We start from the raw sequence: 121,896 nt of genomic DNA, 5'->3' as shown, positions 1-121,896 counted from the left end.
ACCTGGCCCTGGCAGAATACAGACATTACTCTGGCCTCCCACTCTGGCTGCTACCGACACCACTCTGCTTTGTCCACTGGTCAGGAGATAGAGCAGGAGGGAGAGAAAGAAAGTAATAGAGGGAGGTGAGAGAATGGAAAGGGAAATGGAGTAAGGGAGTTGAGAGAGTGAAAAGGGGGAGAAAATAAGAGAATGTATGGGAGTGGGTGAGTCTGGTGGGGGAGAGAGATTAAATGATGGTGAGATGGGAGGGAAAGCTAGACAAAGGCCAGGGCTCATCTGAGCTAACTTGATTTCTGCTCCCAGTGCTATTCGATAATCTAATAAAACAGTATGAGACAAACCACTGGATTCAGTACTGCTCTCTCTGACCCGCTCTGTGTGCGGTGAGATGCAGTGAGCTCCAAATCACACAGAAAATACCAGAACCCAGTGATGGCAGATATGTAGAAGTGAATCAAATGGACGGTAAAAACAATGAGTGCCAGCTGAACTCATCTCCCATGACTCAGGGCCCTGTACAGCCAGTTCAGGTCGGGGTAGAGACCAAGCCGGCCATGTCTGCCTTTTTAACTTTTACAATTTAGGTTTTAATTTCAATTGAACCCTGGGAAAGCAGACCACCGCCCTAGGGATACAAATTTGACCACACACACACACCTGCAGCTTAAGGACCAGAGTTGGGGTCGATTAATGGTTGGACCACAGAGTGTTTTGGTGTCTGGGGAGTGGCTGAGGACTGAGGTCATTACATGGGTAATGTCTGAGACTGAGACAAAGCCTCCCTGTGTGTCTGTTTGCTGGGTATGACGACAATGACACAAAACCATGGTCAAATGTTAAGATGAGGCTCTCTCCCTGGGATAACTAATCATTCTGAACTTGACATGATTCTGTAAAAGTGTTTTTTATAGCTCAAATTGTAGTCACAGTATGAAGACACACACCCTGCTGATTTGCTGGCACTGGATTAGGCAGAGCTCTTGGCTTCTCCAGCCCCTATGGGCAGAGCCCAGCCCATAACATAGCAGGTGATTACTGTATAGAAATCCCCAGTCAGTCTAGGATCACTGCTAACGAATGTCTGCCATCATCATCATCCGTCCCATCAGTGATGGGCAATGCTTTTCCACCATTTTATCTTGTGTCGATAGAGAATGAGAGAAGGAGCACTGTGTGTGTGTGCGCGTGTGTATAAGTCAATGGTGTGTATACAGTCATGTGAAAAAGTAAGTACGCCCCCTGGAAAGTTGTATTTTTTTGTAAATATTTGGACAGATGGATATGTAGTCTTCACTTCACTTGACCGATAAAGGGAACCTAATTTAACCAATGAAACATTATACTTTGCAATCATTTATTCATCAAAAAAAATCAACAGAAATGCAAATCCATAGTGGGAAAAATAAGTACACCCCTAGCTTCAATAGCTGGTGTTGCCCCCTTTGGCTGAAATAACTTAATGTAGCCGTTTCTTGTAACTGTCTATCAGTCTCTTGTATCGACTGAGAAATGTTTTCCCATTCTACTGCGTCAACCGTGTCATGTTCGAGGGATTTCTTGCATGCAAGGCCCACTTCAAGTTCCCCCACAGCATTTGGACAGGATTGAGATCTTGGCTTTGACTCAGCCATTCCATAAACCTCCATTTCTTCTTTTTGAGCCATTCGGTTGTAGCTTTACTTTTGTATCATTGTCCTATTGCAAGGATCCATGTTCGGTTCAGCTTTTTGACAGATGGCCTCACATTCTCCTCAAGAATTCTCTGGTAAAATATGGAATTCATGGTTGACTAAATGATGGCAAGTTGGCCAGGCCATCAGGCAGCAAAGCAGCCATAAACCATAATGCCACCGCCTCCATGCTTTAGGGTTGGTTTGAGGTTCTTCTGTTCAAAGGCCGTGTTTAGTTTGTCAAAGATGGCGTCTGGCATTGCGGGCAAACAACTCCACCTTTGACTCATCTGTCCAGAGCACAATGTTACAGTAGTTTTGGTCTTTACCCAGGTGTTGTCTGGCAAATGTCAGTCTTGACATTCTTTTTTGAGAGCAGAGGCTTCTTCCTTCCTGACCTCCCATATTGGCCAAGTTTGTGCAGTCTCTTTCTGACAGTTGACTCATGCACTTCGACACTGATTATGGCAAGAGGTCTGTAGATCCCTTATTGTTACCCTGGGGTTCTTAGAGACGTCTATGGGCATCTTTGGTCAGAATGTGGTGGGACGCTCTGTCCTAGGTAGATTGCCAGTGGTCTGGAGTTTTCTCCATTTCTAGATGATCCATCGGACAGTGGAATGATGTACTTTGATTGCTTGGAAATGGATTTGTAAACCTTCCCAGACTCACTGGCATCAATAATGTTTCTTCTGAGGGCCTTGGAGGTGTTTTCATCTTGGCGTGATGTGTTATCACACAGCAATACGGTTAAAACCAAACCAGACCAAGTTTCTAATCTTTATGGAAGGCTGGGTCCAAGGTGCTCTAATGAATTCCTAATAATTTGCACCTGTTTTGGTGCACCTGATTCTAATTCTAGCCATTTTAGGTGATGGTAAAGCTAGGGGTGTTCACATTTTTTCTGCTTAAGAAAATTGTATTTTGTTTATTTTAATTGCATAACATTTTCAAAGTATTTTTTTGTGTGTGTTATTTGTTAAATCGGGTTACCTTTATCAATAAATGTGTTTGGAATTTAGCCCAAATATCCATGTGTCCAAATATGTTTTAAAAAATACCACTTTCTAAAGGGTGTACTTTCTTTTTCACAAGACTGTATATACTGTTAACAGAGTGTACAGTTTTGTGTGTGCTTGTTTTGGAGAATAGACTTGGTTCACTCAACCTTCCTCTATGGGGGTTCTAAGTCCTCTTGCATATCACATATCTGGTGTCCCCTGAGCTTTGAGGCCACTGTGAATGGAAACAAAGACTGAAAGCTCATCTCAAGTCTCACTTAGTCTACATTCCCAACTCCAGCCTGTCTCACATTGAGTCAGTCTGTGTGCTAGTCTGTTTCTGCTATTTCCAACCTCCACCTTATGGAGAAGGACTGGCACCCAAGCTAACTGTACTGCACCACCTCAGTATTCCTGTGGTCAGAAAGACATAGATGCTCCTTCGTGCTGCTGTTGGCCAGCTGTCTGTTGCTGTTGACATAAGCTTTCTCAAACAGAACAAACCGCATGGGTTGACTTTCAGATAAGGAAGCCAGCCGTATGATGCTTATATTGGGTATTATGAAGCTGTTCATACCCTACGCAGTAGGCCTTATGGTAAGTGTCAATAGGTTTCATAATACCTTGTCTAGGCAAGGTTTCATACTGGAGAACAATAGGGGAATGTCAGTTGTCTATTAATGTATTGTAAAGAAATACTGTATAAGTAAGTCATAATTTCACAAGCTGAAATAAATCACTAACTGTAGTAGGGCTGGAGGCCCTAAAATTACAAATATAAATGGTGGCCTCTTCTTACCTCTAGTTTCCTATCCAGGAGAAACATCACCATCTAGTGGATATGGACTGTATGTGACCATTAGGGCACAAAACATTGAATTGAAGTAGTCTGGCCAAATCTGGCTTTAATAGATGAATGAAAATCACACAAAAAGGTTGAGGTAAAACAAAAGTCTGACGCTGTTATATTAAGTGTTTATTAGACAAAAACATGACTATTTTTGTACATGTACAATGTGTATAACAAAACAAACATGCAAAACAAATACAAGTAATAAAAAGTAACTTCAAATACAATAATATAATTGAAATAAAATATGCCCCAACGCATCACTTCAAAGCTCGCAAGAGAGAAAACTCTTGGATATAAAATGTTTATTCTTCAAGGTGAGACATTCATTGGTCATAAATATCTGTTTAGAAAACATCTGACAATGCAGAAGCTGAAAACCACAATGGGGGATCCACAATGCTTTGCTTCTGTGGCTCCCGAAGTCAGTCCTGAAGGACCCCTATGTATGCAGGCTTTCATCTCCATCGCCCATTGGTCATAATTTGTATATAATCCAGTATGGTTTGAGATGAACCTGTACAGAGGGGTCCTTCAGATTCCAGCTCTGATACATGCTGCCCTAGCTATGTCTCCCAGGTGATGTCATCTTTCTTTAGGCTAGTGCAGAGTCTCTGGGTCTCTCTGAGCAGCTGGAGGTTCTCCTCCTGACCCACCCCAGTTCTCTTACCCCCCCGTGAGGTGGTCTTAACTGGAGAGGGGGGCAAGGATCTCACCCCACTCCCCCCCTTAGCCCTGCCATCCTCACTTGTCGCCCGCCGACGAGGTTTCTGGGGGTTCTGTGTAAGTTTGTCCACCTGAGTGGGGAGAGGAAACACAGGGAGAGGTCATACAGTATTATTAGAAGTGTCAAAAAAAAGTCCAGTTATCCTCCTCCCTACCCCTCCTGCAGATGCAGAACATCCCCTCATTCCTCCCAACACCATCTCTGCAGTATTATGTACGTACAGTCTGCTGGTGTTTGCGGAGCTTGGTGATCTGAGATCCCTTCTCCTCCATTCTCTTGACCAGCAGCTCTAGCTCCCTCTCCAGGTCCTCCCTGGTGTCCCGACGCCGCGTCTCATCCATTTGACAAACCAGCTCTTGGTGCTCACTGAATTACACAGACAGAAATATTAAACACGCTCAGTAATGTGTGTTTAATAATTAATGTTAACACACTATCAGCCCCCTCAAAATCAGTCAGAAACCTGCATACACATTGTCCACAAACACACACACACTCTTAGCTAGTGGTAGTACTCACAAGCTCATCTGTCCCAGTTCATCCTGCAGTGCCAGCAGTAGCTCAGACAGAGAGCCCAGAGCAGAATCTGCCGGTCCAGGGGGAGAGGAGAAGGTGGATGGGGCCCTATGGAGGGCTCTCCTGGCCCCAGCGGAGCCAGACCTGCGCAGGGAACGCACCCGCTCACACAGGTGGGGCTGGTGGTGCTTCATCATGTGGAGGACACTCTGCATGTTAGCATGCACCGAGTGGCTGGGGCTTGTCGACTAAGAGAGAGAAAGATAGGGAGAGATGTAGAGCTCAGTCACAGAGGGATTCTCTCAACAAACCCAATAAATTCTTGCAAAGTAAAATGCAGACGTACTGTTCCAGCTACGAAGGGCAGTTTATTTTTGGGGAAACATGGTGGTGCTGGGGCCTCTTGCCGCACCAAACTTGTTTTCTGGAGAGGAAATGTTCAGACATTGTTATGTAGCACAAAATAAAGTTAATTGCAGTGCACGTCATTAAGTTCTGGTTATTGAATGTAGTACCTTGAAGGCATTCTTGGACTTCTTCTTTGGTTTAACCTCATCCGGGACTGCAGGACACAGGCGGAGGTTGGTCTCCAGCTCCCTCTGCAGCTGTTAAAGGATGTTTGGGCTTGATAAAAGTGGAACCTTGTGTGTCCGATCATCGGTCATGATGAAAAAAGTAACGTTCCCTATACTTTCAATGTATTTTTCCGCAAAAGGCGGGTAACCGCTATCGCAAAATAAAATAAAGTTAAAACTGTTTAGCCTCCACTACACCACTGCTTGTGTATGTGTTATTACACTAACCTCATCTGCTTTCTCCTGCACAAGTTTCCGCTCGTGTTCCTCTTCCAGGAGTTTCTGTTCCAGCAGCTCAATTTTCCTCTGAGGACAACAGAGGAAATATGAGAGATTAACTTTTGATTTACCATCACAGACTATGGTTAGTTACGCCTCATTCAACCAAAGCACCATTGGTTACCTCAGCCACAGACTGTGTCTTGGACAGTTTCAGACAGTCCCTCTCCAGTTTCTCCAGCTTCTCCAGCGGAGTGTGGGCATCAGAGCTGTTCTGAAGCCTCTGAAGGGACAACTCCAATGGATAAACAGACACGTGTTAATCTAGTCTGATGCAGCAAAAATAACATGCAACATGTCTGCCTAGACGATGAGGAACTGGTGAACAGAGGCCAGCAGATTCACATTCAGCTATATCTATGGACAGCTGTGCTCTGGGTGTTCGTAAATTCAGAGCGTTGTCAGATTGTCCATTCATAAATTCAGAGCGTTTTGCTCTCGGGGGGTTCAGAGCCACACTGGACGCTCTGGCCGAGGAGTAGGTTTGATCCGAGCAGTCAAGCACCCAAGCTATCTGGTTTAATTTGGCTAGTTTGCTAGCTATTTCTAGACACAAATGAGAGGACAACACAGTCTGACCATTGTACTCACCCTAGCTAACACAGCTGGTTAGGCTGTTTTCATGTTATATAGAGTGTTGGTGTCTGTAACTGTGCTCCTGACAACAATTGAATTACGTTTTTTTTGCTGACATTGACTGACACCGGCCATACTCAGCAAGTGTTGCGCGTTTGTAAAATTCACAAGTTATTCTGCGCTCTGACACACTCATATGAAAGTGCTCTGAAATCAGAGTCGATAGCCAGAGTGAGTTTATGAACACACCCTTAGTGGCATGTACCTGTTTCTCAGTCAGAGTGTTCTTGTCCTTCTCTGCATTCTCCACCATCTTCCTCATGTAGTCCAGCTGCTTCTCAAGGAGCTGACAGCGAGCTTCCGCAGACTGAAGCGGAGTGACCCGCTCTTAACACAGACAAAAAACAGGAGTGAGAGATTAGACATAGTTCCTTATCACCATAAGCATCATTCTGAGTACAGAGCAACAAGAGGCACAGACATGGCAAATAGAAATCCAACCAGATGGACATCAGCAATAGATGGGAGAGGTTGAGGAAGAACGGGTGTAAAAACAAACAAAAGATAACTATTGTAAAATAGACTGTGTCCATAAAATGTATATAGTATGTATAAGCTGTAAGTGTTGTTGTTCACTAGTTTACTCAAATTAGGGGAGGGGTGGTAGGGTTAGAAAGTAATAAAGGAATATATATGGGGGATTGGAAGTGATGCAGACAATTACATTGATGGAAGATACAATCTATCTGCAATATTAAAGCTGATCTACCCCCCTTAAAAAAAACAAGAGGCACAGAGAGTGAGTTGCGGATATACAGTATATAGTCTCAAAGTCAAGTACCTTTCTTCCTGGAGCCATCTGTTTCTGTAGTGTTGCATGGAGTGATGGAGCACGCATATCCATGGGCTGCCTGGGAGAACTGTTTCACGTTCTTCTCAGCCTGCTTCCTTTCCAGCTCCAGACGACGGATCTTCTCCTGGAGGGTCTTGAGAGCAGCAATGACTGCTACCGGGGAGCAAAACACCTACAGTTAGTAACCAAGCTACAACCATATGCATAATAGTTAGACCAAGGACCTAGAACAGCAGACAGTCCCAGAAGTAAAGGCATTTCATTGTCTACATTGTGCCTACCTTTGCTGCCAGCATCAGGCGTAGTCCGATACACCTGCGGAGTGATGTTCTGCAAGTTCATGACCGTCTTGGTAAGGGGTGCAGGGGCTTCCCAGACATATGAAGGAGGTGACAGCCTATCTGGAGGCTGGTAGTAGCTCCCTATGTAACTATTTTTGGAAGGGGAGTCCAGCAACTAGATATAAAAGCAGCATGGTTTAATGACTTAGCAAAGACACCAGCATGAAGACCACCCACAAGAGTGCTAACGTGCCCAGTCTTAGCAAGGTGGCAACGCAGCTGTTTTCAAAAAGACAAACAAACTCTCCTGGAAACACATCGAACGTTCCATTGTTCCTTTTAGCAAGCTAGTCTCAGTAGCTAGCGTGACAACCATGACCCAAACAAAGATAACCGGCTGCAAACAGCAGCACTTGCATCGCTAGCTAGCTAACGTTAGTTACGAGGAAGGATAGCTTTCCAGTTAGCTATGTGTTGACTAACTAACGTTAGCTAACACGAAGCATGTCTAGAGTTATTTTGCTAACTTAGCTATGAAATTGTCTCACCTGATCTTGATAAGCCTCCATATGTAATGGTAGAAAAAATACCCTCGAAATAAAATACAAATATATGACATGTATTATTTATCTGGTTCCGATTTGTTGACTTTGTATGGCTAAACTTCCAAACGATGACAGCAGGCAGTTCTTACAATTAAACATTTCCCTCCTACACTCTTCCTTTTACCGCTCTCTGGTTCAGCCTGCGCAGTGGGTTCCCTGCGCACACTTTATTCTAGGCACTAGCCACTCAAAAGATTGTCTGCTACAACAGATGTAGGGATAAAATAATACTGTAATGCAGACCCATTATAATATATTAATCAAATGCGCTTGGAACCGGAGCATAACTTAAATGTATGAATTTATCAGTCTAACAAGATTTAAAAGCCCCTCTGCCATGTGTTACAAAGTCTGAACCAATGATTCAATTGATTGAAGTGGCCCTTCAACCAAATTATGCAAAATATTTGGCCATGGAGAATATTAGTCGGAAAATTATATTTTCATACCATCAGAAAGCTGTCAAAGCTGGGAGGCAGGCAGCCTGTTTGCAGATGATGATGATGACGATGATGAGATGCAGATGAATGCGCAGATTTCTTCACATGCACACGTATGGGTTTTCAGAGCTTTGTGGTACGTTTATAAAGGAACGGAATAGCATGTGCCTGTCTGGCACTAGCCACCTGGTGACTGTCTTGAATGAGACAGCAGTTTGCCCACGTCCCACTGTGGTAATCTCCCCATCACAGACACCCTGGCCGGATGTTTAGTCCAAATTATGGCAAAAACCTCAAACGATGATGGCATTCTCTCCTTACTCTTGTGAATGGCACTATATTTTCATATATAAAAATACAAATGTCTATATTCAAAGAGTTGTAATGGTGGCACTGTTGCAAATATTATTTAAATGTCTGTGTCACCTGAGGTTTTGAATTGCTTGTCTGTGTAAAAGCAAAGTGGGGGATGTGTTCACTTCTAAAAATGTTGTTAACTTACATTTATGATAAACAAGGGGAAGGGGAGGCTCTGCGCAACAACAATCCCTATGTTTGCTGGGAAGTGTATTTTTTAATACCTGTTCATTCCCGTTTTTTATGTGGGTCCGATTGCTAAAATAATCAAACTCCCATGTTTCCCCTGGCGTGGTTATGGGCACGCCGTACACCATACCTATTGGTGAAGATCTGCATAGATCCTCCTTCTTTGTATTATGCAGTAGACCATTGGACATGAGTCTTTCCAATCAACTGTCAACTCAAGTTGCTGCTCTGTATAATGAAATCTGCCTCCGTATTTCAGTGCAGACTCAAGACGTCCTACGGCTGCAAGATCTGTGCAAAATAATGTGAATCAAGTAAGTATTTGTGAATGACACCCTTCGTTTGTAAAATGTACTGAAAAGGAGGGTATATAACTGCCGTTATGTTATAGATATTTGTACGATATTCCTGTTTTGTAACCAGCTAGCTACTGTTAAAAGGCTTAAGACAGAGAGGGCGAGAAAAGATTGAATGGGCATTTTGGCTAGCTAACCAAACCTGCCTTGTAAACCAGATACCACACATTTATAACTAGATAATGAGACTACAAAAACAAAGTGCAATGGATGTGGATTCTGTCAGATCAGTGCCAAACATTTTGGAAGTACATAGGAAACATGTTTTTATTTTTGCATGTTGAACAACATTACTAGCTGCCAACGGACTGCAAAACGGCTAACTAGCGTTGTAGCTACAGCTAGCTTGTTGTTCTCAGCAGCAGTACTGTACAACTAGGCTTTCTTTGTTGGCAGTAACTTTCTGGTAAACAAACGACTGGCTTTCTCAGTGTTCTCCGTACAGGTTGGAAGGGAAGAAAAGTTGTCTGTATTGTCCATTGATACGCCCGCATGTTTTTTTTGTCCGTTCCCTTTCACTGGTCACACACACACACACACACACACACACACACACACACACACACACACACACACACACACACACACACACACACACACACACACACACACACAGAAGCATCTTGGCAATGCATACAATGTCCTTTTTATCCAGTCAAAGTATTTTGTTTCTCATTTGAATTATCAATGTCAACTCTCTAGTTGCATTGTTGAAGTTGACTGACATTGTTTTAGAATTTTCATAAATATTTGTAGTTGAATGGTCTATTGAATGCATTTTGGGGATGCTAACGTAGGGTGTACATAAAATATTTTACCATCTGGGTATTTGACAGCAAACGGTTGGTATTTCATGCACTTCATATTATAGCCTGCCACGAGAAATCAAGAGAATCAGAATAAGATGGACATCCAGGATCAGGATGCCACAGCCAGATGGGAGGCTCTGGGCAGCCGTGACCCGAGATCCAGAGGCACAGCAATGGAGCACATCAGCCAGGAGGTGATGCGGAGAGTGGAGAGTATAGGGCCGATACCAGCCACCGTCCCCTCGCCTGTAGCTACTGCAGGGCACCTCACCAGCGACCTGAACGACATCCTGGCCCGTCTACTCATGCTGTCCAAGCGGTGCCCTTTCGATGACGTCAGAGAACGATGTGTTTGGCTGCTGCAGAACGTTCAGGTAGGAGAACACGCATCGCGAGGTCGACAGATGTGGTGCTGTCTGATATTATACGGCAGTGGCTGTACCACCACCACAGAGTTTCTAAGCCCAGAGGTGCAACATTGCGAGCAGGGCTGGTCCTTGCTGTTCTGCAGCCCTAGGCAGGACCCCAAAAAATGCAGAACTAGAATAGCCCCAGTAAGCTAAAAGACATATTTTCCAGTAGTTGAATTAGGTTCAATTTAGGTTCTGAATGAAAGTTGAAAATACATCATTTATAGTTATAATTATAATCAAGGCTGGTCCAGACCGGACAAAATCTGAACCAAATTTAGATGTCTATGGTTGGTTCAGATTTGGTCTGGACAAAAAAATCGATGTCTATGGATGTGGAAATCAAGGCCGGTCCGGACTGCGCCATAAAAAGACTTCCAAAAGGTGTCGGCTTCGATCCGTGCTTAATGAGGTGCCTACAGTATTGCCTGAAATATAATTGTATGAATTCCCATCTGTGTGGTAAGCCTACTGTTTGTAAAACACAAAAAATAAGTCCGGACAGGACCAAAAAGACATCCAAAAGACGTCAGCCATGTAGGCCCCCAATGTACTTTTATGAATGCCCGTCCATGTGGTAGGCCCACCATTTGTAAAACATGCGTTGCATTGGCTTTATTAATCCTGATTTCTGTGACTAATATATTTATCTAATTTAAGCTCTGAATATCAACTACCCAACTTTGTCAGCAGGTATCGTGAGCCTATTTGTAATGTGTTTACACAGTGGGAAATGCAGAAGTATTATATTTTTTCCCGCTATGATCAGCTTGTGAAAAATTGCCGGATACAAACTTGAAACCACTAATAATGACAATGGGGTGAAACTCCTCAGTTGTGATTGTCCATTTTACATTGATCTGTCCTGTTTTTAGGATATGTTATTTTTAACATGACAGCACATTCTTTTTATTTGACTGGGTGCCATTTAGGTTTGGCTATTTGATCAGTGAAACCTGCATGACGTAAAAAGTCTCATTACGTTGTCATACATTTGATCTCCACCCTGTGGGCTACAGAAAAGGCCACATACTCTTTCTACCATATCCTATATCTGCTACATGATTTATATTAGATTGTATTTTTGACTGAATGTTGGTGGAGTGCCGCAGCGATGTGTAGAGTTACACGGCGTGGCGTGCTGGGAATGGACAAGCAAAATATTTGGTGCCCCTTTGACAAAGGCGGCACTGCTTATCACAGGGCGGCATCAGTGCTCACCTAAAAAGACCATATGCAAGTGGGTGAGAGAATTTTTGTTGTTGGAGATGCGTCTTAGTCAGTTTAGCTCAGAAAATGCCGCCTAATCCTGGCTAATGAGTGGGCCGGCCATGATCAAAAGACTTCCTGGAATGCTTGCAAGACAGATCAAGCAGGCTGGGGTTTGGAGTATGAGAAGTCAATGAGAGTAGTGAGAAATTCTAACTTTTTTTAGTTTTGAATTTTGTCCAAATCTAAAGGCACAACCTAGATTGGAGCCATTGTCTTAAATAGTTGAATATGTTACTCCAACCTTGTGAAAGTTACAAACTGACACATTTTCATTTTTAGTCAAACAGCTTTATATTGAAGGAGTGCCTTTGTTTTGACGGCCTGCACATGTGCAGTTTGTCGCGAGACAACCATCAAAGATAGACCACAGCCTGCCTCATGCCATCATGTAGCTAGGCCATTACAAGTGATCTCTTTTTGTTATTGTTGTCTGGTTATTAACCCCTGTGCGTGAATACCTCAGAACCCAATGGCTCATCATTGACAGGTATGAGGATGGGCTACAGTGTCAATGGATGGAGATTACTGTACGCTATTATAATGCAGAAGGCTCTCCTGGCTGGAACCGGATTAGAAACTGTGTTATTGACGACTGAACACGGTACAAAACGATGTAACCGCAAGGCACCAAGGGAAAGTAATGATAAGCCAACCTCTGATCTTGACCCTGTCTGTCTCCTGTACATTTTTTGTTTAAAAATGACCCAAAGCTACAGACAAAACTGGGTCAGGGCATAGGGGAACTTTGCCTTGTTAATCATCCTAAGGGTGTCTGACTACATAAATATTGTAATGTGTTGCATGCATGGGGAAATGGGCTGAACACTGCACTTTATAGAATAGGCCGTAAATTATTATTCATTTAACCTGAGCTGGTGTACACAGCCTGTATCCTCTCCAGCTAAAAACAGCTGACATGATATGTCTATAACAAACAAACAATTAGAAAAGCTCATGAGGATATGGCTCAGGATGTTATTCATAGAAAAAACCCTGTTAGGTTCTGGGTATAATTCATGTTTGTGTGTATCTGGATGATAGAGTGAGTAAAAGCACGAGGGACACAGCATAGAGAAAGCGGCTTTGCGGTTTAGCAGTGCCGCCGAGGGTACGCACCACCGTCTGGTATTTCCAAATTATCTTAAGCTGCAATTGTTGAGGTCTTGCCAAAGGTTGCGTTTATGAGTCCTGCACGTCTGCGGCTCCCTTAGCCTCCCTGTGTTCTGGTCGCCCATCCCCACACATATCCCCGTTTAAGATGGGGGGGGGGGGGGCTTTTCTAATTCTGCTGATATAAGAGAGAGTCTTGGAGAGCACAGGGCAGGCCGGCAGGTCAGTCTAATCATACAGGCAGTCCCCTTCCAACAATAGTCTCAAATGTGAGGATGTCCTGCTTGGTGAGAAGAATGCTTCTATAATACCCCTGTACTTAATCCAGGGATTATATCAGTGATGTATAGTTTACATGCTCTCACAGTAAGGTACTGTAAGTAGACTGTTCTGAAGGGTCTTTTTTTATTTTATTATGTAGCATCCTTTCAAGAATGAAGTAGAATAAAGTATTGACACCTGAGAGATTAATGTGTTTGTAAATGTAGGTTGTGTTTTTATATAGAAATAGTCTAATTTACAGTGCATTTGGGAAGTATTAATTAAGACCCCTCGACTTTTTCCACATTTTGTTGTTACAGCTTTCTAAAACGGATTAAATAAATATTTGTCCTAATCAATCTACACACTCCCATAATAACAGCAATGTTTTTTATTTATTCATGCAAATGTATTAAAAATAAACATAAATACTTTATCTACATCGTTTTCAGTCCCTTTGCTTTGAGACTTGAAATTGAGCTCCGGTGCATCCAGTTTCCATTGATCATCCTTGAGATGTTTCTACAACTTGATTGGAGTTCACCTGTGGTAAATTAAATTGATTGGACATGATTTGCAAAGGCACACACCTGTCTATATAAAGTATCACAGTTGATAGTGCATGTCAGATTGAAAAACAAGCCATGAGTTCGAAGGAATTGTCCGTAGAGCTCTGAGACAGGATTGTGTCGATGCACAGATCTGGGGAAGCCTACCAAAACATTTGTACAGCATTGAAGGTCTCTAAAAACACAATGGCCTCCATCATTCTTAAATGGAAGAAGTTTGGAACCACCAAGACTCTTCCTAGAGCTGGACGCCCGGCCAAACTGAGGAATCGGAGGGAAAAGAGCCTTTGTCAGGGACGTGACCCTGAACTCGATGGTCACTCTGACAGAGCTCCAGAGTTCCTCTGTGGAGATGGGAGAGCATTCCAGAAGGACAACCATCTCTGCAGCACTCCATCAATCAGGCCTTTATGGTAGAGTGGCCAGACGGAAGCCACTCTTCAATAAAAGGCACATGACGGCTCATTTGGAGTTTCCCAAAAGGCACCTAAAGACTCTCAGACCATGATAAACACGATTCTCTGGTCTGATGAAACCAAGATTGAACCCTTTGGCCTGAATGCCAAGCGTCACGTCTGGAGGAAATGTGGCACCATCTCTACAGTGAAGCATGGTGTTGGCAGCATCATGCTGTGGGGATGTTTTTCAGTGGCAGGGACTGGGAGACTAGTCAGGATCAAGGGAAAGATGAACGGAGCGCTGAGGACCTCTGGCTGTGGTGAAGGTTCACTTTCCAACAGAACAACAACCATTTAAGCACACAGCCAAGACAACGCAGGAGTGGCTTCAGGACAAGTCTCAATGTCATTGAGTGGCCTGGACTTGAACCCGATCGAGCATCTCTGGAGAGACCTACAAATAGCTGTGCAGCGATGTTCCCCATCCAGCCTGACTGAGCTAGAGAGGATCTGCAGAGAAGAATGGGAGAAACTCCCCAAATACAGGTGTGCCAAGCTTCTAGCGTCATACCCAAGAAGACTTGATGGTGGAATGCTGCCAAAGATGCTTCAACAAATGGTTCTAAATACTTAAGTAAATATATTTGCTAACATTTTCTAAACAGTTTCTGTTTTGTCATAGGGTAGTGTGTGTGTTTTGTGTAGATCCATTTTAGAATAAGGCTGTAACGTTACAAAATGTGGAAAATGTCAACGGGTCTGAATACATTCCAAATGCACTGTGTATGCAGCCTAACATACTATCTGCCAGTTGCAGAATTGCCTTCGACCTAAAACAAGCAGCTGTCATGTGCTATGTTTTCCAAGGAGGCAGCCTTTGCATTTGTAGGACAGTGTGTTGACAGTTGCAGGGAAGGGAGTGGTCTGTGGTTTTTCTGGTGTTGTGTTCCTCCAGTACTGGAGACTGCTGGGGGTGAAGGGTTAGGAGAGCATGTTGCGGGGGAGTAGGGGTGGGCAGGAAGGTCGAGTTCTCACAAGCTGGCTCTGTATAAGGGGTTCAGAGAGGTCAACACTCGGAGGTCAGAACATCTTACCCAGGCAGTTCAGTAGACATGGTCAACGTAAGCAACATTGGTCAGAAGGTCACACTGGTCTTGTTAAAGCGTTGTGCTTTCATTGGTGGTTGAGTCAATGCATGTAGGAGCACAGCTTCTTTACACACACAGAGAGAAAGTACAAAGTCTATGAAAGGCACGGTTAGACTGATCAGCTCAGTGTGGTCACTGTGTTCCTTAGTCTAAGAACTGCATTTCATCCACTATCTACATTTGAGTTATTTAGCAGATGCTCTTATCCAGAGCGACTTACAGTAGTGAGAGCATACATGTTCATACTTTTCTTATTGTTAGACAACAGGCGCTGTGCGGGGTCTCTGAGTTATGCTATGAAGCATTTGTTACCCGCTAACCCCCAACCTGAAATAGCGTTGCACATTTTGGGGAATATTCAGAGGTGGAAACTTTCTGTGGGAATTAAGGTGAATATATGCAAATGAATATGAATACCATTTAAATATAGATTATTTTTTTTCCATTGGATATATTTACCATATCATATGGAGACGACAACCTTTTACCTCATCATAAGTAGACATAATTGCAAATAATTAAATCCTTCCAATAGAAAAAAACAAACAATTTTAGTTACGAATTGAACTTTAATTCAGTGAGTTGAGTCGTCACATGGGATGATTTCACTGAACAACAAAAGAAAGGGAATATTGAACCCCCATCGCATCTGACAAAAGTCCCTCTACTTCTTTTCAAGAGTTTGCTTGTTGTGAGCTCTGAGGGAACTTTATGCACTTGGCCAGATGATTCTGCATCTTTGTTGCATTTTTCACTTATGATTTGGCACAGTATTTGCAAATGTACACAGCTTTTCCTTCTACGTTAGCTGCAGTGAAATGTCTCCACACATTAGATAGTGCCTGTGGCATTTTCCTGTAAAGATTTTTGTCTTATATAAAAAAATAAAAATTAAAAATACAATTCCATGTACAGATAAGTAGTTAAGCAGTTAGATTAAACAACTCCTTTGTATTAAGGGAGGAAGTGTCAGCTGTGATGCTTTACATTTTTTTTACACATTATTTAGCCAATTATGTTTCTTTAGCATGGCTCAGCAGCCGTGGTAATAAACACAAACCTGTGATTAATTAATGATATGGCCTGGCCTAGTCTGCTGTGCTCCGTCTGGCGTCCCTCCACCCAGGAATAGAACCACAGTCAGGCGCTCAGGCAGTCAGGCCCGGCCTCTCTCCTTTCACATGAAAGGCCAAGGAGGCCCTACAGGCAGAAGACGATTACAACTTGTTTCCCCTCTTGTTCTTGTTTTTCCTTTTTAAAGGTTCGAGTGGATTTTTAGGCTGATGCATTGTCTTTTTGTATGCTTTGAAAAGCGGGTAGGGGGAAGCTACTGCTATATACGACTGTTGCCTTTTTGAGGAGTCCTGCTGCTTTGAAAAGGGGGTAGGGGGAAGCTACTGCTATATTAGACTGTTGCCTTTTTGAGGAGTCCTGCTGCTTTGAAAGGGGGGTAGGGGGAAGCTACTGCTATATACGACTGTTGCTTGATGAGTTTTGTTTGGCATGACATGGTGAGATTATTTCAGAGAATTGTTATGTGTTTTTAGTGTACCGTCATGGTGGTAGGACGTTCTCTCGTGTGTGTGTGTGTGTGTGTGTGTGTGTGTGTGTGTCTCATCCTGTATTTGCTTACTGTATCAATAGAGAGAAATGGAGAGAAAAGAGAAGCCGGTGGTCTGGGACTCTGGGCAGATCTCCCGCAGGTTTCTATACTAACTTTTTATACTGGTGCTACTAGCTTTTTATGCTGGTGGAACTGGTGCTACTAGCTTTTTGCTGGTGGGACTGGTGCTACTAGCTTTTTGCTGGTGGGACTGGTGCTACTAGCTTTTTATGCTGGTGGGACTGGTGCTACTAGCTTTTTATGCTGGTGGGACTGGTGCTACTAGCTTTTTATGCTGGTGGGACTGGTGCTACTAGCTTTTTATGCTGGTGGGACTGGTGCTACTAGCTTTTTATGCTGGTAGGACTGGTGCTACTAGCTTTTTATGCTGGTGGGACTGGTGCTACTAGCTTTTTATGCTGGTGGGACTGGTGCTACTAGCTTTTTATGCTGGTAGGACTGGTGCTACTAGCTTTTTATGCTGGTGGGACTGGTGCTACTAGCTTTTTGCTGGTGGGACTGGTGCTACTAGCTTTTTATGCTGGTGGGACTGGTGCTACTAGCTTTTTATGCTGGTGGGACTGGTGCTACTAGCTTTTTCAGTTGACAGCATCATCACATGATTTGGTCGCACCAATTTTTCTCCTCTGTGCGGTGATAATGACCTGACATACACTGAGTGTACAAAACATTAGGAACACTTGCTCTTTCTGTAATAGACTCGCTAGGTGAATCCAGGTGAAAACTATAGGCGCATTTGATGTGTAGATGAAGGGGAGGAGACTGCTTAAAGGAGTTTTTATTTTTTTGCGTTGAGACATGGATTGTGTATGTGTGCCATTCAGAGGGTGAATGGGTAAGACAAAATATTGAAGTGCCTTTTGAATGGGGTATGGTGTGTCAAGAACTGCAACAATGCTGGGTTTTTCACGCTAAACAGTTTCCTGTGTGTATCAAGAATGGTCTGCCACCCAAAAGACATCCTGCCAACTTGAAACAACTGTGGGAAGTATTGGAGTCAATATGGGCCAACATCCCTATGGAATGCTTTCTCCACCTTGTAGAGTCCATGCCCCGATGAATTGAGTCTGTTCTAAAGGCAAAAGGGGGTGCAACGCAATATTAAATTAGTATGCCCTTGTAGGGCTTGACATTCAGATACATTTGTCACAGGCCTGAATGAAAAGAATACTGGCCCGGGATGCTCGCATCATTTTATGTTATATTTACTTTGTGGGCTGAGCAAGTAGCTTATAGCCTATAATGACCTTTCCTTCAAACACACACAATTACATTTGAACTTGACAATATCATATTTACATTAAACTTGAAAAAGCGTGTTATTGTTAGTGATTTTTGAACAGTCATTCTATAGTTGTAGGGCCCTATAAAATCAGTTTGATCTTTTGGTAAATTCAATTTTTACTAGTTTTCCTAGTTTTTTTTTTTTGTCAGGTTTTCACTCTCAATCACAAGTCTGGCAACAATAAATAAAATAAAGGTGCAGGGTGTAGTTACCCTTTTAAATCAATTGTCCACCTAGCAAGAGTTGTTTGGCTAGCTTTGTGTTTGTACTGTAGGTTTTATAGCTAGTCTCATGCTATTTTGTACATTTTGTCAAGAGGCTGGGAGAAAATGTTGCAGTTTAAAGGTAATTTCCTTTAATTAAAAAAAATGAATGACATGTTGATATGCTATCTGGGGGGCCCGACCTCCAGGGGGCTGTGGGGGTGTGCTATGCCAGTGGCTACCATATACAGTGTAGGCGACATGTGAGTTTGATGAACAAATGCCCCGCGATTGATACATCATTCTGATATCATTCTGCCAGGTAGCCCTACTTTGCAGTCAACATTTAATTGGGAAGATTATTGGGGAAAGCCTTTAGAAATTATAATTCAATCGTGCATGATGACTGAAATGCGCATTGCGAAGATTTAACCAAGACTTCGGACTAAACTTTTTGAATACCTGGTTTCGTACCCATCACTGTTTGAGTAAATCTTGTTAATGAAACGTTTAACATTGTGAACCCAAAACTAACTTGACCGGCTATATTAAAAGTTGTGGTCGCACTGCCAAGTCAAAGGGTCACAAATGCAAGTGTTCTGGTCGCAGTTCTGAGCCCTGTCCTGGATTATGGGAGATTGACCTCGTTTAAGAGCAGACAAATTGCATGGTGGGGGGAGAGAAAGCGAGAGGCTGCAGGCAGCAGCGACCTTTGGCACAGTAACCACACAGAGATGCTCTCTCCCTTTCCCCGTTTCTCTATGTAGAATGGGATAGAGATATCTAAAACCCTGTATTTACAGCTGGCTGCCTGCTGGGCCTGCCTGGTAGCGGTACTGAGGGGTTTGGGTTGCCTGGTAGCGGGACTGAGGGGGTTGGGCAGCCTGGTAGCGGGACTGAGGGGTTGGGCAGCCTGGTAGCGGGACTGAGGGGGTTGGGCAGCCTGGTAGCGGGACTGAGGGGTTGGGCAGCCTGGTAGCGGGACTGAGGGGGTTGGGCAGCCTGGTAGCGGGACTGAGGGGGTTGGGCAGCCTGGTAGCGGGACTGAGGGGGTTGGGCAGCCTGGTAGCGGGACTGAGGGGGTTGGGAAGCCTGGTAGCGGGACTGAGGGGGTTGGGCAGCCTGGTAGCGGGACTGAGGGGGTTGGGCTGCCTGGTAGCGGGACTGCTTGGCCTGTGGGAGATGGGGCTGTTTCTCAGGATGCCAGACCAGTAGACTAAGCGGGTTGTCATCAGATCATCTGGCAGATGTACTGACAGATGTAGGCTGCTGTACCTGCATGTAGAAAGCTTTTTTTGTATGCTGAAATGTGTTCACGTTTCATGTTAATTAACCATAATCTAATAAGTGGGTTTTTCACATCCAATGCTCCTGTCTGCATGCCTTGATCTATATTCTGAACGTGCGTAACAATAGCAATGTCGTCAAAAGGGCACCGCCACACACACAAAATCCAACCATCGAAGACACCCCCTTCCTGAGTCCCACAATGCATCCCACCTTTGCTGTGCCATTGCAGACTACGGGGGCGGTGCTGTGCTAAATGTGGAACTAGGTCATTAAGCCAATGGGATTGACTGAAAATATTAAACGCTCTTCTTATCCACTACATACCAGCACAGTTTACTATAATATTAAAGACCTGAGTATATGTATTTCTGATTGCTGGACTGTTTTGTGTTCTCCTTCTCTATTCCTCTCGTAATGGTTAGCCATAGTGCTTTTAATACTGTCGTGGGGGGAGGGAGGCTGAGGTGGGTGAATGGGGTGTTACAGAGAGCGGGCAGTCACCATGGCACCAGTGGTATGAGGGACATGATAGGGTGGCCAGTTGGCACTGTTACCAAGAGGCTGGCCTGGGCTTATTTCTGGCAGAAGAGCGGGGGATAGAAAGAGGAAGAATTAAAAGGAGAGAGCAAAATAAGAGAATGTATAAATAAAGGAGAGTGAGAAGAGGGATAGAGAAGGGTTAACAGCACTGAACTAAATGTCTCTCTGTATTCAGTCAACTACCTCCAGTGGAAAACTACCAGAACCCCACAACTGCAGTGCAGTGCACACCCCTCTCTCACCCACACACAGAGAAAGCGATGGAAGGGGAATGAGAGAGAGATCGAGGGATACAGAAAGGCATGGAGAAAGAGACACACACCCTCCCACCATCCTGCAGAATAAAATTGTAGTCATTGCAGCAAGGGTACACACAGCTACCCACACTGCAATGTTTTTAGTCCCAAGCTGTTTGACAAAGATCAGATTGCAGCCCACCTGTTGTCGATTTAATTTGATTGAATGCATGAATGAACAATTGTAGGATCCTAGGAACAAACATCCCCTGTGTCTTTCTCTCTCTGGGTATGTGTACGGTATCTTTGTCTATCTTGTAAGACATACATGCTTGAGAGGCATCTAAGGATCAGGTGGCAAAGCATGAATAGGTCAATGGCTGGTCTCCAGACCCCATTCTGATGTTGACTATATTGGTTAGCAACTCCAATGCACCATGGATTTAAAATAAAAATAGATTTCCACATTCTTTTTACTGGATTTCAAATTCCACATTGTATTCTTTAGACATAACCAAACCATTATAATATTTAGGCTTACACCACTACAATAATATGTAGCATAGTATATATGTACACTAGAGGGTGCCAGACATCCACTCTTCACCCCCATGCTCTGGCAAGACCTGGAATTTTCCATGCACTGAACTGAATGCAAGCAATGCCTGTTTTATTTTTTTTTATTAAAAAAAAAAAAATTCTCCTTACTGCCAAGGAACAAACATCCCCTGTGTCTTTCTCTCTCATCCTCTCTCTCTGGGTATGTGTACGGTATCTTTTGTCTATCTTGTAAGACATACATGCTTGAGAGGCATCTAAGGATCAGGTGGCAAAGCATGAATAGGTCAATGGCTGGTCTCCAGACCCCATGCTGATGGTGACTGTATTGGTTAGCAACTCCAAGGCCTCTGACTGGGATTTAGCCTAGCTCTTGTTCAGGAGTCAGGAGCTGATGGGCTTGGTGTGTTGATTACATCCCTGCATATATTGGATGGTCTGAAGCTTGATAGTAAATCTGGTGCCTGGTTTATTATTTAGGGCCTAGGCTGGGTGTTATTTGGTGATCTCTTTTCTTTGGCCCTTATGTAGGTCTAGTTCAAGTATGCACACAGTGAGGGTGTCAAGTGTGCTTTAGGGGTCCTGGTTCTGTGGTAACTCTGCCAGGTAACTCTGCCACAAATGTTTTGCTCATATTACTTTCTTTCTACCTTCCAAACGTACCTCATATTTTGTGATAACCAAAGGGTCCTCTCCTTCAGTGTTGAACTAAGCATGTAACTGTGTTGACAGTCATTGATGTACAAGTCATTTTTCATTCCGCACAACCCTAGGGAAATCAGTAGCCTAGTCAAACTGCGCACTGTGCCCAGCTTCTCACGCTGACCAACGCCAGGTAGGCAGCCTGTTCCTGATCTTGCACATCTGCACGGCACCTTCAGCATTCAAATGCTAAAATGGCCTGCGCAATATTAAGCTTTATTTGTTGAGTGACAACCTATGTCCTTTGCTAGGTGGTTGTTCTTATCTGTGTGCTGTTGAAAATGATGTTTTAGCGGAATAAACGTAACCTACTGGAGACAACTCCCATCTGGATATACCTGCTGAACAGGGCTTACAATAGATTGTATTCTGATTGTTCAGGTTTACCATCAGCAGATGGTAGTTTTGCTTTAAACGTCAGTGTATATGGTCATTTTTCGATATACAGGGTGAAGTTGATCATTTAATAATGAGGAATCCCGTTTGTGCGGCACACTGCAAGCCCAAAGCGAGAGGAGAAAAGAAGCCAACTAATCTTCAGAAAGGTCATAGCCATTTGATTGGGAGTGTAATCCAAAATTGTGCTATATTTTCATTGGCTATATCGGAACTAATTTGTAAACTATAACTATTGATGCATTACTAACTCAAACACTTAACCTGCAAAAAGTTAATTAGTGGGTGATGGTGATTTCAGAACCAAAGTGGGGGACTAAAAACAGGCTACATTGTCTGTAATCTGATAGTGGTAGATCTCTAATCTGGTAGTGGGTTGGTAGATGTCTAATCTCCCTTATGGCTCTAATCTGATAGTGGTAGTGGGGTGGTAGATGTCTAATCTCCCTTATGGCTCAGATCAGGTGCCTACATAGTATACGTCATTTACACACACACACACACACACACACACACACACACACATCAGCTCAGAGAGGCCCAGCTCATAGGCTTCATCTTCAGCAGATTTTAATTTAGAATGGAAAATAAATGTGTGTTTGCAACAAATGTTAGTGCATCGAATCGTATAGCACTGAATCACATCGATTCGTTCTCTAATCAAACCGAATCTCACCGGATCGTTTCAAACTTAAACATATATCGGAGCCCATGCCAAGAGTGTGCAAAGCTGTCAGCAAGACTTTGAAGAATCTCAAATATAAAATCTATTTAGATTTAACACTTTTTTTGGTTACTACATGATTCCATATGTGTTATTTCATAGTTTGTCTAAACTATAATTCTACAATGTAGGAAGTAGTAAAAATAAAGGACAAACCTTGAATGAGTAGGTGTTCTAAAACTTTTGACTGGTCGTGTACAGAGGGCTGGTTTCCCAGAATCTTCTTAGTTCAATACTAGGCTTAATCTGTGACTGGGAAACGGCCCTGTGTGTGTGAGTGAGAAGGGGAGAACTACTCATTCAGACAATACGACTTGCTAAATTTCAAGTTCACGGTCTCTTAGATTGATCCTTGTGTTTGTCTACTGTCTAAGGCTTGGTCTATAAGCCCTTGAAGGGATTGTACTCTGCACAGTGACATGCTCTCACCTTTCTGTAGGCCTAAGCCTTGAAACACTAAAGACTTTGCCTTAATATGGATGTTGTTGTTCAGTATTTTTCCTCCAGTCTTTCTCAGTGTTTGTTGTGTGAGTGGAGCGTGGGACATCTGACACTGTACCAAAATGGTCAGTGCTATCCTTGGGACCTCCCTACCCTACACTAGACTGGGTGGTGGCACACGGGAGTGATGTCTCTATGACATGTGCCCAAGTAGACAGAACCCACACGTGTTTCTTTTTGAAAGAGGAAATATGAGTGTTCCTCTTTTCTAAAGTCAGCGGTTATTAAAAATGTGAAGACGAGAGGGGGGGATTACGGAAACCACGTCTCAGCGGTATGAAACACGTGTGTGTACGTATTTGAGGATCTGTTGATTGCCTATTCTTTCACATCCACTCATGCTAGTTGTTTATTTTGTGTGTGTGTGTGTGTGTACCACTAGCGCTGATGTCCTAGCAGTAGGTGATCAGTTTTAAACATAGCAGAAAGTCTGACTCGGGTCTCTATCCCTGATTCTAACTGATGATGATGAACCGGACAGCCATTACTGAGGTAACATAACATCCTGTTCATCATGTTCTTTCTCCCTCTGTGTTTGAGTCCCGGGTCCCTCACAACACGACACGCCCTCGGCTCCACCAGTCAACCACTCAAGTAATGCACAGATTACCTCACACCACTGTCGGCACGACGACTGACCTACTCTTAGCTACAGTACATACTGTTACTGCACAGTCATCAGGATGGCATGTCTTATCATTTTTGTCTGAGAGCGTGAGACCGGTAGTTATCTAGAGAACATTGTGTGAATACACAGGTTTTAAAGTCTTAGGTGGTTAAGCAGGGCTTTATCTTAAACCAAACCCTCTTTGTCCTATCCTAACCATGACCACACTAGAGAAATCCCTTCAGTTTGTCATATTATTTGTCCACAGATGGCCTGGATTTTAGCTGAGCTGGTAGAGGTGGTGAACATGTGTAGAATTTGTGACACCACCACTGATCATGATTGATGTTACATCAAGCGCTTGAAAGTACAGACTAGTGTAGTGAGTTTCCCCATGGATATTCTACAGTTTGTATGGATCGGCCCTATATCCTACAATTGATGACAAGTTCAGGAATGGAATATGACAGGCATCCATCCTCAAAGAAGACGAGAGAGACTGCATCCAACCCATGTCATCATGGATTGATTAGGTGGTGCTGGTTCTAATGCTGAGGTGGTGAACAGTGGAGCTTTGTAAGAGCTTTATAGTGGGTGTGAAGGCTTACTGCGGGCTTATGTAACTGGTGTTCACAACAGAGCATCAGAACTAGGCCGGGTTCAAAATTCCATTTCAGATCTCGGAGGACAAAGTTTACATTAGGCTGAAAATGTTTGGAAACAATGCTGTTTGTCGTGTAGTGATGGCACAGGGAGAGGAGAAGGAGGAGCATGGAGGCTGACGAGAGGGGCAAGTGAGATACAGACAGCAAAAGAGGAAGTGGAATGAAAAGTTTAATAGGATATAACCGAGTAGAGGGAGGGAAATAAAAAATCTAGTCCGGCAGAAAGATCTCGGGAGAGGCACAGAAAAGGAGATGAAAGGAGAGGGAGGAAAATAGTTTCTGAGGATTGCTCGGACAGGGCAGGCTGAGACCTATAGAGAGAAGGAAAAACAACTTTTCCTGCTCTAATCTATCATTTGTTGGCAGCGTGCCACACCTTGTCTGTGTTTCTCAGTTGTTGTTGCAGTCAACACACACGGAACTGAACCCCTTATGAAACCAGAGGGGTATCCTATGACGCAAGTTAGATCTATTCGATTTATAAAGCTAGCCAGCTTCAGTACTGCGTACAGTGTATTCGGACACTGACTTTTTCCACATTTTGTGACGTTACAGCCTCACTCTAAAATGGATCAAATCGTTTTTTTTAATAAACTGAAATCGAATACGAATACAGACCCTTTACTCAGTACTTTCTTGGCAACGATTACAGCCTTGAGTCTTCTTGGGTATGACGCAACAAGCTTGGCACGCCTGTTTCACTCATTCTTCTCTACAGATCCTCTCAAGCTCTGTCAGGTTGGATGAGAAGTGTCGCTGCAGAGCTATTTTCAGGTCCCTCCAGAAATGTTAAGATCTGGTTCAAGTCCAGGCTCTGGCTGGGCCACTCAAGCACATTGAGACTTGTCCCGAAGCCACTCCTGTGCTGTCTTGGCTGTGTGCTTAGGGTTGTTGTCCTGTTGGAAGGTGAACCTTTGCCCCAGTCTGAGGTCCTGAACACTCTGGAGTAGGTTTTCATCAAGGATCTCTCTGTACTTTGCTCTGTTCATCTTTCCCACGATCCTGACTAGTCTCCCAGACCCTGCCGCTGAACCACTTCCCAACAGCATGATGCTGTCGCCACCATGCTTCACCATAGGGGTGGTGCCAGGTTTCCTCCAGACATTACGCTTGGCATTCAGGCCAAAGGGTTCCATCTTGGTTTCATCAGACCAAAGAATCTGGTTTATCTTGGTCTGAGAGTCCTTTCCTTTAGGTGCCTTTTGGCATACTCCAAGTGGGCTGTCATGTGCCATTCACTGAGGCGTGCCTTCCGTCTGGCCACTAACGTAAAGGCCTGATTTGGTGGAGTGCTGCAGAGATGGTTGTCCTTCTGGATGGTTCTCCCATCTCATCAATAGGAACTCTGGAGCTCTGTTAGAGTGACCATTAGGTCCTTGGTCAGTGAGGTTACCAAGGCCCTTCTCCCCTGATTTGCTCAGTTTGGCCGGGCGTCCAGCTCTAGGAGTCTCAGTGGTTCCGAACTTCTTCTATTTCTTCTATTTAAGAATGATAGATTGAGGAACAATTTTTATTTAATCAATTTTAGAATAAGGCCGTAATGGAAGAAGTCAAGTGGTCTGAATACTTTCCGAATGCACTGCATGTGTGTTTCTGTGTACAGGTGGCCATCTGAGAAACATGCTGTCATCACCCATTCTTTCCTCACTAATATTTCTCCTCTCATCAGTTCTCTCAGCAAATGCAAACACACACATAACAGAACAACCAAGTCTTTTTGGTTTCGCCTGTAGCAAGCTAGTTGTCATATTGGATCATTTATGTTGTCATTTAATAACATCTGTGGAATTAAGGTTTGTTATGCTCATGAGAATACTTTTTTGGAACAGATTTGGGGTCAGTTTCAAGGAACACTCAAATATTTTGAGGGCTCTTCCTGTAATGACTTTCTATTACATAAATCAACTGTGGAGAGGGACGAGGGAAGTAACTGCTGAGAGAGGGATGTTTGTTATTTTGTGTGTGTGTGTTAAGATGTTTTCTGTGGGATGTACAGTGTCCTTTTCTGAGGTGGTTGTCGAGCTGGTGATGCCTCATCATGGCAGTGTGCTGAACACATCTGTTATGAGCCCTCCACACCCTGACATCAGCTTACTCAGTAACTCTGGACACTGTGTGTTAAGAGAGGATTTGTGTGTGTGTGTCTGAGTCTCCTCCCTTCTGCAGGCATGCATCCAGTTCCTATTAATACTAAGTTCTGACCTCTCCTTTATTCTCTCCATCCATCATCCTGAAGACTTGCAGAAAACAGTGAGAGAACAGAGAGAGCAGCAAAACAACAAGCTCGCTCCTCCCCCTCAGCCGCTCCCATTGGCTCAGACACACAGCCTGATCTGGCTGTCATTGGCCAGATGCAGACACACCTCCTAGAATCTGTTTGTGTTCTGCAAGAAACATAACTAACAGTCAAGGGAGGGGTGACATATAGGAGGGAGGGGGGGGGGGGGTGTAGATTGGATATGGGATTCTCGAAAACATCCATTGAACCATTTTCAAAAACTTCTAGGAAGTGTGTGTGTGTGTGTGTGTGTGTGTGTGTGTGTGTGTGTGTGTGTGTGAGAGAGAGAGCGAAACCAGGCCAACCTTATTTAGTCAGCAGTATTTATGGGCCCCTGTGCTCAACTGGGGGCGTGTTGTTTCCCCTTTTTTAAAAGGTTGGCCAACAACTTGGACTTAAATAACTCCGTACACACACAGTAGATCTTTGTTTAGATAGAAAAAGCAACATCTTCATAGCTGCAATAATGCTAACGATGTTGACTTGTTTTTGTGGTTGAATAGCCCAACTGTGTAACCAACAGACATGAATCACCGCCTGCTATTCAAGTGTCAATCTGTCAACTTACAGTGCCTTCAGAAAGTATTCAAACATTGTGTTGTTACAACGTGAATTTAAAATGGATTACATTTAGATTTTGTGTCATTGATCTACACACCATACCCCGTAATGTCACAGTGGAATTTTGTTTTTATAAATGTTTACAAATTAATTACAAAAGATAAGTCTTGACCCTTTTTGTTATGGCAAGCATACATGAGTACAAATGTTGCTTAACAAGTCACATAGGTTCCATGTACTTACTCAGTGTGCAATAATAGTGGTTCATTTGATATTTGAATGACTACCTGATCTCTGTACCTCACACACAGTTATCTTTAAGGTCCCTCAGTTGAGCAGTGAATTTCAAACAGGGAGGTAAAAAAAAAAAAAAATCAGACATTGAAAATCACTGAGTATGGTAAAGTTATTAATAACACTTTGGATGGTGTATCAATACACCCAGTTACTATAAAGATTCAGGTCTCCTTCCTAAAAGAAAATTGCCAATGGTGATTTTAAATGGCTGTGATAGAACTAAGGATAGATCAACAACATTCTAGTTACTCTACAATACTAACCAAATTGACAGAGTGTAGTAAAGAAGCCTGTATAGAAGAAAAGTATTCCTAAACGTGTATCCTGTTTGCGATTCCCTTTCCCAATAAGGCACTAAATTAGTACTGCAAAACAAATTGGAAAACAAATATTTTTGTTGGTCCTGAAAACAAAACATTATGTTTGGGGCAAACTCAACACATCACGGAGTACCACTCTTAGTATTTTCAAGCATACTGGTGGCTGCATCTTGTTATGGGAATGCTTGTCATTGGCAAAGACTAGGGAGTTTTTTTTTTTTTTTTAGGCTGGAAGAAACTGAATGGCGCTACGCACAGGCAAAATCCTAGAGGAAAACCTGGTTCACTCCACTTTCCAACAGACACTGGGAAACAAATTCACCTTTCAGCAGGAAAATAACCTAAAACTCAAGCCCAAGTAAGTATACACCAGAGTTGCTTACCAAGACAACATTGAATGTTCCTGAGTGGCCTAGTTACAGTTTTGACTTAAATCAGCTTGAGAATCCACCACTTAAAAATGGCTGTCTAGCAATGATCAACAACCAACTTGACAGAGCTTGGAGAATTATGAAAATAATAATGGGAAAATATTGTACAGTCCAGGTGTGCAAAGCTCTTACCCAATAAGACTAACAGATGTAATCATTGCAAAGGTGATTCTAAAAATAGTATGTCTTGACTCAGGTTGAATACTTATCAAGATACTGTATAATAGTGTTTAATTTTCCATACACTTTTTAAAATAAATCTTAAGAATAGTGGCCTAGAATATTTGGTGGGTCTGGTACAGTAGGTCTGGTACAGTAGGTTTGTGGAGGGGCTCCTGACCAGAACAGAGACTGTGAGTGGACCTGCTTTCTGGTTATCTATTGCTGGTGTTCATAGACTCAGGGGTGATGGTGGGGTCAAGGCCTGTTCAGGTCTTATTTTGAAATCGGAGTGAGATATAGGGAGATTTTGGCCTTGTTCCAATATCTAGGAAATTCATCCGTCTTTCTTTAAGAACAGACTGTTCTGAGAGGGACTGGATTGGTTAGTCCTGGGTCATAGGCAGCTGAGCGGTTCTGGTCTCTATACACCAGAATAGGTTTGCCACTATGTATCATTGTGTATGTGCTTGCTCATATGTGCATATTATTGCATACCTTTGTGTTCTCTGTCGTGTGTGTGTGTGTGTTGTTCACATAAACCAGGTCAGGGGCGGGGATGTGTGCCACTAGTGTTATGAAAGTGGAGAAGCACCGTGTCAACCCATCCTTGTTTACCACTTCCCAAGTGTGTGTGTGTGAGAGAGTGGTATGTGTTATTGATAGCTATTAAAAACCCTTTGGATCGCATGCAGGGGTGTGTAAAGGGGGTGTGTGCGCATGTTTCTGTGCGCATATTTTTCACAGAGCACTTCTTGCCAATGTGACCAAGGCTAAAGGTGGAGCCAGGAGACCATAACTCTCATAGTCTGAGCTGCTATTCACAATGTCCCCACTGTGGGGGTAAAACACACATCCATTTTCCATGTTGCTTATAGGGCTGGGAATTTCCAGTGACATCACAATACGATATTATCACAATACTTTAGTGACGATACGATATGTTTTGCGATTCTCAATTCTATATGTATTGCAATTCGAAACTGATTTTATTGCGATTCGATGTTCCAAACATATTTCTCACCATATGTCTGCTGCAGAGGAACAAGAGAAGCCATGAGAACGTTTTGATCAGTCATGGAAATAAAAGTGCTGAAAACAAATTGGCTTCCTAATTAACATGGTGAACAAGCTATGAAGGTGTGCAGGTACAGCCAACTAGCACCAAAATAACATTGTCGATATGATATCGTCAAAAAGGATATCCTGTACTGTATGGATAATTCCCTCCCCCCCGATCATTTTTTTTTTTTATGGGTGCATTTCACACACTTTTTGCATTCTAATTGGTTTGTAAGGCTGATATGAATGTCCTGCATTATACTTAAGAATCACTTAAACTTTTAAAATGCTCTTTGGCTAGCTTTGCTACCAGCCTATGTCAATGAGCGTTAGCGTTCTTGCTAATAACTGATCTGTCCAAAGTAGGTGTTTTTGCAACCATCACAATTAAATATAATCTAAACGACTGTTCAAGCAATAATCAAAACAAAATTGTAAGCCTAAAAATGTCTGTTGAATGGGCGCAGATGGCGAATGGAAGTTCTCTCCCAAGGTGGTTGTGGTTTAGAGCATTCATTCCCAAACTTCTTCACTTGTGGGCCCCCCTTCCAACATTGGGGAACATCCTGTGCCCTGTCTATTTCTGTGGGCACAAACACTGTTCACGACACAAACCCTCACAACCCTCTTGTTGGTGGAGATAATTAGGCAGGGTTGAAGCTTATTTCCTTCAATTCTACACATTTTGTCATGGGGTGAAAAGAAAATTTCCTTTCAATTCTACACATTTTGTCATGGGGTGCAAAGAACATTTCCTTCAATTCTACACATTTTGTCATGGGGTGCAAAGAACATTTCCTTCAATTCTACACATTTTGCCATGTCATGTGTTCATGTGACATTTGAGTGACAAAAAAATTACAACTATCTATGGGGGAAAAAACAAATGTCGTTAGGTGACATTGGCTAGTTGATCTGGACATTTCTAACAAGTTATAAATAGACTCGCGCCCCCCCCTGCCAACCCCTCATGTGCCCCACAGTTTGGGAACCACTGGTTTAGGGGACTACTTAGTGACTGAGTATTCTTATGTCACTTAACCAGCCTCCATACAGTATGCAACACAACCCCCCCATCCTTGTCACTTAACCAGCCACCTTACAGTATGCAACACAACCCCCCCCCCATCCTTGTCACTTAACCAGCCACCTTACAGTATGCAACACAACCCCCCGTCCTTATGTCACTTAACCAGCCACCATACGGTATGCAACACAACCTCCCCATCCTTATGTCACTTAACCAGCCACCATACAGTATGCAACACAACCTCCCCATCCTTATGTCACTTAACCAGCCACCATACGGTATGCAACACAACCTCTCCATCCTTATGTCACTTAACCAGCCCCCATACAGTATGCAACACAACCTCCCCATCCTTATGTCACTTAACCAGCCTCCATACAGTATGCAACACAACCTCCCCATCCTTATGTCACTTAACCAGCCACCATACAGTATGCAACACAACCTCCCCATCCTTATGTCACTTAACCAGCCTCCATACAGTATGCAACACAACCCCCCCATCCTTATGTCACTTAACCAGCCTCCATACAGTATGCAACACAACCTCCCCATCCTTATGTCACTTAACCAGCCTCCATACAGTATGCAACACAACCTCCCCATCCTTATGTCACTTAACCAGCCTCCATACAGTATGCAACACAACCTCCCCTTCCTTATGTCACTTAACCAGCCTCCATACAGTATGCAACACAACCCCCCCATCCTTATGTCACTTAACCAGCCTCCATACAGTATGCAACACAACCTCCCCATCCTTATGTCACTTAACCAGCCTCCATACAGTATGCAACACAACCTCCCCATCCTTATGTCACTTAACCAGCCACCTTACTGTATGCAACACAACCCCCCCCCATCCTTGTCACTTAACCAGCCACCTTACAGTATGCAACACAACCCCCCCCCCCCGTCCTTATGTCACTTAACCAGCCACCATACGGTATGCAACACAACCTCCCCATCCTTATGTCACTTAACCAGCCTCCATACAGTATGCAACACAACCTCCCCATCCTTATGTCACTTAACCAGCCACCATACAGTATGCAACACAACCTCCCCATCCTTATGTCACTTAACCAGCCACCATACGGTATGCAACACAACCTCTCCATCCTTATGTCACTTAACCAGCCTCCATACAGTATGCAACACAACCTCCCCATCCTTATGTCACTTAACCAGCCACCATACAGTATGCAACACAACCTCCCCATCCTTATGTCACTTAACCAGCCTCCATACAGTATGCAACACAACCTCCCCATCCTTATGTCACTTAACCAGCCACCATACAGTATGCAACACAACCTCCCCATCCTTATGTCACTTAACCAGCCTCCATACAGTATGCAACACAACCTCTCCATCCTTATGTCACTTAACCAGCCTCCATACAGTATGCAACACCCCCCCCCCCCCCAGTCACTATCCCCCATGTTGTCAGCTCCCTCCTGTGTTGTGTTTGTGAGAATAGCTGTTGTTCACTCTTGTCTGTGCATGCTGGCTTGTAGAGCTGTTGATTCCATCCCCACCAGATTGCTGTCAGTTGTTTACGTTGTGTGTGACATGCTTGGGCATGTTTGTCTCAAACCTCTAGCAGTATGGCTGTATAGTAGGCCAACATGTCCTGTTCCCCTCACTGTTAGTCAGTGCATGCCTGTTTCACTAGGCATTCTGTTCTCTCATTCTGGATGTCTACAAGTTCAACTTGAACCTTTACAGAAACTTTTCACATATAGACAGTTTCCTACTGTTCCATGTTCTGTTACATATACAGTACCAGTTGAAAGTTTGGACACCTACTCATTCCAGGGTTTTTCTTTTTATGTTCATTACAATGTTCTACGTTGTAGAATAATAGTAAAGACATCCAAACTATGAAATAACACATATGGAATCATGTAGTAACCAAAAAAGTGTTAAACAAATCCAAATACATACCTCATCTCTGTACCTCACACATACAATTAGCTGTAAGGTCCCTCAGTTGAGCAATGCATTTAAAACAGATTCAACCACAACGATCAGGGAGGTAAAAATAAAAAAGCAGACATTGAATATCTCTTTGAGTATGGTGAAGTTATTAATAACACTTTAATAACACTATCAATACACCCAGTCAAGACAAAGATACACGTCTTCTTCCTAACTCAGTTGCCAGAGGAGAAGGAAACTGGTCCAGGGATTTCACCAAACGTGTGTGTGTGTGTGGTGGGGAGGCTGCTGTAGTTTGTGCTCATTAGACATGAGCCCCCCTAGTCCCTGCTGGTTTAAACTAGTTCCTCTGTCATTGTGGGATATAGCGCGGTGGCTCGACTACACAAAGCAGTTAGTAATAACAGAGACCTTCCCTCTGCACAGGATAGGGACAGGACGGGGGGTGGGGGAGACATGGCAGGACTGAAGTGGGGTGGGTGGTGGCAGGGTAGAACTGGGGTGGGGTGATCGGTGGGGAGGTGTACATTGTTGGACTTTGGGGGCGGGGGGGCAGAGTAGGACTAGGACCGCACAGCATTATTCACATCAGAGGGTTACCTACCTAGCAGCCATGGTACTGCTGCACTACAGCATTGGGTAGTGTTCTATGATAGTTTTAGGCTCCATGCTCTCATGTGTTTCATGTGTTGCTGCCATGCTACGTTGTTGTCTTATGTCTCTCTTTATGTAGTGTTGTGGTGTCTCTTGTTGTGATGTGGGTTTTGTCCTATATTTGTATTTTATTTTTAATCCCAGCAGGAGGCCTTTTGGTAGGTCGTCATTGTAAATAAGAATTTGTTCTTAACTGACGTGCCTAGTTAAATTAAGGTTATATACATAAATAAAAAACTTGTAGTGTGTTCCAAATCAAAGTTTATTTGTCACGTGTACAGAATACAACACCTTGCAGTGAAATGCTTACTTCCAGGCTCTAACCAATCGTGCAAAAAAGGTAATAGGTGAACAATGGGTAAGTTAAAAAAATAAACAGTAGCTAGCTATATACAGGCACCGGTTAGTCGGGCTGATTGAGGTAGTATGTAGATATGGTTAAAGTGACTATGCATATATGATAAACAGAGTAGCAGTAGGGTAAAAGAGGGGTTGGTGTATGGCGGGACACAATGCAGATAGGCTAACCGGGCTATGTGCGGGCGCGCTGATTAGTCGGGCTGATTGAGGTAGTATGTAGATATGGTTAAAGTGACTGCATATATGATAAACAGAGTAGCAGCAGTGTAAAAGAGGGCTTGGGGGGGAGGCACACAATGCAAATAGTCTGGGTAGCCATTTGGTTACCTGTTCAGGAGTCTTATGGCTTGGGGGTAAAAACTGTTGAAGCTTTTTTGTCCTAGACATGATGCTCCGGTACCGCTTGCAGAACTTTTTGAGGATCTCAGGACCCATGCCACATCTTTTTAGTTTCCTGAGGGGGAATAGGCTTTGTCGTGCCCTCTACACGACTGTCTTGGTGTGTTTGGTTTGTTGGTGATGTGGACACCATTCTAGTTTGTTGGTGATGTGGAACTTGAAGCTCTCAACCTGCCTCAACCACTACAGCCCCGTCGATGAGAATGGGGGCGTGCTCGGTCCTCCTTTTCCTGTAGTCCACAATCATCTACTTTGTCTTGGTTACGTTGAGGGATAGGTTGTTATTCTGGCACCACCCGGCCAGGTTTCTGACCTCCCTATAGGCGGTCTCGTCGGTGATCGGGCCTACCACAGTCGTGTCGTCTGCAAACTTAATGACGGTGTTGGAGTCGTGCCTGACCATGCAGTCGTGGGTGAACAGGGAGTACAGGAAGGGACTGGGCACGCACCCCTGAGGGGCTCCTGTGTTGCGGATCAGCGTGGCAGATGTGTTGCTTCCTACCCTCGCCTCCTGGGGGCGGCCCGTCAGGAAGTCCAGGATCCAGTTGCAGAGGGAGGTGTTTAGTCCCAGGATCCTAAGCTTAGTGATGAGCTTTGAGGGTACTATGGTGTTGAAAGCTGAGCTGTTGTCAATGAATAGCATTCTCATGTAGGTTTTCCTTTTGTCCAGGTGGGAAAGTGCAGTGTGGAGTGCAATAGAGTGCATCATCTGTGGATCTGTTGGGGCGGTATGCAAATTGGAGTGGGTCTAGGGTTTCTGGGATAATGGTATTGATGTGAGCCATGACCAGCCTTTCAAAGCACTTCATGGCTACGGACGTGAGTGCTACGGGTTTGTAGTCATTTAGGCAGATTGCCTTCGTGTTCTTGGGCACAGGGACTATGTTGGTCTGCTTGAAACATGTTGGTATTACAGACTCAATCAGGGACATGTTGAAAATGCCATTGAAGACACCTGCCAGTTGGTCAGCACATGACCAGAGTAAACGTCCTGGTAATCCAACTGTCCCCGCAGCCTTGTGAATGTTGACCTGTTTAAAGGTGTTCCAGTGTAGTAGATGATGGAGAAGTGGTGATGAAAGACTGAGAGAGAGTGAATGAGAGAAAACGGGAGTGTGTGGGGAAGAGATGAAGACATGAAAGTATTGATCGAGAGAAATAGAAAGCTGTAATGTGAGAGAAGTAGAGAAAGTGTGTGCTGTTTGGTTCCAGAGGAAGTGGTGTGTGTGTTACCCTGACAGGATGACAAAGTAGATAGTGGGTTAGAGGTGGTCTCCGCCTGGAGGGGAAGTCCCTTCTCTCAGCAGCCAGCTGTGTACTTGTCTGTGTGACATACTGTATACACACACGCACATACGTGCACAGAATGTGTGTTCTGGATGATGTACAGTGGGGCAAAAAAGTACACTGCTCAAAAATTAAAGGGAACACTTAAACAACACAATGCAACTCCAAGTCAATCACACTTCTGTGAAATCAAACTGTCCACTTAGGAAACAACACTGATTGACAATAAATTTCACATGCTGTTGTGCAAATGGAATAGACAACAGGTGGAAATTATAGGCAATTAGCAAGACACCCCCAATAAAGGAGTGGTTCTGCAGGTGGTGACCACAGACCACTTCTCAGTTCCTATGCTTCCTGGCTGATGTTTTGGTCATTTTTTAATGCTGGCGGTGCTTTCACTCTAGTGGTAGCATGAGACGGAGTCTACAACCCACACAAGTGGCTCAGGTAGTGCAGCTCATCCAGGATGGCACATCAATGCGAATTGTGGCAAGAAGGTTTGCTGTGTTGTCAGCGTAGTGTCCAGAGCATGGAGGCGCTACCAGGAGACAGGCCAGTACATCAGGAGACGTGGAGGAGGCCGTAGGAGGGCAACAACCCAGCAGCAGGACCGCTACCTTCGTGCAAGGAGGAGCACTGCCAGAGCCCTGCAAAATGACCTCCAGCAGGCCACAAATGTGCATGTGTCTGTTTCTGACCGTTTGAGCAGACTCCATGAGGGTGGTATGAAGGCCTGACGTCCACAGGTGGGGGTTGTGCTTACAGGCAAACAACGTGCAGGACGTTTGGCATTTGCCAGAGAACACCAAGATTGGCAAATTCGCCACTGGCGCCCTGTGCTCTTCACAGATGAAAGCAGGTTCACACTGAGCACATGTACTTTGTACTTCCGGCGCCGACAGAGATGGCCGCCTCGCTTCGCGTTCATAGGAAACTATGCAGTTGGGAATTTTTATTTATTTCTTACATTAGTACCCCAGGTCATCTTAGGTTTCATTACATACAGTCGAGGAGAACTACTGAATATAAGATCAGCGTCAACTCACCATCAGTACGACCAAGAATATGTTTTTCGCGACGCGGATCCTGTGTTCTGCCTTTCATACAGGACAACGGAATGGATCCCATGCAGCGACCCAAAAAAACGACTCCGAAAAAGAGGGAAACGAGGCGGTCTTCTGGTCAGACTCCGGAGACGGGCACACCGTGCACCACTCCCTAGCATTCTTCTTGCCAATGTCCAGTCTCTTGACAACAAGGTTGATGAAATCCGAGCAAGGGTAGCATTCCAGAGGGATATCAGAGACTGTAACGTTCTTTGCTTCACGGAAACATGGCTCACTGGAGAGAGACTATCCGAGGCGGTGCAGCCAACGGGTTTCTCCACGCATCACGCCGACAGAAACGAACATCTTTCTGGTAAGAAGAGGGGCGGGGGCGTATGCCTTATGGCTAATGAGACATGGTGTGATGAAAGAAACATACAGGAACTCAAATCCTTCTGTTCACCTGATTTAGAATTCCTCACAATCAAATATAGACCGCATTATCTACCAAGAGAATTCTCTTCGATTATAATCACAGCCGTATATATCCCCCCCAAGCAGACACATCGATGGCTCTGAACGAACTTTATTTAACTCTTTGCAAACTGGAAACCATTTATCCGGAGGCTGCATTCATTGTAGCTGGGGATTTTAACAAGGCTAATCTGAAAACAAGACTCCCTAAATTTTATCAGCATATCGATTGCGCAACCAGGGGTGGAAAAACCTTGGATCATTGTTACTCTAACTTCCGCAACGCATATAAGGCCCTGCCCCGCCCCCCTTTCGGAAAAGCTGACCACGACTCCATTTTGTTGATCCCTGCCTACAGACAGAAACTAAAACAAGAGGCTCCCACGCTGAGGTCTGTCCAACGCTGGTCCGACCAAGCTGACTCCACACTCCAAGACTGCTTCCATCACGTGGACTGGGATATGTTTCGTATTGCGTCAGATAACAATATTGACGAATACGCTGATTCGGTGTGCGAGTTCATTAGAACGTGCGTTGAATATGTCGTTCCCATAGCAACGATTAAAACATTCCCTAACCAGAAACCGTGGATTGATGGCAGCATTCGCGTGAAACTGAAAGCGCGAACCACTGCTTTTAATCAGGGCAAGGTGTCGTAACATGACCGAATACAAACAGTGCAGCTATTCCCTCCGCAAGGCTATCAAACAAGCTAAGCGTCAGTACAGAGACAAAGTAGAATCTCAATTCAACGGCTCAGACACGAGGCATGTGGCAGGGTCTACAGTCAATCACGGACTACAAGAAGAAATCCAGCCCAGTCACGGACCAGGATGTCTTGCTCCCAGGCAGACTAAATAACTTTTTTGCCCGCTTTGAGGACAATACAGTGCCACTGACACGGCCTGCAACGAAAACAGGCGGTCTCTCCTTCACTGCAGCCGAGGTGAGTAAGACATTTAAACGTGTTAACCCTCGCAAGGCTGCAGGCCCAGACGGCATCCCCAGCCGCACCCTCAGAGCATGCGCAGACCAGCTGGCCGGTGTGTTTACGGACATATTCAATCAATCCCTATACCAGTCTGCTGTCCCCACATGCTTCAAGAGGGCCACCATTGTTCCTGTTCCCAAGAAAGCTAAGGTAACTGAGCTAAACGACTACACTCACTTCCGTCATCATGAAGTGCTTTGAGAGACTAGTCAAGGACCATATCACCTCCACCCTACCTGACACCCTAGACCCACTCCAATTTGCTTACCGCCCAAATAGGTCCACAGACGATGCAATCTCAACCACACTGCACACTGCCCTAACCCACCTGGACAAGAGGAATACCTATGTGAGAATGCTGTTCATCGACTACAGCTCGGCATTCAACACCATAGTACCCTCCAAGCTCGTCATCAAGCTCGAGACCCTGGATCTCGACCCCGCCCTGTGCAACTGGGTTCTGGACTTCCTGACGGGCCGCCCCCAGGTGGTGAGGGTAGGCAACAACATCTCCTCCCCGCTGATCCTCAACACTGGGGCCCCACAAGGGTGCGTTATGAGCCCTCTCCTGTACTCCCTGTTCACCCACGACTGCGTGGCCACGCATGCCTCCAAGTCCATCATCAAGTTTGCGGACGACACAACAGTGGTAGGCTTGATTACCAACAACGACAAGACTGCCTACAGGGAGGAGGTGAGGGCCCTCGGAGTGTGGTGTCAGGAAAACAACCTCACACTCAACGTCAACAAAACTAAGGAGATGATTGTGGACTTCAGGAAACAGCAGAGGGAACACCCCCCTATCCACATCGATGGAACAGTAGTGGAGAGGGTAGTAAGTTTTAAGTTCCTCGGCATACACATCACAGACAAACTGAATTGGTCCACTCACACAGACAGCATCGTGAAGAAGGCGCAGCAGCGCCTCTTCAACCTCAGGAGGCTGAAGAAATTCGGCTTGTCACCAAAAGCACTCACAAACTTCTACAGATGCACAATCGAGAGCATCCTGGCGGGCTGTATCACCGCCTGGTACGGCAACTGCTCCGCCCTCAACCGTAAGGCTCTCCAGAGGGTAGTGAGGTCTGCACAACGCATCACCGGGGGCAAACTACCTGCCCTCCAGGACACCTACACCACCCGATGTTACAGGAAGGCCATAAAGATCATCAAGGACATCAAACACCCGAGCCACTGCCTGTTCACCCCGCTATCATCCAGAAGGCGAGGTCAGTACAGGTGCATCAAAGCTGGGACCGAGAGACTGAAAAACAGCTTCTATCTCAAGGCCATCAGACTGTTAAACAGCCACCACTAACATTGAGTGGCTGCTGCCAACACACTGACACTGACACTGACTCAACTCCAGCCACTTTAATAATGGAAATTGATGGGAAATGATGTAAATATATCACTAGCCACTTTAAACAATGCTACCTAATATAATGTTACTTACCCTACATTATTCATCTCATATGCATACGTATATACTGTACTCTATCATCTACTGCATCCTTACGTAATACATGTATCACTAGCCACTTTAACTATGCCACTTTGTTTACATACTCATCTCATATGTATATACTGTACTCGATACCACCTACTGTATCTTGCCTATGCTGCTCTGTACCATCACCCATTCATATATCCTTATGTACATATTCTTTATCCCCTTACACTGTGTATAAGACAGTAGTTTTGGAATTGTTAGTTAGATTACTTGTTGGTTATTACTGCATTGTCGGAACTAGAAGCACAAGCATTTCGCTACACTCGCATTAACATCTGCTAACCATGTGTATGTGACAAATCAAATTTGATTTGATTTGACAGACGTGACAGTTTGGAGACGCCGTGGAGAACGTTCTGCTGCCTGCAACATCCTCCAGCATGACCGGTTTGGCAGTGGGTCAGTCATGGTGTGGGGTGGCATTTCTTTGGGGGGCCGCACAGCCCTCCATAGGCTACCTCTGGCAAGCACGACTGCCATTAGGTACCGAGATGAGATCTTCAGACCCCTTGTGAGACCATATGCTGGTGCGGTTGGCCCTGGGTTCCTCCTAATGCAAGACAATGCTAGACCTCATGTGGCTGGATTGTGTCAGCAGTTCCTGCAAGAGGAAGGCATTGATGCTATGGACTGGCCCGCCCGTTCCCCAGACCTGAATCCCATTGAGCACATCTGGGACATCATGTCTTGCTCCCTCCACCAACGCCACGTTGCACCACAGACTGTCTAGGAGTTGGCGGATGCTTTAGTCCAGGTCTGGGAGGAGATCCCTCAGGAGACCATCCGCCACCTCATTAGGAGCATGCCCAGGCGTTGTAGGGATGTCATACAGGCACGTGGAGGCCACACACACTACTGAGCCTCATTTTGACTTGTTTTAAGGACATTACATCAAAGTTGGATCAGCCTGTAGTGTGGTTTTCCACTTTAATTTTGAGTGTGACTCCAAATCCAGACCTCCATGGGTTGATAAATTTGATTTCCATTGATCATTTTTATGTGATTTTGTTGTCAGCACATTCAACTATGTAAAGAAAAAAGTATTTAATAAGAATATTTCATTCATTCAGATCTAGGATGTGTTATTTTAGTGTTCCCTTTATTTTTTTGAGCAGTGTATTTAGTCAGCCACCAATTGTGCAAGTTCTCCCACTTAAAAAGATGAGAGGCCTGTAATTTTCATTTACATTTACATTTAAGTCATTTAGCAGACGCTCTTATCCAGAGCGTCTTACAAATTGGTGCATTCACCTTATGACATCCAGTGGAACAGTAGTGCATCTAAATCTTTTAAGGGGGAGGGGGGGATTACTTTATCCTATCCTAGGTATTCCTTAAAGAGGTGGGGTTTCAGGTGTCTCCGGAAGGTGGTGATTGACTCCGCTGTCCTGGCGTCGTGAGGGAGTTTGTTCCACCATTGGGGGGCCAGAGCAGCGAACAGTTTTGACTGGGCTGAGCGGGAACTGTACTTCCTCAGTGGTAGGGAGGCGAGCAGGCCAGAGGTGGATGAACGCAGTGCCCTTGTTTGGGTGTAGGGCCTGATCAGAGCCTGGAGGTACTGAGGTGCCGTTCCCCTCACAGCTCCGTATGCAAGCACCATGGTCTTGTAGCGGATGCGAGCTTCAACTGGAAGCCAGTGGAGAGAGCGGAGGAGCGGGGTGACGTGAGAGAACTTGGGAAGGTTGAACACCAGACGGGCTGCGGCGTTCTGGATGAGTTGTAGGGTTTAATGGCACAGGCAGGGAGCCCAGCCAACAGCGAGTTGCAGTAATCCAGACGGGAGATGACGAGTGCCTGGATTAGGACCTGCGCCGCTTCCTGTGTGAGGCAGGGTCGTACTCTGCGGATGTTGTAGAGCATGAACCTACAGGAACGGGCCACCGCCTTGATGTTAGTTGAGAACGACAGGGTGTTGTCCAGGATCACGCCAAGGTTCTTAGCGCTCTGGGAGGAGGACACAATGGAGTTGTCAACCGTGATGGCGAGATCATGGAACGGGCAGACCTTCCCCGGGAGGAAGAGCAGCTCCGTCTTGCCGAGGTTCAGCTTGAGGTGGTGATCCGTCATCCACACTGATATGTCTGCCAGACATGCAGAGATGCGATTCGCCACCTGATCATCAGAAGGGGGAAAGGAGAAGATTAATTGTGTGTCGTCTGCATAGCAATGATAGGAGAGACCATGTGAGGTTATGACAGAGCCAAGTGACTTGGTGTATAGCGAGAATAGGAGAGGGCCTAGAACAGAGCCCTGGGGGACACCAGTGGTGAGAGCACGTGGTGTGGTGACGGATTCTCGCCACGCCTCCTGGTAGGAGCGACCTGTCAGGTAGGACGCAATCCAAGCGTGGGCCGCGCCGGAGATGCCCAACTCGGAGAGGGTGGAGAGGAGGATCTGATGGTTCACAGTATCGAAGGCAGCCGATAGGTCTAGAAGGATGAGAGCAGAGGAGAGAGAGTTAGCTTTAGCAGTGCGGAGCGCCTCCGTGATACAGAGAAGAGCAGTCTCAGTTGAATGACTAGTCTTGAAACCTGACTGATTTGGATCAAGAAGGTCATTCTGAGAGAGATAGCGGGAGAGCTGGCCAAGGACGGCACGTTCAAGAGTTTTGGAGAGAAAAGAAAGAAGGGATACTGGTCTGTAGTTGTTGACATCGGAGGGATCGAGTGTAGGTTTTTTCAGAAGGGGTGCAACTCTCGCTCTCTTGAAGACGGAAGGGACGTAGCCAGCGGTCAGGGATGAGTTGATGAGCGAGGTGAGGTAAGGGAGAAGGTCTCCGGAAATGGTCTGGAGAAGAGAGGAGGGGATAGGGTCAGGTTGTTGGGCGGCCGGCCGTCACAAGACGCGAGATTTCATCTGGAGAGAGGGGGGAGAAAGAGGTCAGAGCACAGGGTAGGGCAGTGTGAGCAGAACCAGCGGTGTCGTTTGACTTAGCAAACGAGGATCGGATGTCGTCGACCTTCTTTTCAAAATGGTTGACGAAGTCATCTGCAGAGAGGGAGGAGGGGGGGGAGGGGGAGGATGATTCAGGAGGGAGGAGAAGGTTGCAAAGAGCTTCCTAGGGTTAGAGGCAGATGCTTGGAATTTAGAGTGGTAGAAAGTGGCTTTAGCAGCAGAGAGAGAAGAGGAAAATGTAGAGAGGAGGGAGTGAAAGGATGTCAGGTCCGCAGGGAGGCGAGTTTTCCTCCATTTCCGCTCGGCTGCCCGGAGCCCTGTTCTGTGAGCTCGCAATGAGTCGTTGAGCCACGGAGCGGGAGGGGAGGACCGAGCCGGCCTGGAGGATAGGGGACATAGAGAGTCAAAGGATGCAGAAAGGGAGGAGAGGAGGGTTGAGGAGGCAGAATCAGGAGATAGGTTGGAGAAGGTTTGAGCAGAGGGAAGAGATGATAGGATGGAAGAGGAGAGAGTAGCGGGGAGAGAGAGCGAAGGTTGGGACGGCGCGATACCATCCGAGTAGGGGCAGTGTGGGAAGTGTTGGATGAGAGCGAGAGGGAGAAGGATACAAGGTAGTGGTCGGAGACTTGGAGGGGAGTTGCAATGAGGTTAGTGGAAGAACAGCATCTAGTAAAGATGAGGTCGAGCGTATTTCCTGCCTTGTGAGTAGGGGGGGAAGGTGAGAGGGTGAGGTCAAAAGAGGAGGAGTGGAAAGAAGGAGGCAGAGAGGAATGAGTCAAAGGTAGACGTGGGGAGGTTAAAGTCGCCCAGAACTGTGAGAGGTGAGCCGTCCTCAGGAAAGGAGCTTATCAAGGCATCAAGCTCATTGGGCGATAAATGATAAGGATGTTAAGCTTGAAAGGGCTGGTAACTGTGACAGCATGGAATTCAAAGGAGGCGATAGACAGATGGGTAAGGGGAGAAAGAGAGAATGACCACTTGGGAGAGATGAGGATCCCGGTGCCACCACCCCGCTGACCAGAAGCTCTCGGGGTGTGCGAGAACACGTGGGCGGACGAAGAGAGAGCAGTAGGAGTAGCAGTGTTGTCTGTGGTGATCCATGTTTCCGTCAGTGCCAAGAAGTCGAGGGACTGGAGGGAGGCATAGGCTGAGATGAACTCTGCCTTGTTGGCCGCAGATCGGCAGTTCCAGAGGCTACCGGAGACCTGGAACTCCACGTGGGTCGTGCGCGCTGGGACCACCAGATTAGGGTGGTCGCGGCCACGCGGTGTGGAGCGTTTGTATGGTCTGTGCAGAGAGGAGAGAACAGGGATAGACAGACACATAGTTGACAGGCTACACAAGAGGCTACGCTAATGCAAAGGAGATTGGAATGACAAGTGGACTACACGTCTCGAGTGTTCAGAAAGTTAAGCTTACGTAGCAAGAATCTTATTGACTAAAATGATTAAAATGATACAGTACTGCTGAAGTAGGCTAGCTGGCAGAGGCTGCGTTGTTGACTATGTAGGCTAGCTGGCAGTGTCTGCGTTGTTGACACTACACTAATCAAGTCGTTCCGTTGAGTGTAATGGTTTCTACTGTGCTACTGTGCTGCTATTCGGGGCTAGCTGGCTAGCTAGCAGTGTTGATTTACGTTACGTTGCGTTAAAAGAACGACAATAGCTGGCTAGCTAACCTAGGAAATCGCTCAAGACTACACAATTATCTTTGATACAAAGACGGCTATGTAGCTAGCTATGTAGCTAGCTACGATCAAACAAATCAAGCCGTTGTACTGTAATGAAATGAAAAATGTGATACTACGTGTGGAGCGAAGCGAAATGCGACCGGATTGTTGAGTGCGGAAGTTCTGTTACGTTAAGGACGACAAATAGCTGGCTAGCTAACCTCGGTAAATTAAGATAATCACTCTAAAACTACACACTCTAAACTACACAATTATCTTGGATACGAAGACAGCAAAGACAACTATGTAGCTAGCTAACACTACACTAATCAAGTCGTTCAGTTGAGTGTAAGTTGTGGTGCTAATCGGTAGACGGTGGACTAGCTAACGGTAGACGTTAGCTAGCTAGCTAGCTGCAGGGCGGTGTAGACTGCGTTAGGACGACGAAATACGATAATTACGCAATTATCTATGATACAAAGACGGCTATGTAGCTAGCTAAGAAGAAAAATTGCTAAGATTAGACAAATCAAACCGTTGTACTATAATGAAATGTAATGAAATGTAATACTACCTGCGGACCGAGTGCAGATGCGACCGCTCGCTCCAACCCGGAAGCCAGCATCAGGTACACTTCAACTATGACAGACAAAATGAGAAAAAAAATCCAGAAAATCCCATTGTAGGATTTTTAATGAATTTATTTGCAAATTATGGTGGAAAATAAGTATTTGGTCACCTACAAACAAGCAAGATTTCTGGCTCTCACAGACCTGTAACTTCTTCTTTAAGAGGCTCCTCTGTCCTCCACTTGTTACCTGTATTAATGGCACCTGTTTGAACTTGTTATCAGTATAAAAGACACAACCTGTCCACAACCTCAGTCACACTCCAAACTCCACTATGGCCAATACCAAAAAGCTGTCAAAGGACACCAGAAACAAAAATGTAGACCTGCACCAGGCTGGGAAGACTGAATCTGCAATAGGTAAGCAGCTTGGTTTGAAGAAATCAACTGTGGGAGCAATTATTAGGAAATGGAAGACATACAAGACCACTGATAATCTCCCTCGATCTGGGACTCCACGCAAGATCTCACCCCGCGGGGTCAAAATGATCACAAGAACGGTGAGCAAAAATCCCAGAACCACAAGGGGGGACCTAGTGAATGACCTGCAGAGAGCTGGGAACAAAGTAACAAAGCCTACCATCAGTAACACACTACGCCGCCAGGGACTCAAATCCTGCAGTGCCAGAGGTGTCCCCCTGCTTAAGCCAGTACATGTCCAGGCCCGTCTGAAGTTTGCTAGAGAGCATTTGGATGATCCAGAAGAAGATTGGGAGAATGTCATATGGTCAGATGAAACCAAAATATCACTTTTTGGTAAAAACTCAATATGTCGTGTTTGGAGGACAAAGAATGCTGAGTTGCATCCAAAGAATACCATACCTACTGTGAAGCATGGGGGTGGAAACATCATGCTTTGGGGCTGTTTTTCTGCAAAGGGACCAGGACGAATGGGGCCATGTATCGTGAGATTTTGAGTAAAAACCTCCTTCCATCAGCAAGGGCATTGAAGATGAAACGTGGCTGGGTCTTTCAGCATGACAATGATCCCAAACACACCGCCCGGGCAACGAAGGAGTGGCTTCGTAAGAAGCATTTCAAGGTCCTGGAGTGGCCTAGCCAGTCTCCAGATCTCAACCCCATAGAAAATCTTTGGAGGGAGTTGAAAGTCCGTGTTGCCCAGCAACAGCCCCAAAACATCACTGCTCTAGAGGAGATCTGCATGGATATATATATATATATATATATATAATACACACACACACACACACTGCCTGTCTTTCTCTGTAGCTGTGGCAAAAGTCTGGCTGTTATTGTAGGCAGCTGGTGGTGGGCTTTCCTGTCTAAACAGCCCCAAATGCTGAGGTGGCAGAGCTGTGGAAATAGAGGAAGAGAGAAAGGGGGGAGGGAGAGAGTGGGTGAGACAGGGCTCCAGACTAAACATTTTCCCTAGTTTTTCAGTTGGTGGCACCAGCCAATGATATGTTCTCACCCAATTTTTCTGCAGCATCATGCAATAGAAAACATGTATCATCATATGAAGTTATTCACAGTGCTTTATTAAAATGTGTAATAGGTTACTGAGAAATAAGTTCATCTTTTCATGTTGGGATTCAGAATATGTTCATGTGCAACCAAATAGTGATTGTCATGCATTTCTTTGGTTCAATAGAAATAAATGTATGTGTACTAATATCAAAGATGATGAATTAGCCCCAAATCGGGCTAATTCACCACCGGAGTAATTGGAAACTCAAAACACATTATCTAGATCGCTTACTCTAAATGTAATACCCACTGCTAGTAGTCATGTACTAATCTAACAGTAAATATAATACCCACTGCTAGTAGTCATGTACTAATCTAACAGTAAATGTAATACCCACTGCTAGTAGTCATGTACTAATCTAACAGTAAATGTAACATCCAAAACAGCTTTGCAATTGCAAAGCACATAATGATTTAGCATGCTCCATATCCCAAACCCATTTCATACAAATTATACCTACAGAAAGCTGAGAACCGCATCTCTTCAACGGTGACAACATGATAGCTGTGTTTTGCCAGCAATATGATTTTTTTTCTTTTTTTCGAGCATTTCTTACCCCAGGAAAGGAGAGACGAAGTGGCTAGCTTGACACAGCAGCTGGCACCAGGGAAAGGGATACAGGGGCAGGCAGACACCAATACAGGAATCATGAGGATAATGTACTTTTACTGTTCGAGCAAATCATGGTTTATCTCCTAATGAGGGTACCATAGGATGTACCGATGTGACCAGTTAAAATTGAAACTGGCACAATCAAGTCAAAGGGTTGCAAAATGCGATCAATGTTCGCAGTCTGTGGCCCTGGAGTAGAGCGGCAGGTTCAGTGGGATGACCACTAAGCCTGAGAGAGGGAGGATGGGATCCATACTGGGCCAAAGCAAGGGCAGGGGACACGGGTGAGGGCCAATGAGGTCTTCCTCTTGTCCCTGACAGAGGATACACACACGGACGCTCCCCAGCTCATGTGAAACCATGTAACCCCTCCAGCCACCCACTGAGGTTATGAGAGGCAACTGAGGCGCCCCACGGCCCTGTTCTCTCGCCTCCTTCCTCTTTACGTGGTTTACACTCGCTTGCCTTGTCCCAACACTGGGGTCTCCATTCATTCGGACTCACATTACATTATTTACACAGTAGCCTAGGTCCTATAAACACACTTTCCCCCTCCAAGTAAAATCACAGAATGGGTTTATGGTACTGTACGAATACCCCCCTGCCCTCACACTCATTGAATGGACACTGCTAGGCAGTAGTAGTAGGCTATGTAAACAAGATGTTGCATAAACTAAGGCCTGGCTGACTGAGTCAGGCCTGGGGCCCAAAGGTCACACTCACATAACCTCTAATGAAGCACTGAAGACTACATCTGTAGTGGAAGTCAGAGAGGAACTGGGGACTGGGTGTTTGTGTTCACTCTTATTGCTTGGTCTGTTTTCCACTGGAGATTGTTTTGGTTGATCTTCATATTGTCATCAGTACCACTGTCAGTGTTCCAAGTGGGGGAATCGGCCAGCCCCATCCCTCAGCGAGCCTACTTACAAAAACAAGTTCAGGTTTACCATTTTTGTAGTTTTTCAAAGAAGTGAAATAAGGTGATTGCATTGAAGAGAGTAAGTGAATAAGAGAGATTCTACATAAAGATAAAGCATAGAGAAATAAAGGCAGAAGGAGAAAGGGAAAACCGAGGGAGGCCAGAGAGTTAGCAGGCGTGGTTGTGTTGGCAGGTAGCCTGCACAGCTGCTTCATACAAGGCCCCTACACAGCAGGAAGGGGATGGTGCGTGCACACACACACACCCATATAACTCTCTAGGCTGGAGAACTGAGCCTCCCTTCATTGTGTTTTGGTTGTGATCTAGTCCTTCACCTCCCTGTGTGTGTGTGTGTGTGTGTGTGTGTGTGTGTGTGTGTGTGTGTGTGTGTGTGTGTGTGTGTGTGTGTGTGTGTGTGTCCTTATGGAGGTGTATGTACTGTGTTATCAGAATGCTGTGTAACTTATTCAGAAGCAGGACTCATTGTCCCAGCCTCTCTTCTGATAGTGTTGTTCGCACACAGAACCTCCATGCCACTCTAGACTTTTTTCTGTTAAAGGTAGGACCAAGCGTTCTGCGGAAGAGTTTGGGGAACGGAATTCTGAGAAGCCCTGTCCTACTGGTGATGCCATGATCTGAAGACTGGTGATGAAGACACGGGACACTTGAATGATGATGTGAAACGCTCTCTGTGTGTGTGCAGGGACTGCAGGGAATGAAGGTCTCAGTGGCAAACCAAGGGGGGTTCAAATGGAACTTGATTTGGTAGGGCATTTTTTAATCTGGGTGTGTTTCGCTCACAAACAAACAAGCACCCTCTCTTCATGGAACGCTATTCTGCTGACCCAGCAGGACAGCACAGAGGAACGTTGGGAGCCTTCGTCATGGCGACAGGTCCCCAATTCTGACTCTGGGTCCTTTATTAAAAGCCATCCTTCTCTGTCCTTCCCTTCTCAGAACCATAGGTCTGCCCCTTAACGAAGGGGGATGGGACCCTTTCAGCTGAAGTAAACTTAAAAGAAAGCCTCCATAAGTAGCATAACACCTAGCGTTAACATGAATGCTAACCCCATTAGCCTTGGAAACTATGACACGGCATGCTCTTTAGCATTAGCCTAGCTTAGCCTCATCACAGCCAGACAAACTAATGGAAATAGTGAATGGGGAGAGAAATGGCATTGCTATAAGGTCACATGCTGGCATTCCAGCAGGGGTTCTTTGTAGAACTGCCAATGTTCCATTCACTAGCCATGTAAACCCTGGTGATGGAGTGCTGATGTCATGATGTCGGCTTGCTGGTGTTCTGTTAGCGTCCTGTGAGCGTTTTTGTGAGGCCTCGTTTCCTCACTGCTTCCTGTTCGGAAAGCAGTAGGGGTGTGTTCCTATTCCTTCCTGACCCCTGAACTCTTTATCTCAGTCACTCTTACCTCAACTTTACCAACAGTTGCACTGTACTGTGGGTCTGTGCATGCCACTTTACTGTGGGTTTGTGGGTGCCACTTTACTGTGGGTTTGTGGGTGCCACTTTACTGTGGGTGCCACTGTACTGTGGGTCTGTGCGTGCCACTTTACTGTGGGTTTGTGGGTGCCACTTTACTGTGGGTTTGTGGGTGCCACTGTACTGTGGGTCTGTGTGTGCCACTGTACTGTGGGTTTGTGGGTGCCACTTTACTGTGGGTGTGTGGGTGCCACTTTACTGTGGGTCTGTGGGTGCCACTTTACTGTGGGTCTGTGCGTGCCACTTTACTGTGGGTTTGTGGGTGCCACTTTACTGTGGGTTTGTGGGTGCCACTTTACTGTGGGTCTGTGGGTGCCACTGTAATGTGGGTCTGTGCGTGCCACTTTACTGTGGGTTTGTGGGTGCCACTTTACTGTGGGTGTGTGGGTGCCACTTTACTGTGGGTGTGTTTGCCGTTGTGCATGTTTGCAGCTAATGTCTACAAAATAAGTTGTGACTCACAGAGAATGAAACTTCTGAAAAACAGCCCGTGAAAAAGTTGTCAAAAACCAGGCAATCAAAGTTTGTTACGTCAACAGGATATAGCAGGTGTAAGCAGTACAGTGAAATGCTTACTTGCCAGCTCTTTCCCAACAATGGCAGCATTCAATATCAAAGGTCAAAATAAGATGAAATAAAAACGTGTGCGTTTTATACAGGGTCAGAAGCAGTACAGTATCAATGTGCAGGGATACTTGTGATAATTGAGGTAGATATGTACAAGTCAGCTGGGTAAAAGCAGGGTTCTCTGTCCCTGTAACATCAATCAGCTGCCCCCATGGCTCAGCTTGGTGGGTCAAGGCCTCTGGTCTGTTACCACTGACGCACAGTGCCTCCAGACCAGATTAAGTCACCTCCAGTGAACAGTGGTGTGTGTGACATCAGTGATACCCTAGCATGAGGTCATAAGTCAACACAGAAGGATATATGAACCTGGGCCCAGATAAACATTTGTTTTAGCTTGGTTGGTGCGCCAGTAGGGATTTTACTTTAGGATCAATGGAAAGGTCTTTACATTTTTATTTATTTTAAATTTTACCCCTTTTTCTCCCCAATTTCGTGGTATCCAATTGTTTTTAGTAGCTACTATCTTGTCTCATCGCTACAACTCCCGTGCGGGCTCGGGAGAGACAAAGGTTGAAAGTCATGCGTCCTCCAATACACAACCCAACCAAGCCGCACTGCTTCTTAACACAGCGCGCATCCAACCCGGAAGCCAGCCGCACCAATGTGTCGGAGGAAACACCGTGCACCTGGCAACCTTGGTTAGCGTGCACTGCGCCCGGCCCGCCACAGGAGTCGCTGGTGCGCGATGAGACAAGGATATCCCTACCGGCCAAGCCCTCCCTAACCCGGACGATGCTAGGCCAATTGTGCGTCGTCCCACGGACCTCCCAGTCGCGGCCGGTTGCGACAGAGCCTGGGCGCGAACCCAGGGTCTCTGGTGGCACAGCTGGTGCTGCAGTACAGCGCCCTTAACCACTGCGCCACCCGGGAGGCCCGGAAAGGTCTTTTAATGTGTAAACTCGCTGCCACGGTCGAGCTAAATGACTGCACCTAGAGACAGAGAGGTAAGAGAGAGCGAGGGGGGTGATTTGGGGACAGAGGGGCATGTGGTTGGGGTCATCAGTGGATTGTGGGACTGATGGGCAGTCTCCAATCGAGGCCTTCTGGAACATTCTCTGGCTGTGGCCGTAGACATCTGTCATCGCTGTGGGGACCATATTTTTGTGTACTGCTGTTGGCACCTTGGCAACCAGAGGTGTCTGACAGGACCGGTCTCTCACCCTTAGTTAGAATTCAGTCCTGTAGACCTGTCAGGCAAGCTCTGGATACTTGACACACACGTAGTGAATGTATGTGCACAGATGTTCTTCTGCCAATGTACCCATGGAACCCATGTACCCGTTGTGGAGCCTCATGAAAAACAACTTCTACTGTATTTATCTGAAGTTCTCTTCATGTGTCCACGTGCTGTTATTCATAGTAAGAATCCGCTCCTTCCATGTCAGTCAGTCACCCCTCTGGCCTGCTCAGAGCAGACGGAGGACCTCTCGATCTCTGGCTAGAGAGAAGAGCGCGAAAGGGCAGAAGGGGGAGAGGGAGAAAAGAGATGTGCGAAGAGAATGATGGAGAAAAATGAGTAATGGAGACAACCACAGTCTGAGAGACTAATAGAGAGAAAGAAAGGGAGAATGGGAAAGAGGGCTAAAGATGTGGTCTCACCAACCCTCTCCTAAAAAAGAAACATTTTCTCTGAAAAGCTGAACTTTCTGTTTGTCCCCAAACACCCTTCTGCTCAGCCCACAAACAGGCTCCTTTTCCTAAACACAAACTGCACAACACTACCTCAGAGCAAACAACATTCTCCTGCACAACCCACTAAACAAAAACAGACCCAACACTGAAAATACAATTCCTGGTCGCCAGAGTATAAAATGCTTTTCAAGAAGTGTTTTCGTGTTTGCTGATTGGTGAAATGTTTGGAAAACACATTTTCTTATTTTGTACACTTGTTTCCATATTGACCCAACTGTACAATTACTTAGTTGTAGGAGTGTCAGTGTGTGGGTAGTTCTTGACATCACAATTTGGTTTGTGTCTAGATAAAGATACTTAGAAGCAAAGTTAGAACTAAATAACGACCCAGAATAGCCTCAAACTTGAGCTAAAATGCATTTCTTTTGTCTCTAGTTTGACCAGGGGGAGATGTGACCTGGTCCAGCTGGGGTAGAAGAACTAGTTTCTCAGACGAGGCCTACTCTGGCTGGTTTTGGGGTGGGTGGTGGATAGCAGGGTTGAAGTGGGGTTTTCATGTCTGGTGTCCAGGCAGTATCCAGATAGTGTTGTGTTCCCTGCTGTAGGCAGTATGTGTGACAGCAGTGGAGGCTGATGAATTTGCTGGTATTTGAGCCTGAGCATCTGGTTCTTTTGAGTAGGCCTGCTATTTATCAAACTGAAGCAAAGTCTGCAGGGAGGGGAAAAACACTATGCTATGTAGGTTAACCCCCCTTAACTCTCTCTCTTCCCTTTCTAGCTCTCTCTTGGTCCCTCACTCTGCTCTGTTATTCAAAGTCCTGTTTGTTCAGGGAGTTGTACAGCGCCCTAAAGGGGAGAGAGAGGGAGAAGAGGTGGGATGGTAGAATGTACAGTCTGGTGTGTAAAAAAAAAAGGCTTCTGGTATTTTGTTGCACAATCAGAGAAGCACCTGTTGTTGTTCTCCACTTTAAGAACAAGTCTACTTATTGTAATGTAGATCATTAAGCTTTTCAGGGAATCTGTTTTTCTTAGAAAGACTGGAAGATAAAGGGTCTGTTGACACAAGCTAGCTCACTCAAGTTGAATGGTTGGATATTTCCCAGTGCAATGGTGTCGAGTTGATAAACACTCTTTGTTTTATAAACATTTTTGAAAGGTGGTGGCTGGAAAAAATATCAAATTTGCATAAATATTCACACCCCTGAGTCAATACTTTGTAGAAGCACCTTTGGCAGCTATTACAGCGTCTTTCTGGGTAAGTCTCAGCTTTCTACACCTGGACTGTGCAACATTTGACCATTCATTATTTTCATAATTCTTCAAGCTCTGTTAAGTTGGTTGTTGATCATTGCTAGACAACCATTTTCAGGTCTTGCCATAGCTTTTCAAGTAGATTTAAGTCATCTGTAACTTGGCCACTCAGGAACATTCACTGTCTTGGTAAGCAACTCCAGTGTATATTTGGCCTTGTGTTTTAGGTTATTGTTCTGATGAAAGGTGAATTAATTTCCCAGTGTCTGGTGGAAAGCAGACTGAACCAGGGTTTCCTCTAGGATTTTGCCTGTGCTTAGCTCCATTCTGTTTATTTTTTATCCTGAAAAACTCCCCAATCCTTAACGATTACAAGCATACCTATACACTGATGCAACCACCACTATGCTTGAAAATATGGTGAGTAGTACTCTGTTGTTTTGGATTTGCCCCAAACATAACACTTTGTATTCAGGACAAAAAGTTAATTGCTCTGCCAAATGTTTTGCATTATTACTTCAGTGCCTTATTGAAAACAGGATGCATGTTTTGGAATTGTTTTGTTCTTTACAGGCTTCCTTGTTTCACTCTAAGTTAGTATTGTGGAGTAACTACAATGTTGTTGATCCATCCTCAGTTTTCTCCTATCACAACCATTAAACTCTGACTGTTTTAAAGTCACCATTGGCTTCATGGTGAAATCCCTGTGCAGTTTCCTTCCTCTCCGGAAACTGAGTTAGGAAGGACGCCTGTATCTTTGTCGTGACTGTGTTGATACTTCATCCAAAGTGTCATTAATAACCACCATGCTCAAGGAATATTCAAGTGTCTTTTTTTATTTTGACTTTTATATATCTACCAATTTATAAGTGCTCTTCTTTGCATGGCTTTGAATCTGTGTTTGAAATGATCTGCCAGACTGAGGGACCTTACAATGATCCGTATGTGTGGGGTACAGAGATGAGGTACTCATTCAAAAATCATGTTCAACACTATTATTGAACATAGAGGGAGTACATGCAACTTATGTGACTTGTTAAGCACATTTTTACTCCTGAACATATTTAGGCTTGGCATAACAAAGGGGTTGAATACTTTCAAAAAACAGAATTCCTCTTTGACAATGTGGGATGTTGTGTGTAGACCAGTGACCTCAAAAATCTCAATTTAATCAATGCAGATTTGAGTATTTGTTATTTAAATACTAAAATACGGGCCTCCTGGGTGGCGCAGTGGTTAAGGGCGCTGTACTGCAGCGCCAGCTGTTCCATCAGAGTCCCTGGGTTCGCACCCAGGCTCTGTCGTAACCGGCCGCGGCCGGGAGGTCCGTGGGGCGACGCACAATTGTCCTAGCGTCGCCCGGGTTAGGGAGGGCTTGGTCGGTAGGGGTGTCCTTGTCTCATCGCGCACCAGCGACTCCTGTGGCGGGCTGGGCGCAGTGTGCGCTGTGTTAAGAAGCAGTGCGGCTTGGCTTGGTTGGGTTGTGTATCGGAGGACGTATGACTTTCAACCTTCGTCTCTCCCGAGCCCGTACGGGAGTTGTAGCGATGAGACAAGATACTACAACAATTGGATACCACGAAATTGGGGAGAAAAAGGGGTAAAAATTACAGAAAAATAATAATAAAAAATACTAAAATACACAGAAAATAAGTATTTTCAAATAATGTGTCCAAAATCAAGTGCTTTATATTGGAAGTATTTGAAAGTATTTTCAAACAACCTCCTATTAATAGCCTACTGTTTTAAATGATTTTCAAATACACTCTCATGCATGTAACCCAGGTATCAGATACTTTCCAAATGCATTGCAATATTCAACTACTTGTCATTTCAACAAAAACATATATATATATATATAATACTTCCAAATGTCTTTGAAAGTAATGAAATGCCCTAAAAAGTACTTGAACCCAGGTCTGGTTCGACTGCATTCCACCAGCAGTCTCATTGACAAAAATAACGATCAGCCAGAACGCTCAGTCAAGGGCAAGTAAGAAATGGATGTACCAGAAGAAGAGAAAGACCGACAACCGAGGGTGACAGAAGAGGGATGGGTGACAGAAGAGGGATGGGAGAGAAGAGTGTGAGGAAAGAAATAGATTGACAGAAAAGACTGAAAACAACTTGAAGTTAGTCTTTCCAGGTACTGGTAGAACATATTGTTTTAGATTGAACCTCCCTCCCTGACCCAGTCTGTAATACCTACTGCCCCTCCCAGGCCTGGCCTAGCCCAAACCAACACCCCAACTATTTCCTAAAGAAAGTTTTCATACCCCTTGACTTTTTCCACATTTTGTTCTGTTACAGCCTGAATTTAAAATTGATTACATTGAGATTTTTGTGGTCACTGGCCTACACACAATACCCCATAATGCCAAAGCAGAATTATGTTTTTGGACATTTTTACAAATGTAATAAAAAATTAAAAGCTGTAATGTCTTGAGTCTAATTATTCAAGCCCTTTGTTATGGCATGCCTAAAATAGGTTCAGGAGTAATAATGTGGTGAAGTCACATAAGTTGCTTGGACTCACTCTGTGTGCAATAAGTGTTTAACATGATTTTTCAATGACTACCTCATCTCTGTACCCTACAGATACAATTATCTGTAAGGTCCCTCAGTCAAGCAGTGAATATAAAACACAGATTCAACCACAAAGACCAGGTAGGTTTTCCAATGCCTCACAAAGAAGGGCACCTATTGGTAGGTGAAAAAACCCATTGAATCTCCCTTTTTGAGCATGGTAAAGATATTAATTACACTTTGGATGGTGTATCAGTACACCCAATCACTACAAAGATACAGGCGTCCTTCCTAACTCTGTTGCCAGAGAGGAAGGAAACCGCTCTGGGATTTCACTGAGGTCAATGGTGACTTTAAAACAATTTGAGTTTAATGGCTGTGATAGGAGAAAACTGAGGATGGATTGACAACATTGTAGTTCTCCACAATACTAACCTAATTGACAGAGTGAAAAGAAAACAACATATCACAGAGTACAACTCTTAATATTTTAAAGCATTGTGGTGGCTGCATCATGTTATGGGTATGCTTGTCATCGGCAAGGATGAGGATGTTTATGATAAAAGGAAAAGAGCTAAGCACAGGAAAAATCCTTGAGGAAGACCTGGTTCAGTCTGCCTTCCAACAGACACTGAAAACAAATTCACCTTTCAGCACGACAATAACCTAAAACACAAGGCCAAATACAGTTTACACTGGAGTTGCTTACCAAGACGACATTTAATGTTCCTGAGGGGCCTAGTTATTATTTTGACTTAAATCATCTTGAAAATCGATTGCAATATTTGAAAATGGCTATCTAGCAATGATCAACAACCAACTTGAGAGCTTGAAGAATTTGTTAAAGAATGTGAAAATATTGTACAATCCAGATGTGCAAAGCTCTTAGACTTACCAAGAAAGACTCACAGCTGTAATCACTGTCAATGGTGACTCTAACATGTATTGACTCAGGTGTGTGAACACTTATGTAAATTAGATACTTCATTTTCAACGTTTCTAAAAACATGTTTTCACTTTGTCATTATGGGTTATTGTATGTAGATGGGTGAGAAAACAAATATATTTAATCCATTTTGAATTCATGCTGTTAACACAACAAAATGTGGAATAAGTCAAGGGGTATGAATACTTTCTGAAGGCACGGTCTTTCTCTCCCTTGCTCTCTATTTATTTATTTATCTATCCCTCAGATGATTTGTACCTCTCACTTTATGCTCCTCTGTTCCATACCTCCACTGTGATGTAACACACTGTGCCAAACATGTTTTCCTGAATGCAACACACATAGATGCTGCAGCATTGTTTTTCAATGCACTTCTCTAAGACACAGAATAGTTCACATTTCTCTGCCCCATCTGTCAATATGGCCTTTATTTCAGTAAGATGACTCTTGTTATGAGTTAGCACTCCAAACATGCTTTCTGATATGCTAAAAAATAAACTCACACATACACTCTCTCACGCACACACACACACACACACACAAATAATCCTGCAGCAACAGGGAATGTGAATTATTGTGTGGATTATAATGAATGGACATTTGTGTAGGGTTGATGCATTTTTTTATGGCAAGTCAAATCTGATATTTTAAAGTGTAAATTACAAACTTTAGAAGCCTTTTTAAACCTCTAATACTCTACAAGTTTGCATTTTTTGCTGTGCAGGAAAATTCCTGCAACAACCGGCTGATCTAAGTCTGTATGGTGGTGAGTAGGCTATATTCTCCAATCTTTATTTTCACAGTGCTCAGGCTGTGCTTCTTTATTTTGGAGCTGACCTTTCCCCTACTTCATCTTATGTGCAGTTTTCCCAGTTACTGTCTCCCTCATACACTGTCTCATTATACCCAGAACATTCTCACTATGCTCCCTACTGTCTCGGTTTTTCACTAAGTTCTATTAAGGGTCTCTCCTGTTCAATCTGCTGCATTAGAACCGCACAACAGGGATTTGTAGATCAGAGATGGTCTGTTGTAGATGTTTCTGCTATCCGTTTTAGACATGTCTATGGTAAATCAAAGTAAACCAAATGGGGTAAAGTTGCACCATTGTACTGCAGTGCAAGACTGGTGTCTCAGTCTCCCTTCCCATCCTCTCCTCTCTCCCTACTTTGCTACAGTTGTTCCATTGTACTACAGTGCATGATAGTCTATCCCCTCCCCCGGACTAGCTGGTGTGGTGTTAGTGGAAGGGAAGATGACCATCTGCTGCCCCAGTTTCCCAGTGACTGGACAACCGCCTTACAGCCTTCCCTTATGGCACCGTTCCACTTGCCATTGTCTGTCTGTCTGTCTGTCTGCGCGTGTGTGTGTGTGTGTGTGTGTGTGTGTGTGTGTGAGAGAGAGAGATTTGTGTCTGTGCACACTGTCTACCTGGAGGAGGTCCTTGGCTGTATTGTGTTAGTGTTTCCTGTGGGACTCCCATAAAGAACCCACCCATGAACAGTGCTGCTGTCTTCACACTGAGCCAGGGGGCCTGTAGACCTGGCCTTCAGGAAAGGTAAACAAAGGGTCTCTGCTTTTTTTACTTAGTTTTAATGCAGTAAATGAACACGATTCTTCAAGGCCCAGCGCCATCCAGGTTAGGGGAGGGTTTAGCAGGGGACTTTCCTTGGCTCTTCGTGCTCTAGCGACTCCTTGTGGCGGGGTCGGGCGCCTGCAAGCTGATGAGGCTGTCAGTTGAACGGTGTTTCCTCCTACACATTGATACGGCTGACAGCCAGGTTAAGCGAGCAGTGTGTTAAGAAGCAGCACAGCTTCGCGGGTCATGTTTCGGAGGACGCACGTCTCAACCTTCGCTTCTCCCGAGCCTGTTGGGAAGTTGCAGCGATGAGACAAGGTCGTAACTACCAATTGGGTAAAATTACGAGAATCATAAGAGAATACGATTCTACACCGTGGTCACCAACCTTTTCTGAGTCGAGATCACTTTCTGAGTCAAAATACAAGCTGAGATCTACCGCTCTGACTTTTTTCCAAATGTAACTTAAGCCTATGCAACATGAACTCATTTTAAAAACAGTTCTGTAGCAACAAGGTTTGTGCTATAGGCCTAATACATTATCACTGGCTATGCTTGAATTGCCCTGCTAATATTGTTCTTCTCAGACCATTTTGAAATGACCAGTAATCACACTGGTAATAGATCATTTATTGTATTACCTGTAAGGCACTGCTGAGCTTAATGATGATCATCTTTTTGTTTTTACTGGACTGATGGTCTTCATTTGAAGGTCAGTCTGAGGGGAGGAGGGGGAGCAGCGGTGAGGCTGCTTCTCACCTGACTCACTTCCCTCCGCTGAGTGGGGGGGGGCAGCGGTGAGGCTGCTTCTCACCTGACTCACTTCCCTCCGCTGAGTAGGGGGGGCAGCGGTGAGGCTGCTTCTCACCTGACTCACTTCCCTCCGCTGAGTAGGGGGGAGGGTCAGCGGTGAGGCTGCTTCTCACCTGACTCACTTCCCTCCGCTGAGTAGGGGGGGAGGGTCAGCGGTGAGGCTGCTTCTCACCTGACTCACTTCCCTCCGCTGAGTAGGGGGGGAGGGTCAGCGGTGAGGCTGCTTCTCACCTGACTCACCTCCCTCCGCTGAGTAGGGGGGGGACAGTCTTCCATCTGATTTTGAAACTCAAGTCACTGCATTATTTCTGCCTCATGCACCAATTCATGTTGTTACTTCTATGACCAGAGAGAGTGAAATATTTCTCTATTATTAAACAATACACAAGCCCGGGGACTCCCGAGTGGCGCAGTAGTCTAAGGCACTGCATCGCAGTGCTTGAGGTGTCACTACAGACCCGGGTTCGATCCCAGACAGTGTCACAACCTGCCATCACCAGGAGTCCCATAGGCTGGTGCACAATTGGCCCAGCGTAGTCTGAGTTAGGGGAGGGTTTGGCCAGGGGGCTTTACTTGCTTCATCATGCTCTAGCAACTCCTTGTGGCAGAACTGGCGCCTGCAGGCTGACCTCAGTCATCAGTTAAATGGTGTTTACTCCGACACATTGGTGCCGCTGGCTTCTGGGTGAAGAAGCGCGGTTTGGTGGGTCATGTTTCACATTACTCGACCTTCGCCTCTCCCGAGTCCTTTGGCGAGTTGCAGCGATGAGACGATCTTAATTGCTTCACAGGGGGTAAAAAAATACACACCGCTAATAATAAGTTTATCACACTTTACTATACTCATTCATTACAGCTGCAGTGCCGGTTGTACTCATTCATTACAGCTGCAGTGCCGGTTGTACTCATTCATTACAGCTGCAGTGCCGTTGTACTCATTCATTACAGCTGCAGTGCCGGTTGTACTCATTCAGTACAGCTGCAGTGCCGGTTGTACTCATTCAGTACAGCTGCAGTGCCGGTTGTACTCATTGAATACAGCTGCAGTGCCGGTTGTACTCGATTCAGTACAGCTGCAGTGCCGGTTGTACTCATTCATTACAGATGCAGTGCCGGTTGTACTCATTCATTACAGCTGCAGTGCTGGTTGTAGCGTGAGTGGAAGTAGGGAGAACTCACATTTTACGGCTTATAAAAAAGTGTTTAACAAAGTGTTGAATAACAACTTAAACGTGAACTTACTTATAAAAACAGCAGCTGTATTCATTGAGTGCCTCTAGTCATGTTTTGAAATCTCACAGTATCAACTTTGCTGTGCGTTCAATGCTTCTTTCTACAGTCTATGGCTCGAGGAAACTGTGCAGACGCGGTGATCTGAGCTATCTGATTGGCCAGCGGTAGGCCTATAAGGGCACTTGATTTGCTGTCAGGGCCTGCCTGGTAGGCGGAGACACATTAAATGGGAGCACTTTGCCCTCCTGGTGATAGGGCTACTGAATCAAGGGCACCTACTGCCAACAGCATGAAACAAATTAAATACAAATTGGAGCACAAGGCTTTATCATTGTTTTGTTTTTTACATAAATGTTTGATGATCGACTAGGAATGCCTTGGAGATCAGTTGGTGACCACTGCTCTACACATACATGGACACACACACACCAATGATAACATGGATCATTGGATTTTCAAATCAACCGTCTGCGCTCAGTGTTCAGAGGCAGTAGCTATCTGCTGACACGTTTCAGTGGTCATTGTTAAAGTCTAGTCAGATGGGCCCACCAAACATTCTCAGGGTTATAAATACTGGCAGGCACATACATACATACATACATACATACATTCTGTTAGCTCTTTGTCTTGGCACTGGAGAGGGGTGATCTGAGGGTATTGGATTTCATATATGAACTTTGTAACTTTAAGCAGTTTCCCCAATATGCATTTAGCAGCATCGCACCGCCGCTGGTAAATTGGCCGCTGCTGCCCCAAAAAAGTTTTTCGGGATCTGAAAACATTTACAGTGGAAACTTAAACCACATATAAAGTATGTAGAACAGATCATGGATCTCTATATATTTTTAAATCACTGAGGTCATGTGCATTTGCCTGTATATGATATATGCGGGCTCATAATTTTAGTTGCCAAGTGCAATTGAATCCTAATCTTCAGTCAAGGACAGGTTATGGGGAGGAAGGTAGCCTAGTGGTTAGAGCGTTGGGCCAGTAACCGAAAGGTTGCTGGATCGAATCCCCGAGCTAATCCCCGAATGCTCCTGAACAAGGCATTTGCCCACTGTTCCCCGGTAGGCCGTCATTGTAAATAAGAATTTGTTCTTAACTGACTTGCCTAGTTAAATAAAGGTTTTAAAGTTGTTGTTTTTTAATGTAAGATGGGAGCCTCAGACTGCATGCATGACTGACAAAACTGGTGAAAGATCGTTCCATTGTTCTGAGGTTGTATTGAATGACAGCAAGCAAATAGTTTGTACTTCTGCTGGGCCATCTGTGCTTGTGAGTGTGTACAATCAGAAATGAATGTCTTCTCTTTTATTACCTGTGGCTTATCTTTCAGCCTGTCACATGACTTCATGGCATGACCATTTTATTAGTGGTTTCTCCTTTCAGTACCGCAACATAATAACATGCTGGGGACAGAGAGAGGGGGTGAAAAGAGGATGTTGTGGAGGAGGGATAATGGAATCTGGGAGATTTAGGGAGTGGGAGAGATGGGAAGAGGAGGTGAGGGGGAGGACAGGATGATTGTGATTTGTCGGGGAGGGATTGGGGAAGGCTGAAACCTGAGAGGGAAATCTGTTTGAGCCTTCAGTCAGTAACTCTGACTGGAGTTTCTCCTCAAATAGGCTGCCTATTCACTGAAGAGATCTTAGTCCTAGTTGAGAATTTGTGTGTGCATGTAAATGTGTGTCTTTTCTATATTACAAGTTTGTGCTTCTCCAGGTGTGTGGGTGCACAGTAATTGATTTTCAAATTGGAAGTGGCTAGTTATTGATTCTCTGGGACAATGATGTCACTCCAGACTGATGATACACAGTGTTTGCTTACCCGTGAGGTTCTCTCTCCAATTTCTCACTCTCACTGTGTCGGAAAAACCCTTCTCCGCCTTCTCTCTCTCTCTCCATCCTTGTTATGGTCATGGAGGTAAGTCCCGTGAGCCGTATGGAAGATTTTCTTCTCCTCTCCTGGTTGTATGGTCCTGTTGTTGATTAACCACAGGGCAAACATCTCAACCACAGCCCACGCCATCAGAGGACTGCTCAACCGACCACACACACACACCACAGAGTGAGGGAGACGTTTCACCAGCCAGTCCCTTATTCTCTAAATCTCCTGTCCTGAGAGTCCAGGTATTACAGTAGTTTTTGTTAGTTAGACATGGGAGACTGTCATCCATGAGACAACATGTCAGTTGCACTAAACCTTACATGGTCCACATGTTTGTCTGAAGAAATCAGTTTTTCCAAACTTCGTCAGACTTCAGATTTACCATAAATGTACCTTGAATTCCCTTTTGGACTAGCATTTCTGTCTAGCGTGTATGTAAGCCTAACCTTGTCCATTCTGTGCTTTTTTTTGTGTGTGTTCTTGGCAAACGTATGTTCAGGTTAAGCAATAGGGCTGGTAATTGCCAGGGACCATACGATATTATCCCGATACTAGAGGTCGACCGATTATGATTTTTCAACGCCGATACCGATTATTGGAGGGCCCAAAAAAAAGCCGATACCTATTAATCGGCCGATTTAATGAATAAAAAAATGTATTTGTAATAATGACAATTACAACAATACTGAATTAACACTTATTTTAACTTAATGTAATACATCAATTTAGCCTCAAGTAGATAATGAAACATGTTCAATTTGGTTTAAATAATGCAAAACAAAGTGTTGGAGAAGAACGTAAAAGTGCAATATGTGCTATGTAAGAAAGCTAACGTTTCAGTTCCTTGCTCAGAACATGAGAACATATGAAAAGCTGGTGGTTCCTTTTAAGATGAGTCTTCAATATTCCCAGGTAAGAAGTTATAGTTATTATAGGACTATTTTGCTCTATACCATTTGTATTTCATTAACCTTTGACTATTGGATGTTCTTATAGGCACTTTAGTATTGCCAGTGTAACAGTATAGCTTCCGTCCCTCTCCTCGCTCCTCCCTGGGATCGAACCAGCAACACAACGACAACAGCCACCACTTTGAAGCAGCGTTACCCATGCAGAGCAAGGGAAACAACCACCCCAAGGCTCAGAGCGAGTGAAGTTTGAAACGCTATTAGCGCGCGCTAACTAGCCAGCCATTTCACTTCGGTCACACCAGCCTCATCTCGGAAGTTGATAGGTTTGAAGTCATAAACAGCGCAATGCTTGACGCACAACGAAGAGCTGCTGGCAAAACGCCCGAAAGTGCTGTTTGAATTCATGTTTACGTGCCTGCTTCTGCCTACCACCGCTCAGTCAGATACTTAGATACTTGTATGCTCAGTCAGATTATATGCAACACAGGACACACTAGATAATATCTAGTAATATCATCAACCATGTGTAGTTAACTAGTGATTATGATTGATTGTTTTTTAAGATAAGTTTAATGCTAGCTAGCAACTTACCTTGGCTTATTGCATTCGCGTAACAGGCAGTCTCCTTGTGGAGTGCAACGAGAGAGAGGCAGGTCGTTATTGTGTTGGACTAGTTAACTGTAAGGTTGCAAAATTGGATCCCCCGAGCTGACAAGGTGAAAATCTGTCTTTCTTGCCCCTGAACGAGGCAGTTAACCCACCGTCATTGAAAATAAGAATGTGTTCTTAACTGACTTGCCTAGTTAAATAAAGGTGTAAAAATATATATAAATATATATATTATTTTTTTATCGGCAAATCTGCGCCCAAAAATACCGATTTCCGATTGTTATGAAAACTTGTAATCGGCCCTAATTAATCGGCCATTCCGATTAATAGGTAGACCTCTACCCGATACTTAAGTGCCGATATGATATGCGATTCTCACAATTAAATATGTATTGTGATTCGATGTTCCAAACATATTGCTCACCATATATCTGCTGCAGAGGGACAAGAGAGCATGAGAACTAGTTTTTGTCATTCATGGAAATAAAAGTGCTGTAAAATGAATTGCCTTCCTATTTAAAAAGAAGATTGAACAAGCTAAGAAGGAAAAATACTGGAGTTTTGGTGCAGATACAGCCAACTAGTGCAACAAATAATATTGCGACATTGTCAAAATGATTTGGTATATTGTCAAAAATAATATCCCAATATGTAATTATTGATTTCCCCTGATCGCTATTGAACATACATTGTCATGTAATGGGAAGTAAATGCATGGCAGACTGACTGACTGTCATTCCGACATTACTCAATCTAATATTTATATATTTCTTAACTTTTAGGATGTGTATTGTTGTGAACTGTTTGATACTACTGCACTGTTGGAGCTAGGAACTCAAGCATTTTGCTACACTTGCAATAACATTGCTAAATATGTGTATGTGACCAATAACGTTTGATTTGAGATGGTGTCCATGCACTGTTTGTGTTTTTGGTACTTATTCCCCTGGAAAAAGTGAGTCAGAACATTCAGTGTATGCTCGTTATACTGTAAATACCACTGTTGAGTAATCTCTACCACTATAGAACATTTAAAGAAGAAATCGAGGGAGAGGAAGCTAGTCACAGTGAGAGATGGCGACCCTAAAGAAGGGAAGGAGGGAAAGATGAGGAGAGACCAGAAGACCTGAGAGGGGAAAATGTATGGATGCAGGGCCTCAGCTGTTACAGCCACTACATTCTCCTCCCTCCATATTTGAGAGAGAGAGATGTTCTGCTCGACCAAATAGGCATTTCAGAAACAATCAAATATTAACAGGTCCGTTCTGGCTGTGGTGTGCCGTTCTAACAGGGCTCTGCCAGTGGTTTGTTCAGCCGGAGCTCATCGTCTAGTTATGAGGTAACGGGACCTGGGGAAAAAGGTAGCGCCACAGCGATTAGGCAATATCACATCCTCTCTGCTTCATAGTGAAGCTGGATACTCATAACACACAGGAAACAAAATGGCAAAAAATACCACTGCCGGGCAGGAGGGAGAGCAAGAGGAAAAGACAGGTACCCAGTGGGAAAGTTGGTTAAAATCTCTCACTTGCGGGGTAGAGAAATAAATATAGATACAGTGGGGCAAAAAAGTATTTAGTCAGCCACCAATTGTGCAAGTTCTCCCACTTAAAAAGATGAGGCATGTCATTTTCATCATAGGTACACTTCAACTATGACAGACAAAATTAGGGGGGAAAAATCCAGAAAATCACATTGTAGGATTTTTAATGAATTTATTTGCAAATTATGGTGGAAAATAAGTATTTGGTCACCTACAAACAAGCAAGATTTCTGGCTCTCACAGACCTGGAACTTCTTCAAGAGGCTCCTCTGTCCTCCACTCGTTACCTGTATTAATGGCACCTGTTTGAACTTATCAGTATAAAAGACACCTGTCCACAACCTCAGTCACACTCCAAACTCCACTATGGCCAAGACCAAAGAGCTGTCAAAGGACACCAGAAACAAAATTGTAGACCTGCACCAGGCTGGGAAGACTGAATCTGCAATAGGTAAGCAGCTTGGTTTGAAGAAATCAACTGTGGGAGCAATTATTAGGAAATGGAAGACATACAAGACCACTGATAATCTCCCTCGATCTGGGACTCCACGCAAGATCTCACCCCGTGGGGTCAAAATGATCACAAGAACGGTGAGCAAAAATCCCAGAACCACACGGGGGGAGGACCTAGTGAATGACCTGCAGAGAGCTGGGACCAAAGTAACAAAGCCTACCATCAGTAACACACTACGCCGCCAGGGACTCAAATCCTGCAGTGCCAGACGTGTCCCCCTGCTTAAGCCAGTACATGTCCAGGCCCGTCTGAAGTTTGCTAGAGAGCATTTGGATGATCCAGAAGAAAATTGGGAGAATGTCATATGGTCAGATGAAACCAAAATATAACTTTTTGGTAAAAACTCTGTTGTGTTTGGAGGACAAATAATGCTGAGTTGCATCCAAATAACACCATACCTACTGTGAAGCATGGGGGTGGAAACATTATGTTTTGGGGCTGTTTTTCTGCAAAGGGACCGGGACGACTGATCAGTGTTAAGGAAAAAATGAATGGGGCCATGTATCGTGAGATTTTGAGTGAAAACCTCCATCAGCAAGGGCATTGAAGATGAAACGTGGCTGGGTCTTTCAGCATGACAATGATCCCAAACACACCGCCCGGGCAACGAAGGAGTGGCTTCGTAAGAAGCATTTCAAGGTCCTGGAGTGGCCTAGCCAGTCTCCAGATCTCAACCCCATAGAAAATCTTTGGAGGGAGTTGAAAGTCCGTGATGCCCAGCAACAGCCCCAAAACATTGCTCTAGAGGAGATCTGCATGGGCCAAAATACCAGCAACAGTGTGTGAAAACCATGTGAAGACGTTTGACCTCTGTCATTGCCAACAAAGGGTATATAACAAAGTATTGAGAAACTTTTGTTATTGACCAAATACTTATTTTCCACCATAATTTGCAAATAAATTCATTAAAAATCCTTTAGAAGTTCAGTGAGGATCTCTGAATGATCCAATGTTGACCTAAATGACTAATGATGATAAATACAATCCACCTGTGTATAATCAAGTCTCCGTATAAATGCACCTGCACTGTGATAGTCTCAGAGGTCCGTTAAAAGCGCAGAGAGCATCACGAAGAACAAGGAACACACCAGGCAGGTCCGAGATACTGTTGTGAAGAAGTTTAAAGCCGGATTTGGATACAAAAAGATTTCCCAAGCTTTAAACATCCCAAGGAGCACTGTGCAAGCGATAATATTGAAATGGAAGGAGTATCAGACCACTGCAAATCTACCAAGACCTGGCCGTCCCTCTAAACTTTCAGCTCATACAAGGAGAAGACTGATCAGAGATGCAGCCAAGAGGCCCATGATCACCCATGATGAGACTCTGTCCATAGGACAACAATCAGTCGTATATTGCACAAATCTGGCCTTTATGGAAGAGTGGCAAGAAAGCCATTTCTTAAAGATATCCATAAAAAGTGTTGTTTAAAGTTTGCCACAAGCCACCTGGGAGACACATCAAACATGTGGAAGAAGGTGCTCTGGTCAGATGAAACCAAAATTGAACTTTTTGGCAACAATGCAAAACGTTATGTTTGGCGTAAAAGCAACACAGCGCATCACCCTGAATACACCATCCCCACTGTCAAACATGGTGGTGGCAGCATCATGGTTTGGGCCTGCTTTTCTTCAGCAGGGACAGGGAAGATGGTTAAAATTGATGGGAAGATGGATGGAGCCAAATACAGGACCATTCTGGAAGAAAACCTGATGGAGTCTGCAAAAGACCTGAGACTGGGACGGAGATTTGTCTTCCAACAAGACAATGATCCAAAACATAAAGCAAAATCTACAATGGAATGGTTCAAAAATAAACATATCCAGGTGTTAGAATGGCCAAGTCAAAGTCCAAACCTGAATCAAATCGAGAATCTGTGGAAAGAACTGAAAACTGCTGTTCACAAATGCTCTCCATCCAACCTCACTGAGCTCGAGCTGTTTTGCAAGGAGGAATGGGAAAAAAATTCAGTCTCTCGATGTGCAAAACTGATAGAGACATACCCCAAGCGACTTACAGCTGTAATCGCAGCAAAAGGTGGCGCTACAAAGTATTAACTTAAGGGGGCTGAATAATTTTACACGCCCAATTTTTCAGTTTTTGATTTGTTAAAAAAGTTTGAAATCTCCTATAAATGTCGTTCCACTTCATGATTGTGTCCCACTTGTTGTTGATTCTTCACAAAAAAATACAGTTTTATATCTTTATGTTTGAAGCCTGAAATGTGGCAAAAGGTCGCAAAGTTCAAGGGGGCCGAATACTTTCGCAAGGCACTGTAAGTTATGAGGTGTTGTTCCCTATGATTTAGTGACACTACTCACATTAGTGTTGGAACGTTGGCCAATGGTGAGCGTTTTTTTTTTTTAACTGTTGTGTGGCATTGTTGTTTGTGGGGATGGAGAGTTAAAGGAGTGCATCATTGTCCATCAGGTGAGGGGTTGGATCTGTTGTGAATGCTTATTAAGGGTTATTATAATCTGATCAGGGATGTGTTGGACAGAGTCCCGGATGTGAGCTGAGTCTGGTTCTCACAAACCAAAAACCACAGCTGGTACTGACTGCCATGAAACCCACAGCTCACCACTGGATAGTTTGGAGCTGCATGTTGCATCTCACTGATCTAAGGTCAGTTTTGTCTCCCCCCCCCCAATGGTCAAGGTTCTAGTTTTGGGATGGTTAACTGACCCCAGATCTTTGTGTATGCTTCTTTACCATGCACACCCTCTTCCTCTTAAACCTCTCTGGTCCCTAATCTTTACCCTTTAAACTCTTTCCTGCACCCCTCTGCAGCGGAAAAAAAAACGTGGTATCTTCCACAGTTCCCAGTGGTGAACCCTGTGAGGCACCGAACTCCGGAAGAGGAGATCAGGGAGAGTTAGAGGGGGGTTGGGGTTACTGTATGTTAGCACAAATCATAAAGAGGAGGAAAGTGTTTTGGATGTTTTTTTCTCTCTTTTGTTTTAGATTCCTCCCTCTCTACCCTCACTGCAATCTATTACATTGTTGTGCTCTTTGCTCCATGGAGTTCCGCTCCACTTCATGGAATCCAGGGAAAGCGGTTTCCTCCTGGTGTGCGTTTGTCCTGGGCCGGGCCCGTTGCTCTCAACCGCGCCTCTCGGCTCAGGAAAGCCGGCGTTTGGCGAGGCTGCTGCACTCTGATAGCATGCCAGAATAAACACACATCAGAGAGGGGAGGGGGAGTAGAGAAAAGGAGAGGGAAATAGAGAGGGGAGGGGGAGTAGAGGGAGGAATTAGAGAGGATTTAAACTCTGGTTTATATAATGTCAGTGGTTCCCAGGTTCTCACCTGTTGCTCTTTGAGTTTGACTTTCTGAAAAATGCATGAATCAATTCTCACCGGTTACTATTGTTGTTAGGCTATATAGAGGACCACTGATCGACAGCAACATACAGGTAACTGCCAAAATAAAAACCGTCATTTAGCAGATGCTCTTATCCAGAGCGACTTACAGGAGCAATTAGGGTTAAGTGCCTTGCTCAAGGGCACATCGACATATTTTTCACCTAGTCGGCTCAGGGGTTTGAACCTGCAACATTTTGGTTACTTGCCCAACGCATTTAACCACTAGGCTACCTAATGCCCCAGCATAGTGTCTTTTTTTTATCTATAATTTTTTTGTATTTCACCCCCTTTTTCTCCCCAATTTCGTGATATCCAATTACGATCTTCTCTCATCGCTGCAACTCCCCAACAGGCTCGGGAGAGGTGAAGGTCGAGTCATGCGTCCTCCGAAACATGACCCACCAAACCGCCCACTTAACCCGGAAGCCAGCCGCACCAATGTGTTGGAGAAAACACCATTCAACTGACGACCAGTGTCAGCTTGCAGGTGCCCGGCCCGCCACAAGGAGTCGCTAGAGCGCAAAGAGCCAAGTAAAGCCGTCCCAGCCAAACTTTCCCTTCACCCGGACGTCGCTGGTCCAATTGTGCACCGCCCTATGGGTCTCCCGGTCATGGCCGGTTGTGACATAGCCTGGGATCAAACCCGGGTCTGTAGTGACCCGGATTGGAGCTTGGTTTGGATCAGCCAGGCTCTTAAACAGACCACTGCGCCACTTGGGAGGTCCCCAACATAGTGTCTTAAACCTCTTAGGGATCCCTTACGGCTAGAATCCAGTTACCTGGATCGATTTGACAACATCCGTTAAATTGCAGAGTGCGAAATTTTAAAATACTACATTTGTAATATTAAACATTCATGAAGATACAAGTGTCTTACATCATTTAAAAGCTTAACTTCTTGTTAATCCAGCCGCTTTGTCAGATTTCAAAAAGGCGTTACGGCGAAAGCATACCATGCAATTATCTGAGGACAGCACCCCACATACAAAAGCAAGAAAAACATTTTCCAACCAAGCAGGTGCATCACGAAAGTCAGAAATAGCGATAAAATAAAACGCTTACCTTTGAAGATCTTCATCTTTTTTCAATCCCAAGGTCTGTTACACAATGAATAGTCTTTTATAGTCCTTTATATTACCTACAAAGGATCTAATAAGTTACCTGTAAACTTGGTCCAGACATTTCAAACAACTTTTCTAATCCAACCTCCGGTACCCTAATATGTAAATAATCGATCAAATTTAAGACGTAATAAACTGTTTTCAATACCGGAGGAAAACGAGCAGCGCAATCTCATTCACGCGCACCATAACACTGGAGTCCACCTGAGTGACACTTAGAAAGAATATGAATACTTCATTTTTAGAAGAAAAATAAACATTGAACAATTTCTAAAGACTGTTGACATCTAGTGGAAGTGGAATCTAGTGGAAGTCCTAGGAACTGCAATCTGTCCTCTGGGTGTCGCCTGCCAAATCAGTTCTGTTGTACTCCGACATTATTTTAACAGTTTTAGAAACTTTAGTGTTTTTTTATCCAATACTACCATGCATATCCTAGCTTCTGGGCCTGAGTAACAGGCAGTTTACTTGGGCACCTCAGTCATCCAAACTTCTGAATACTGCCCCCTAGCCTTAAGAAGTTTTAATAGGGTGTTGGGCCACCACGTGCCATAACCGCTTCAATGCACCTTGGCAAGTGTCTTTACCTCTATCGGAGGAATGCAACTTCATTCTTCCACAAGAAATTCCATAATTTTGTGTTTTGTTGATGGTGGTGTGAAACGCTGTTTCAGGAGCCACTCCAGAATCTTCAGAAAGTGTTCAATTTGGTTGAGATCTGTTGGCTGAAATGGCCATGGCATATGTTTTCATGCTCATTAAACCGTTCAGGGACCACTCTTGCCGTGGGGATGGGGGCATTGCCATCCTATAAGGGCATAGCCATGGTAGCCAAAATAACGGCCTGCCCAGCATTTTTATGCATGACCCTAAGCATGATGGGATGTTAATTGCTTAATTAACTCAAGAACCACACCTATGTGGAAGCACTTGCTTTCAATATACTTTGTATCCCTCATTTACTCATGTGTTTCCATTATTTTGGCAGTTACATGTATAACTCAAGGCTCACCATCTCCAGGTATACAATTATAGCTATGCAGCTGCAGAAACAAAGAAAAGCAAGCAATTTAGTTACAATTTTGAACAATGTGACGTGTGACATTGCTTGACATGTGAATGAAGAAAATTCCAACTGTCCTTAACTTCAAAGTGGACATGGGTGGGGACGTGAGGGTTAACTGTGCAGTGTTATGCCAAGTCTTAGCCGTTATGTTAACTGCTTAGTGATGGAATGGACTGGCTCGAACCAAGAGCGTTGTTTGAAGAGTGGGAGAGCGACAGAGGGAGGGGGAAAGGGGAAAATACCTACTTTTCACTCTTTGCAAATGAACAAGAGTCAACTGTAGTGTATTTGTATGTATATTTTGTGTTGATTTATCTCCTGTCCATTAAGTTTAAACAGACGTTACCAACAACTGGAGAACCTCAACTGTAAACTGCATGAAAAGAATAATATAAAGTGACATAAGGAATATGCATGCATGCTGCATACAGTACACTGTTGATGTGGGCTGCTCTTGTGAAACTGCTCTGGGTTAATCTGCGGATAGAGGTCTACCTGTTACTCCCCCCACGCACACACCAACACTGACTTGTATACATTCTCGCACTCAAAACAGCTCTTAACTTGCTGGGAGATTTAGTTAGCAAAGTGAAAAGTTAGTCAAACTCTCTCTCCCAGCTCTAGCAAAAACTTTTTTTTTTTTTTTTTAACAGAGGAACAAGAGGGGGAGAGCGAAACGATTGGACCCTGTAAATGTTGTTCTGGCCTGTGATTGGGGAAAGCCTGTTGCTAGGCTTATGTCATTGTATGAGAGGGAGTTTTTTGCTTCCTCTCTGCTAAGCGAAAGGTCAGGTTTGAACTGGTTAGGAGGACTTCTACCACTTGTTGAACTTCCCCACGGTTTTGTGATTTGGTCTCTCCGCTCTTGTATTTTCATCGCATGTTAAAAACACTGCAGACACTTTTGGGGCACATAATGTGTACAGCTTTAGTTTTGGCTTCCTTTCTCTTTCTCTTTTAATCTCTTTGACTTGTATCCTCTTTTTATTGGCAAAAGCAGCTAAAAAGTTTGCATTTACAATTGCCATCTTCTAAACTTTTTTCAAACTTTTTTCCTAAATGCCCAAGTGCTTAAATGCTACTCTTTGAATAATTTATTTTTATAGGCTCTCTAAAATGAAAAGATAAATAGTTATAGAGTAGGTACAAAATCACACAATATCTTGTGTTACATATTTGCATGTATTATACATGTTAATTACTTTTGTCAAAGTTAAGGGAGTGACACTGAAATTCCTCTCTACATTATCTTATGGAGTTGTCCTTTCATGTTAGTTGAATTTCAAGTTGAGGGATCCATGTTTTGGAATTCGAACCGGAGCTTGAACTTGTGACTGGTCTGATGTTTGCTGTTTGTTTATTCCGGGCCCATTCTAATCTTAATTACTTTTATCCTGTCCATCAAATGTTATAAAAATCACAAACCAGTTGCATGGATGTGATAGTTAATAGTTTACTAACAGGTCTCTAACTTACTCCTCTCGAACCCCAGCCACCACACCCAAGTATGTCATCTTTCTATGTCTACCATTGTTTGTCTTATCTGTAGCTTAGAATGTATTCCCAGTCAGTTGTAACAATAGGATATTAACTAATGTGTGACAATGCTCTCCACGTGTGTGTGTGTGGTTTGATAGAACTGCTATGACATAATGTTAGATGCCACCAGATCTCACAGCAATGAGTTAATGATGTCAAACCCTCTACACCGGTCAGTTAGACTGCTCATTCAGACTCAGTGAAGAGGAACACGTCCAATCCCTCTGTCCCTTCTTCTCAGAGGCTCACTATCTGCACTGTGAGAACCAGCTTGAGAAGGATCCCTGCAGGCTCTCTACCAGCCTCCCATGGCAGTCTAACAAATCATCATGATGTTATAGTAACCACCGCCCCCACTACGCCCCTAGCTGGCGTGGGTATAGTAAAGCCCCCGAGTAGGTGGTGGTGTGGTAGGGCTGTGTACGCCCCTGAAAATAGTGTTTGGCCCTGTCCCTTGTCCGGGGTGCTGGGGGCCAGTCGGGGCCCTAGCCTAGGCTAACTCTTTTATGTGAAAAGGGCATGTCGTAAGCTGAACGCTGACCAGGCCTCTTCTGCTCTGCAACTTTGCTGAGCCATGGGGCTCACACACTGTGCTCGCTCTGCTGCTGGGAAACTGTAGAGTGCTGACTCCAGCCCCAGGGCATGTTTACCCCAACCCCCGCCCCTCCCTAGGGGTAACAGGAGTGGGGGAGGGGGGGGGGGGGGCATCGTCACACAATGAGTCTGCCAAATGGCGTGCTATGTATCTAGCCAGGCCCATATCAACCAGGCAGCCAGGCTCTTAACCAAAGTGTTAGATTGGAGCTTGGTTCAGATCAGCTTGGTGATAAACAACAATCTGGGCTCCCTCACACCACCACTCCTAATATAACTTGTTTTAGCAGGTTTTTATTTGGTTCTTCCACCCCTGCCTTGAATTTATTATTAGATAATATTAATATGATCAGCCTTCCAGTGGCGTTGTGCTTCTAATGAGGTTGTTGTTGGTATCTCTGCCATGGAACACTTGACCTGGCTAGATGTGCTGCAGTAATAAGCAATTATCACAATTATGCAGCTGCTATTTACCACCACTAATTTATAATACAATAGTCAGATACTCAGATTTCATGCCACTGCAGTACCTTTTTTTGAGTAGTCATATCTAGACCAAAGCTCTTTTTCATGCTACAACCATCTGACAAAACAGCATTATAAAATGACTCATAAATGACTTCAGAGTACAGTACAAAACACTGACACCAGTGACTGGTGACATCATCCACTCCAGGCGATGTCTATACTGACAGGCTCTATGATAGACCCAGAAAGAGAACCGTTTCCTGTCTTTATCGAGACTTCCTGGTAGGTTTGTTTGAGGTGCTATACAGCCCTGTTTGATTTGGTTTAAGGCTGCTTTATCTGAACTGGTAGTCTAAGTGGAAAGCTGGAATTGATTTGCTGTTTGTTGACCTGTACTGTCCAGGTATCTTACTGTGCCATTATAAGATCTGCTGTTTGTTGACCTGTACTGTCCAGGTATCTTACTGTGCCATTATAAGATCTGCCGCCATATTTACAGTTGTGATGCTCCCCATCCTGTTTATAACACACAGAGTAAAGGACTTGCTGTTCTTTTCTCGGTTGGTTTCAATGTACATGACATAAGATAGCAGGTGCCTGCAAACGTCCATGTAGCACCGGGTCATCTGTGGGTGGAAGGGGTGAAAAATATATGTATCATGTAATAAAGCCATAATAAGCAGGCAGTTGGTGGAAGTGACCATTTCACGCCATATTGTGCGTTGCAGAGTGATAGTCAGTCGATATCCATTGCCAATCAATGGCTGCAGCAAGGAACAAAATTAGAGACGATTGATGATGTTTTCGTGGGGGCTCGCTCTGTGCTCAAGTTAAGAAGCTCACCTCTCTACACATTTCACTCCTCCTCTCTCCGTCCCCTTATATCTCATTGGATGAATGGAGGTTGTTTTCGCCATGGGATTGGCTTTTGCGCACGTCAGTCAACCAAGGCTCCGTTTATTTACGGACTGTATCCGCAGAGAGAGAACGGTATTCTGCTGTAGGACAGCACCGGCTGACAACTGAGCACTTTATTAACCAGTCCCTCAAGAAACAAAGCGAGAAAGGAAACAGCCATCGAAGTAGACCTTTATATTTGTATACCTGAAAACATAAGATCGCGCCGAGAACACATTATGAAGCACGCAACTGCAGCAACAGAAACCATTGAAAATGATTCATTTACAGTGACAGACGTATTTAAAATATGCACTCGGTGTGAACCGCTAAGCAAAAAGGTAAGAATAAAATAAAGGGGAAATTATTTTGACAGTGAATGCATGTTTTGGAAAGCCTGTGCTTTCGTTTTGGAATTTAGATTATTTAATTTGTGACAAGACAATTTCATGTCATTTTAGCCAATTGTTTTCTGTGGCTTCGAGCGAAGGAACTGCAGTGCAGTCTTTTCTTTTGTGTCCAACCTTGTTTACGCGTTTGAGGAGTTTGCGCTGCTTTTCAACTCTACTTTCTTTCAGTTCTTTGTCATCCTACTGCCAACTCTATAGACCGTTCGGTATAAGGTTCTACTTTTTTCGGTTGGTGTATTTCAATGCAAGACAGTATTTGTCGCTTTCGAGTAATCTTCGGCGGGCAGTTGTAGGTCATTCATTCCGCCAGCTCTGCGCCGCGCAGAGGGACAGAAACGGAGCAGACAGTCAGCCCTAGCCTGTAGGACATGTCGCAGTCAGCGACTTTTCAAGTTGACAGTTGGCTGTTTTTATGTTGAGTGAGATGTCAATCATATTTTGAATTCGTTTATTTAACTATTTTAGTATGCGAGCCTTTCTGATCAATAACATTGTCTAATATTGTATCAAGGGTATTACTTGTATCAAGGGTGTATCAAACTGCAAATGGTTACATAGCCACTGTAGGCATGATACATTGTATATATCAAGCCTTCTTTTTGTGTATTTTGGTAGTTTTGTAACATTTATAGAGACTGCTGTTATGGCTTGCTGCAGCTAAATGTTGAACAAAGAGATATTTATTTCTGCACAGGCTGCGGTTGCAGTGCGCCAACCCGACTATAGAGCGAACATGTGGGCTAGAGGAGGGGGTGAGAGATACGATAACCCACAGAAGGATGTACAATATTACACGGTCAGGGCTCGCAGCCAAAATGGTACGAAAAATCGCAATTAGAGTTTTCCCCCTGTGCCTTTAGCTTTTGACGCCAATGAGCACTGTTGCATTTGGCTCTTGCATAACTATAATATGTGTTTTCTGTATTATTTTGTCTTGCAGGACTTTGGAGTTCGAATCCCAAGACCCCTGGGAAATGGACCAAGTAGATTTATCCCTGAAAAAGAGGTATGGAGAACAAAACCTTTTTTTACCACAAGTTTTCTTTGGACTTCAAAACATTTGACTTGTTACTTATCTATGCAAATTATCAATAACTTTGACATTTTATTACAGATATTTAGTTAGCATCTTATACCAATAAGTGAATTACATTAAATTCACTGTCTCTATTGCTTCAGATCCTTCAAGTCAGTAAAGTAGACCCCAGGACACAATCGATATTTGAGGACGCATTCGCAGCACTGGGTCGCCTTGACAACATCTCCTTGGTGATGGGCTTCCACCCACAGTACCTGGAGAGCTTTCTGAGGACACAGCACTACCTGCTGCAGATGGACGGGCCCTTATCCCTGCACTACCGCCACTACATAGGCATCATGGTGAGATCCCTAACCCCCTCTCCAACCTCTACACTACCACAGTATAGCTACTACAAGCCCTGTATATCTCTCTACCTACAGAGAGTACGTTTTGAATTCTTGGACACTCGTCTATAGACTGTACATTTTAGAGTTCTTGGGCAGTCTGGTAATTGTTTCCCCTCCCAGGCTGCAGCCAGACACCAGTGCTCCTACCTGGTCAACCTGCACGTCAACGACTTCCTCCAGGTAGGAGGGGACTCCAAGTGGCTGAATGGCCTGGACGGAGCCCCACAGAAGCTGCAGGCCCTCGGGGAGCTCAACAAGATCCTGGCCCACCGGCCCTGGCTCCTCACCAAGGCACACATCGAGGTACGTGGGGTGGGGTGGACAGAGGGACAGGTTAGGGTTATGTAACAGATACCGAAATGATGGGATGAGGACTGGCCTGAGTTACACAGCTGCTGACTTTGCAGAGTTAGTTATAACTTTTTGAAAGGGGGATCTGTATAGAAGGAAGAGGGGAAGGGATGGGTAGAGAGAATAAAACAATTGGAACGCGATGGATGGATAGAATGTGAGACCGGAAAAGAAAAGATTCCACCCAAAGGAAACTACTGATTGACTGACGTATCAGCTCTCCCCCCACCCCCCCTCTAGCACCTGCTGAAGGCTGAAGAACACAGCTGGTCCCTGGCTGAGCTGATCCATGCTGTGGTGCTCCTCACACACTACCACTCCCTGGCCTCCTTTACCTTCGGCTGTGGCATCACCCCCGAGATCCACAGTGACGGGGGGCACACCTTCAGACCCCCCTCCCTCAGCCAGTACTGTGTCTGCGACATCGCCAATGGCAACGGGCACGGCCACCTGGAGGAGAGGAGAGGCAATCACCAGGTGAGCGGGAGGAGGAGAGTCAGGACTGTGTGTGGGTGAGCGAGGGAGAGAAGCTGTAGGTTTGTTAGTCACTCGGCTTTGACACCCGTGTGGTTGTGAGCGCAGTGATTCTTGTGGTTGTGGTTGCCCTTTGTATGACCAGTGCCCTGAACCAGAATGTGTGTGTGTTCCTGTGTTTAGGTGTCAGAGGTGTCTGGTGAGGTGGAGGTGCTGATGGAGAGGATGAAGCAGCTGCAGGAGTGTCGTGATGAAGAGGAAGCCAGTCAGGAGGAGATGGCCACACGCTTTGAGAGGGAGAAGACCGAGAGCATGCTGGTGGCCACGGCAGAGGACGAGGAGTGTGTGCCATCCAGAGACGTCTCCAGGCACTTTGAAGACCCCAGCTACGGCTACAAGGACTTCTCCAGGAGAGGAGAACATGTACCCACCTTCAGAGTGCAGGTATATAATAAACGTGTATACACACACACCCCTTCAGGGAGAGCCAGAAAGAGAGAAAAGGAGAGAGAAAGTGAAGAGGTTTTTTTTTCTCAATAACTTCAAGATGACATTTTCTAAATGTTACCATGTTGCGCTATCTATCTGATTGATCAATTGATATCCAGACATTCTGATTAACTCCTTGCTTTCCTCTCTTTAGGACTACAGTTGGGAGGACCACGGCTACTCCCTGGTGAACCGTCTGTACCCTGACGTTGGTCAGCTGCTGGATGAGAAGTTCCAGATGGCCTACAACCTGACCTACAACACCATGGCCATGCACAAAGACGTGGACACCACCATGCTGCGCAGGGCTATCTGGAACTACATCCACTGCATGTTCGGCATCAGGTACGTCACTCACTGGCTCTATACAAACACAAATTTGCTCATGTAAATGTATATATTTCATGATGTAATATGCTAGATTCAGTCAAAAGAAGAATGTTATCACGTGTTTAATACATTGACAAAGTGCAGTAATTCCATACAGTAATGTAGTTATTAGTAAAGAAATATCTATGTCTCAGGTATGATGACTATGACTACGGGGAGATTAACCAGCTGTTGGACCGCAGCTTTAAGGTCTACATTAAGACCATGGTGTGCAGCCCGGAGAAAACCACCAAACGAATGTACGAGAGCTTCTGGAGACAGTTCCAGCACTCCGAGAAGGTGAGGGGACAACTTTATTTCTTATTCCATGGGTTTCTGTTAGCATTTAACATTTTCTATATAGTTTCCTCTCCTAGTTGTTGATCTGTGTGACTGGAGTAATGTTGTGGAGCAGTTTTGTAATGCGTTCTACTCTCTTTCTGCCTCACTCTTCCAGGTCCATGTCAATCTGCTTCTTATGGAAGCGCGCATGCAGGCAGAACTGCTCTACGCTCTGAGAGCGATCACCCGCTACATGACATGAAATGCTTTTGGCGTTTATCATTGTTTTTTGCTGTCATTGTCTTTGCTCTCGTGGGACACTTCAGAAGAAATAGACCAAGGGGGGGGAAACAGAAAACTAAAAAGATGAAAAGTAACCCTGTCCGTCGTGACGAAGCTCGTCCTCGTGATGTGGAAAGAAAAATGAACAGAACAAATGAAAGAGAACAAAAAAAAAGCAAATGAAAGAAGAAGAAGAAAAAAAGAACTGCAAAAAGAAAAGTCATCTCAACCTACTTGTGGAAAGATAAGCTGTCCTCTTTACCTGCAGTGCCAAAACTCACCATGAGGGGGCAGCCTGGAGCAGACACTGCTGGGCCAGAGGAAAAGAAACAGATGACACAGGCCACCCTTCCAGTATTCTAATACACCTCAGTGGATGATGTCAATAGAATCTCCATATAGTGTGAAAACCCACAGCAAATCTCCAGAAAGCAAAGCAGTGCATCAGTCTGCACTTGATAATGTAGTCACTGTTTTTTGTTGAATATATTTTGCTTTAGTTTTTTTGTATTAAGAGAAGTTGTTATCATGTGGTTGTTGTTGCGGTAACTGGAGATGATGGAAGCATTATTTGGCCTGTGTGTTGGTGTGCCTGGTTATGTCATACACCACAGTATAGTGTGTAGAGGTGCGGCCTGATACTGCTGCTCATGTAAGCAAGGGGTCATATTGACCCCCCCCATCCTCCCTCCCACCCCTAAGAACCCTATCCATCATAAACCCACAGCATTACCCCCCTTCCCCAATACCCCCCACCCTGAAACTGTTTGTGTAAGCTAACCCAAGAAGTGTGTGAAAGCGGAGAGGTGTTGGAAAAACTAAAAAATAACACTGTCTGAGCCCTATTTAGTTCGACTGTACGTATGATGAACCCATTCTGTATGAGAGACTGATGTCAGTGACAAATATCATGTGTGGATGTGTGTGTAACTCCATGTGTTTTACAGAAAGTATAAATCATGTGTGGATGTGTGTGTAACTCCATGTGTTTTACAGAAAGTATAAATCATGTGTGGATGTGTGTGTAACTCCATGTGTTTTACAGAAAGTATAAAGAAAAAAAGTGTGAAATTTCAAGCAACAAAAAACCAGGAAGAAAGCGAGGTAATTTGAAGGGTGAAACTTCTTGCCTCTGCTGTAGCTCTTTCCGTGTGGTGACTGTTACATTGTTTTGTTTCTGGTAAAAAGCTTTGTCCTGTAAGAAAAAGAACATGAAAGCTAAAACAAAGTGGTCTTCCAGGGGATTGGCTTCCGGTTGTCATAACAATGACCTCACCTGTCTGTCTTCCGCTCACCCTCGACCTTTGACCCTGGCCTGGGCATCCTCACACTTTCAAAGCTTTGGGTATTGTGAATTGTACCAGTAAATAAATACCTCTTCTGTTTTCTTTTCTATCACATTAAGAAGTGCTCTTTGGCGAGCAGATTGACTCTTATCATTCTGGGTCGCTTGGCTTTCATTCGTAGGGAGCCCAGTTGGTCCTCATTGGACCGACTGGTCGATACGGTCCGACTGCAGTCGGTCATAGATGTGCTTGTTCCCTCTGTGGGAGCCTAACCAGTGCAACGCAGTTTTTTTAAACGAGGGGTAGACTCTCCACCCTTTTATTTTTGTTGACTAAAAACAGTAAAGTACTGCATTCTACTGAGGGTGGATTGATACAGTTGAATGATTGTTTCACGTTAAGAGGAGGAGGAGGATGATTATGGAATGGTACATTATTTGGGGGTGGTTGTGAGAGGAAGTGTAGAGGTTTTATCAAACTTCTGACTAATGTCAGATACTGAAACTTTTTATTTAAAAAAAATGGAATATGTTATTGAATCATTGTATTTTTTTGTTTTCTCCATAGAACTGTTGCTGCTGCATCAACATAATCATAACATTATTACATATAAATAATCTATACATTGAATCATTCATGAAACAAGCCCACCAAGTTGTAGTCAGCACACATGCATGTATGTATTATCTCTAACCTTAACAATAAACATCTGATCTCCATCAGTGACATTTTACAATATGTCATCAGTAATGATGTAGGAAACATTTGGCTATTACAGATGCATTTTGCACAGTTAATGCAATTGAGTCCCACACCCCAATAAATGTTTCGTACAACCGCATGTGTTGACTAACATGAAGAAAAGTCACCATCTCATTGGATTTAGGTTCAAAGTTAGGTGAAGAAATACTAAATTCTCTTGTTTTGATTACTTTTTTCCACTTCCATTCAACGTCAACCCATTTCATTTTTTGTTGTTGAAATCATGTCAAAATGTTGATTCAACTTGTTTTTGTCCAGTGGGGAGTCAGTCCTCCCATTTTATACTACACTGAACTCTGTGGTTCAATGTTTGTGTTGACGAGTCCAAGGTTGAATGTTACTCCCACACCTGTTGTGCTAGAACACTTGGACCTGTCTAATGTGCAGTGAGATGAGGGAAAATTCCTTCCAGGATCACCTTTGACCTCTATTCTGCTCACCTTCCTGTCCTGTTCCGTTCTCCCTGCGGAAACTCCCTGGCATCCTTGTGGGTGACTGGCTGTAGACTGAATTCTCTGGAGGTTCAGGTACTTTTCTATTAAGGGCAAACAGAGGGTGACTTGGTCCATATCTCTACTGATACTGAACTGCCTCATTTCCCTATGACAATCTGAACAGGATGAGACTATTATAAACAATAGATGCACTTAATACCTCCACAATTACCCAACTAACTAACTTTATCAACCCAGACGGACAGGTGTGTATCATGTAGAGAACCATGTGTGTCATTAACTATGGCTGATGAAATGCTATTGGGTTGTGGTCACTGTAAGGCGTTATTATTGCAGGATAGGTTTACTTTATTTTGACAGAAGTGCTGTTTTTGTACTTATTTGATGTAATGATAATGATGTGATTTAAAAACCGCTGTTCTTTACTAACTTTGCAGCAGTACTGCCTGGCCTGGTCCATATCTGTAACAATAAAGGCTTTGAGAAGGAGAACGTTTACCACACTTTGTTTTGTTGTGGTTTATTACTTACAGCAGTTCACAGATTAACAATGTTGTAACTTTTTATCACCACAGAAGCAATTTACAATTATTGCAATGTAAGAGTAGCTTATGATAATAATACATTACCAGTTACATTATGGTCCAACAAAAACAGTTTGTCATACAGATCAGAGGCTCAAAATATGTCATAGCTAGGGCCAAGAGGGTTTCCTGACTTGGAAAACACTCAACCCAAGTAACAGCCTATAACTAAGTCCCAGAGTTGTCCCTGGTCAGGACCTTACTAATGGAATTAGTGAGCGTGGTAGAACCAGAAGGTAAAGTGTGTTGAGTACAGACACACTGGAGGCAGGGCACAGCAAGAAGAAAGACTAGGACATCACACTTTAGGGAGGGAGACTGTGTAGATGGCAGACAGTTTGAGTCTGGATCCTGTCCCTCAGCCTCTGAGCCACAGGACGGAACTCTGACTCCCAGAATGCTCGGTGGAAGTCCCTCGTAATCACCAGAGGTCCACTCCAGCACTGCCTCCTCGTCTAAGGGAAAGGGGGATACCTAGTCAGTTGTATAACCGAATGCATTAAACTGAAACTTGTCTTCCGCATTTAACCCAATCCCTCTGAATCGGAGCTTCCTCAAAACGATACAACATAAAAAATAAAGTATGTTTACAGCAGTAGACCAAAGCATATAAAAGGTTATTCATAAAACTTTCAGTAAAATAACCTCTTGTAAATCATTTCCATACCTAGGTACAGTGTTTGGACCTCAAGCAGTGCCTCTCTCTCCTGGTTGTCCAGTGTGGCTGGGGAGTCTGTCCCCACCCCCCCTTCTCAGTGAGGTTCCACAGGGTCCGACACACACATCACGGGAGAGAGGGGTTTAAGTCACATATGATTCACACACTGCCTTACATTAGCTCTCCCTGAGTGCATCTGCTACTAAAGGTGGGCTGATAAAACTCCGGACAGTTCTGCCCCCCCCCCCCCCCAGCATTAGAGCAGCTTCAACAGCATGAGACAGAGCGAGAAGGAAGGAAAATATAGCTTGTTTGGTCGTATTATATCAAAGATATTGCGGTCATACTGTCAACCGGTGCCTGCGTCATAGTGTGTGTTTCGTTTCTGGGTCTGACTGGAAAGGCCCTTTGGTGTGGTGGAGAAGTTCTCCTCTCCCTCTCTCTGTCTCTAATGTAAAGCAGCATGCATGGCCTGTCATAAACTGTGATCAAAACAGGATATTGAGCTGCCTGATTTGGGTCCACAGCCAGTGCTAAGGAGAAATAAAAAACGTCTGTTTCAGTTTCAAGTTTTATTTGTCACATTCACCAGTAGAGTGAGATGCTTAACCTGCTAGCTCTACCCAACAGAGCAGTTGTATATTAGTACAACTAATAACTAAAAACTAAGAAATAATAGAAGAACCTATATACAGGGTCAGTGCCAGTACCACATTGACAATGTGCAGGGATACTGGAGTAATGAGGTAGATATGTACATCTAGGCATGGATTAGGAGAAAGTGACTGGTAGCAGGATTCATAATAATAAACAGTATGGCAGCAGCGTAAGTGATGGGTGGGTGTGTGCAAAAGTGTCAGCGTAGGTGTGATACACTGAGTGTACAAAAACATTTTACACCCATGAGATAGACTGACCAGGTGAATCCAGGTGAAAGCTATGACCCCTTATTGAAATCAACTTCAATCACTTTGGATGAAGGGGAGGAGACAGATTAAAGAAGGATTTTTAAGCCTTGAGACCATTAAAACATGGATTGTGTGTGTGCCATTCAGAAGGTGAATCTACCCGAGCCAGCATCCCTGTGGAACACTTGGCACCTTGTAGAGTCCATGCCCCGATGAACTGAGGCTGTTCTGAGGGCAAAAAGGGGTGCAACTCGGGCCTCCCGGGTGGCGCAGGGGTCTAATGCACTGCATCGCAGTGCTAGCTGTGCCACCAGCTGGCCGCGATCGGGAGGTCCGTGGAGCGACACACAATTGGCCTAGTGTCGTCCGGCTTAGGGAGGGTTTGACCGGTAGGGATATCCCTGTCTCATCGCGCTCTAGCGACTCCTGTGGCGGGCCGGTGTTTCCTCCGACACATTGGTGTCGTTGGGCTGGCTTCCGGGTTGGATGTGTGCTGTGTTAAGAAGCAGTACGGCTTGGTTGGGTTGTGTTACGGAGGACGCATGACTATCGACCTTCGTCTCTCCGAGCCCGTACGGGAGTTGTAGCGATGAGACAAGACAGTAACTACTAACAATTGGATACCACGAAAAGGGGGTTAAAAAATATTTTAAAAATAAAAAGAGGTGCAACTCAATATTAGGAAGGTGTTCTTAATGTTTTGTACACTCAGTGTACATGTAAACAGGGCTGAAATGTGACTGGTAGCAGGAATATCTAAATACTGTTAATATACGAATAGTAATATATAGCAATGTAAACATGAGTAATAGTGACCAGCAGCAGGATAATTAGATAGATACTAATGGTGTCAATAATCGATGAACAGCAGCCTCACACACACACACACACACAGTGTGTGGGAGGGAGGCGGAAGGGAAGAGCACACAGCTAAGGCTGAGAAACTGAGAATTTCACACCCGCCTGAACATGGCCTGTACCAGTCAGTCCTGAAACCATCATTCCAACCACGTAGAAGTTTCACAAGTAACCAACCCGGCTCTAAAGAGCACAGAACATCCTGTTCTCTCTTTGGCTCTTTCAGACTGCAAAAGGACCTAAACCGAAAAAGGATGTGCAACAAAAAAAACACAAAGAAAGAAAGAAAGAAATTGAAGAAGAAATATGTGTTAGATGTTTGGCACCTGTCTCCAGCAGACAGGAAACTGGTACCAAACAAGGAGTGACTGTATAGAGTTGTACAGTGAAGGGTTTGTACAGTGTGATACTTGTATTGACGGGACATACAGGGACATGTCAATACATTTATCAGATATAACTGTGGGCTGTTTGGGTTCACCTTTTTTCAGATGTTCGGGGAACATTATTGGGACGTTATTAGACGATTTTGGGAACATTATAGGAATGTTATGAGAACATTATGGGACCATAATTTCACTCTTACATTACCCTAAAAACGCTGAAACTCCCTCAGTGTGTCCAGCAGGTCGTGTACTAGGTGTTTGTTAGCTGCCAGGGTAGGTCCCACTGCAGGGTGGATGAACAGCACCCTAACCAGCTTCACCAGCATGTTCTCCTTCTCCCGCCCCCACACGGGAGAAGAAAAGAGTGTACGGGCGTCCCTGGCTGGAGGTAGGGGGGGGGGGGGGGGGGTCTCCCTTCGTAGGTGTTGTAGAGCCCCAGCAGCACGGACACACCCATCAGCTGTGAAGAGGTGCTCTCTGGTCTCACTGCTCTGAGACGTTAGGTTACCCAGAGGGAAGAGCAGACGCACCCCCAGGTCCTGTGTGGAGGAGAGACAGAGGATTAGGTTGAATGTGTGTGTGTGTGTTATCCACATAAACAAATACCTTGGTGATTATAGAGAGTAATACAGTAATACATTTCTCCTATCAGATATGACCTGGCATTCATCACATTTACCGTTTCTCCCCCACCACAACAAGGATTGAAACCTGTATACCACGTTGGTTTCTCAAATCGCACTCTGCCCATCCCCTAAAGTGTGTGTCACAAACACAGAAACACACACAGTTACCCAGGGCCTGGCTGGGCTGACTGGCCAGTGTGGCTGATATGAACATACTGTACTGACAAATTTATGGGGACAAGCTGTCCTGTCAAAGAGCTATCCAGGACACAATGTGATCAACCGTGCGTCTATGTATAATAACAGGGGGATATCTGTGTGTCTCCTGTGTGTGTGTGTGTGTTTATTTCCTGGCTGATTAAGTCCTCTCTGATTACCAGAACCTCCCTCCCCACCCTGTCTCCCTAAGGGCAGGATGACTTCCTCACTTTCTCCTGTGACGATGATTAAAGTCAAAACGCACGCGCACACTGCTGTAACTATACTGGGACTTGGAGTACATAAACAACTTCCTGAAGATAAATAGGCTTAGTCAATGTGCAGTATAAACACTGGGAGTAAATGGGCTCATCTGCTACACACACACACACACACACACACACACACACACACACACACAGCTCACCTGTTCCCGCTGGCGTTTACTCATCAGTTCTATAAATAGTGTGTAGCAGCCAGGGGTCTGGGCCAGAGTAGGAGGACAACAAATAACACTGACCAGATAGGCTCTCACTGGACTGCTATTGTCACAAAAAAATGATTATCTTTACTGGCATTACTTGTGGAAATAGGGAGTGCTACATGCTTTTAGAATCATATACTGTCAGATAGTGAACTGTTGATTCTTGTAAAGTTGTATGAGAAAAAAAATCATTTTTGTACACACTTAAAAGTAATGCACAAGGTCACGAAGTGTTGTAAATGGTCTGAGGTCTATACTGTCCCACTTTCAATTAAACAGTTAAACGTAAGGTTTTCAGCCGGAGGTGAGATGTTTTAGGTGTACAGTGTGTATGTGTGGTACAGGTACAGGTACCTGAACACCCTGGCGATGTTGATATCTTGTTCTCCGTGGTGATGGTGCAGCGCCTGGCACAGTTTGGTCAGGGCACAGTGGGAGATGAAGAGGGGGCGGGATTCTGGGTGGTCAGCCAGATGAAAGGGGATTCATCAGAGAAAATGATTTACCCCAGTCCTCAGCAGTCCAATCCCTGTACATTTTGCAGAATATCAGTCTGTCCCCGATGTTTTTCCTGGAGAGAAGTGGCTTCTTTGGTGCCCTTCTTGACACCAGGCCATCCTCCAAAAGTCTTCACCTCACTGTGCGTGCAGATGCACTCACATCTGCCTGCTGCCATTCCTGAGCAAGCTCTGTACTGGTGGTGATCCTGCAGCTGAATCAACTTTAGGAGACGGTCATGGCGCTTGCTGAACTTTCTTGAGCGCCCTGAAGCCTTCTTCACAACAATTGAACCGCTCTCCTTGAAGTTCTTGATGATCCGATAAATGGTTGATTTAGGTGCAATCTTACTGGCAGCAATATCCTTGCCTGTGAAGCCCTTTTTGTGCAAAGCAATGATGACGGCACGTGTTTCCTTGCAGGTAACCATGGTTGACAGAGAAAGAACAATGATTCCAAGCACCACCCTCCTTTTGAAGCTTCCAGTCTGTTATTTGGAACTCAATCAGCATGACAGAGGGATCTCCAGCCTTGTCCTCGTCAACACTCACACCTGTGTTAACGAGAGAATCACTGACATGAATGTCTGTTCACATATATAGGTTGACCCAAACAGCACAAACATCTTCTGAGAATGACTCCTTTGGAAAGTTTTGCATATAACCTCGTCAGTGATATTGTTTTGAATAGTTCTCCAATCACTGCATCAGACTGAAGATCGATAAACTCAAGTTGCAGGTCAGTGGGAGCATTATCCACATTTAAGGTGAAAGGAGAGGAAACCAACAGCATGTAATTTTCCAACAAATTGAAATCCTCAAAACAATGAGAAAACTCACCCTTCAAAGCGCGCAGCAGCGATACTTCTCCCGCTTTTCATCTGATAGGGAACAGACTAGTAGTGTCGGAAGGTGGGTAAGATTGTTGGCTTCTACTTGGCAGGTCAGGAGGAGTAATTTTCCCTTGAAGGCTTTGACAAGGCTGTACGTCTGATGTGCAAAAAGGCCCTTCCCTTCCCTACTAATTTTGAAAATTACTCTCTCCAGAAATAAGTCTCTCACTGTTGCCGCCTGCTACCGACCCCCCTCAGCTCCCAGCTGTGCCCTGGACACCATTTGTGAATTGATCGCCCCCCATCTAGCTTCAGAGTTTGTTCTGTTAGGTGACCTAAACTGGGATATGCTTAACACCCCGGCAGTCCTACAATCTAAGCTAGATGCACTCAATCTCACACAAATCATCAAGGAACCCACCAGGTACAACCCTAACTCTGTAAACAAGGGCACCCTCATAGACCCTCGTAAACCCTCGTAAACGAGGGCACCCTCCTGACCAACTGGCCCTCCAAACACACCTCCGCTGTCTTCAACCAGGATCTCAGCAATCACTGCCTCATTGCCTGTATCCGCTACGGAGCCGCAGTCAAACGACCACCCCTCATCACTGTCAAACGCTCCCTAAAACACTTCTGTGAGCAGGCCTTTCTAATCGACCTGGCCCGGGTATCCTGGAAGGACATTGACCTCATCCCGTCAGTTGAGGATGCCTGGTCATTCTTTAAAAGTAACTTCCTCACCATTTTAGATAAGCATGCTCCGTTCAAAAAATGCAGAACTAAGAACAGATACAGCCCTTGGTTCACTCCAGTCCTAACTGCCATCGACCAGCACAAAAACATCCTGTGGCAGACTGCAATAGCATCGAATAGTCCCTGCGATATGCAACTGTTCAGGGAAGTCAGGAACCAATACACGCAGTCAGTCAGGAAAGCTAAGGCCAGCTTCTTCAGGCAGAAGTTTGCATCCTGTAGCTCCAACTCCAAAAAGTTCTGGGACACTGTGAAGTCCATGGAGAACAAGAGCACCTCCTCCCAGCTGCCCACTGCACTGAGGCTAGGTAACACGGTCACCACCGATAAATCCATGATTATCGAAAACTTCAACAAGCATTTCTCAACGGCTGGCCATGCCTTCCGCCTGGCTACTCCAACCTCGGCCAACAGCTCCCCCCCCCCGCAGCTACTCGCCCAAGCCTCTCCAGGTTCTCCTTTACCCAAATCCAGATAGCAGATGTTCTGAAAGAGCTGCAAAACCTGGACCCGTACAAATCAGCTGGGCTTGACAATCTGGACCCTCTATTTCTGAAACTATCCGCCGCCATTGTCGCAACCCCTATTACCAGCCTGTTCAACCTCTTTCATATCGTCTGAGATCCCCAAGGATTGGAAAGCTGCCGCAGTCATCCCCCTCTTCAAAGGGGGAGACACCCTGGACCCAAACTGTTACAGACCTATATCCATCCTGCCCTGCCTATCTAAGGTCTTCGAATGCCAAGTCAACAAACAGGTCACTGACCATCTCGAATACCACCGTACCTTCTCCGCTGTGCAATCTGGTTTCCGAGCCGGTCACGGGTGCACCTCAGCCACGCTCAAGGTACTAAACGATATCATAACCGCCATCGATAAAATACAGTACTGTGCAGCCGTCTTCATCGACCTTGCCAAGGCTTTCGACTCTGTCAATCACCATATTCTTATCGGCAGACTCAGTAGCTGTCAGGACCCGGTTCCGAACCCGGGTCTCCGGAGTGAGAAACAGTCACTTAACCAACTGAGCCACGAATAGTTGGCAGAACCCAGAAGATGAGGCAGACACAGCAGTACTTGAGACGATGTATTTAATGAAGTAAAAAATGAAGTTCAGGAAAACATGTAACTCCACAACCTCAAAAGGAATTCCACAAGAACAAAGGTAATCCTCCAAGACAAAAAGGTAAATCCACAAGGTGGAAGGTATAGCACAAAAAGCCTAAAAAAAATACTCAAAAACAAACAAACAAGAACAAAAAACAGAATTCCACAAGAGAGTCCACCGGGATCAACAAGAGTTCACAGAGTACTAGGGCTGGGTGCTAACATACAAACACAGAGCAAAGGACTGAGGAAAACAAAGGGTTTAAATACAATCAGGGGAAACGAGGCACAGGTGCAAATAATAATGGGGATCAAGGGAAAACAAAAGGTCAAAAGGCACAATGGGGGCATCTAGTGACCAAAAACCGGAACAACCCTGGCCAAATCCTGACAGTAGCCTCGGTTTTTCGGATGACTGCCTTACCTGGTTCACCAATTACTTTGCAGACAGAGTTCAGTGAGTCAAATCGGAGGGCATGCTGTCCGGTCCTCTGGCAGTCTCTATGGGGGTGCCACAGGGTTCAATTCTCGGGCCGACTCTTTTCTCTGTATATATCAATGATGTTGCTCTTGCTGCGGGTGATTCCCTGCTCCACCTCTACGCAGACGACACCATTCTATATACTTCCGGCCCGTCCTTGGACACTGTGCTATCTAACCTCCAAACGAGCTTCAATGCCATACAACACTCCTTCCGTGGCCTCCAACTGCTCTTAAACGCTAGTAAAACCAAATACATGCTTTTCAACCGATCACTGCCTGCACCCGCATGCCCGACTAGCATCACCACCCTGGATGGTTCCGACCTTGAATATGTGGACATCTATAAGTACCTAGGTGTCTGGCTAGACTGTAAACTCTCCTTCCAGACTCATATCAAACATCTCCAATCGAAAATCAAATCAAGAGTCGGCTTTCTATTCCGCAACAAAGCCTCCTTCACTCACGCCGCCAAACTTACCCTAGTAAAACTGACTATCCTACCGATCCTCGACTTTGGCGATGTCATCTACAAAATTGCTTCCAACACTCTACTCAGCAAACTGGATGCAGTTTATCACAGTGCCATCCGTTTTGTCACTAAAGCACCTTATACCACCCACCACTGCGACTTGTATGCTCTAGTCGGCTGGCCCTCGCTACATATTCGTCGCCAGACCCACTGGCTCCAGGTCATCTACAAGTCCATGCTAGGTAAAGCTCCGCCTTATCTCAGTTCACTGGTCACGATGGCAACACCCATCCGTAGCACGCGCTCCAGCAGGTGTATCTCACTGATCATCCCTAAAACCAACACCTCATTTGGCCGCCTTTCGTTCCAGTACTCTGCTGCCTGTGACTGGAACGAATTGCAAAAATCGCTGAAGTTGGAGACTTTTATCTCCCTCAACAACTTCAAACATCTGCTATCTGAGCAGCTAACCGATCGCTGCAGCTGTTTTCACCTACCTCATCCCCATACTGTTTTTATTTATTTACTTTTCTGCTCTTTTGCACACCAATATCTCTACCTGTACATGACCATCTGATCATTTATCACTCCAGTGTTAATCTGCAAAATTGTAATTATTCGCCTACCTCCTCATGCCTTTTGCACACAATGTATATAGACTCCCCTTTTTTTCTACTGTGTTATTGACTTGTTAATTGTTTACTCCATGTGTAACTCTGTGTTGTCTGTTCACACTGCTATGCTTTATCTTGGCCAGGTCGCAGTTGCAAATGAGAACGTGTTCTCAACTAGCCTACCTGGTTAAATAAAGGTAAAATAAAAAAATAAAAAAATGAGTTCATTCATGAGGGCCATGATGTCCAAGGTGAAGGCAAAATCAGCCAACCATTCTTTATCTTGCGGTTGAGGGAAATCCACATATTATCCTTTCATTTGCAAAAACTCAGCAATCTCTGACTTCAGGTCCCACATCCCTTTAAGCACCTTTCCCACGTTTGTGGTAGGGGAGATCTGCCTGACCCAACTATGTCTCTTCCAACAGCAAGACAAACTGCCTGTGGTTTAAAGGTTTTGCTCTTATGAAGTTTACCACTTTAGTGACTGTATCCAAAACATCTCATTTTCAGAACACATTTACAGAGCACCTCCTGATGAATAATGCAATACAGAGATATCATTTTCTCATCTGGGTTCAGCTCAGCTACTTGATCTTGTATCCTTTATAAAGGCCCACCTTTTTTCCTGTCAAGTTTGGGCACCCGTCAGTGGTCACACTGGATCACTTTTCAAAACGTTGCCACACACTTATTAACCTCCTCCAATAAATATTTTGCTGTGGTTGTGCTCTTCATTGACTGCGCTGAAGCAAACTCCTCTGTAATTTCAAAGTCTGGGGTTATGCCTCGTGACAGGCTGACCACACCGCTCCCGTCGCATGTCTAGCGTTGCAAAATAAATGTAGAAATCTATGTTATTCAAATATTGCACCCACTCTGCTCGCGCTCGCCAATGAGTGTCTGCGATGCCAAGGGCTAACATATGAATCAGTTCTATTTCAGACGCAGATCGCGCTGTAAATCCTGCCTCTCCCATCTCCTCATTGGTTTATAGAAGCAGGTACCCACGTGCCGTCTCCTCATTGGTTATACCCACGTGGGTATAACTGAAAGACCAACGAGGTCAGTGAAGAAAAAGCCTGGAAGGAGGAGAGATGACTAGAAACGATTTGGTTGACCGTTTTATGTGTGGATTAATTGTCAGAGTAGAGGACCTTGTGCATTTCAGGTTAAATAACAACTCAATGTTTATATCCCAGGACAAATTAGCTAGCAACAGAAAGCTAGCTAAATAGGACAAATTAGCTAGCAAGTGCAAGCTAACTAGCTAAATTGCCATAAATGTTTAATGCTTTTCGACCTGTCCCCAAATCAATATAATTGGTTCAGAGTTTGTTTTGATATTTTAACCTGCGTGTCATGATCGCGTTTGTTGTGGGGGGACAAAATACATTTATGCACGATGGCGCACACGCGCAGCCGGTTTGGGTTCGGTGTAAGAATATCAACAACTGTGCCGTGTCACATGCATCACTGCTCTCATCCAGGGCCAATGAGAAATAGGTGAAATCCTTTACCTTGTCTTTCAACTGTTCCATTTTCAAACAGGTCTTTCTTGTCGGGGCAAAGTATTGCTGCAGCGTCAATTAAACATTCTTTAATGAATTCGCCTTCAACGAATGGCTTGCTATGTTTAGCAATTTTGTGGGACAGTACATAGCTAGCTCTCGCAATTCCATTGGTTGCTGAATGCAGTTTTGTGAAAAGTCCTTGCTGCTTTTGCAACTGTGAAAGCAACTCATTCCATGCACTTGCCCTCTGCTCAGAAGACATATTCCTATATTTCTCTGCATGGGAAGTGTGGGGACAACAGCGATGCTCTCTTTGCGCACTAAGCACACAACTTTCCCTGATACCTCAATAAAGAAATATGTCGATGTCCACTCTTGCTGGAACACCCTACATTCATTGTCTATTTTTCTTTTCCTTGAAATCTTTGAAAAACGTATATTTGCGCAATTTCTAGCTAGCTTTCTCAAAAATTTACTATAGCAAATTCTTTATGTGATCTGAGCATGATTCTGCAGGCCGTACTGAATCAGGTCGTGGGCCACATACGGCACCGGGCCAGCCTTTGCCCAGGCCTGCTCTAGGCAGACAGGTTGCCCCCCAAAATGTACCAATGTTCTGCCTTTACACACCTGTACGAATATAACGTGAGTTTGGCATAGAGAAACTTGTTGCCCACATCCCCGGACACAAAATAGGAACTAGAAAGATGGAGATCACAGAGGTTACTTTTAATGAGTACATTTCTCAAGTGGCTCGTTTGCATTGACTACCTTCTTTAAAACAAATGTAAAGGTTTTGCCTGCAACGCTTTGTTTTGAATCACAACGTTCTGGCATGTTTGGGAAATCTACTGTTGTGTATTAGGGCAGGGAAGAGATGGGAGAAAGAGAATCACTATGATGACATTGACTGTATTCACAGCCAGGGTGAGTTTGGCGAGCTGCAGGTTGAGTCCTGCAACACTGGCCCAGCATGCCTTGCTCGGCCAAGGCGCCATGGAGATGGTCACAGGTGTTACACAGCCTCTCCACGGTGTCCTCTGATTCACCTGAGTGTCACATGATTGAGAAAAATATATATATTTGTAAACTTTTAAAAACTTATTTGCAAATATACCACTGCCTTGTATAATTGATGCATACGCAAACAGAGTTATGCACTCATATCTTACAGTATGTTAGGATTTGGCCCTCAGTGAATATGCATGATTAACCTCATGTACTTTACATGAAAGAGGGTGGTGTGCTTTTCCTTGTGTTTTCTAGGAAAAATACATGTGTTTTTTTGTCTGTTGAAAAAAAGTCTGTCAACTGCCTCTTTCAGAACCAAAAGGTTTGCCCACACGCTGGACTCAACATACTGCAATTTCTCAGCCAATCTGACAAGTGTTTTATGCATGATCCAGGAGGTACTTGGTACAATAAATATTTTATATTTATCCTTAAAATGAATTTCCATTACATTTCAAAAGTGTTAAAATATTTATAGCCGTAGATTCCATTTGGCGGTAGTCAGACTGCAAAGTCAAACTAGGAGAAATCTGTACACAACACTATTTTTAAAATCTTTTTTGATGGTTAAAATGGCTCTGTGTTTATTTGTTTTATTTGTGTGCGTGTGTTTTTCTACCAAAATCTATTTCCAACCTTACATATTAGCATGATAATGAAATCAGTTGAATAGCATATGAGAAACTTTGTTTTCACAATATTTCCCCAGTTCCCCAAAATTAATACAATTCTTTGTCCATTTATGAAAGAGGTGCTTTTTGTACAGGACCTAGATGGATTAGGGAACGAATTGCAATTCAACACCGTCCAGTCATCAGTGTCCTAATATTGAGAATAACATCTGTTTGCACTTTCTTTTGGAGTCCGTTTCATAGCAAATAACAACTAACTCCGTTCCTAACTCTGTTCCTAATGCTGTTCCTAACTCCGTTCCTAACTCGGTTCCTAATGCTGTTCCTAACTCCGTTCCTAACTCCGTTCCTAACTCCGTTCCTAATGCTGTTCCTAACTCCGTTCCTAATGCTGTTCCTAACTCTGTTCCTAATGCTGTTCCTAACTCCGTTCCTAATGCTGTTCCTAACTCCTTTCCTAACTCTGTTCCTAATCCTGTTCCTAACTCCGTTCCTAACTCTGTTCCTAATGCTGTTCCTAACTCCGTTCCTAATGCTGTTCCCAAATCCGTTCCTAATGCTGTTCCTAACTCCGTTCCTAATGCTGTTCCTAACTCCGTTTCTAACTCCGTTCCTAACTCCGTTCCTAATGCTGTTCCTAACTCCGTTCCTAATGCTGTTCCTAACTCCGTTCCTAATGCTGTTCCTAACTCCGTTCCTAACTTTGTTCCTAACTCCGGTCCTAACTCTGTTCCTAATGCTGTTCCTAACTCCGTTCCTAACTCTGTTCCTAACTCCGTTCCTAATGCTGTTCCATTACCCTGTTCCTAACTCCGTTCCTAACTCCGTTCCTAACTCTGTTCCTAACGCTGTTCCTCACTCTTTTCCCAATGCTGTTCCTAACTCCGTTCCTAACTCTGTTCCTAATGCTGTTCCTAACTCCGTTCCTAACTCGGTTCCTAATGCTGTTCCTAACTCCGTTCCTAACTCCGTTCCTAACGCTGTTCCTAACTCCGTTCCTAATGCTGTTCCTAACTCCTTTCCTAACTCTGTTCCTAATGCTGTTCCTAACTCCGTTCCTAATGCTGTTCCTAACTCCGTTCCTAATGCTGTTCCTAACTCCGTTCCTAATGCTGTTCCTAACTCCGTTCCTAATGCTGTTCCTAACTCCGTTCCTAATGCTGTTCCTAACTCCGTTCCTAATGCTGTTCCTAACTCCGTTCCTAACTCCGTTCCTAATGCTGTTCCTAAATCCGTTCCTAACTCTGTTCCTAACTCCGTTCCTAATGCTGTTCCTAACTCCGTTCCTAATGCTGTTCCTAACTCCGTTCCTAACTCCTGTTCCTAACTCTGTTCCTAACTCCGTTCCTAATGCTGTTCCTAACTCCGTTCCTAATGCTGTTCCTAACTCCGTTCCTAACTCTGTTCCTAACTCCGGTCCTAACTCTGTTCCTAATGCTGTTCCTAACTCCGTTCCTAACTCCGTTCCTAATGCTGTTCCTAACTCCGTTCCTAACTCTGTTCCTAACTCCTTTCCTAACTCCTTTCCTAACTCCGTTCCTAACTCTGTTCCTAATGCTGTTCCTAACTCCGTTCCTAATGCTGTTCCTAACTCCGTTCCTAATGCTGTTCCTAACTCCGTTCCTAATGCTGTTCCTAACTCCGTTCCTAACTCTGTTCCTAATGCTGTTCCTAACTGCTGTTCCTAACTCCGTTCCTAATGCTGTTCCTAACTCCGTTCCTAACTCTGTTCCTAACTCCTTTCCTAACTCCTTTCCTAACTCCGTTCCTAATGCTGTTCCTAACTCCGTTCCTAATGCTGTTCCTAACTCCGTTCCTAACTCTGTTCCTAACTCCGGTCCTAACTCTGTTCCTAATGCTGTTCCTAACTCCGTTCCTAACTCCGTTCCTAATGCTGTTCCTAACTCCTGTTCCTAACTCTGTTCCTAACTCCTTTCCTAACTCCGTTCCTAACTCTGTTCCTAATGCTGTTCCTAACTCCGTTCCTAATGCTGTTCCTAACTCCGTTCCTAATGCTGTTCCTAACTCCTTTCCTAACTCTGTTCCTAACTCTGTTCCTAATGCTGTTCCTAACTCCGTTCCTAACTCCGTTCTGTTCCTAACTCCGTTCCTAATGCTGTTCCATAACTCCTGTTCCTAACTGTTCCTAACTCCGTTCCTAACTCCGTTCCTAATGCTGTTCCTAACTCCGTTCCTAATGCTGTTCCTAACTCCGTTCCTAATGCTGTTCCTAACTCCTTTCCTAACTCTGTTCCTAATGCTGTTCCTAATGCTGTTCCTAACTCCGTTCCTAATGCTGTTCCTAACTCCGTTCCTAATGCTGTTCCTAACTCCGTTCCTAATGCTGTTCCAACCCTGTTCCTAACTGCTGTTCCTAACTCTGTTCCTAACTCCGTTCCTAACTCTGTTCCTAACTCCGTTCTAATGTTTCCTAACTCCGTTCCTAATGCTGTTCCTAACTCCGTTCCTAATGCTGTTCCTAACTCCTTTCCTAACTCTGTTCCTAATGCTGTTCCTAACTCTGTTCCTAATGCTTTCCTAACTCTGTTCCTAATGCTGTTCCTAACTCCGTTCCTAATGCTTTCCTAACTCCGTTCCTAATGCTGTTCCTAACTCCGTTCCTAATGCTGTTCCTAACTCCGTTCTAACTCCGTTCTAACTCTGTTCCTAACTCTGCTGTTCCTAACTCCGTTCCTAATGCTGTTCCTAACTCCGTTCCTAATGCTGTTCCTAACTCCGTTCCTAACTCTTGTTTCCTAACTCCGTTCCTAACTCCGTTCCTAACTCTGTTCCTAACTCCGTTCCTAATGCTGTTCCATTACCCTGATCCTAACTCCTGTTCCTAATGCTGTTCCATTACCCTGATCCTAACTCCGTTCCTAACTCTGTTCCTAACGCTGTTCCTCACTCCGTTCCTAATGCTGTTCCTAACTCCTTTCCTAATGCTGTTCCTAACTCCGTTCCTAATGCTGTTCCTAACTCCGTTCCTAATGCTGTTCCTAACTCCGTTCCTAATGCTGTTCCTAACTCCGTTCCTAATGCTGTTCCTAACTCCGTTCCTAATGCTGTTCCTAACTCCGTTCCTAATGCTGTTCCTAACTCCGTTCCTAATGCTGTTCCTAACTCCGTTCCTAATGCTGTTCCTAACTCCTTTCCTAACTCTGTTCCTAATGCTGTTCCTAATGGTGTTCCTAACTCCGTTCCTAATGCTGTTCCTAACTCCGTTCCTAACTCCTGTTCCTAACTCTGTTCCTAACTCCTGTTCCTAACTCCTGTTCCAACTCCTGCTGTTCCTAACTCCGTTCCTAATGCTGTTCCTAACTCCGTTCCTAATGCTGTTCCTAACTCCGTTCCTAATGCTGTTCCTAACTCCGTTCCTAATGCTGTTCCTAACTCCGTTCCTAACTCTGTTCCTAACTCCTTTCCTAATGCTGTTCCTAACTCCGTTCCTAATGCTGTTCCTAACTCCGTTCCTAATGCTGTTCCTAACTCCGTTCCTAATGCTGTTCCTAACTCCGTTCCTAACTCTGTTCCTAACTCCGTTCCTAATGCTGTTCCTAACTCCGTTCCTAATGCTGTTCCTAACTCCGTTCCTAATGCTGTTCCTAACTCCGTTCCTAATGCTGTTCCTAACTCCGTTCCTAATGCTGTTCCTAACTCCGTTCCTAACTCTGTTCCTAACTGTTCCTAACTCCGTTCCTAATGCTGTTCCTAACTCCTGTTCCTAACTGCTGTTCCTAACTCTGTTCCTAATGTTCTAACTTCCTAACTCCGTTCCTAATGCTGTTCCTAACTCCGTTCCTAACTCTGTTCCTAACTGCTGTTCCTAACTCCGTTCCTAATGCTGTTCCTAACTCCGTTCCTAATGCTGTTCCTGTTCCTAACTCCTGTTCCTAATGCTGTTCCTAACTCCTGTTCCTAACTCTGTTCCTCTGTTCCTAATGCTGTTCCTAACTCCGTTCCTAATGCTGTTCCTAACTCTGTTCCTAACTCCTGTTCCTAACTGTTCCTAATGCTGTTCCTAACTCCGTTCCTAACTGCTGTTCCTAACTCCGTTCCTAATGCTGTTCCTAACTCCTGTTCCTAACTGCTGTTCCTAACTCCGTTCCTAACTCCGTTCCTAACTCTGTTCCTAATGCTGTTCCTAACTCCGTTCCTAATGCTGTTCCTAACTCCGTTCTAATGCTGTTCCTAACTCCGTTCCTAATGCTGTTCCTAACTCCGTTCCTAATGCTGTTCCTAACTCTGTTCCTAACTCTGTTCCTAACTCCTGTTCCTAATGCTGTTCCTAACTCCGTTCCTAATGCTGTTCCTAACTCTGTTCCTAATTGTTCCTAACTCCGTTCCTAATGCTGTTCCTAACTCCGTTCCTAATGTTCCTAACTGTTCCTAACTCCGTTCCTAACTGCTGTTCCTAACTCCGTTCCTAATGCTGTTCCTAACTCCGTTCCTAATGCTGTTCCTAACTCCGTTCCTAATGCTGTTCCTAACTCCGTTCCTAACTGCTGTTCCTAACTCCGTTCCTAACTCTGTTCCTAACTCCTTCCTAATGCTGTTCCTAACTCCGTTCCTAATGCTGTTCCTAACTCCGTTCCTAATGCTGTTCCTAACTCCGTTCCTAATGCTGTTCCTAACTCCGTTCCTAACTCTGTTCCTAACTCTGTTCCTAACTCCTGTTCCTAACTCCGTTCCTAATGCTGTTCCTAACTCCGTTCCTAATGCTGTTCCTAACTCCGTTCCTAATGCTGTTCCTAACTCCGTTCCTAATGCTGTTCCTAACTCTGTTCCTAATGCTGTTCCTAACTCCGTTCCTAATGCTGTTCCTAACTCCGTTCCTAATGCTGTTCCTAACTCCGTTCCTAATGCTGTTCCTAACTCCGTTCCTAATGCTGTTCCTAACTCTGTTCCTAATGCTCCGTTCCTAACTCCGTTCCTAATGCTGTTCCTAACTCCGTTCCTAATGCTGTTCCTAACTCCTGTTCCTAACTCTGTTCCTAACTCCGTCCTAACTCCTGTTCCTAACTCCTGTTCCTAACTCTGTTCCTAATGCTGTTCCTAACTCCGTTCCTAATGCTGTTCCTAACTCCGTTCCTAATGCTGTTCCTAACTGTTCCGTTTCCTAATGCTGTTCCTAACTCCGTTCCTAATGCTGTTCCTAACTCCGTTCCTAACTCTGTTCCTAACTCTGTTCCTAACTCCCTAACTCTGTTCCTAATGCTGTTCCTAACTCCGTTCCTAATGCTGTTCCTAACTCCTAATGTTCCTAACTCCTGTTCCTAACTCTGTTCCTAACTCTGTTCCTAACTCCGTTCCTAATGCTGTTCCTAACTCCTGTTCCTAATGCTGTTCCTAACTCCGTTCCTAATGCTGTTCCTAACTCCGTTCCTAATGCTGTTCCTAACTCCGTTCCTAACTCTGTTCCTAACTCCGTTCCTAATGCTGTTCCTAACTGCTGTTCCTAACTGCTGTTCCTAACTCCGTTCCTAATGCTGTTCCTAACTCCGTTCCTAATGCTGTTCCTAACTCCGTTCCTAACTCTGTTCCTAACTCCGTTCCTAACTCTGTTCCTAATGCTGTTCCTAACTCCGTTCCTAATGCTGTTCCTAACTCCCTAATGCTGTTCCTAACTCCGTTCCTAATGCTGTTCCTAACTCCGTTCCTAATGCTGTTCCTAACTCCGTTCCTAATGCTGTTCCCAACTCCGTTCCTAATGCTGTTCCTAACTCCGTTCCTAATGCTGTTCCTAACTCCGTTCCTAATGCTGTTCCTAACTCCTTTCCTAATGCTGTTCCTAACTCCGTTCCTAATGCTGTTCCTAACTCCGTTCCTAATGCTGTTCCTAACTCCGTTCCTAATGCTGTTCCTAACTCCGTTCCTAATGCTGTTCCTAACTCCGTTCCTAACTCCGTTCCTAACTCTGTTCCTAATGCTGTTCCTAACTCCGTTCCTAATGCTGTTCCTAACTCTGTTCCTAATGCTGTTCCTAACTCCGTTCCTAACTCTGTTCCTAATGCTGTTCCTAACTCTGTTCTAATGCTGTTCCTAACTCCGTTCCTAATGCTGTTCCTAACTCCTTTCCTAACTCTGTTCCTAACTGCTGTTCCTAATGCTGTTCCTAACTCCGTTCCTAATGCTGTTCCTAACTCCGTTCCTAATGCTGTTCCTAACTCCGTTCCTAATGCTGTTCCATTACCCTGTTCCTAACTCCGTTCCTAACTCCGTTCCTAACTCCGTTCCTAATGCTGTTCCTAACTCCGTTCCTAATGCTGTTCCTAACTCCGTTCCTAATGCTGTTCCTAACTCCGTTCCTAATGCTGTTCCTAACTCCTTTCCTAACTCTGTTCCTAATGCTGTTCCTAACTCCGTTCCTAACTCTGTTCCTAATGCTGTTCCTAACTCCGTTCCTAATGCTGTTCCCAAATCCGTTCCTAAAGCTGTTCCTAACTCCGTTCCTAATGCTGTTCCTAACTCCGTTTCTAACTCCGTTCCTAACTCCGTTCCTAATGCTGTTCCTAACTCCGTTCCTAATGCTGTTCCTAACTCCGTTCCTAATGCTGTTCCTAACTCCGTTCCTAACTTTGTTCCTAACTCCGGTCCTAACTCTGTTCCTAATGCTGTTCCTAACTCCGTTCCTAATTCCGTTCCTAACTCTGTTCCTAACTCCGTTCCTAATGCTGTTCCATTACCCTGATCCTAACTCCTTTCCTAACTCTGTTCCTAACGCTGTTCCTCACTCCGTTCCTAATGCTGTTCCTAACTCCTTTCCTAATGCTGTTCCTAACTCCGTTCCTAATGCTGTTCCTAACTCCGTTCCTAATGCTGTTCCTAACTCCGTTCCTAATGCTGTTCCTAACTCCGTTCCTAATGCTGTTCCTAACTCCGTTCCTAATGCTGTTCCTAACTCCGTTCCTAATGCTGTTCCTAACTCCGTTCCTAATGCTGTTCCTAACTCCTGTTCCTAACTCTGTTCCTAATGCTGTTCCTAACTCCGTTCCTAACTCTGTTCCTAATGCTGTTCCTAACTCCGTTCCTAATGCTGTTCCTAACTCCGTTCCTAATGCTGTTCCTAACTCCGTTCCTAATGCTGTTCCTAACTCCGTTCCTAACTCTGTTCCTAATGCTGTTCCTAACTCCGTTCCTAATGCTGTTCCTAACTCCGTTCCTAATGCTGTTCCTAACTCCGTTCCTAACTCTGTTCCTAACTCCGGTCCTAACTCTGTTCCTAATGCTGTTCCTAACTCCGTTCCTAATGCTGTTCCTAACTCCGTTCCTAATGCTGTTCCTAACTCTGTTCCTAATGCTGTTCCTAACTCTGTTCCTAACTGCTGTTCCTAACTCCTGTTCCTAATGCTGTTCCTAACTCTGTTCCTAATGCTGTTCCTAACTCTGTTCCTAATGCTGTTCCTAACTCCGTTCCTAACTGCTGTTCCTAACTCCGTTCCTAATGCTGTTCCTAACTCTGTTCCTAACTCTGTTCCTAACTCCGTTCCTAACTCTGTTCCTAATGCTGTTCCTAACTCCGTTCCTAATGCTGTTCCTAACTCCTTTCCTAACTCTGTTCCTAATGCTGTTCCTAATGCTCCTAACTCCGTTCCTAATGCTGTTCCTAACTCCGTTCCTAATGCTGTTCCTAACTCCGTTCCTAATGCTGTTCCATTACCCTGTTCCTAACTCCGTTCCTAACTCCGTTCCTAACTCCGTTCCTAATGCTGTTCCTAACTCCGTTCCTAATGCTGTTCCTAACTCCGTTCCTAATGCTGTTCCTAACTCCGTTCCTAATGCTGTTCCTAACTCCTTTCCTAATGCTCTTAACTGCTGTTCCTAACTCTGTTCCTAACTCTGTTCCTAATGCTGTTCCTAACTCCGTTCCTAATGCTGTTCCCAACTCCGTTCCTAATGCTGTTCCTAACTCCGTTCCTAATGCTGTTCCTAACTCCGTTTCTAACTCTGTTCCTAACTCCGTTCCTAATGCTGTTCCTAACTCCGTTCCTAATGCTGTTCCTAACTCCGTTCCTAATGCTGTTCCTAACTCCGTTCCTAATGCTGTTCCTAACTCCGTTCCTAATGCTGTTCCTAACTCCGTTCCTAATGCTGTTCCTAACTCCGTTCCTAATGCTGTTCCTAACTCCGTTCCTAACTCTGTTCCTAATGCTGTTCCTAACTCTGTCCTAATGCTGTTCCTAACTCCGCTGTTCCTAACTCCGTTCCTAACTGCTGTTCCTAACTCCGTTCCTAACTCCGTTCCTAACTCCGTTCCTAATGCTGTTCCTAACTCCGTTCCTAATGCTGTTCCTAACTCCGTTCCTAATGCTGTTCCTAACTCCGTTCCTAATGCTGTTCCTAACTCCGTTCCTAATGCTGTTCCTAACTCCGTTCCTAATGCTGTTCCTAACTCTGTTCCTAATGCTGTTCCTAACTCCGTTCCTAATGCTGTTCCTAACTCCGTTCCTAATGCTGTTCCTAACTCCGTTCCTAATGCTGTTCCTAACTCCGTTCCTAATGCTGTTCCTAACTCCGTTCCTAATGCTGTTCCTAACTCCGTTCCTAATGCTGTTCCTGTTCCTAATGCTGTTCCTAACTCCGTTCCTAATGCTGTTCCTAACTCCTTTCCTAACTGCTGTTCCTAACTCTGTTCCTAATGCTGTTCCTAACTCCGTTCCTAATGCTGTTCCTAACTCCGTTCCTAATGCTGTTCCTAACTCCGTTCCTAATGCTGTTCCTAACTCCTGTTCCTAACTCCGTTCCTAACTCCGTTCCTAACTCCGTTCCTAACTCTGTTCCTAATGCTGTTCCTAACTCCGTTCCTAATGCTGTTCCTAACTCCGTTCCTAATGCTGTTCCTAACTCCGTTCCTAACTCTGTTCCTAATGCTGTTCCTAACTCCGTTCCTAACTCTGTTCCTAACTCCGTTCCTAATGCTAACCTAACTCTGTTCCTAATGCTGTTCCTAACTCCGTTCCTAATGCTGTTCCTAACTCCTTTCCTAATGCTGTTCCTAACTTCCTAACTGTTCCTAACTCTGTTCCTAATGCTGTTCCTAACTCCGTTCCTAATGCTGTTCCTAACTCCGTTCCTAATGCTGTTCCTAACTCCGTTCCTAATGCTGTTCCTAACTCCGTTCCTAACTGCTGTTCCTAACTCTGTTCCTAACTCCGTTCCTAATGCTGTTCCTAACTCCGTTCCTAATGCTGTTCCTAACTCCGTTCCTAAACTCTGTTCCTAACTCTGTTCCTAACTCTGTTCCTAACTGCTGTTCCTAACTCTGTTCCTAATGCTGTTCCTAACTCCGTTCCTAATGCTGTTCCTAACTCCGTTCCTAATGCTGTTCCTAACTCCGTTCCTAATGCTGTTCCTAACTCCGTTCCTAACTCTGTTCCTAACTGTTCCTAACTGCTGTCCTAACTCTGTTCCTAATGCTGTTCCTAACTCCGTTCCTAATGCTGTTCCTAACTCCGTTCCTAACTGCTGTTCCTAACTGCTGTTCCTAACTCCTGTTCCTAACTCTGTTCCTAACTGCTGTTCCTAACTCTGTTCTCTAATGCTGTTCCTAACTCCGTTCCTAATGCTGTTCCTAACTCCGTTAACTCTGTTCCTAACTCTGTTCCTAACTCTGTTCCTAACTCTGTTCCTAATGCTGTTCCTAACTCCGTTCCTAATGCTGTTCCTAACTCCGTTCCTAATGCTGTTCCTAACTCCGTTCCTAATGCTGTTCCTAACTCCGTTCCTAATGCTGTTCCTAACTCCTGTTCCTAACTCCTGTTCCTAACTCTGCCTAACTCTGTTCCTAACTCCGTTCTAATGCTGTTCCTAACTCCGTTTCCTAATGCTGTTCCTAACTCCGTTCCTAATGCTGTTCCTAACTCCCTAACTCCTTTCCTAATGCTGTTCCTAACTCCGTTCCTAATGCTGTTCCTAACTCCGTTCCTAATGCTGTTCCTAACTCCGTTCCTAATGCTGTTCCTAACTCCGTTCCTAATGCTGTTCCTAACTCCGTTCCTAACTCTGTTCCTAACCTGTTCCTAACTCTGTTCCTAACTCCGTTCCTAATGCTGTTCCTAACTCCGTTCCTAATGCTGTTCCTAACTCCGTTCCTAATGCTGTTCCTAACTCCGTTCCTAATGCTGTTCCTAACTCCGTTCCTAATGCTGTTCCTAACTCCGTTCCTAATGCTGTTCCTAACTCCGTTCCTAACTCCTGTTCCTAACTCTGTTCCTAATGCTGTTCCTAACTCTTTCCTAATGCTGTTCCTAACTCCGTTCCTAATGCTGTTCCTAACTCCGTTCCTAATGCTGTTCCTAACTCCGTTCCTAACTGCTGTTCCTAACTCCGTTCCTAACTCTGTTCCTAATGCTGTTCCTAACTCCGTTCCTAATGCTGTTCCTAACTCCGTTCCTAATGCTGTTCCTAACTCCGTTCCTAATGCTGTTCCTAACTCCGTTCCTAATGCTGTTCCATTACCCTGTTCCTAACTCCTTCCTAACTCCTTTCCTAACTCCGTTCCTAACTCTGTTCCTAATGCTGTTCCTAACTCCGTTCCTAATGCTGTTCCTAACTCCTTTCCTAACTCTGTTCCTAATGCTGTTCCTAATGCTGTTCCTAACTCCGTTCCTAATGCTGTTCCTAACTCCGTTCCTAATGCTGTTCCTAACTCCGTTCCTAATGCTGTTCCATTACCCTGTTCCTAACTCCGTTCCTAACTCCGTTCCTAACTTCGTTCCTAATGCTGTTCCTAACTCCGTTCCTAATGCTGTTCCTAACTCCGTTCCTAATGCTGTTCCTAACTCCGTTCCTAATGCTGTTCCTAACTCCTTTCCTAACTCTGTTCCTAATGCTGTTCCTAACTCCGTTCCTAACTCTGTTCCTAATGCTGTTCCTAACTCCGTTCCTAATGCTGTTCCCAACTCCGTTCCTAAAGCTGTTCCTAACTCCGTTCCTAATGCTGTTCCTAACTCCGTTCCTAACTCCGTTCCTAACTCCGTTCCTAATGCTGTTCCTAACTCCGTTCCTAATGCTGTTCCTAACTCCGTTCCTAATGCTGTTCCTAACTCCGTTCCTAACTGCTGTTCCTAACTCCGGTCCTAACTCTGTTCCTAATGCTGTTCCTAACTCCGTTCCTAATTCCGTTCCTAACTCTGTTCCTAACTCCGTTCCTAATGCTGTTCCATTACCCTGATCCTAACTCCTTTCCTAACTCTGTTCCTAACGCTGTTCCTAACTCCGTTCCTAATGCTGTTCCTAACTCCTTTCCTAATGCTGTTCCTAACTCCGTTCCTAATGCTGTTCCTAACTCCGTTCCTAATGCTGTTCCTAACTCCGTTCCTAATGCTGTTCCTAACTCCGTTCCTAATGCTGTTCCTAACTCCGTTCCTAATGCTGTTCCTAACTCCGTTCCTAATGCTGTTCCTAACTCCGTTCCTAATGCTGTTCCTAACTCTGTTCCTAATGCTGTTCCTAACTCCGTTCCTAATGCTGTTCCTAACTCCCTAACTCTGTTCCTAACTGTTCTAATGTTTCCTAACTCCGTTCCTAATGCTGTTCCTAACTCCGTTCCTAATGCTGTTCCTAACTCCGTTCCTAATGCTGTTCCTAACTCCGTTCCTAACTCTGTTCCTAATGCTGTTCCTAACTCCGTTCCTAATGCTGTTCCTAACTCCGTTCCTAATGCTGTTCCTAACTCCGTTCCTAATGCTGTTCCTAACTCTGTTCCTAACTCCGTTCCTAACTCTGTTCCTAATGCTGTTCCTAACTCCGTTCCTAATGCTGTTCCTAACTCCGTTCCTAATGCTGTTCCTAACTCCGTTCCTAATGCTGTTCCTAACTCCGTTCCTAATGCTGTTCCTAACTCCGTTCCTAATGCTGTTCCTAACTCCGTTCCTAACTCCGTTCCTAACTCTGTTCCTAATGCTGTTCCTAACTCCGTTCCTAACTCTGTTCCTAACTCCGTTCCTAATGCTGTTCCTAACTCCGTTCCTAACTCTGTTCCTAATGCTGTTCCTAACTCCGTTCCTAATGCTGTTCCTAACTCCGTTCCTAATGCTGTTCCTAACTCCGTTCCTAATGCTGTTCCTAACTCTGTTCCTAACTCCTGTTCCTAACTCCGTTCCTAATAACTCCTTCCTAATGCTGTTCCTAACTCCGTTCCTAATGCTGTTCCTAACTCCGTTCCTAATGCTGTTCCCTAACTCCGTTCCTAATGCTGTTCCTAACTCCGTTCCTAATGCTGTTCCTAACTCCTCCGTTCCTAACTGCTGTTCCTAACTCCGTTCCTAATGCTGTTCCTAACTCCGTTCCTAATGCTGTTCCTAACTCCGTTCCTAATGCTGTTCCATAACTCCTAACTCCTTCCTAACTCCTGTTCCTAACTCTGTTCCTAATGCTGTTCCTAACTCCGTTCCTAATGCTGTTCCTAACTCCGTTCCTAATGCTGTTCCTAACTAATGCTGTTCCTAACTCCGTTCCTAATGCTGTTCCTAACTCCGTTCCTAATGCTGTTCCTAACTCCGTTCCTAATGCTGTTCCTAACTCCGTTCCTAATGCTGTTCCTAACTCCGTTCCTAATGCTGTTCCTAACTCCGTTCCTAATGCTGTTCCTAACTCCGTTCCTAATGCTGTTCCTAACTCCGTTCCTAATGCTGTTCCTAACTCCGTTCCTAATGCTGTTCCTAACTCCGTTCCTAATGCTGTTCCTAACTCCGTTCCTAACTCTGTTCCTAATGCTGTTCCTAACTCCGTTCCTAACTTGTTCCTAACTCCGTTCCTAATTGTTCCTAACTCCGTTCCTAATGCTGTTCCTAACTCCTGTTCCTAACTCCGTTCCTAATGCTGTTCCTAACTCCGTTCCTAATGCTGTTCCTAACTCCTAACTCTGTTCCTAATGCTGTTCCTAACTCCGTTCCTAATGCTGTTCCTAACTCCGTTCCTAATGCTGTTCCTAACTCCGTTCTAATGCTGTTCCTAACTCCTAACTGCTGTTCCTAATGCTGTTCCTAACTCCGTTCCTAATGCTGTTCCTAACTCCGTTCCTAATGCTGTTCCTAACTCCGTTCCTAATCCTGTTCCTAACTCCGTTCCTAATGTTCTGTTCCTGTTCCTAACTCTGTTCCTAATGCTGTTCTAACTCTGTTCCTAATGCTGTTCCTAACTCCTTCCTAATGCTGTTCCTAACTCTGTTCCTAACTGCTGTTCCTAATGCTGTTCCTAACTCTGTTCCTAATGTTCTGTTCCTAATGCTGTTCCTAACTCCGTTCCTAATGCTGTTCCTAACTAATGCTGTTCCTAATGCTGTTCCTAACTCCTGTTCCTAACTCCGTTCCTAACTCTGTTCCTAACTCCGTTCCTAATGCTGTTCCTAACTCCGTTCCTAATGCTGTTCCTAACTCCGTTCCTAATGCTGTTCCTAACTCCGTTCCTAATGCTGTTCCTAACTCCTGTTCCTAACTGCTGTTCCTAATGCTGTTCCTAACCCTGTTCCTAACTCTGTTCCTAATGCTGTTCCTAACTCCGTTCCTAATGCTGTTCCTAACTCCGTTCCTAATGCTGTTCCTAACTCCGTTCCTAATGCTGTTCCTAACTCCGTTCCTAACTCCGTTCCTAACTCTTCCTAATGCTGTTCCTAACTCCTTCCTAATGCTGTTCCTAACTCCGTTCCTAATGCTGTTCCTAACTCCGTTCCTAATGCTGTTCCTAACTCCTGTTCCTAATGCTGTTCCTAACTCTGTTCCTAATTCCTAACTCCGTTCCTAACTGCTGTTCCTAACTCCTAACTCCGTTCCTAATGCTGTTCCTAACTTTCCTAACTGCTGTTCCTAACTCTGTTCCTAACTGCTGTTCCTAACTCCTAACTTCCGTTCCTAACTCTGTTCCTAACTCCGTTCCTAATGCTGTTCCATTACTCCGTTCCTAACTGCTTTCCTAACTCCGTTCCTAACTCTGTTCCTAACTCCGTTCCTAATGCTGTTCCTAACTCCGTTCCTAATGCTGTTCCTAACTCCGTTCCTAACTGTTCCTAACTCCGTTCCTAACTGCTGTTCCTAACTCCGTTCCTAATGCTGTTCCTAACTCCGTTCCTAATGCTGTTCCTAACTCCGTTCCTAACTGCTGTTCCTAACTCTGTTCGTTCCTAATGCTGTTCTGTTCCTAACTGCTGTTCCTAACTCCGTTCCTAATGCTGTTCCTAACTCCGTTCCTAATGCTGTTCCTAACTCCGTTCCTAATGCTGTTCCTAACTCTGTTCCTAATGCTGTTCCTAACTCCGTTCCTAATGCTGTTCCTAACTCCGTTCCTAACTCTGTTCCTAATGCTGTTCCTAACTCCGTTCCTAACTCTGTTCCTAACTCCGTTCCTAATGCTGTTCCTAACTCCGTTCCTAATGCTGTTCCTAACTCCTGTTCCTAACTGCTGTTCCTAACTGCTGTTCCTAACTTCCTAATGCTGTTCCTAACTCCGTTCCTAATGCTGTTCCTAACTCCGTTCCTAATGCTGTTCCTAACTCCGTTCCTAACTCTGTTCCTAACTCCTGTTCCTAACTCTGTTCCTAATGCTGTTCCTAACTCCTGTTCCTAATGCTGTTCCTAACTCCTGTTCCTAACTGCTGTTCCTAACTCTGTTCCTAATGCTGTTCCTAACTCCGTTCCTAATGCTGTTCCTAACTCCGTTCCTAATGCTGTTCCTAACTCCGTTCCTAATGCTGTTCCTAACTCCGTTCCTCCTAATGTTCTAATGTTTCCTAACTCCGTTCCTAATGCTGTTCCTAACTCCGTTCCTAATGCTGTTCCTAACTCCGTTCCTAATGTTCTGTTCCTAACTCCGTTCCTAATGCCGTTCCTAACTCCGTTCCTAATGCTGTTCCTAACGTTCCTAACTGCTGTTCCTAACTCTGTTCCTAATGCTGTTCCTAACTCTGTTCCTAATGCTGTTCCTAACTCCGTTCCTAATGCTGTTCCTAACTCCGTTCCTAATGCTGTTCCTAACTCCGTTCCTAATGCTGTTCCTAACTCCGTTCCTAACTCTGTTCCTAATGCTGTTCCTAACTCCGTTCCTAATGCTGTTCCCAACTCCGTTCCTAATGCTGTTCCTAACTCCGTTCCTAATGCTGTTCCTAACTCCGTTCCTAACTCTAACTCCTTTCCTAACTCTGTTCCTAATGCTGTTCCTAATGCTGTTCCTAACTCCGTTCCTAATGCTGTTCCTAACTCCGTTCCTAACTCTGTTCCTAATGCTGTTCCTAACTCCGTTCCTAATTCCGTTCCTAACTCTGTTCCTAACTCCGTTCCTAATGCTGTTCCATTACCCTGATCCTAACTCCTTTCCTAACTCTGTTCCTAACGCTGTTCCTCACTCCGTTCCTAATGCTGTTCCTAACTCCTTTCCTAATGCTGTTCCTAACTCCGTTCCTAATGCTGTTCCTAACTCCGTTCCTAATGCTGTTCCTAACTCCGTTCCTAATGCTGTTCCTAACTCCGTTCCTAATGCTGTTCCTAACTCCGTTCCTAATGCTGTTCCTAACTCCGTTCCTAATGCTGTTCCTAACTCCGTTCCTAATGCTGTTCCTAACTCCGTTCCTAATGCTGTTCCTAACTCCGTTCCTAATGCTGTTCCTAACTCTGTTCCTAATGCTGTTCCTAACTCCGTTCCTAATGCTGTTCCTAACTCCGTTCCTAACTCCGTTCCTAACTCTGTTCCTAATGCTGTTCCTAACTCCGTTCCTAACTCTGTTCCTAACTCCGTTCCTAATGCTGTTCCTAACTCCGTTCCTAATGCTGTTCCTAACTCCGTTCCTAACTCTGTTCCTAATGCTGTTCCTAACTCCGTTCCTAATGCTGTTCCTAACTCCGTTCCTAATGCTGTTCCTAACTCCGTTCCTAACTCTGTTCCTAACTCCGGTCCTAACTCTGTTCCTAATGCTGTTCCTAACTCCGTTCCTAATGCTGTTCCTAACTCCGTTCCTAATGCTGTTCCTAACTCCGTTCCTAATGCTGTTCCTAACTCTGTTCCTAATGCTGTTCCTAACTCCGTTCCTAATGCTGTTCCTAACTCCGTTCCTAACTCCGTTCCTAACTCTGTTCCTAATGCTGTTCCTAACTCCGTTCCTAACTCTGTTCCTAACTCCGTTCCTAATGCTGTTCCTAACTCCGTTCCTAATGCTGTTCCTAACTCCGTTCCTAACTCTGTTCCTAATGCTGTTCCTAACTCCGTTCCTAATGCTGTTCCTAACTCCTTTCCTAACTCTGTTCCTAATGCTGTTCCTAATGCTGTTCCTAACTCCGTTCCTAATGCTGTTCCTAACTCCGTTCCTAATGCTGTTCCTAACTCCGTTCCTAATGCTGTTCCATTACCCTGTTCCTAACTCCGTTCCTAACTCCGTTCCTAACTTCGTTCCTAATGCTGTTCCTAACTCCGTTCCTAATGCTGTTCCTAACTCCGTTCCTAATGCTGTTCCTAACTCCGTTCCTAATGCTGTTCCTAACTCCTTTCCTAACTCTGTTCCTAATGCTGTTCCTAACTCCGTTCCTAACTCTGTTCCTAATGCTGTTCCTAACTCCGTTCCTAATGCTGTTCCCAAATCCGTTCCTAAAGCTGTTCCTAACTCCGTTCCTAATGCTGTTCCTAACTCCGTTTCTAACTCCGTTCCTAACTCCGTTCCTAATGCTGTTCCTAACTCCGTTCCTAATGCTGTTCCTAACTCCGTTCCTAACTCTGTTCCTAACTCCGTTCCTAATGCTGTTCCTAACTCCGTTCCTAATGCTGTTCCTAACTCCTTTCCTAACTCTGTTCCTAATGCTGTTCCTAATGCTGTTCCTAACTCCGTTCCTAATGCTGTTCCTAACTCCGTTCCTAATGCTGTTCCTAACTCCGTTCCTAATGCTGTTCCATTACCCTGTTCCTAACTCCGTTCCTAACTCTGTTCCTAACGCTGTTCCTCACTCCGTTCCTAATGCTGTTCCTAACTCCGTTCCTAATGCTGTTCCTAACTCCGTTCCTAATGCTGTTCCTAACTCCGTTCCTAATGCTGTTCCTAACTCCGTTCCTAATGCTGTTCCTAACTCCGTTCCTAATGCTGTTCCTAACTCCGTTCCTAATGCTGTTCCTAACTCCGTTCCTAATGCTGTTCCTAACTCCGTTCCTAATGCTGTTCCTAACTCCGCTAATGCTGTTCCTAACTCCGTTGTTCCTAATGCTGTTCCTAACTCTGTTCCTAATGCTGTTCCTAACTCCGTTCCTAATGCTGTTCCCAAATCCGTTCCTAATGCTGTTCCTAACTCCGTTCCTAATGCTGTTCCTAACTCCGTTCCTAACTCCGTTCCTAATGCTGTTCCTAACTCCGTTCCTAATGCTGTTCCTAACTCCGTTCCTAATGCTGTTCCTAACTCCGTTCCTAACTCCTTTCCTAACTCTGTTCCTAACTCTGTTCCTAATGCTGTTCCTAACTCCGTTCCTAATGCTGTTCCTAACTCCGTTCCTAATGCTGTTCCTAACTCCGTTCCTAATGCTGTTCCTAACTCTGTTCCTAATGCTGTTCCTAACTCCGTTCCTAATGCTGTTCCTAACTCCGTTCCTAACTCCGTTCCTAACTCTGTTCCTAATGCTGTTCCTAACTCCGTTCCTAACTCTGTTCCTAACTCCGTTCCTAATGCTGTTCCTAACTCCGTTCCTAATGCTGTTCCTAACTCCGTTCCTAATGCTGTTCCTAACTCCGTTCCTAATGCTGTTCCTAACTCCGTTCCTAATGCTGTTCCTAACTCCGTTCCTAATGCTGTTCCTAACTCCGTTCCTAACTCTTCCTAACTCCCTAATCTGTTCCTAACTCCGTTCCTAACTCCTAACTCCGTTCCTAACTCTGTTCTGTTCCTAACTCTGTTCCTAACTCCTTTCCTAACTCCTTTCCTAACTCCGTTCCTAACTCTGTTCCTAATGCTGTTCCTAACTTCGTTCCTAATGCTGTTCCTAACTCCGTTCCTAATGCTGTTCCTAACTCCTTTCCTAACTCTGTTCCTAATGCTGTTCCTAATGCTGTTCCTAACTCCGTTCCTAATGCTGTTCCTAACTCCGTTCCTAATGCTGTTCCTAACTCCGTTCCTAATGCTGTTCCATTACCCTGTTCCTAACTCCGTTCCTAACTCTGTTCCTAATGCTGTTCCTAACTCCGTTCCTAATGCTGTTCCTAACTCCGTTCCTAATGCTGTTCCTAACTCCGTTCCTAACTCCGTTCCTAACTCTGTTCCTAATGCTGTTCCTAACTCCGTTCCTAACTCTGTTCCTAACTCCGTTCCTAATGCTGTTCCTAACTCCGTTCCTAATGCTGTTCCTAACTCCGTTCCTAACTCTGTTCCTAATGCTGTTCCTAACTCCATTCCTAACTCCGTTCCTAATGCTGTTCCTCCGTTCCTAACTCTGTTCCTAACTCCGTTCCTAACTCTGTTCCTAATGCTGTTCCTAACTCCGTTCCTAATGCTGTTCCTAACTCCGTTCCTAATGCTGTTCCTAACTCCGTTCCTAATGCTGTTCCTAACTCCGTTCCTAATGCTGTTCCTAACTCCGTTCCTAATGCTGTTCCTAACTCCGTTCCTAATGCTGTTCCTAACTCCGTTCCTAATGCTGTTCCTAACTCCGTTCCTAATGCTGTTCCTAACTCTGTTCCTAACTCTGTTCCTAACTGCTGTTCCTAACTCTGTTCCTAACTCCTTTCCTAACTCTCCTAACTCCGTTCCTAACTTCCTAACTCTGTTCCTAACTCCGTTCCTAATGCTGTTCCTAACTCCGTTCCTAATGCTGTTCCTAACTCCTTTCCTAACTGCTGTTCCTAACTCCTTTCCTAACTGCTGTTCCTAACTGTTCTAATGCTGTTCCTAACTCTGTTCCTAATGCTGTTCCTAACTCCGTTCCTAATGCTGTTCCTAACTCCGTTCCTAATGCTAACTCCGTTCCTAATGCTGTTCCTAACTCCGTTCCTAATGCTGTTCCTAACTCCGTTCCTAATGCTGTTCCTAACTCCGTTCCTAATGCTGTTCCTAACTCCGTTCCTAATGCTGTTCCTAACTCCGTTCCTAATGCTGTTCCTAACTCCGTTCCTAATGCTGTTCCTAACTCCGTTCCTAACTCCGTTCCTAACTCTGTTCCTAATGCTGTTCCTAACTCCGTTCCTAACTCTGTTCCTAACTCCGTTCCTAATGCTGTTCCTAACTCCGTTCCTAATGCTGTTCCTAACTCCGTTCTAACTCTGTTCCTAATGCTGTTCCTAACTCCATTCCTAACTCCGTTCCTAATGCTGTTCCTAACTCCGTTCCTAACTCTGTTCCTAACTCCGGTCCTAACTCTGTTCCTAATGCTGTTCCTAACTCCGTTCCTAACTCTGTTCCTAACTCCGTTCCTAATGCTGTTCCTAACTCCGTTCCTAATGCTGTTCCTAACTCCGTTCCTAATGCTGTTCCTAACCCTGTTCCTAACTCTGTTCCTAATGCTGTTCCTAACTCCGTTCCTAATGCTGTTCCTAACTCCGTTTCCTAATGCTGTTCCTAACTCCTGTTCCTAATGCTGTTCCTAACTCCGTTCCTAATGCTGTTCCTAAACTCTGTTCCTAACTCCTTTCCTAACTCCTGTTCCTAACTCCGTTCCTAACTGCTGTTCCTAACTCCTAATGTTCCTAACTGCTGTTTCCTAACTCCGTTCCTAATGCTGTTCCTAACTCCTTCCTAACTCTGTTCCTAATTTCCTAATGCTGTTCCTAACTCTGTTCCTAATGCTGTTCCTAACTCCGTTCCTAATGCTGTTCCTAACTCCGTTCCTAATGCTGTTCCATTACCCTGTTCCTAACTCCGTTCCTAACTCCTAACTCCGTTCCTAACTCTGTTCCTAATGCTGTTCCTAACTCCGTTCCTAATGCTGTTCCTAACTAACCGTTCCTAATGCTGTTCCTAATGCTGTTCCTAACTCCGTTCCTAATGCTGTTCCTAACTCCGTTCCTAATGCTGTTCCTAACTAACTCTGTTCCCTAACTCCTGTTCCTAATGTTCCTAACTCTGTTCCTAACTGCTGTTTCCTAACTCCGTTCCTAATGCTGTTCCTAATGCTGTTCCTAACTCCGTTCCTAACTCTGTTCCTAACTCCGTTCCTAATGCTGTTCCTAACTCCGTTCCTAACTCCTAACTCTGTTCCTAACTCCGTTCCTAATGCTGTTCCTAACTCCGTTCCTAATGCTGTTCCTAACTCCTTTCCTAACTCTGTTCCTAATGCTGTTCCTAACTCCGTTCCTAATGCTGTTCCTAACTCCGTTCCTAATGCTGTTCCTAACTCCGTTCCTAACTCTGTTCCTAACTCTGTTCCTAATGCTGTTCCTAACTCCGTTCCTAACTCCGTTCCTAATGCTGTTCCTAACTCTGTTCCTAACTCCTTTCCTAACTCCTTTCCTAACTCCGTTCCTAACTCTGTTCCTAATGCTGTTCCTAACTTCGTTCCTAATGCTGTTCCTAACTCCGTTCCTAATGCTGTTCCTAACTCCTTTCCTAACTCTGTTCCTAATGCTGTTCCTAATGCTGTTCCTAACTCCGTTCCTAATGCTGTTCCTAACTCCGTTCCTAATGCTGTTCCTAACTCCGTTCCTAATGCTGTTCCATTACCCTGTTCCTAACTCCGTTCCTAACTCCGTTCCTAACTCCGTTCCTAATGCTGTTCCTAACTCCGTTCCTAATGCTGTTCCTAACTCCGTTCCTAATGCTGTTCCATTACCCTGTTCCTAACTCCGTTCCTAACTCTGTTCCTAATGCTGTTCCTAACTCCGTTCCTAATGCTGTTCCTAACTCCGTTCCTAACTCCGTTCCTAACTGCTGTTCCTAACTCCTAACTCCGTTCCTAATGCTAACACTGTTCCTAACTGTTCCTAACTCCGTTAACTCTAATGCTGTTCCTAACTCCGTTCCTAATGCTGTTCCTAACTCCGTTCCTAACTCTGTTCCTAATGCTGTTCCTAACTCCGTTCCTAATGCTGTTCCTAACTCCGTTCCTAATGCTGTTCCTAACTCCGTTCCTAACTCTGTTCCTAACTCCGGTCCTAACTCTGTTCCTAATGCTGTTCCTAACTCCGTTCCTAATGCTGTTCCTAACTCCGTTCCTAATGCTGTTCCTAACTCCGTTCCTAATGCTGTTCCTAACTCTGTTCCTAATGCTGTTCCTAACTCCGTTCCTAACTCCGTTCCTAACTCTGTTCCTAATGCTGTTCCTAACTCCGTTCCTAACTCTGTTCCTAACTCCGTTCCTAATGCTGTTCCTAACTCCGTTCCTAATGCTGTTCCTAACTCCGTTCCTAACTCTGTTCCTAATGCTGTTCCTAACTCCGTTCCTAATGCTGTTCCTAACTCCGTTCCTAATGCTGTTCCTAACTCCGTTCCTAACTCTGTTCCTAACTCCGGTCCTAACTCTGTTCCTAATGCTGTTCCTAACTCCGTTCCTAACTCCGTTCCTAATGCTGTTCCTAACTCTGTTCCTAACTCCTTTCCTAACTCCTTTCCTAACTCCGTTCCTAACTCTGTTCCTAATGCTGTTCCTAACTTCGTTCCTAATGCTGTTCCTAACTCCGTTCCTAATGCTGTTCCTAACTCCTTTCCTAATGCTGTTCCTAACTCCGTTCCTAATGCTGTTCCTAACTCCGTTCCTAATGCTGTTCCTAACTCCGTTCCTAATGCTGTTCCTAACTCCGTTCCTAATGCTGTTCCTAACTCCGTTCCTAATGCTGTTCCTAACTCCGTTCCTAATGCTGTTCCTAACTCCGTTCCTAATGCTGTTCCTAACTCCGTTCCTAATGCTGTTCCATTACCCTGTTCCTAACTCCGTTCCTAACTCCGTTCCTAACTCTGTTCCTAACGCTGTTCCTCACTCCGTTCCTAATGCTGTTCCTAACTCCTTTCCTAACTCTGTTCCCAATGCTGTTCCTAACTCCGTTCCTAACTCTGTTCCTAATGCTGTTCCTAACTCCGTTCCTAACTCGGTTCCTAATGCTGTTCCTAACTCCGTTCCTAACTCCGTTCCTAATGCTGTTCCTAACTCCGTTCCTAATGCTGTTCCTAACTCCGTTCCTAATGCTGTTCCTAACTCCTTTCCTAACTCCGTTCCTAACTCCGTTCCTAATGCTGTTCCTAACTCCGTTCCTAATGCTGTTCCATTACCCTCTCCCTACCTCTGTTCCTAACTCTGTTCCTAACTCTGTTCCTAACTCCGTTCCTAACTCTGTTCCTAATGCTGTTCCTAACTCCGTTCCTAACTCTGTTCCTAACTCTGTTCACAGAAACAAGGAGACGAAAAGGGAAGAACATAAAACACAGTTAGACAAGGCTGCCGCCTCAAACCCCAACATGGTGCTAGAGGGCTGAATATGGTTCACAAGTTCAGCGTCTTAAAATAAATCGCTCTGCGGGAAGTTTGATGCAACGAAAGGTCACCGTTCTCATCTGAACTTCCTCTGATTTGTGTGTGTGTGTTTGTGTGTGTGTTTGTGTGTGTGTCTATGTGTGTTTCTGTGTGTGTGTGTCTGTGTGTGTGTCTATGTGTCTGTGTGTGTCTGTGTGTTTTCTATCTCACATCCTGACACCTCTTTACTGAACATTTGCATATTATCTGTGTGCCTGGCTGCCTGGTGCAGGAAGCGGTGGTTATAGACCAACAGCTCTGACAGCCATTGGCTGCTGCTTACAGAAGGTGGGAGTGAGGCCCTTAGCAACAACACTCTGCCTGATCAGTGTGACACACGGCTAAGCTCTCATAGTCAAGAGGAAAGAAAGGTGTTTATCATGGAGATTAGATGAACATTCTTCGTTCTTTTCATTTAGCAGCTTACTGTGTCCTCTACCAGTCAATATGTAAACATCAAACCAACTCTGACTTTAAGCTCAAATAAAAAAAACTCCTTCAAAGTCGGGGTAACAAAGGTAGAAGTAAATCAAAATCGATATTCAAAGAAACCTGTCACAAACTTGTTATAAGAACTGAAGGTTTTGACACATCTACCCACCTACAGGGTACCAAACATCTATGTGTGTTAGGTTTAACACTTGTCCTGGTGTAGGCTACCCTCTCTGTTGGTCGCTGCTGTACATAGTTACCCTTTGTTGATCCCAACGTACAGCTAGAACTGTATGGTTCAGTAAACTATTGAACTATGGTTGCAAAGCAACTGTAATTTACCAAAGTTACCGGAATCTTCGGCAGGTGTCCTAACGGTTAAGAGCTTTGGGCCAATAATCAAAAGGTTGCTGGTTCAAATCCCGAGCCGGTTAAGTGATATGACTGCCGATGTGTCCTTGAGCAAGGCACTTAACCCTAATTGCTGCTGTAAGTCACTCTGGTTAAGATCATCTGCTAAAATATATATTTTTGGTTTACATTTTTGGTTTATTTCGGTAATTAACAGGTAATCTATAGTAATTTAGGTAATTTATACTAGAATAACTTTAAAAATGTATTCATGTATAGTATAAATGTTTTATTGTGTCCATATTTTCCATGAGTTTCTAGTGCATAGACTATGGTTTACAAATTAATTGCAAATGAAAAGAGAAAATATCTTGAGTCAATAAGTATTCAACCCCTTTGTTATTGCAAGCCTAAATAAGTTCAGGAGTAGAAACTTGCTTAAACAAGTCACATAAGTTGCAACAGTGTTTAACATGATTTCTGAATGACTACCTCATCTCTGTACTTCATACATACAATTATCTGTAATGTTCTGCAGTTGAGCAGTGAATTTCAAACACAGATTCAACGACAAAGACCACAGAGGTTTTCCAATGCCTCACAAAGAAGGACACTATTGGTAGATAGGTAAAAAAGCAGACATTAAATATCCCTTTGAGCATGGTGAGTTATTAATTACACTTTGATGGTGTATCAGTCACAACAAAGATACAGGCGTCCTTCCTAACTCAGTTGTTGGAGAGGAAGGAAACTGCTCAGGGCTTTCAAAATGAGGCCAATGGTGACTTTACACAGTTCCAGAGGGCCTCCCGAGTGGCACAAGCGGTCTAAGGCACTGCATCGCAGGGTTAGAGGAGTCAGTACAGGTCCTCAGCTGGCCGTGACCGGGAGACCCATGAGGGGGCGCAAAATGACCCAGCGTCGTCCGGGTTAGGGGAGGGTTTGGCCGGGATGTCCTTGTCCCATAGTGACCACTGTGGCAGGCCGGGCGCATGCACGTTGACACGGTCACCAGTTGGACGGTGTTTCCTCTGACACATAGGTGCGGCTGGCTTCCGGGTTAAGTGAGCAGTGTGGCTTGGCAGGGTCGTGTTGGTGGATGCATGGCTCTCGACCTTCGCCTCTCTTGAGTCTGTACGGGAGTTGAAGCAATGGGACAGGACTATAACTACTAATTGGATATCATGAAATTGGGGAGAAAAAGGGGTAAAAAGTACAAAAATAATACAGTTCCAGAGTTTAATTGCTGTGATAGGAGAACACTGAGGATGGGTCCACAACAATGTATTTACTCCACAATACTATTGTTTGCAATAAGGCACTAAAGTAAAACTGCACAGAAATGGCTAAGAAATTAACTTTATGTCCTGAAATCATTATGTTTGGGGCAAATCCAACACAACACATCACTGAGTACCACTCTTCACATTTTCAAGCATGGTGGTGGCTGCACCATGTTATGGGTATGCTTGTCATCAACAAGGACTGGGGAGTTTTTTTAGGATAAAAATAAATGGAATAGAGCTAAGCGAAGGCAAAATCCTAGAGGAAAACCTGGTTCAGTCTGCTCTCCAACAGACATTGGGAGACAAATTCACCTTTCAGCAGGAAAGGCCAAATATACACTGGAGTTGCTTACCAAGACAACATTGAATGTTCCTGAGTGGCCTAGTTGTAGTTTTGACTTAAATCGGCTTGAAAATCTATTGCAAGACATGGAAATGGCTGTCTAGCATCAACAACCAACTTGACAGAGCTTGAAGATTTAAAAAAAAGAAAGAATAATGTGCAGATATTGTACAATCCAGGTGTGCAAAGCTCTTAGAGACTTACCCAGAAAGAATTACAGCTGTCATTGCTGCCAAAAATTATTCTAACATGTACTGACTCAGGGAGGTACATTTTTAAAAATATTTCTGAAATTAATTTGCAATAAATTTGCAAAAATGTCTAAAACATGTTTTCACTTTGTCATTAGGTGTAGGTGATGTGTAGACATATTATACAGTCTTGTATAGGGTTAGGGTTAGGGTTAGGCACCTACTGTACAGTCTTGGTTAGGGTTAGGGTTAGGCACCTACTATACAGTCTTGGTTAGGGTTAGGCACCTACTATACAGTGATGTGTAGACATTGCACCTACTATACATTCTTGAGTAAATCATTTTAACAATGCCATTATCATATGCAACTTTAATATATATATATATGTATTTAATCCATTTTCAATTTAGACTGTAACACAACAACACGTGGAATAAGAAAAGGTGAATGTGTACTTTCTGAAGGCCCTGTATATCACTGTATGTGACCAGTTACTTCAGTTAACACCAGGTGTCCCCATTACAACAGAGGTTGCAGTAACTGAAGCTCCTCTTCCTGATACTGTATTGTATATAGCCTGTGTTGCTGTCTGCTCCTGTGTGTGTGTGTGCCTGAGCTTGTGTCAGTCACATACAAAGAGACCTGCAACAGACAGGAACTGAGACCACAGCTTTGTGGGTTAACCCTGGTTAAAGCCGTTCATGCTTTGTCACTGTGACTTTACTCAACAGTTATTTTCAGTTACAGAACTGACAGCAACACCGATAACTTGCTGTTTTACACTGTTTTGTTCACTGTCTTTTTGTTGTCATTGATGATCAAATGAATCCTGACAGTGCTTTAATATCTCTACCAGGCTAAAGCATATATTGGATGACTTACTAACATAACTGAGGCTGGTACACAGGGCATAGACTGGAGCAGAGAGCACAAGCAGAGATGATTGTTATTCTTAATGTCAGAGAGAGAGAGAGAGGAAAATAGGGAGAGAGACAAACACACACACAGACATACTGTAGACAGGGAGAGAGAGAGAGAAAGACAGAGAGACACAGAGAGAGAGAGAGAGAGAGAGAGAGAGAGAGAGAGAGAGCATGCCGTCTGTGTGATGGGATCAGGGCCTGGTAATAGGGCCTCTGTGTGTGATAGTGCCTTCTACGAGACATGATCTCATCTGTGTCTTGGGCCTGGGCAGTGCCTGTGGTGGACAGTAGTCAGTCAGTCAGTCACTCCCAGCAGAGACGCTGCTACGCGGCTTCTAGCCGTGCCCAGATGGGCACCCAAATCTAATAGACAGCCATTTTGAGCTTTTAAGCCCAGGCTTATTGGAGAAAAAGAAGCAGCCAATGTCTAATCTCTCTTTTTATTTCTCACTCTCTTTCTCCATTTCTCAAGCGTGCACGGCACACTCCAACTTTAAATCTCTGTTATTTTCTCTCTCTCTCTCTCTCTCACCCCTGGCTCAACCCCTTGCTCTCGTTCCACTTTCTCTAAGATGGCTTGGTCCAAATAGGAAAGTTCTAATCAAGGAGAATGACTGGAGTTTGGGAGTACAGACATGTAAACCTTAAACACTGAACTTGAACTGTGAAAAAAAAGGGTATGAGTTTGCAAGACAAAGAGTGAATGGCTTTCAGATCATGTCCATGAAAATCTGAAGATGGTGATCTCACATATATTGTGTAACTAGATCAGTCAAATCAAATCAAATCAAATCAAATTTATTTATATAGCCCTTCGTACATCAGCTGATATCTCAAAGTGCTGTACAGAAACCCAGCCTAAAACCCCAAACAGCAAACAATGCAGGTGTAAAAGCACGGTGGCTAGGAAAAACTCCCTAGAAAGGCCAAAACCTAGGAAGAAACCTAGAGAGGAACCAGGCTATGTGGGGTGGCCAGTCCTCTTCTGGCTGTGCCGGGTAGAGATTATAACAGAACATGACCAAGATGTTCAAATGTTCATAAATGACCAGCATGGTCGAATAATAATAAGGCAGAACAGTTGAAACTGGAGCAGCAGCACAGTCAGGTGGACTGGGGACAGCAAGGAGTCATCATGTCAAGTAGTCCTGGGGCACGGTCCTAGGGCTCAGGTCCTCCGAGAGAGAGAAAAGAAAGAGAGAATTAGAGAGAGCATATGTGGGGTGGCCAGTCCTCTTCTGGCTGTGCCGGGTGGAGATTATAACAGAACGTGGCCAAGATGTTCAAATGTTCATAAATGACCAGCATGGTTGAATAATAGTAAGGCAGAACAGTTGAAACTGGAGCAGCAGCATGGCCAGGTGGACTGGGGACAGCAAGGAGTCATCATGTCAGGTAGTCCTGGGACATGGTCCTAGGGCCCAGGCCAGTTGAAACTGGAGCAGCAGCATGGCCAGGTGGACTGGGGACAGCAAGGAGTCATCATGTCAGGTAGTCCTGGGGCATGGTCCTAGGGCTCAGGTCCTCCGAGAGAGAGAAAGAAAGAGAGAAGGAGAGAATTAGAGAACGCACACTTAGATTCACACAGGACACCGAATAGGACAGGAGAAGTACTCAGATATAACAAACTGACCCTAGCCCCCCGACACATAAACTAATGCAGCATAAATACTGGAGGCTGAGACAGGAGGGGTCAGGAGACACTGTGGCCCCATCCGAGGACACCCCCCCGGACAGGGCCAAACAGGAAGGATATAACCCCACCCACTTTGCCAAAGCACAGCCCCCACACCACTAGAGGGATATCTTCAACCACCAACTTACCATCCTGAGACAAGGCCGAGTATAGCCCACAAAGATCTCCGCCACGGCACAACCCAAGGGGGCGCCAACCCAGACAGGCCGACCACAACAGTGAATCAACCCACCCAGGTGACGCACCCCCCAGGGACGGCATGAGAGAGCCCCAGTAAGCCAGTGACTCAGCCCCGTAACAGGGTAGAGGCAGAGAATCCCAGTGGAAAGAGGGGAATCGGCCAGGCAGAGACAGCAAGGGCGGTTCGTTGCTGCAGAGCCTTCCGTTCACCTTCCCACTCCTGGGCCAGACTACACTCAATCATATGACCCACTGAAGAGATGAGTCTTCAGTAAAGACTTAAAGGTTGAGACCGAGTTTGCGTCTCTGACATGGGTAGGCAGACCGTTCCATAAAAATGGAGCTCTATAGGAGAAAGCCCTGCCTCCAGCTGTTTGCTTAGAAATTCTAGGGACAATTAGGAGGCCTGCGTCTTGTGACCGTAGCGTACGTGTAGGTATGTACGGCAGGACCAAATCAGAGAGATAGGTAGGAGCAAGCCCATGTAATGCTTTGTAGGTTAGCAGTAAAACCTTGAAATCAGCCCTTGCTTTGACAGGAAGCCAGTGTAGAGGCTAGCACTGGAGTAATATGATCAAATTTTTTTGGTTCTAGTCAGGATTCTAGCAGCCGTATTCAGCACTAACTGAAGTTTATTTAGTGCTTTATCCGGGTAGCCGGAAA

General features: G+C 44.6%; 2 protein-coding genes and 1 pseudogene across 6 annotated transcripts; 1 reads left to right on the top strand and 2 right to left on the bottom strand.

Annotated features, from left to right (window-relative positions):
* Positions 1–3,629: 3,629 nt before the first annotated feature.
* Positions 3,630–8,620, bottom strand: cep57l1 (centrosomal protein 57, like 1). 3 transcript variants are annotated; one of them, XM_029678803.2, is made up of 11 exons: positions 8,386–8,620; positions 7,332–7,506; positions 7,039–7,203; positions 6,463–6,584; positions 5,746–5,856; positions 5,571–5,648; positions 5,283–5,372; positions 5,114–5,191; positions 4,771–5,015; positions 4,473–4,617; positions 3,630–4,321 (listed from the first exon to the last, which is right to left on the bottom strand). In XM_029678803.2, the coding sequence occupies exons 1-11, from the start codon at positions 8,386–8,388 to the stop codon at positions 4,091–4,093; spliced, it is 1,443 nt and encodes a 480-aa protein (XP_029534663.1). In that variant the 5' UTR covers positions 8,389–8,620; the 3' UTR covers positions 3,630–4,090. The 3 variants fall into 3 exon arrangements, with proteins under 3 accessions (XP_029534663.1, XP_029534661.1, XP_029534660.1); XM_029678801.2 differs by lacking the exon at positions 8,386–8,620 and adding an exon at positions 7,880–8,355 and having other exon boundaries at positions 7,039–7,200; XM_029678800.2 differs by lacking the exon at positions 8,386–8,620 and adding an exon at positions 7,880–8,180.
* Positions 8,621–9,156: 536 nt separating this feature from the next.
* On the top strand, positions 9,157–81,318 carry LOC115139289 (sestrin-1). Of its 3 annotated transcripts, XM_029676489.2 has the most exons (10): positions 9,157–9,236; positions 10,150–10,461; positions 75,578–75,643; positions 75,817–76,017; positions 76,186–76,368; positions 76,657–76,893; positions 77,074–77,334; positions 77,534–77,724; positions 77,904–78,048; positions 78,206–81,318. In XM_029676489.2, exons 2-10 carry the CDS (start codon positions 10,183–10,185, stop codon positions 78,290–78,292), a joined length of 1,650 nt encoding a protein of 549 aa, XP_029532349.1. In that variant the 5' UTR covers positions 9,157–9,236; positions 10,150–10,182; the 3' UTR covers positions 78,293–81,318. The 3 variants fall into 3 exon arrangements, with proteins under 3 accessions (XP_029532349.1, XP_029532350.1, XP_029532351.1); XM_029676490.2 differs by lacking the exons at positions 9,157–9,236; positions 10,150–10,461 and adding an exon at positions 74,314–74,568; XM_029676491.2 differs by lacking the exons at positions 9,157–9,236; positions 10,150–10,461 and adding an exon at positions 75,343–75,455.
* Positions 81,306–117,651, bottom strand: LOC115139291 (armadillo repeat-containing protein 2-like; annotated as a pseudogene).
* Positions 117,652–121,896: the final 4,245 nt, after the last annotated feature.

The sequence above is a fragment of the Oncorhynchus nerka genome, linkage group LG13, assembly GCF_034236695.1.
Source record: "Oncorhynchus nerka isolate Pitt River linkage group LG13, Oner_Uvic_2.0, whole genome shotgun sequence".
Taxonomy (NCBI): Eukaryota; Metazoa; Chordata; class Actinopteri; order Salmoniformes; family Salmonidae; genus Oncorhynchus; species Oncorhynchus nerka.
This window is presented reverse-complemented; position numbering and strand designations above follow the sequence as displayed.

Coding starts and splice junctions, on each gene's coding strand:
- LOC115139289 (XM_029676489.2), top strand. CDS start 10,183: ATGGACATCCAGGATCAGGATGCCACAGCCAGATGGGAGGCTCTGGGC. Junction 76,894..77,073: donor AGAGGAGAGGCAATCACCAG/GTGAGCGGGAGG, acceptor TCCTGTGTTTAG/GTGTCAGAGGTGTCTGGTGA. Junction 78,049..78,205: donor AGTTCCAGCACTCCGAGAAG/GTGAGGGGACAA, acceptor TCACTCTTCCAG/GTCCATGTCAATCTGCTTCT.
- cep57l1 (XM_029678800.2), bottom strand. CDS start 7,900: ATGGAGGCTTATCAAGATCAG. Junction 6,585..7,038: donor AGATGGCTCCAGGAAGAAAG/GTACTTGACTTT, acceptor GTCTGTGTTAAG/AGCGGGTCACTCCGCTTCAG. Junction 5,373..5,570: donor TGCAGGAGAAAGCAGATGAG/GTTAGTGTAATA, acceptor ATCCTTTAACAG/CTGCAGAGGGAGCTGGAGAC.